At 39.1% G+C, this 142,443-nt stretch overlaps 2 protein-coding genes across 2 annotated transcripts; both read right to left on the reverse strand.

Moving 5' to 3' along the window:
• Positions 1-14,225: 14,225 nt before the first annotated feature.
• MSRB2 (methionine sulfoxide reductase B2) lies at positions 14,226-23,330 on the reverse strand. Its single transcript, XM_074897970.1, has 5 exons — positions 23,208-23,330; positions 22,101-22,207; positions 21,044-21,120; positions 16,921-17,068; positions 14,226-15,279 (listed from the first exon to the last, which is right to left on the reverse strand). The coding sequence occupies exons 1-5, from the start codon at positions 23,314-23,316 to the stop codon at positions 15,172-15,174; spliced, it is 549 nt and encodes a 182-aa protein (XP_074754071.1). The 5' UTR covers positions 23,317-23,330; the 3' UTR covers positions 14,226-15,171.
• Positions 23,331-37,457: 14,127 nt separating this feature from the next.
• ARMC3 (armadillo repeat containing 3) lies at positions 37,458-98,016 on the reverse strand. Its single transcript, XM_074897972.1, has 19 exons — positions 97,956-98,016; positions 92,770-92,813; positions 88,672-88,720; positions 80,498-80,615; positions 78,401-78,526; positions 76,555-76,623; positions 76,051-76,226; positions 74,543-74,737; positions 73,571-73,754; positions 68,225-68,377; positions 68,014-68,119; positions 54,320-54,569; positions 53,004-53,140; positions 49,392-49,560; positions 48,453-48,553; positions 47,264-47,356; positions 41,889-42,086; positions 39,326-39,488; positions 37,458-37,812 (listed from the first exon to the last, which is right to left on the reverse strand). The coding sequence occupies exons 3-19, from the start codon at positions 88,717-88,719 to the stop codon at positions 37,603-37,605; spliced, it is 2,496 nt and encodes an 831-aa protein (XP_074754073.1). The 5' UTR covers position 88,720; positions 92,770-92,813; positions 97,956-98,016; the 3' UTR covers positions 37,458-37,602.
• Between the last annotated feature and the right edge of the window lie 44,427 nt (positions 98,017-142,443).

Raw genomic sequence — 142,443 nt, forward strand, 5'->3', positions numbered from 1 at the left:
CGTAACTGTAGAGAGTCATGCAGGGGTGTCCTCACAGCTCCTTGGAGAATGGTGTCAGCATTTGCCTTTCTGCCAAAACTCCTCACTTCCTACCGCAAGGGTTGTATTTACCCTTTTCGTGGCCATGTTCCTTCAGCAGCTCTTAAGGACTGCGTCATTAACTAGTGTCCCAAGGCCTTTTTCCTCCTCTACCTGGCAAGGACTACCGAGACCACAGTCACAGCACACATTCTTACCACATGTCCCAACCGCATGACCTCTTAACCCTGGATTTCATTCCTTCTCCGCCACTCCGGTACCCACAGTCCTAGGCTTCCTCCTGGTGATTTTTCAAGCCTCCTCTGTGCCGGGATGCCCTTCCTGCTCTGTGACTTTGTCAGATGTTGTTAGCAAAGTCCCCTTTTTGTTCTAAAACTGCTCATGAAAATTTTCTGTTGAGTGCGTAAGAGCAAAGAGACGACAATCCTGGGCCATGCCGTAGGTCCATCCAGTTCCTTCACCCACCTGTGCCAGTGATAAGAGCTCAGGGCTTTCTTTTGCCAGAGATTGTTTCTGTGTGTCTAAGAGCTCTTGATATAGTTCTCTCTCTCTCTTCTGTGAATTTGTCTAATGGCTTTTAGAACTCAAGCAACAAGTTGTTTCATTAAAATTATTAGATACTATTCAGTAGAGCTGAGTTTTAAATGAATGATTCCTGTCTTGGAACTTAGAGGTACAGGTAAAACCAGAGGTTTAAAAGCACCTTAGGGGTCTGTGTTCCTCAAGAATCTCTCCTCAACTACCATCTAACCCCTCAAGTGTCTCTCCCGAGGAGACATCCTATACTGTTGGTGTTTCATGGAATAGTCTTGGCTGTTATATGATGTTAAAACTATCCTGATGATTTTTAACTAAGAATTGCTGACCTTCCATGGTTGTTCCAGGAATGGATTTCCAGTGGAGATCCCTCAAGTCCCACTTCTAAATGCCGTTAGGTTTTTCTCCAGCCCAGAGTTAGACCCTGGCTCACTCTTGCATTCTTTGTTAATCACTCGCCTCTCACCACACCAGAAGCCTTGGGGCTAGGTGCCCAGCACCTACAATTTAGGCATTGCAAAACCACATCTCTGCATCCATTTAGCCCTGAGGCTTTTATCTTTGTGGCCAATTATTAACCAAGTCAGGGACATGAAAAACATCTACACAAGGAGATGCTGCATTTTCTTTGGAGGTTGTCCACACGTGAAAAGTACTGTTTTACCTAGCCTGGAAGCTCTTCTCCTGTGCTCACCCTCCAGTAGGCACGGGAGCACATTGTTCATTCCACTTTATGAGAACCTTTCTCATGTCTCAAATCCTCAAATGAGGATTGTTTTCATGTCTCCTCTCAATGATCTCTTCCTGAGACTAAGCAAATACATATCTCTTCAGCGTGTGCTTTTTAAACATCTTAACATTTTTTTTGCTGTTTGCTGCTAATTTCCCTGTAGCTTTTCTTCAAGCGTCGTGTCCAAAACTGGACACTGTACTTACGCTAAGCCTCACCAGTGCCAAGTAGAGCAGAATAATTACCTCAGTGTTTTACCGAAAACACTGCTGCTAGTATATCCCCAAATGACATTTGTTTTTCTGCATAGGTTTTGTCCCGCTTTACCTAGTGCATGGTTCACAACAGCCAGTCGATCCGTTCCTGCACTATTGCTGCCTTATCAGTTATTCCTCATTTCACAAACCACACATTTTATCTGCCTTTTGTCCCAAGACTGCATTTTCTACTTGTCTTTATTACAGTGCAGCTTATTGATTTCAGGCAAGCTCTCCAATCTGTGAAGATCAATGTGAGTCCTGATCCTGTTCTCCAAATCAACCTCTCCCAGCCTCTCCCAGCTAGTGCTCTCAGGAGTTGAATTAAGTACTCTCTTTTCCAGTAGCCTCTTTATTGTTGAAAACATTGTAGCCACAACAGATGCCTGCAGTACCCCACTTGGCACGTCCAGCTTTGACAGTGAACTGTGGATGAGTGCTTTGGTGCGATTCAAACATCGTGTGCTCATTCTAATCCCGATTTCATTTAGATCTCATTATACAGTTTTATTTGTAAGAGGAGTAAGGCTTTTGACACTAACAAAGTCAACATACATCACATCTATCTCTATACACTTGGCTAGTTAGTCCTTCAAGTAAGGACGCTGAATTAATTTGAAGTGATATGTTCTTGATTAATCCATGTTGATGTGTTCTACTGCCTTATCACTTATGTGCTTACAAATTGATTAATAATTGACTCTCATTATCATGGTTACACTGATGGATTTATACTTCCCAGGATCCTCTTCTTTGCTCTTTTTTGGGCTTGTAAACACACGCCTCTGGCACCAATGTCCTCAAGCAAGTGACTTAGGGTGTGAGTCATCATTGCCTCTAACTCAGCCAGTCAAAAGCCGGACACTAATTAGGAGAGGGATTCAGTTCCTTACACACAGGAGTGTGACACATGTGGTCTAATAATGTTAAGTATTATATAGTATCCAAGACATTTCCTGGGGTTTGCAGATATGGCACAGTATCCGTATGAGACCTGCACCTTTCTGGAAGCTCAGCTGGAGCTGAGCAGGCTATCCATGTGGCATAGCTGAGAGCATCTATAACGGGATAGGGCATCTGTATCTATGTTAGGGTAACCACACCCCTAAGTATAAGGTGTTCATTAATAGTCAAGGGGAAAAGATGGGTGTAACAAAGCACCCTCAGGAGGGAAGTTTCTTAAGATGGAGTCTGATGGCCTTTGAAGATGCCACTCTCATTTCAATGGCAAGGGAACCAAACAATTTTAGCTTCAAGTTATGGGACTAATATTTAGGCAGCGACATGCTTTTCAAGGCATTATGACATTTAAATGGTTCAAACACCTAGCAAGAGTTTTGAAGTATCTAAGCGCCTTGCTCCCAGGCTGGACTACGCTTATTCTGACTGATTTTCAGCACTATGGAAGATACCCAGTATAGGAAGCTAGTTATTCCAAAGCCTCCTGAAATCTGGAGTGCCCTCTTTACATGCTTATAGCTCTCTAACAATTACCAAGAGAATCTGCACTGATTAAACCTTAGCATGGGTGGTTTTGTTGATTGAGAGGAATCCAGGGTTTTATAACTCAGCACTATCAAGTGCAGAAAACAGCCTTTCACTCACTCTCTGGATAGAGATTCTGTGAGGATAACTACATGAAAGCTTGCAGAGCACTCTGATCTGTGGTAACAGAGCCACATGCACCCAAGGCAGAAGGTTTTGATGTTTTGATGTACCCTGTAGTACACATTGCAATACTGGAGATTCACCCAAGCTGTCCAGAGCCCTGAGCTGTCTTAAGGCCTTCCTCCAGATCTACAGACAGGACACTAATGGCAGCACACCTCTAATGCAACAACAAATGCAGTAAATTAAGAAAACATTAATCATCATATGACAATTGCTTCTGTTACCAAAAAGCTCAAGACCTCTTCTGGACATAGCAAGTCCCAAAGGTACATGAGCACTGTAAATCCGCTGCATGCATACACTCATGCTCATCTGATGTACAAGAACTTTATGATCAATTATAGCTGAAGGAATGAATGACATATAGTACTGGTGAGGAAGGGGTAGCTGGAGAAAGCGGCTTCTCCCTCATCTGTGCTTTTATTTGCAAGCTGTCAGAAATTTATAGGAATAATTCCACTGCCAGTAGCTTACAGGCTGTTTGATTTAATCCATGCCTCCATGGGTTTCCCCATCAACAGAGACCACAAGGAGTTATCATACAACAGTTCAGATCCAAATGAGCTGCTGCACTTTCCCGCCCCAGCATGAGGACTGAACCCGAATTACCCTAGGCCACCTGTCCCCGCTCACCACTGCAATGTACAGTAGAGGGATTTAGCCCTTATTTGTAATCTTTTGTCTGCAGCCTTGTTGTTTGGGTGGGGCTGCACCTGTTCGTGGTGAGTGGGAATCCCTTAATTATGGCTGTGGGGCTGGGCAGCGAGAGCTGGCCCTGTGCACTGGCACACAAAGGCTTAAGGGAATGCGTGTGAATCCAGTGCTCTCTTTGTGCCATGCCAACATTGACTGCAAATCCTCTGGAGTTCACAGCTCGGCTCCTGAATTCCCAGGGCATCTGCCTAGTATTTCACACACCGGATTGTCCTTTCTTTAGAGGGCAGAGATTCTGCCTCTCTATATTTTGGATTCCCTGGGTCTGCAATTGTTTAGGACTAGCAGTTGAGGGACAATAATACATTTTGAGGTGTACTTTTGGCTACAGCATCACCAGTTCTTCCCTGTTACCAAATGCAAGTAGAGTTTACTTGGTGAGCACACCCCCATTGCTTTGAAGTGTAATGTTAGTAATGGCAGCTTGAGCCATTGACACCCAGGTTATACACTCCACTGAACGCTCAAAGATGATGCGACCCCCATCTCTTCCCTCACTAGTCCTAGGTACCTGTTGAAGCTGCTGCCCATGCCACCTCACTTCATTGAGTGCCTCATCCCCTCCCTTCCCATCCTAGACTCCCCTCTGCCCTTGACACTTAATCTCTGGGAGCTGCCACCTCCTTTTGCTCCCTCTTCTCTGTCCTCACCCAAGCTTTGCCTGTCTTGAACAGATTGTTGCTGTCTCCCACCAAAATGCCAGCAGAGAAGACACAGATAGCACGGCCCACCTCCACTTTTTAACTCCAAAGGCCAGTGCCACAGAGATCGCTCAAGACTACAAATAAATCCGTGCCCTAGACCTTGCACTCTCAGGCTGAAGTGTGACCTATTCACAAAGAAACTACGGTGTCCCCGGCTGCCAAAATCGACCACGCTTCTGTTGAGCCTGAACTGAGACATCTCCAAAACTCAGAACACAACAGGTTTTTTCCACTTTTTTTCCAGACCAGCTCCCTAGCTCTTGCCAGTTTTGGTGATTCTTCAGGGGGAAAGCCGGCCAGGCGCCGCGAGCCGGGACGGCCCGGCCTCGGGGCTCTGCCGCCATCTTGTGACGCCGCGCGGAACGGCGCTGTCACGGAATGGCCCTGTGATGGCGCTGCCGCCGCCCGCCCGGCCCCGGCGGTGAGCGTGGCGGCGTGGCGGGCACGAAGGCCTCCCGGTCGGGGCCTTCGTGCCCGCCACGCCGCCCACCTCACTCGCGGGGCTGGTCAGGGGGTGGCCGGTCCTCTCGGTGAGCCCCCACAGGTGGTGCGACCTGCCGTGGCCACCCCCTTCCTTTCTGCAGTGCACCAAAACGTGTCAACCCCCCTCCAAAAAAACCAGCCTCACCAAGGCACAGCAATGCCTGAAAGATTGTGATATGACTAAAACAGCCCTGAAAACTGTTTAAATTTGATTTCTTGCTAATTGTGGTTAATAACAGCTCTTCCCATTTGCCGTGCTGCTGCCTCAATGACTGTGGGTTTCTGGCTGCGGACCAGGCTGGCGGATGTTCTGCTCACATTGATTAAGTGTGAAGGCTGGAGCTGGTACCAGATAATGAACACTGAGTCCCACCGTGAATGACTCCTGTGAAGAGAACAAAAAGGGGGCTTAGCTGGTGCCCCCTTCATCTCGCTGTTCAGAGTGCAGCACCTGTACAACCCTCTCCTCCCCTCGCTCCCTGGCAGTGTGCAGATGAGGACCCAGCATCTATACCTTCTTTGAACCTGTTGTAATAGCTGTGAGGATAACCAGGGTTGAGAGCTATCTCTTCCTGAGTTTATGTGACAAATGAGAGATGTAAGACTGATAGCAATTAGATTGCCACCTGCTATCACTTTAATCCATATCCTGAATTTTTAATTGTTGGCGGGGGGGTCTGTTGGCACATGAATACGTAAGGACTGTCTTAAAAGGCACAAAGCAGTAGGATTGCATCCCAGTCATCACAAGTAGGGCTGCACACTTTTTAGTTCTACCTTCTACTGTGAATTTTGGTCTCATTTTTGAACAGTTTTGTCCTGAGCTGTCTAGAACTTCTGTACTCTATATTTCCACCATGGTTGTATTTATTTATTTATTTATTTATTATTTTAGCAAATGCAGATGATTTCATTTTAGGCTTGGCCAGTTCTTTCCAGTTTGGCTTCCTGACAACCTTCTGCTGTCAAGTGGTCTGCATTCATTTGCATTGTGCCTGATTTTCAGCAGGTCCCTATCTGAGGCCTATTCCTCCTGGCTGTTACCCAGGTGAGCAGTCCTACTGCAGTCAGAATGATAATAACTGTCAGTAACTGGTACTTCCACAGGTCTGTAGGGTCAGAGCTTGCTTCTTCCCCCTTTGGATAGTGCTAATTTTCTTTCAAGTCATGCTTCATCACAAAAAGAGAATGCCAAGAATTTTGAAAGGTTTGCTATCAGGTTCTACAAATGGATATGCTTGGGAGAAACATGTTGATTTTGTTGAGAGACACACAAAATAGACTCTGATTTGCATAAGGAGAGGGGAACTGAATGAGAGGTCGAGGGAAGGGTTCTCATTGACTTCAAAGAGTATTGGACCAGATCCATGCGGAGCATCTGCAACTTCCTTTGATGCACCAGCAAACTGGAGATAACAAGCTTCTCTTCTCCGTACATGCCCTACCTAAGGCATTATGTCGAGAATGACTTTGGGACTGGCAATGGCACAAGCCAGTCTTAGAAGAGAAAGTAGGTCCGTATAATCTGTTTGGGAGAAACTGTATTTTCTAGGTGATCGAAGGTTGCAGCAGGTTTGAAAGCAAACGTACCCTAGAGGTCACTGCAGAGCAACCATTTGAGCCACTGTGTTATGAGGGAAAATTGTCAAAATATTCTGGAATATTGAAAGTAGATTTCTTTTTTTCTTAAATGTATCTTGAGGTGACTCTGAGTAGTCACTGTCTGTCCCTCTCCAAAACCCCCCAATCATATGCCATCCCTCCACAGATCAGGATCCCAAAACTGTACCTCGTTACCTTTCTCAGATGGAATGTCACCTCCTTCATGCTACACCCTCCACCTCATATTCCCACCTACTCCCTACACCACACCTTCCATCAGGTCTTCCTTCTGCGGAGTAGCCCAACCTCATCATCCTGTCTGCATCACATCATCCTAGAACCCACAGGCTGCCGCTGCCCCTGCCCTGGTTCCAACAGTCTCATTTGTCCTTCACCAGCCAGAAGAATGGGTCTGATAGCAGATAGGTCCCTGCAGCCACTGCGGTGGTTGCTGCAAGCTGGGAAGTCATCACAAGCACAGCTGAACACCTCTGATCAGCTGTAGTTATCTGTGGAGAGGTGCTTAACAGGCTTAGTTAAATACCATGGCATGGGCAGAGTTGAGGAGTTTTACTGTGTCTCTTTGGAGCAGTTCGTCTGCTGTCTCTGTTTTAGGTAATGTTTTTTTATTGCCAATTTCTGCCTATTCTTGCAGCAGGTGTCAAACAAGAAGGTGAAATCTTGCAGAAAAGAAGATAAATTGGCATAGGGGTAATAGAAATAAGAACAGCAACGGGACCCAAAATAATAAGCCATCATAAGCATTTCTACAGCCCTTTTCATATGTGGATGTCAAACAATTTGCAAGAGCTAAAAAAATTAAGCCTCTCAGCAGTGCTCATACGTCAGAAATATGCAGTTTCTTTCACCTATTGCTTAACTGCTGTCACCCCTGAATTAGGACAGAGAAGCTGTTCATTGCCCAAGGCAATGACGCCTTGCAATTTAGGGTGTGAGAGGCTAAGTCAAACTGTAAGACAAGGCAGCATTTAGAATCTAGAGTTGGCCAGGCCATTGCCTTACAAAAAGAGCCATGGATCTTTAACACCAAGTGGTCAGGCCCTCAGTTTGACGTCTCAGCTGATAAAACAGGAAAGGTGAAAGCAGGGGCAGAACCAATCTTTTAACAGCTGGCTATAGGAGAAGACAAATTTGTAAACTGAAAGAGGGACAAAGGAAAAACATTTACCCCCCGCTTTTAATAGAGATTCATTCATAAAAGTAAAGTGAAGGCTACAAGGTCATAGAAAGTTACATGTGATCCAGTTTTGGGAAATGTCCTTCTTACAGACCAAGCCCAGAGGCAGAGGCTATTTGGGTTATTGCCAAGGAGAAGTGTCATGGAGGCCCTTTTTTTTTCCTTCTCTGGGGGCCTAAGGAAACTCCAGCTAGACATATTGTACATGACAAGGTTTAATGACCTTTGTTCATAATGGACCCAAGCGTGAATACCCAAGCGTATTCAGGAGAGGCCCAGGACTAAGAGGTAATGTAAAGCCTGAAATAAGAAGGGAACATTTTCTGGATTGGGAATAGGGTCATTCCTGGGGCATGTGTGAGGGTTCATTTTGCACCTGGTACTCTGACTAACGGTTCGGTCAATTTCCTCAACTCCCCAAGCATGAACACCTGCTTCTAGCTCTGCTCAGTTCCTAACCCTTTACAAGGCTTTCTCCTTCAGTAATCCAAGAAAAAGCACAGGCATGCAAGGACTCTGTCAGAACTGTCCCCAAGAGACTGTCACACCAGGGAGTATTGATTTCAACTCCTCGATTCCCGAGAGCTCACAGTTTTTTAGCTGCCGTCCTCTACAGGCTTTCAGCCCACCAGCTGTGTCTTCATCCTTCAGTGCTGACTCCTTCTGGAAAGGAAAACACGAATTCTTGTTGTGTCTCTGACTTCAGCACCTTCCTCTGTGTTGCCTTTGCCTCTTCCCCAACAATTGTGCAAAATACTTTGCCATCCTTTCCTGTTCCTTTCTCCTATCATAAAATCTCTGGATCCAGCTTCTGATCTTCCAAAAATCACACCTGAGCAAGGATGACCTGGCTGTGGTCCACATTTCTACATCCCATACATCAGTAACGTGGCAGGGCAGCACAGTCTTTGTTTCCAGAACTAAGCAGGCTACTTGAGCATCCCTGATGACTTTTTAATTTTCTTTTTCCTGATTTCTGGAAGTCACTTTGTGAATGCTCTCAAACTGAGTGCGCACAGGAGGCAAACTGGATGAGCACAGCTGATGCCTACTCTGCCAACCTCCCCAGAACCTCTAGGCCAGATCCCCGCAGTCACCTCCAGCATGTGTGAGTAGCAGCTGACTCAGATGTGGAGATGCAGGACTGCATGTTTGATCATCTCTCTGCCACCAAGGGAAGTGGACTAAGTGTATGGAACAAGGAGGGTTCAGGCGCAAGGTGAGGGTGAGTGCAGTCAAGAAAGCCAGAGCCCAGGGGATATTGCAAAGGGATTTCTGAGGAGAAGAGAGGAAGGATACCACAGAACAAAGAAAAAAAAAAAAAAAAAAGAAAGAAAAAAAAAAAAAAACCAACAAAAGAGAAGACAGTAAAAGGGAGCGCAATAATGGGCATGAATTTCTCTTTCTTCTGCCCCGTGGCAAGCTGCCAATCCCTTCCACACACATTCCTCAGTGCCACTGAAACCAGTCCCCATGGACACACCTGCCTTGAGACAAATTCTTTTAGTCTTGAAAAAGTCTGGGCACTTCTTCAATAAAGAGCTTTGCTTTTAAACTACTTTGCCTTTGTGAATTTTGGCAGCAGCTCACACTTGGAGAGCTTTTGAGAACCCTTTCTGTAATCAGATTTCCCTGCCCTGCACCAGGGGACTGTGGGCGAGTCACTTCCCACAGCTGTCCTTCAGCTTCCTATTCTGTGACATGTGGCTCACCACTACCTCAAAGGGCTGGGGCTAGGCATCATTTATGTGTAAAGAGCTGTGAAATCCATGAGGTTGACGGGTGCTGAGCATTACACGACATGCTGTGAGGGTAGTGTTACTGCAGCTCATCAATGTAGCAGGAGGTGGGACAGGCACAAGAGTATCGTTAAAACACTTTGCTGCCCAGGGCAAAAAGTCATTAAGTGAATGGAAGAGGAGGCAATTCAGTTGTGTGGTGACAGGACTCATTTCTTCTACACACTAGGGCCAAGGTTGAAGACCAGAAAATACAGACATGCTTAGGAGTACTAGCTAAGTCTTCACCTTTCTGTTCAAAATCAGAAAAAAAAAGCAAAACCCAAACTCAGACCTTTTCAGTTCCTTCTCATGCAGACTACCTCTTCAGCAGACTCATACTGGAGATGTTCTAGGGTGGCAAAATCCTACTTTTGCTCTGAGAAAAGTTTCTCTTCTTTTCTTGTTCTGACCAGAATAAGACTAGTTTGTCAACAAGCTAAAAGAGAATCCAAATGCTTTGCAGCATGGTGCAACAAAGAAGAGCATCACTACAGTTCTGTGGATATATGGCTAAAATAACGGGCATTACGATTTCTGGTGAAAGGAGCATGAAGCTGCTAGTAATATAAGAGTAACGTGCTCTTTCTTTCCTATCTTCTCTCTGTGCTCACAAAATAGCCATGCTGCCTCCCAGGCAAAGAAGTTACAGTTAGCAAGGTCTCTTGCATCATTTCTACCTAAAGCTGTCTTGGAACATAAAGAACATTGATTCGTTTTAGACTGCGTGGCAATATGTAACACAGCCAGAGAATACAGTGGCCTAATTCCTAACCAAGCCCAAACCACCTTTGCTCTGAGAAAGAGGTCAAGTATTGCTCTTTACATGCCAAAGTTGCCCTAGTTGGCTTAGCTTTCCTTTTAATACCATAGGTGGGAAAATGTATGCTAATTTTACCTCCTCTCTTGATAATTCGTTCCCCTAAACAATCAAGTACCAAAACAAGTTTTAGAAGAAGTAGGGTCTGAAGATCTGGATGCTGTTAGGAGCCCTGCAGAGTCTAATTCTGGCTTGGCTGCAAATCTAATTTGTAGTCTTGAGCAAGTCAATGAAATTCTTCTCATCAAGTCTTCCCTCAGTAAAATTGAGAATAATCACTTGCCTCATAGAGATGCTGCAAAGACAAAGAAAGTCTTTAAATAGTTTATTTAAGATGTTAAAATTTCTTAACAATTATGTAGAAACCTCAATTAGGATTTATAAAAAGGATATTTAAAAACACAATGGAATAAAAACTATCGTCATTGAAACTATTTAATGAAATAACAATGTTGAAAAACTTCTCAGATGTGAACTATGGAACATAAATCTGCAGTTGCCTGGCAGAGTATATTCAGCTCAGAGAAGCAACTGCTTTTTATTCACTATGGTGGAACAAAGTCAGTGCAGATTCACAAGGAAATTCTTGTAGCCTATGATACTCTTTAATAGTCTCTTCCACCATTCTTATCAGCCTTTATTATTCATGATTTTATAACACTTTGGGCCTTTAGCTGGGATCTGTCATAGTGTGGTTGGTACTACAGACATAGAAGATAATGAAGTTCCCTGCAAACAAAGAGCTTGCAGTTAGAGGTCCTGAATGTCCATCAGTTTACTTCACATGGGGATGAGACCATAAATGTCCACAGCTCAGTTTATAGACATAAAATTAGTTTGTGTAATCTCATCATCATGGGAGATAAGCTCAAATACATGATGAAATACGTCACATGGATTCCCCTGGAAGATGCGTGAAGCACAAGGTAACAGTGACATCATTATGGCTGGTGTAACTGTCAGTCAGAGTACACCCGTCACTTAGATGTACTCTATGTGCATACTGAGAGATGCAAATTTTGGGAAGGAAGTCAGGAAGAGGCAGGGTAACTAAGTGGCCTTGCAGAGTCTTCGATGGATCTCCTTTTTGGTTTTGTCAGCCCAAGGTAAAGCACAAACATATTTCAAGAAAACTTGGCTTTAAATTTACAAAGGCAGACATTACTGGCAGAGCACAGACCAGTACCATCAGCATGTCTGAGACAAAACACAAGGTGGGATGAAGCTGTGATAGACCTTAAAAGTGAAAAACAGAATTTCGAGCTGGTATATTGAAAATAAAAAGCCAGCAGAGGGAATGGTAAAAACCAAAGACGCAAACAGCTGGCAGATCTTGGCACATCCTCAAAATTAATTGTTAACCTAAGAATAGTAGTGCTTAGCTCAAGAGATAATTAACTCGTACACAAATGAACATGGCCCTTCTCCACCACCTTGCACTGTAAAACAAACAATAGAAAACAAGTCTGTCAAATATGTCATTTTATAAAGGACGACTGAGGAGTAACCCGTTTGATCCATGTCATTTTTCACAAGTGATAATGTAATAAAAAGATGGATCTGTTAAGAAACTTCTGTCTTATCCCCACCACACTACCCGAGATTGCTGTGCAACCAGTTCCAGCTGCTATCTGATACAGCAGAGAATGTAAGAGAGTCAGATATTGCAAAAAAAAAAGCATCAGAAGACCTAATTCAAGAAGTTCATACCCATTTCCTCCACTCATTCCTCCCTTACCTACCCCCCTCCCTTTTCCCCTGCTCAATCCTGCATCACTCATTTGTATGGTTGTGTTTTAACAGAAAAGGTACAAACTGCCCACAATGGGGAAAGCTGGGATTGATGAGAGGGCTTATGTTGATTTTGGGTTTTATTCCAAACTGATTACTGGCTATGCTTGCAAAGCAAAATTATTCTCCCTGTTCCTCTACTGATATATACACGTGTACATACAGACATCTAAACACTTTCAGATTTACAGTGAAGTGTAAGGGGCAGGATATTCAATTACCTCTCAGTGTAGCTACTCCAAACTGAGGGATGCACAGCCACACTGAAAGGTGCTGTGCCATTACTCTGATTTTACAGGTGGTGAAAGCCAAACCTTCCTCTTTTCCTCATTTTCATTTGAATAAGCAGAACAATGTTGCTTAGTTCAGTATCTGGTTTCTCTGGGGCAGTAGAGTTATGCTTTACGCTGTTTGCTTGCTGACATATCAGTGCAGGACAGGTCGGGTGCTATCCCTGAAGATACGACTCTTCATATAATTACGTATCTGTAGTTAACACTGCATAAGCTAAACTAGGGCCTTACAGGACTCTTTCCTCAGGTCACCGTGCTGTATGAATGAGGAGGCACCAGCTGCTGCTTAGCCCAAACATCCAGTGGCATAACATGATGTTTATAGGTGTAAAATAAATGCGCTCTCTGCTCAGGCAAGCTTCCTCTGTCAGTAAGACTGTAGTATTATTAGTAACTGTCAGTTACTAACTTGACAGTTCACTAAGAGTTGGTCTCCACCAACCATGTACATCCAAGTGTGGTTTGCACACATCTGTGTGTGGATACTTGTTTTGTTGGCTCCATGGTCTGTTCTGTTTGTGTGGCATTCAGTATCATCCTCAGAAGGTGTCAGTGAGACCTGGTATCTGTGGGGACAGGCAAGAAACAGGAATTTTGCCAGTTCTCTTCCTACGTTCTGCCATTTGCAGAAATGAGGAGCGTTTCAATTTGGTATCCCAGCCAAAAGTCACTGTAGTCAGGCAGGTGCTGGCTTCTGCACCAGAGAACACAGGAGCCCAGCTGGGGACACCTTCTAGTCATGCTCCTTTCTGAGACAACCCTCTCCTGATGGGAAGGGTGAGGAGAGGGGAGAGGGCTGCCTGACTAAAGAATGTGTAAGGGCCAACCCCCCTTTCCAGTAGCTGTGCAATAGATTTTAAGGAAAAAAAACCCACCAGTGAATGAAAGTATATCATCATAGTGGGGTACATGAATTCAGAACATGCAAGGATGGTGATTTCTGAACAATCTGTGAAGACTCTTGGGAGCTGAGACCTGAGCAGGCTGGGCACGTACATTCTGGTCAGAGGAGGCAGGCAATAGCAATAGGTGATGCAAGGACATCTCTGCATGGCAGAGTATGTTGCAGCACAGACACAGCAAGCAGTGTGCTGTTGCTGTTAACAGACACCTCTGATGACAATGTGACCATCACCACCTATGACACTACATAAAACCAGCAGCAGCAAGTGTCTGCTTCATTCATGCCGCTTCACACCTCTGGTAGCCTTTGTGCCATTCTGGTTTAGGTTGGCTGTAGTGATCATTGTCTTTGTATGATGCTTTTAAAAGTTACAGTGTTGTAGAGTTCTCCCGGAGAAAGTACAGGAGAATGGAAAACTGCAGAGCTCCAAGACAGAAGGAGCAAAAGTAAATTCAGTGCAAAAGACGTCCATTTTCTGAAAACATTAAACAGTTTTAAGACTACACTAGTAAATGAACACACCCTTTTTATTACTGAGGCAACCGAAGTGGGGAGAATGGAAACAGCCTGTTATAGGTAAAGCCAAATGAGATGTTGCCTAGTAACTCTCAGCAGGGAAGCATTTAAACCCAGCCAGTTTAGTGAAGCTGATGTTCTGACTCAGATATTATTTTCTCTGGAAAAAAATCTGAAAGCAGGAAAACTCAGCTTAACAAACATACAGTTTATTTTCCTGTTACAGCAAACTGTGGTGACAATACTTGGGAGAATACAGAAGTATTTACAAACTTGCACAAAGAAGAAAAAAACAAGGCATGTTTTCAACAAAAGCATCACCTTACTGAACATGTTTTTTGGTGCTTTTTCCTGCCAAATGTAGTAAATTTCACATTCATCTTTATTTTCAGATTCTTAAATACACAACCCATAACAGAAGTCTAGAGATGTTACACAGATCGTTACATTATTATCATATTATTTCTATAAGAGGAAGTTCCTGGAGCAAACCCTACTTCAGCTCTGCTATTGGACACAGAATTAAAATAATTGATTTAAAAGAAGAAAGACTCTGTGTCTCCACTGGTTCTGTTGAGTGGAATCGTTTTAATTAGGCCCTCCTTCAGGACTTTGCTTTTATGGGTTCATGGAAAAGTCACTTGGCTTGGCTAAAGGTCTCTCTCACATCAGGGGGAAAAAAAGCCCTCAAACCTTATTTGGAGATTCATGTTATTTTCACTCCCTTTAGAAGGATATGATGATTTTACAGAAGTAAAAGCTCTGGCATGATCAGCCATGTACACCTGTATTCCTGGGTGAAGGCAAAGTCAGGTTCAGGAGAACACTTCATTTCAGCAGCCTCAGTACAGTTAATGATGATAGTTATGCATGTGAACTATTGCATAGATTTTATTTAATTAAAAAAATACAACAAACAGATCAACACTTACATCACACTAACCATGAAAAGGCAGACTGCCAAAGAGTTACCACAAAAATATGTATTTTATCAACACTGATAACAGCTGGAAAGCAAAGCTACAATGGCATAAGTTCTAAAATTTGAGTTCTATATTAAAAGTGTGAGAGTTTTTCACAAGCCTATTATACAAGCAGTGAAAGGATGTTCTGTAAGCCACAGAGATCCACTTCTCACTGAGCAGAGCTGGGTTTGAAGTTTAGTGAAACACTGTTGATACAGAACCTCTGCCCAGAAGCTGTGGGACCATCATCAAACACATGGCCTAGATGTGCGTCACACTGCAACAGGAATTATGTACCATTATTACCACTGCAATTATGGACCAACATTATGCTGGTACCTACTGTGCTATCCTGAATTAAGAAACCTGTATGATGAATTCACTGTTGTGTGGGTTGGGGAGTCTTGGGAAGGGACTAGAAATACATCCTGAAGTAATCACCTCTGGCTAGTGCGTGAGTCTCTGCCCCCAAACAGGTAGATCCCAGAAGAGGAAGTCAAAAGGTACTAATGCCAGAAAGAATAGGAAATAAATGGGAGGATTGAGACATCTCAATATATAATGAAAATTTCAAGTTAATTGAGACAGTCCCTGTAGGTCCTTCTCACCACAGGTCAGCTGAGGATTTCCCCTGCAAAATTACTGATGGGAAAAAACTATACTCAGAATAGTTATCAGTGGGTCATTATAAAATTGGAGGGTTTTCTCCAGCTGGTGTTCTTGAAAGGTGCTTGCTGGATATAATTCCAAACATGAACTCTAATGGAGTACAGCAATGCTTGTCACATTTGCAGATAATACCTAATCCTGCTAGAAAGGACTGCAAGCACACTGGAGGGCAGTATTAGCAGTTTTAACAGTTTGGAAAAAGACACACACACACACACACAAAAAAAAAGCCCAAGATGCAATTCATTAAACTCGACTGCATACTTTTATACCTTACCAAAAGTAATAAACAGCACGGATTTAGGGTTGGGAAGAAATGGTTAGGGGTGGTAGTTCTTTAGAAAAGGACCTGGGTATTATAGCAGGTCCCCAAAAAAAGTATGGGTCATGGGCTGTGGAAAGGCAAAGGTGTAAGGACAGGAACACTCTCTATAACGTACCTAAACAGCCTCTAATCTCTGATGCAGGCTAGGCCCAGCTGCAGTGCTAGGTCCAGCTTTGCACTGTCCTTCAAGAAGGAAAAGGATTAATTGGAAGGAGTGCAAAATAGAGCAACAAGATGATCAGTGCTCTAATAAACACTGTGTAAAAAGGAACAGTTGAAGGAACTGGACCTTTCTGGTCTAGAAAAGAGATGATTGAGGGAGTCAGAATAGCTACACAAAATAGAAGGGTGGGTTCTGTGAAATAAGAGAACTCATAGAAGACAGCTGTGAAGATGCAGGGCACCACTAACACCTTGCCGGGCAAACAGCAACTGCTGCAAAGAAAGATCAGTGTTTTCCCCAGTGTCTAACCAACAGTAGGAACTCATTACTTAGTAAGGCTGTGGACTCTCCATTGCTGGATATTTAAAGAACAGCTTCAGCAAACGTTTAGCAGGACTGAATTAGGAAGGACTGCCCCTGTGATGGGCCAAATGCGTGGACTAAATCTCAGAGTCTCTTCTACTGTCTTGTCACATCCTGCAGTTCACCTGATGTCCTCTGAATAAACTTTCTGTCTAAACTCCAGCCCTTGGCTATACTTACACAACTACTCTCCTCAGTCACATAATTTTCTTCATCCCAAACCAACTACCTATATTTGATATTTCAAATCCTACTTATGTGTTTCATATCAAGAAGTGAGACAGAATAGTTCCAGTGATACCATAATTCTCACTGCTGTATTTAGGTAGATTCATTCATGAGCACGAAGAAAACTTAGTTGTTAAGATCTTTGGGTATCACCTTCAAAATAAACATACCTGTTTGCAGACGACTTCAGTTGTAGTTGATTCCAACGAGTTATCTTGTAGTCTCATGATATTGGTATTACTTTCATCTCTGCCACAAGTACCATAAGCCTCAGAAAACGACGGCCATCCAGTCCCAGAATTGTACTTCTTTTCTGAACTATAGTGGAAACCAGATCTTGTTAATTAATAACAGAGATGTTACAAAAGCATCTGGTTTTAATAAGAACATTGGCTTTTTTTTCTCATCCCTGTCTTGTTCTACTATTAATAATATTTGGCACAGTAAAAGTTTTCTCACTGGCATCAAACTGTGCTGGAAGCTCTTTTCCAAAGGGAATTCTCAATCAGCCCACAACAGGAGCTTTTGCCTCACCATTTTTATTTCACTGACAGGTTGGCATTTTATAAATCTTGAAAAAAGGTTTTCCCAACAACTGAGCGCATTGTTTAGCTGAATTACACCTGCAAAGTTGCAGTTTGAAGCTTGGTCCAATGCAGCACAACCTCAGAGAAGAGAGTTTACAAGAAGAAACAAAGTATGGAAAATGGCTGGGTTGCCCCACTGGATCAGGCTCATGTCTGATGATGGATTCAGCTTGCAGTCAGCCACTAAACTGGTTTGGAAAATCAAACAGAGCCTTACTCAAACCATCAATCAACCAATGACAAATCCTCACAGCACAAAGATCTATTTTTCCCAAGAGATAATCACAGCCATCAGAAACAGTACTACAGACTCTCAGCTTGTGGGTGCCTCCTGTTAAGAACCAAGATTACCAACCCTGTTTAGTTGCATATTAAAACCCAGAGTGTATTGGAAAATATGATCAGAAAATATTTTTGGGATTTATCATACAGAAATGAGATAATACATCCTATTTAAAGTTGTGCAAGCTTTGATAGCAAGAAGTACTTTCGTGTGGTGAAAAGTGACCTAGTGTGAATTAGAGCGAGAAACGAAGACAGACTCAGGTACTACTAGGATAAGCAGTATGGAGACCCACCACAATCATTTCCTCACGATTTCCCATGTTTTAGCCCAGTCTCACAAACCCAATGCTCTTGCTGGCATCTAGTGGTGGATGGAGACACCAACACCACCAGCAGCTTTTCTGTGATCAGGGAGATTAGTCCATTAATCAATAAAAAATTCGAAGCAAAATATCTAGTATATATCATGTATATTTTGGTGGGATATTAATACAGTGGAGAAAAACCTGAAAATCTTATTTGTATGGCCTTTTAGAAAGAAAGACAAACAAGCTGGGCAAAAAGCTTAAAAAATCCAACCTAAAGAACAGCTTCAGCATGCATTTTATAATTAACTGTACAGGGCTGTCTTTGAGCAATGCAACTGTGGAAATAAAAGAGGATTTACAAACACAGAATGACCAAAGGCTAGGTTCTGTGCGGGCTGTTGCTCAGTTCTTTGCACCAATCCACAAAGACCCGTGAGGAATGCTCTCCTACCTCCTCCCCTCCATAACACTGGGAAGAAACAGGACGCAGCACAGAAGCAGGCTGCACCGAAGCAATTGCAGTTTGCAGACTCTGCATTTCTATGAGAAGGTATTTAGGGCTCCAGGCCTATTTCTTTCCAGCCAAAAAGGGCTCCCTGCCTTCCCTGCTACAAAACCACACAAACATTGTGCCTACCAGCCAGAGTCCCAGAAAATAACCTGGGGGAACACAAATGTCCATACATGACTTCTGAGTTTCCCTGACATATACCCGTGCTGTTTCTTTTTTATTTTCAAAAGATTTCATTCAGAACTCTTCATTTTTTGTCACAGGGATTCTTCTGCTTATTCATAAGTAGATAGGAGGATCCTCTCTGAAACCCTGTAGAGTCAAGGAAGGTTGTTAATGCTGTGTGGGTTTTGCATCTGACCCTGACTGACTCCATCCCTTACATGCCACTCACAATACGTAAGTTTATTGTAGATGTTTTCCACTGCTAAAGGATCAATCTTTTGAGCTGTTAAACTAGCTCTCAACAGAAATGGCCTCTGTGTGGTTTTACTAACAGTAATATCACTTATTATCCCTAATAGAAACATTTTAGTACCCAAAAATATTGCTGTTCAAGATCATATTTGTCCTTTGAAGTATTTCACCACTTAATTTATGGATAAATGGACTTTCCCTAAACATATGCATTAGATTAGCCTTCGACACACCATTCCTCCAGCACATGTCATTTACTTTGATCCCTATTTCAGTCGTCCTGGATGGAATCCAGATAATTCTAAAAAGTGCTTTTTGCTGTATGGATCTCAGCTGTAGGTTTATGGTTCGCTGAAGGTTTGAGATTTCATTAAAGCAGCACAATTTGCTATCTATAAAGGTTAGGGGTTTGTTCCATGTATTTCCAACTCTTTCAAATTAATATTTGGTAACAGAAGGTAATAAACTCTAGTATAATTGTATACATGCATGTATACTTTGAAAGAAAGGAAGAAATGCTTCATGTTTACCTGTAGTTAATGATCTAATGCATTTGAAAAAGAAAGAACATTTTTAATGCACTAGGGAAAAAAAATAATAAAAATAATCTCCTATCACATACAATTTTTTCCTGGCATTGTCAGTGTCCTCCACAACATAATGCATTCATGGAAAATATATTTTCAGACCATTGTGCACATTCAATAATTTTCAGTTTTCTTAAAAGGCTTCTTCTGTAAATTTGGGGGGTTTTTATGTCCCTGAATCAGTCTGTAAGGCTCAGCATTATTTTTTGATTTAAAATAAAGTATATGTATTCTCTCAGAGCTGGATACTGCAAAAAGCAGCATAACTGTTTGGTTATATTGTTGTTTTGTTATTAGTTTAGCAGCAGAAGCAACTCCCCCCAGTGCTCATCTCTCTTCATGTTGGCTTGTCAATATCTATTGTTTAATATAAAGGATGCCTAAATTCAAGGAAAATTTGAAGGAATCGAAGGAACTCTTCACACTTTAGTAATTTAAAATTTCTCTCATTTATCTGAATTTTCCAGAGGTATTTTTAGGTTTTGTATTTGTCTTCAGAATGTTCTGCAATGCTGCACTAAATAAATAAATTTATTTAAGTATTTATCAGCAAACTTCTACAGAAGAAGATATATTTAAGCAAATGTTCATTTGCACAACAATAGTTTTCTGTACTTGACCAAAGAAAAACTGTTCACAATTATCAGCCTCCAATTTTACCATTTAATTGCTTAGTTTAGGTATATTTTTAAATACATATTTCCCCACTTCTTACTATCCAGACCTCTTGTTCCTCAGCTTCCCATTTGAAGTTCTGATCTGTGAAGCATCCTTTAAAATCTTCACAAAAATAGGCATATCAGCTGTATTCCACTGAACTCTCAGTTGAGAATAAAAAAGGGCTATTTTCTAGGTCAAAAATATGAGGAACTGTCTTTCCTGGATCAGTTACAGAGAACAGAACACCCTTTGCATATCCTACTCCGAGGCACTCTATTTCCTTTTTACTTAGACTTTAATGAAGTTGCAAAATATATAGTATTGTAAAGAGCACAGAGGTTAATAGCACAATTGTTCACAGTCAGGTTTTAAAAAGTAGATGCAACCAAAAAAGCAAAAATAGTGGAATTTAATTTAGGAAACAAAAAGGGGGTGGGGGTGAAGAGGAGGTTTCAGCTCCAGTACGAGGGACCCAGCAGTAGGAACATAACAACAGGTAGACTAAGGGAGACCAAAGGTCTCTCAAGCCCAGTAGCATGAGTGGCAAAATGTGATTATGGAAGAGCACAAGAACAGAGCAAACATACAGTGATACTCACGCATAAATACATGTATTTTGTGGCAGCTTGCGGCTTAGGGTCCTCTTAAACAGAGAACTGTTATCGACCAAAAAGGACAGTGTGTGTGGCAGGAGAAAAAGGCAGGCCCTAAGGTAGCGACTACTGTCTGCTGGCCACTGGAGACCCTCATATGCTCAAGAAAAGGGCATACCATGTACCTGTATCACCACAGGCATTCTGAAAATCTTATACGCAGCACTCTGGCGCCAAAGGATTGTTCTTCTGACTTACACTTTCCATTCTTCTCACAAAAAGACACTGCCCCTCCTGCCATTGTTAGGACATGATAAGGATGCTATGAAATCTAAAGGATGTTACCTGAACAATGGAGCATTGCAGCACACACAGTAGTATATTCCTGATTCTGTGTTGTTCAGATAGATCCCACTAAATGGCTTTTAAAAAAGGAAGAAAAAAAGAGAAGTTAATAATGTGGGTCTTTAAAAGCTCACCATCTGGAACAAGCATGCAGGAATCAGATTCAAAACAGAAGAAAAACCATAAAAAGAAGGCTTCACAGGGGGGCTTTGAAGAACAAACATTAGCAGCCTAAAGAAATGAAGGGGAAGATGCCTTTGGATTAATAGTGAAGACTACCCCCTGCCCCCAGAAACTTCGAGACTAGTCAGATGCATAAATCATCCAGGTACCAGGGCCAGAGTCATGACCTCCAAGGAACTTGTGAAATGTGCAGGATCCCAAAGACCAGGGCTCTGCTGTGGAGTGCCACAACTTCAAAGTGGATCTACAAAGGGACTCTCCTCTTCCCTGCATGGTCTGGAATTGGGATCCTTATTTTACAGATAAGGATTTGGGCACGGTTCACATGATTTAATCCCACAGTACATGCTCCATGCGCGCAGAAGTCCTGACTCTGGGCTAGGGACACTGACTCTCCACCCACAACGCTACATGGCCTCCATCACATTAGGAAGCAAAGCATGGGAACAAGGTGGATGGGTGATGTGGCACATGAGGGACAACCAGCTCCTGAATGGAGTGCTATGCACAAGATGAGCATGACTAATCTACATATGGTCAAAAATAGAAGACTACAGGGCAAAAATATGATCTTCACTCTCCCCTCTGGAGAGGCCTCCATTACTGCCATACAGACGGCTGAGCTGGCAGCAAGTATCCCTGAAAAAAAAAAAAAAAATGAAAAGAATGCAGAATGTTTTTTCATCTGCAAACCAGCCTGGGTCAGAACAAAATCAACCCAGTCTGGTATGTTGAGTCTAACTTTCATCCACAGGAAGGCAGAGGAAAACCTGTGAAGCAACTGAGTGGTGACAGCTCCCCAAAGCAGGTTTTTCTGTGCCTAGCAGACAGAGGAGGTGACTTATCCTTGGACAGAATTAGTGCTTTTGCTTACCGGTTCAGTTCCTTTTTCTCTTGTAACATAGAATTGCTCTGGAGTCAATTTTTTTTTCCAGTCTGTAGTAACAGTTGCTTCAGCTTGTTTCGTCAGAGAGCTCGTGTCTTCAATTAGATACAGAAAGATAATCTGTATTATTTTAAACACCATTTTAATTTAGACTGTTGATGTTTTCTGTCATCATCTCAATTCTCCCAAAGTTTCTGTGGGTACAGACAGATCACAGAGGGCAGTTCAGGGACATAAAAGCAGGGGCGAGTGCAGGACTTGGCATCTGCTTTCCATTCTGTGTGCTACGTGCAGAGAGCAGCTCCAGCACACCACTTGGGAAGGCTCTGAATGGGAACGGGCACCTACGACCAGAGGAACCATCCACTCTCCCAGTGCAGAAACTGCTGGTCTGCTGGGGCTCCTTCCAGATCCCTGGGTATCACTGAAAGGTTTGGCAGTTTGCCTCTTGGAAACCCTCAGAAACCAGAACTAATGCTCATTTATGAGCTATTAAAGACTAGCAACTTCCACAAGCCTCAGTGAAAAGCAACGCGGAGAAGGAGTACTGGAAGAAAGCAACACCTACAGCCCAAGAGAAATGGGGCCATAGTTAAGTGAAGGGACACACAACAGGAGAGCAGGGCTCACCCATCATGGTGCAAACCTCCAGCAACACCTCCTGTGAGTGTGTACACACACCATGCAGAACATTTGTGGTGGTATGGGATTGGCACAGAATTAATAGATTGGCTGAAAAACAGTAAGTAAAACAGTTTCATTCCTTCCTAATCAAGAAGTCTGAGGTGGGGAACTCTCTCCATGCTTATCTCCCACCAGCATAAAATCCTTGAAAAAAATCAGCTCCTGAGGGATGAACGCTTTCCTGGACTCATGTCTTGCGATGCAGAGGGAAATTGGAGGAAAAAAAGGATTTTGAAAATTACAGTTTAGCTATAAAAACCTATAGTTTAGCCCGCCCATTCACGAGAAATACCCGCAGCAATCTGACAGCCCTTGCCAACCAGTTAGAGGACACGGGGGACGGGGATGCCCTCCCCTGGAAAGGCGGCTCCTGCCCTGTCCCCCCGCTCCCAGGCTCCGGGCAGGGGGTACCTGTGCCACCGCCGGCCCAGCCGGGGCTGGAGCCCCTCGGCGGGGAGTGCAGGAGGAGGAGGAGGCGGCGGCGGCTCCCGAACATCCTCCGGAACAGACGGGCCGCCATTTCGGCGGGGCGGGACCGGGGCCGGGGCTGGGGCTGGCATCTCCTCCGGTCCCGCCCCGCAGGGTTGCACGTCTAATCCGAGCGTTCACCCTAAATAATTGCTCTTTATAAAAGCAATGAGTAAAGCACCCGCTTAAATACCGATGCGGTTTTTGCAGGTAAAGGTTCCAATCACTTCTTACCGAGAAGACAAAGAGATCGGTTTAAAAACTGAACAATCGCTGCAGCCGTAAATACAACAAAATCCTGTCGAGGCATTTGCTTGCAGCAGTTATAGGTTGTTTTTAAGGAGAACCAGTCTGGTATTTGCATGCAAAAGTGCTCTTGCTCTCCTTAATGAATGTCATAGGCATTGCTTTTAGTTGTATTGATTGAGTAATTGTGAAGGAGATGTGCTAAGGGGCTCCTTGTTTACGCACTGTGATTTGCAGTCGCAGCTGCTTTGACTTGGCCTATAAATATACCTGTAATAGGACACGTATTTTAGTTTGGCCTCCTGTCCTAAAAAGATAGACCTAAACACAACTCAGTTTGACAGGTTAAGCCTTAATGCTGTTGTCTGCTTTTTTTTCCTGATTTGGGATTAGTTCATCATTACTGAATGATGTGGGAGGAACTGTTTTGATTTCATCAGATAGCAAAGCTAATAATGGTGTTTAATGCAAAATTACTTGCTTTTTAGTCTAATTCTTCTAGCCTAATTTTAAAATCAAAGCTAAAAAATAGTATTGTGTGATCAGTCCTGTGTATCTACAACGTTATCGAACCTCATGTCTGAGACGCTGAATTCAATGGCAGTGGAGGACATCCAACACTGCGTATGATTGGTACTGTGGCCATAATCAAATCCTCTGCTCGGATCCACAAAGCCATGCACCGAAAGACGGATAGCAGCAAGGCTCGTAGATGATCACATTCGCTGTTTGCGGCGGCAGGGGAGAGGGGGGCACACAGTTGATTAATGGCTTTGTCCTATATAATAAGATATGGTGGAGTGATGCCAGAGTACCTTGATAAAAATCCTGGGGATGTGATGCCTGTGAGTCCTCAGGATCATGATTCAGGATGGTAGGAGAGCAGTGCTGCTGGGCAGGGAGGAGAGCCCTTTGCCAGGGCTCTCAATGCAGGCAGAGGACAGTGTCTATGCTGTAAGCAGAAGGACAACATTTTTCAATGTTCAGCCATTTTGGAAAGTGAAGATCAGAGAAAGATCTTTCCAGATGCCTTGTAGCTTACCCTTATGGCATCTTATATCAGTCATTTAGCCACAGTTTAGGGGGGGATTGGAACGTGTTAAGGAGCCTTTGGAGAGGAGAGGCCCAGTTTGACAGTCTCCCCGTTTTGGCAAATGGCTTAGGGCTGGAACGTGGTGGCAGGCGATGGTGTTGCTCCTGGGGCCCCTGGGGCCCATTGCTGCTGTTTCTGGCTCAGCTGTGGAAGAGAGGCATTTCCCTCCCATTCCTGGCCTTGGTCTCAGGCAGTGTTTGCTGCTGAGAAGGACAGGTAATCAATGGGGTTCTCCCTGAAGTATCTGGGAAATGAAGGAGGGTGAGAGAAAGTGATTAGTCCTGAAACTTGCATGTTTTAATGTAATTGACATTGATTTAACTGGTGCTTTTTTAAAAGACAAAATTCAATAAAAAACGAACCATCAATATCTTCCTTGCAGCTCTTTGTACTGGTACTATCCCAAAATGCAGCAGTTTCGAGGCAGTGGGAACTGAACCAGCACAGGCCCATTGCTGTGCCACCTTCCTCGGGCTCTGGAGGAGGGGAGCAGGCGCCTGGGCCGTGCACCCAGGGGAGCAGAAGGCATTAGGCTAGCCAGCCCTAGCCTCATCCTCTCTGTTATCCAGTTTATTGCAAGCTGCTCCTTAATTAAAATGAGCGTGGTGGTAGAAGAGGTAGATCCTGTTCGTCCCAATGGCCCTGATCCACACTGAGGGGGTGCACCGCCAGATCAGATCCTCCATTTTTCCCTCCAGCAGAAGTCTGACCTGCAGTCCTCTGAAGCAGCATGACAGCTCTTCCTCAAGCAGAAAACAACCCCCCCGGCTGGAGGTATTTAATATTTTCAGATCTTCAGTGCTGAAAAACCAAATCATTGTCCTGTCATGCCTGTAATATTGCCTGCCATGGTTACAGCACATACCAAGCTTTGTAGCTAGGCAGAGAACCAGCCTGCATTTCTCCCCATAGACTGTTATAAAAGCCAATTAGGCTGTTACTTAATTTTCCTCCTTTTTTTTTTTTTTTCTCCCTTATGCACAAGAGGAAGCAGTTAAAAGTCTCCCCTAGCTACATTATGTAAATTTTCAACTAAATTCTCCCTGAATTGTAATTCAGTAGGTTTCTTGTTAAAAACGTCACCTGACCCCAGCACATACACAAGCTGCATCCAGGGAAGGGTCACTCATCAAAAGCACAATGTCTTATTAGATGTGTGTAGATGGGGGAGAAGCTCCTCAGCTCCTCCTGTAGCGTTACTTTGCGCTGAGGCAGCAGCAGCAGCATGTGTGTAGGCGGGTGAAGGCGAGAGTAGGAGGGAAGCGGTCACGGTCCAGACTATCCTACTAATATTTATTCGGGCTCTAACCATTTCCTAGCCCAGGCTCTGTCTTGACTGACAGCTTTGGGGACAAGCAGAGCATCACATAATGCCTACGCTGGCAGATACTGAGCAGTCAGCCAGGAAGTGATGAGGTGCAGAAATCAAATGAACCCTGCTCAAATTCAAACCTCTGCTTAAGCAGCTTTTGTTAATAAAGCCCCTGATATTACTGTGTATGGAAGAAAACACTGAAGTAGTGGTATTATTATTTTATATGTATTTGTATGCTATCAGTTTTCCTCTGCCTATTTTGTCATACCTAATGTAAGTCCTCTCCTATGGGACGTTCCCATTGAAACCTATGGGAGCTCAGCGTACAAGAATTTGGCTTGGACCTGTCACATGTAGTAGTAATGGGTGCCCAGGTCCCTGGAGAATGAAAAAAAGGGGACCGGCATGAGCACTTGGGTGGGTAGGTTGTATCTGTGGCAGGCTCCATTTTCCCCACAGAAATCCTCACTGCTTTTGTAGGAGATGATTGCAGGAACTCCTCATCCTTCTTCAGCACAGTCTTCCTCCTCCTCTAACAGATTTGATACAACTCCACAGCTAGTTTCTAGCCACTCACATGTGAAAACTCTCAGCTCCTGGTATATGGAGATACTGTTTCCACAAGGAAATGCTATCCAAAGACATGTGGTAATGCTCTGGTGCTGAATTCTAATGATTGAAAGGGATTTCAGAAAAAATTATTAGTAGCAGAACTGCCAGAGCATCTTGCGAAAGGGTACTGCTGGTTTTCAGAGGCACAGAGAGACTGAACAGAGATCTGACCCTCTGTGAAGCTGACCCACGGATTCTGCTGAGGTTCAGTTGTGGAGTATCATAATGTGATTCAGGTCAAAGACGTCATCAGAAATAACAAACACACAACTTCTTGCCTTGTTTGCTCTACAATTTAATATCTCATTTTGCTAATCATAAGCTATATGTTACCTAATTATTCTGACCTCTGTTTTTAGAAAAATATAGGTCATATTTGTGGACTAGCGTAAGACGAAGGATGGAATTAGAATAGAATTAGAATTAGAATTGGAAATAGAATAGAATAGAATAGAATAGAATAGAATAGAATAGTTCCATTTGGAAGGGACCTACAGGTTTGGTCCAATGTGACAAATGCTTTGAGATGGATTAGACCAAAGGCCCTCCATAGGTCCTGTCCAGGGTAAATTATTCTAGGATTCTAAATGCTTTGAGAAATTTCTTGCAAAATGAGTGAAGACATTAATTCAAAGTGAAACATATTTTGCAATCACTCCTTGAGAGAAAACTCTGCTCTGCAATTGGGCCACCTGTTCAGCTAAATTTCATCCACTTTGAAAAGCAGACATGTGCTCTGGGATGGAGTGAGTGTATCTGCAGGGGTAGCTATTAGGGAGCAATGACTCCAGGCTATTTTCCTGGATTGCCCTATACGTCCCCTATATAATACTATCCAAGTTTCTTGAGCCACATATACAGTAATAATACATTCCCCAAACTTGTGTGGGATTTCTTATCCCTTGTACCTCAAGGTAGTGCAGAACTGGGATGGTTCTTCTACCCAGTACCCAGAGCCTGAACAAAGCATTGAATGAACAGTTATTTGGCAGCAACTGCCGTAGCAGCAGCTTTCTGTAGGTTATCTTAATGGATTTATCACCCTGAACTAAGCCCTGACCATCTGTTCTATCCTCTAATTACAAATGCAGAAAAAGCTAATTCATGATTGCATCATAAAAAAGTAAAATATAAATGATTTAAGAGCAGGATATGTCATGCTTCACACTCCGATTGGGGGAAATTGCTCTCCCTTCAGTAGAGTGACTTCCCTGATAAGAGAGTTTGCCTCTTTCCCAGAAAACATGAATTCCTGAGGAGTAGGGCTCACCAGAACAGAATTCCTGTTCATTCATTTTAGATGTATTTTAAAATTTGGGATTCATATAAGTGCAGTTATGAACTTTCCTTCTCTCTTTGATGAGCCCCAAAAGATTTATTTTTAATGCATTTTCTAATCAGGGAAAGGACAAAATCATGCTCCTTAAAAATCCCGTGCAAACTCTGCATTTCCTCCATCTCACTTTTGCTGTGATGCAGGTATGTCTGGTAGAGTCACGCACTGTTTTTTGTGCTGGTAACTCATCTTCACTGCAATGCTCTTGGTTCAGAAGATAGATAGGCAGAAAGCGGAGGCTGAGTGTACATGCCTTACTTCTTATGAATGACCTTAAGTTCTTTTGTCTGGTCACAGTCCGAGCCACCAGCAGCAACAATGGTTTAGCTGGGAGTTCAGGTTCTGATTCACTTGTGTTGTGTGGGTAAGGACTCCTGGCAGCGTCTGTTCTCTGGAAATCTTATACTAGAAAATGGATGCCATTGAACAAGTTAAGTTAAAGGGCCAAGAAGAAATACCTTGGTCCTCTATTTTTTAGAGGGTACATCCTCCTGCCACCAGCTCCTTTTCTCAGTGTGAATTGTTGTGCTCTGAGTCTGCAGCAGCTTTGTCAGAGCTTTCAGCAGCCCTAAAGGCTGTGACTGAGCTTGTGGGGAAGTTTGATGGGGCACTTGAACACACTGCTGGCTCACTGGAAGAGACACCTGCCTCGTGGCCAGACAGGGAGACTGGACTCACCTCTTGATTTCACTTAAGAATTACGGACTAATGAACAGAACTGCTGGTAAAGTAGGTGAATAGTGGAGGGGGGAGAAATATCTCAAAATGAATTTGGCATCTGGGTTTTTGGAGGTTTTTTAGGTTTTTTTTTTGTTTGGTTTTCCCCCAGTTATCTAAAACCAAACTGTGATTTTCTCAAATGCATATGCTATTTGAAAAATAAGAAACCTACGTAGCAAGGTGGAAGCAGTGCAAGAGAGCACTCTAATTCAAAAAATTGCCTGAGGGATTTGCAGGTATGTACAGTATGCAGTTCTACTTTGTCTAGTGATATTTGCCTGCCTTAAACTCATTCTTTTAGCAATACTTCAAGATCTGGTTATAATCCTTCGTTTCCAGCATGCTCACCAGTTACCTGTTGGAAAAACATTCTGTTCTCAAGGCATGAGCTGGTTTTCCATTTCATTAAAATGAAGTGCTCAGTGGCAGTCTGGCCCAGCACTCCACTCCCTCAGGACCAGGAGTTGGGGCTTCCTTTCCAGGGCCCATCTGAGCAACTCTGGGCCAAGCAAAAATTTCTACTCCAGCTTCAGATCTGGCCAGATCTGCAGGTAAAACTACCTCTATGGGAACTTTAGGTTAGGAGCCTTTTAAAAGTCAGAGTGTACTGAGTCTATGCTTCTGCTGGAAATGTTTTAGTCCATATTTGCTATGTAGAAAGAGGGTAGAAAGGATCAGAGCAGGCTCTAGGTTTTACGGAGACCTCTTCTTTCCACATCATACTGCCATTCATCTAGCAGGGAAAAATACTGGTAAATCAGGTATTGCTAGCGTGTTGGTTAGCATGCATTGCTTTAATTTTTGAGTGGCAAGCAAAGACACCTTCCCAGCATACCTAATGTTCAGTGGCATTTCAGTACCAAAACTGAGCACAGACCTGACTGAAATCAGTGCTCCTGTTTACTACTGTATTTCTGTGGTCAGCAAATACACGACAAGTGGCAACAACACACTAAATTGGTGGTGGCTCCTTTCTTATACCTCCTCTACCCCATAGTATCAAAAGCTGCAGACAAATCCCTGTGTAAATAACTGCAGATTTCTGACCAGAGGTTTTGCTCTGAAGGCGGCACCCTGACCAATGGAGCAGTGTGCTGCTTGGCACATGTAACACTGCATCCTGAACTCACCCTCCATGTCATGTTATTTGTATTTTAGTAGCATACCACATGCTACGCAGCACTTGGCTTGTGGAAACTGCCATGAGATTCTTACACCCAGCATAACATTTGGCCTAGTGCTGCAGAGCCTCAGTCCCTGTTAATTCCTGATACTTAGCTGTCTCGTCATTGGGAATTCCTGAAGGAATTTAATACTTGAATAGCTCTAAGCTCATCCAATGTTTGGTCTTACAACCCCCAGATTTTTTTTCATATATTTGTACCTAAGGGCCAGCCTTTAGTCATCTGGCTCTGTTTTTGGTACCGCAGCTCCCATTAATAGCGGGTAGATCTAGGATTAAACTCACTTACATTAGAAGTCTACAGCAAAAATAGCATAGTGAAAAGAAATTGGCAGTCACAGCATGTGATTCTTCTGTATGATCTACCCTAATAAACTGTGTTTTGGAGTGGTTTCTGTTTCGCAAGAACTTAGCACCATGTGTTAAAGCAAACTTGCACAACATCAGCACCACAAAAGGGAAGGATGTTACAAACTATGGAATCCACAGAGGGTTTGTTACTTTGGCCTGTTTTATGCAGCATGGATGAGGGAATGAGAAACAGCAGTGGGCAGGTCTAAAGCTTTATGTAGTCTGGAAAAAGTTTGCTCACAGGTAGACCTCCACACAAAACCTAATGGCACTGCACTTTCTAGAAAGTTGTTGAGGAGTCATTTCTGTCTCTTATTCTAAAATAGGCAAGGTGGTCTGGCATAGACCAAGCATTAGGACTGCTGGAAGACAGGGTCAGAAAACCCCTCTGCTGTGCTGCCCTGCAAGGTGGGACTAGAATGAGGAGAGCTGATTGTAAACAGCATTTGAGTAGGTGGGTATAGCCTGGGCAAAGGACTGCATGAGTGACAGGATCTGCTGCCTACTTTGATATGAGTGCTTTTCGCATCTTCCTGTATTTCCCCCAACATTTATCCAACTTCAGGCAAGAGCTGGCTTCAATTATGCTTTACACATGGTTTCCATAGATGGCATCTCAGCATGTCAGTGAAACATCAATGAGCTGGAAGAACTAGCTGGTGCATTAGCATGCAAATAAGCTCACTCCATAATGAGAGAAAAGCTTTTACTAGCTCATTGTGTCTCCAACAGACTAATTTCTTCCATGTCCTACAAATAACATTTTTATAGGTCAAAGACATGTATGTGTACATGTCTCTCCGGGTTTCTGTCATTGCTGCACATAGTCTACCTGTACCTGAACTCTAAATTCTGCCTGGGTGACAATGGACAATGAAGGCCAGATAAAGTTATTCCAATATTTCTGATATCTTTCAGTGTCAGAGCTAGTGTTTGTATAATGGAAAAATAATTAGTTCATTAAGAGGACTATAGAGCTGTTAATTATCTGCAAAGTTTTGCTGTAATAGCTGTAGTGGTAGACAATGTGAAGAAATCATGCCCCAAGTCCACATAGCTGTATTGCAAAGCCAATGGCAAAATGGTGGAGCAGAGTCCTTTGGTTGTTTCCTTCAGTGCTGGCCAGGGAGACGTGCAGCTGCCTGTGAGGAGAGGAGACACCTTGGCACAGCTGTAGTGGTAGAGGGGTTGCTTCCTGGATGTGCCAGCAGATGGTTGTACATGGTATCTGTGCTGTATGATGTGTTCTTATCTCTGTGTGGTGCTTCATGGTGTTTTGGATGTGTTGCTCAGCCCTCAACAGTTAACATGTTTTAGCTGACCACTGAGAGCCACCTCTGCCATCTGCAGGCACAGTCCTGCCTCCCAGAGCTCGCTGCACAGCCAGCCCCACTTCTCAGCAGTTGGGTAGCATCCCTCTGGCTTATAGGGCTGCAGGTGTCCAGTACCTCACATAGATCCAATGTACGGCATTGAGAGAGCTCTTTTTTTAGCTTCTGTAGTTCAGAAATGGTTTACCCCGGTGAAAAAGAGGTCTTTTGTCAAGGTGTGGTAAGGATTTTGCCATTGCTGCATTATAAGCAAAGTTTGTTGAGGAGAGACTGGCCATAGATTAGGGGATGTTTTCCTGCAAAACAATCCTGTGATTCATAACCACCCCTGCCCACAACCAAACCAATGTTTATCAGTGTGTTTTCTTTCCTGAGGTGAAAAGATGAAACTACTTTGCGACTGACCTTGTTCTGCTCCCATGCAGCCAAATCCCAGCAGTGGCAGTGCGGATGCTTTCCCTGTCCCGCAGCCTGCAGCCCTCGCCCACCTGCATGGCAGCGGGCCTGTGCAGTGGGAGGTGGGTCTGAACTCACCCTTGCTATCCTGAGCACCACCCGTGTGCCCCACACACTATCCCAGTGCTGGTAGCGGATCGCCTCGCTGATCCTGCCATTAGGAAGAAGCAACCCCTCCAGGGCCATGGTGCTGGCCTGGGGTTGTTTCAAAAGGAGGTTGGCAAAGCGTCATGCAAGCGAGTTCAGGGGTCTTGGAGGAAGGACCCTGGGAGCTCAAATCCTGCCTTCTCAGGCACTTCCCAGTTGCCTGGGATCCCACCACTGGCTATGGATACCCTGGTATGGCTTGTTGGACAGACATGCCTTAACATGTAGGTTACAAACGTGCAGGAACACAGGGTGAACACACACATGGCCAACACAGCTCCTTCAGCTCACTTGTGCTGAAGTGTGCTGCTATACTTGTGCTTCTGCATATGGAAGAGAAGATGCAAAAAGAGAGTAAAAACAAAAAAGAGGGAAAGTGAAGGAAAGGACAGAGCAAGTTAACAGATGATGCTGTTACACAGGCCAGTTTGATGAATAACTTACCGGTCATATTCGATGGCTCTTTTATTCTATAAATAATAACTTTTTGAACACAGCTTGGCTGGCTCCGAGCTACGGTTTTCAGCAAGCATTGTGCTTTCCCGATTCCCTGCTGGTCTGGTTGTTGTGGCTGGACTGTGCCCCAGCAGACATGTGCGTGTCGCACTGCATGGACACCATGGGTGGGGGGGTCGCAACGCCCAGTGTTTTGGGTTGGGACACCCCAGCTCTTACCACTGAGTGATGTTTTGGATAGAAGGATACCAAATCTATCTACTATTTCAACTCAGTTGTCACAAGTGGTCATTATTAAGATGATGAGGATAAATACTAATGGGCACACAGACTGGATGTGAGAATGCTTCTTCCCATTACCTGTGGCTTGACACAAGTAACATTTTACCATCCGCAGAGGCTGTCATTTTGGCTTGTGCCTTGTTCCTCTGTGACAGCTGTCACTGAACCGTCCATGCTGGTTACTTGTTTGTAATTCCCATCACTGGGGCAGAGGTTGGGCTGAAATGGGGTCCTGGGCCACGGGCAGGGGGGCGGGGGTCCCAGGCAAGATGGGTCATGGCCAGTAAGGCCTGTTGCTTCACCTGGGGCCCTGACAAGTGATTATTACTGCAGGAACTTCTAGCCAGTATCTCGTGTTGTAGTACCAAATATCCCAGGTGCCCAAACCTGTATTGCTGCCTGAACTGTCACCTCCATGCTGGCAGTTGCTGTCGCATGGCAGTACCTCATTATGGAAAAAAAAAAAAAAAAAAAAAGGAAGGCTTATGAAGAATGAAAACCCTTGCATCGATCAATTGATTTTTCAATTGATCTGAGTGACTAAATCAATAAATGTGACTCTGCTGACTGCTCAGTTTCATATCAGTGAAATTCTTGAGGCTTCCAAATTAGCTGCCACTGAACCTCCGTTCTGGCACTCAAAGCTCTGTAGGACCAAGAGCTCTGGCACAGGATTAGAAACCATTTTCACAACCAGCCTCTGAGAACACAGAAGGAATAGTAACTGGAGAACACCTTCAGGAGCTTGTGAGAGTCTACTAACCAAAATATTCAAAAGTACTGTGAAAGACTTTTCTCCCATTTTGGCTAGTTTTGTTAGTCCTTACACCATGGGAGTGAAGACATGGGAATGAAGGAATGAAGCTTGGCAGATGTATTTTTCTAGTTAATCAAGAAAGATACAAGAGGTATAAGAGCTGTTTATTTATTGTTCTTTCTTAAGTCTTGAACTTTGGGCTTGTCTTTATTTGATACATCCTGTTCTTCCAACTCTTTCTCCAGTGTGTCTTATTCTCCTCTAAGATCAGAAGTAACAGAGGGTACACATGAAATGGACTAAGTCCATGAAGTCAAAAAAGACATCTCCTGGAAATCTGGACCTTCCACCTCAAGGAGCATAAGAGCTGCCATTTACTGTTGCATTTAGCAGCTCAAGATGTCCCAAAGGCATAATGGCCAAATCCTTTATTGCACAAGGAAATAGTGTGAAGGTCTGGAGGATGAACCACAATGTCATGTTAAGCATATAATTTCCATAGACAACCTTTTTTTTTTTTTTTCATGATGATGAGTCTATTTGGTACCTCTTGCTTGCTCAGCTATCACATGGCAATGGAGTTATCTGTCATGGAATCACAAGGAAACCTTGACTCACATTAGGGTTCAGGAAGACCATGGAGCTATACAGAGCATCCTGAGATCTATGATACTGATACAGGTTAGGCTTCCCACTGTAACCACTGACTTTACAGCTTATCTGGAGAACTTTAAAGACATGTTATTAGACCTTGCATACTAAGATTCTTGAAATGAGCTGTACCTACTCCTCCATATCTCTTAATTCTGGGAAATCACGTAGCTAAATGCTCAGTAATTGTCATTTGTAAATGGATTATTAGGAGCTATTAGGAAAAAAAAAAAAAAAGAGAGAATACATGACAAACTCTTCAATATTGTATGCAGGTTTAGTCTCATTTCTAAAAATAGCATAACTGAAAGAGGTACAAGTAAGGAACAGCACAATGACCAAAGATATGAGTAGGAGTTCACACAATAAGTGATTAAATATACCCTGCATATAAGTATACTTAGGAAAGAGTACTAGTTAAGAACACTGAGGGAAGATAGGATGGAGACCCATAAGAAAACAAACATTATGGTGAAGCTAAAGAGGAAATGGATGTGCGCTGTCTCTTCTGCTACAAAAACTAGGAGATATTAATGAAAGCAGCAGGTCACAGGCTCAGAATTAAAAACAGTTATATGCTTTGCACATCTGTAGTGAAGGTAGAAAGCTTTAAGAGCTGTTAAATACCTAGACACAAAGAAAGTCCCTGAACTGCAAACTGCTGAACCTATCAGTGTAATCTGGAAATGTATTTGTGCCATGTTGTTAACCTTTCCTATATTGACCATTGCTGGAGATGGGTTATTTGGTTGGACAGACTCTTGGCTTGAGCCTGTATGTTCATTCTTATGCTTTCTTCTTCTACTTTGCTGTGGCAGCATATGCTGTTTTCGGGCTTGAATTATATGGGATTTTTTTGCTTATTTTCAGTCTTCTGAAGGAAAACAGGTGCTGCAAATGAGTTGTTGGAGAAGACTCTTGTATAAACTAGCAAGAGAGCTATGAATATAATAAATGTATTAGTGCACTTTTCTATCTTAACTAAGTTGATGTGCTAGCCAGTAAATGTCTACTGACTCTCCACAGTCTCCATTTTGACACTCTGCACTGATAATGAGCTGGATTTATGAGGAAATGAATCATGTAGTATAAGAGGTGCAGATTCATGCAGAGGAGATCTAGATGAAATAATATGTCACCATTCAAAACCTGTATTTACTAATAAAAAACCTTTTTGTTTTTCCCCGAAGCCAAGTTTGATGTAAAAAAATAACAGAATAAAAGTTCCTCTTGGATCTGAAAAGAAACACCTGTTTTGCTCTAAGAGCTTTGAATTCTTCTCAGGATCCAAAGTTAATCAGCAACAGAGATTTACTGGAGAAAAAGTTCATTTCAATTTCTACTATGCAAGGGAGTACACAGTTTGAGGGAGTGATCTTCTGCCATTGCTGTAGTTTAGCAGCGGGTAATCCAAAACTATTTGAAATGCATTAATTCTCTAAATTACATAGCAGTTGTTCCCTGCTAGCATAAAGATAAAACAAGTATAAGTTAACCTCGGTGCTCCTACTGTTCAGGGATCAAGTGCAACAGAAGGAAAGCATGGAAGCACTGGTGCTGCTGCTGCCAGCAGTATGTACTGCCTCTGCATCTGCTTGGGGAAAAACTGAAGAATCCACTTCTGCAGCAAGGTGTTTACCAGAAGCACCCCTCAGAAACAGGTCTCGGCCAAAAACTGGTTTGAAGAGCTTGGAATTATCCACTTAGAATCCCCTTAGTCACAGTAGTCCCTGCACACAGAGAAATGTCTAGAATAGGTTTCCTAACTTTTATTTTGAAAAACTTACATTTTGTCTTTTTTAAAATATTAACTTTTATTAGAAACAACAGAAATTGCTTTGTTTTTCAAGACCTCCTCAGAGTAAGTCATACTTTAACATTATGGTTCCAATACAAAATAATGAAATTCCAAAGTAAGAAAACTATACAAAATGATAGCTAGTAGGAAAATAATTATTTCACTTCCATTTACTGCACTTTCAAAGTTGCAGGTTTCTATACCCAATCATGCCAGACAGTGAGAGCATATCACTTTTCATCAGTCCCCTACCTGCTACATACTGATGATAAGAAACTCATCCTCACCTTCCACTCAATTCTGCTACCATATTGTGTATTTTTCTTCCAGAGTTCTTTTTCATTCTGATGTTGAGAGTACTGCTGAACATAAGGTAAAGAAATGAGCATTGAGGCCATAAGTGAATTTACAACAGAAAGATAAAATGTTCCCCCAAGGGCTACCAGAAAATCATGCTGCATGTCAGAAGAGGAAGGAGGGGCAGTGGCTGGATCATGCTCATAAGCAGTAATGAATACAACAGATATAAACCTCGTCAAACCAAAGCAGACTATACAAGTGATTGTGCTTATACAAACATTAAAAAATTTAAAGAACACATACCCCAACTTTTTAATCACATTTTTGGTGAGCAGAAAGAAAATGCGTTGTTGGTGTTCTGGCCTTCTGAAATTCAGTTTTGTGCAGTGTTGCCTGCACTGGCCTAACTTCTTGACAGGATTTTTTCTCCGTTTTCCACAGTAAACTCACTTACTAGTGGTGCTCCCTGAAATACTTCAGCACATTCCTGACAGCTTCACCAGCAAGTGTTTACTAGAGTGTTCTAGCCAGTGTTTTATCTCTTTTAGATGCACCACCACATTTCAGCAACACCATGTTACCCAAGGTTGCAAGAAATACATATTCCCTGTAAAAAACTTCTCAGAGTCCATTTTATCTTCAAGTGAAAAATAAAGAATTTAAAGGGAAGTTGCAAACAATAACTTATCAGTCATCTGTCTTCCCTGTGCCAGGACAAACAGTATTTACTTTCATCCAGGTATGTTATTATCTGTAATTGTTAACTCTGCCAAGTTCCAAGAAATATAAATGGGATGTTTTCTACAGAGGCTGAAAGTATACTGTTATCTTAGTTCTTCTAATTCTCAGTTCTTGGGTTATTCATATAAAAAATATCGTCCAGTTGTTTTTAGGTGATGTTATTTCACCAGATGTCACATTTTCTTGCTTCATGGACATTTATATACATTCCTATAAATGTGCGCGGGAGTTGAAGGAACATAAGAAAAAAATGAATACACTGTATTTTGGAAATAATTTAAACCTATTTAATAAGCATTATAATGGTAACATATACCAAATATTCTTTATCTACCAAATTTTTATCTGTAGTTTTACAGTTTAGTCTTAAAATACTACAAAATAATTAACAAAATTTCTAAGCTTTGAAGTTGGATACCTAAAATATGTTTAATTAAACATTGAGGACACCATACTAAATATAATGCTTTTTCATAGCTGGACCTGAAACCCCTTACATTTCCTAAATATAAGCACTGCAAACACCTTTAAGATAGTTATTTTGGTGAAATTTGTCAAGATGATTAAATATGTTTGTACTGATCGGCCTCTGCACTTCCCTGTTTTATCAAAAAGCCTGGCTCAAACATTAGATCTACAATATAATCTTGAGGAGGAAGCAGAAGTCCAGCTATTCCTTGAGGAGAGGCATCAACCAATTTAACTTCATTCCAAGCTCTGTTATACTTGCCACGAACTAAACTACAGCCAATGCCAATTCTGTCTGCTATCACCTAAAAAGGATAGAAAAAGGAGTTAATCACAGTTAATACATGTAAATTCTGTGATATACAGCTAGGCTAAGAGATGCTTAAAAAGAAAATACCTGAAAGGCCAAGAGTTTTCTAGAAATAGATTTTGTAAATCTCTAGTGTTCCAAACTGCAAATCTTTATTGTTGGTTCTGCTTAGAAAGTGTAGGGTTTTAAATGTTATTTCTGCCATATTCTATGCACAACATGAAAAATATTCATTTTAACTCTTTTCAGACATCGATACATTTCTTTATCAGCCAGTCCTTCAGATCTCAAATGAAGTGCAACACCCACAGTACCCAGCAATGTTTTTTTCTAGTTGGAAGACTCATTCCTGAATAACATTTTGAAAAACCATCTATTCAAGCAATGAGGTGTAGGTACATCGCACCCATATAGCTAGTGTGAAATATTAAGTGTAAAAATGCAGCATTTTTATCAATGTAAGTTTTAGGACTGTTGCTTCACTCCAAAGCACACTCCTTGCTTTTCAGGCCTGCGAATGCGGGAGGCAATGAAATGTGAGGCAAGCTTCTGCTAGATGAAACACCTGCCTTTCCTCCGTGCTGCGCTATCACTGACAGACATATAATGTTTTCCAGCCACAGAACTGTTTTTTCAGAATGCATCTGCTGTGAAGGAATGAAATCCTGAAGGATTTTTAACTTGTTACAAGTGGACAAAGTTATCTTTTGCTTAGACTGCTGTGGCTTTAAGAGAGATGATCCATCCCTACAAAGGTTTCTTAGGACAGTGCAGGATAAGCAAACACCAGTGCTGCTTCAGCACAATTAATTCATGCCCTCAGACCTCCATAAAATATGTCAGGAACCTTCTCTCCCCATGGGTACCATAAATTTAGGATTGTGCTCTTTCTCCTGTGTACTGTTTCCTAGGTCCTTCCCGCTTAATGTGCTAGGCCCTTACTTCTCTTTTCCTTTTCATCCAAGAAGGAGAAAACTCCAGCTACCCAAGAGCCAAGGAAAAAAGATGGGACAGATAAGCAGGCTGTACCAGTACGTCTTCACATGAAGACAGAAGAAATTAATCTTCCCCGTCTAAGAAACTAGAACATAAAAGCTGTTACATACTATCATAGAATACTGGATAGATACCAAATAAAAATTGTCCCAACAAGTTTACATTTGCAGCATGAAAAAAAAAAAGAAGCTGCATAATTCAATATTTTACAGTTTACAGAAAATGTAAAATGTTTTGACTCCAAATCAAATATTTTGGCTTTTTGCCATTTATCAAGTATTCTGCTGATATCACTTAAGACAATTTAATGACAACAAGAATGTTTACAGAAGGAAGCGATGCTGGCTTCCATTCACTGGGAAATCAACTTTGCCAGTGAAAAATGACTTAAGTGTATACAAAAGATTTTACATTAATATAAATATTATATTATACTGATGCAAGTATACTTTAGGTTATAATATCAATATTTAACATCAATACGTTATGCTATAAAATAAATGTTAATGTACCTTGAAAAGTAAAGCCCTGTGGTAGAATGTCCCTTTTTTTACTTTCCCGATAGGCACAATGTTGCATTTCAGTTCAAATTCTATTTCACTTATGTGAAGTTCCCAGCTGAAGTCGTGTAATTTGTCTCTTTCAATTGGGCCACCCATCTTGTCCGCAACAAACCTGTTCCAATGTATACTGGGATCAATTACATCTATAATTTATCATTAAAAATGTAGCAAAATCAAATGTATACAAGCAATAAGTGAATGACATACAAGACTTTAATACTTTTGCTCTAGTTGCTTTATTTTTTTTTAATTCAGTAATTGGTATTTTAAATATGCTCACTGTTAAATACAGATAAGCATAACTCAGGTCATTCACATTTGTCACAGACCTAAACCAAGGTGCAACAGCTGTCAGCTGAGATTCTGAAGAGGTCTAGTACAGGCACCAAGTCCTCAGAGGAAATCATTAATAACAGCATAATTACTGAGGAAGTAGTTCAGAAGCTAGTCATCTTTACAGCTAACAGATTATGTGAGCTATGTATTACAATCCCCAGCCCAACCATTTGTTTGAATAGTAATGAAGGCATAAGAACATATATGACAAAAATAAAGTCACAGGTAATTATCCCAACACAAGAAAACAGCTATATCCATAAAGGATACCTTAACTTTTACATGCGCTTTCTCATACTGAAGTCTGTATTTGGGGGGTGAGGTGTGTATTTATCCATTAAAAAGCATGGCTCAGTCACAGAAATGGAAGGTCAGAACTCACAATCTGTGCAAACACTGCCAAAAGCATGTCTGTTGGCCGACTGTGCACACATGAGATTAAGCCCTGATTTGTAAGTCCCTGCCTCCTCATACACACACCTTTACCTCCCCTACGCGTGGCCCCTGTATGTAAAGACCTTTGTTTCTCAGTGTCCTCAGCCACAGGCACACATGTTGTTGAGGACTCTCAATGTAGCAATGCTGACGTGGGAATCACAAGCCACTGCTTCAGACAGGGAGTTAAAATCTGCATCGTGTCCTCTGCTGTAACTGTGAACAGGCTCTGCCTGTGCGGTACCTGCAAGGCTACCTCAGAGGCCTTATTTCTAACAACCTAGGGCCTGGGGAGGTACTGGTTCCAACTGCATGGGCACAAGGACTTATCACCTAGCAGGCTCGACATGGTATCTTGAAGCTGGGAATTACTGGGTGAACCTGAAGAAGCTGGGCAATCTAGGCAGTCCCTTGTGCTGCTTGTGCCTACAGCCAGCCCAAAGCTTCTTGAGCCTCCACGCACACCACTCCTGTGTGCGCACAAAGATACGCTGCGTTTGTTTAAAAGAAGACAGCCAGTGCTATCGTGTGTTCCCTCATCTACCCCAGCTCCCTCCCCGGTGAGCACAGCAGGAACTCTGCTCAAGCTGCCAGGCTGCCGAGGGCTGCGGCAGCTGCCTCCTCCTCTCTTTCCTACTCAACACGCACTATCAGGCAGCCGCTTAAAATGGAACGTACACATAAAAATCCCCACATTCTACTTAAACTTCCCGTGATTGTTTCGCTGGGTGTGTCTGCAAGTATTTCACTGGTGTGTCTGAAGAGAGGATTTGAAAGAGCATTTTATGGATTCCACCTTGAGGAAGGCAGCGTGATTTATACACAGATGGATAGTTAAGGATGAATATCCGTCCTGTCAAAATTTGCAATCAACAGAAAAGTCATTCCTCATATCACATTAGATCACTTCATTAAAAATGAGTTAGTAGAAGAAACAAATTTTGTGAGACTCAGTGAGATCTGATGCCAAACTCTCCAGATTCAGAAGGCAGCCAGGAAACTGCTAAGATAGTAAAGGTTAAACTAAGGAGAAGATGAAAGGAGACACACTGCTTGGAGATGACAGTGATTGGTGCCTAGGCTGAGTAGTCAGTGCAACTAATGAATCACACATTGATAACAATAGTCTGTACACACACCATTGCAATATCCTGGCAGTATTAAATCATCAGGATATTAATTACAGTAGCACCTAAAAACTACATTAGGAAAATGTCTCAAGCTTTTGGCTCTATAGGAAAACAAAATACAAGAGAGTTCCTGTCCCAAGGGTTTTCTAACTAAACCAACTAGGCAAGAAAGATTGTAAGAACAGACACGATACATCAAAGTTGCAACAGTCTCAACTATTAGGTTGGAGTTTTAGCTTGTGCATTTAGGCTCTGCAGCAGCTGGGTCTCTCCTGCTCCTTGATGATATAGATGCCATATGCAGCTGATGTGTTCATTGAAAAGGATCAGTACAGATATATCAGTGTGAAAAAAACACTGAAATTGTCCATATATTTTCAAAATGAGAAATGTTTATATCTTATTTTTAAAAAAATTAAACTAATTACAATAAAATTAGAAACAAGAAGCTTAAATTCTAAAATTATGTCAAAATTCTGGACCAAAGCAGACTTGGATTCCAATTAAGGATGGGAAAAATAACAAATCTAGAAAAGTTGTCCTTGGATGAGAAAACAGTTATTTTATGAATTCAACTTACATTATTTATGGAAATATAATTTGGTACTCACTGTGCAAGAGCCATAACCTGTTCCCGGGTAGTCATTAGAGGTAGAATTGTTTTGGAAGCATCGTTAATGTAATCCAGTAAAATCAAGTCAGGTGGTGGTAGCCAATGTGAATTTTCTAGATTTATTTCATCCTGGACTTTAGATGTAATCTGAGTAACTTCTTTTGATTTTTCTTCTTCTTTTTTCCCCTTCCCTTTTCTTACAAAGAAAACAATATACACATTTAAAATACTGTAATATCTAAAGTCCAAATTCAAATATAGTCTCCAACAGAACATTTTACACAAATTGATTTGGGGGTGGGGGGAAGGTAGGAGAAATCTTTTCTCTTGATAATGAATACTCCAAAATCTACAAAGCTGTAGAGAACACTTGTGGAGCATGCCTGCAGGAGATGGTTAGGAACCAAATGTCAGTAGCTTTGTGTTAATATTGCTGTAAATTCTCATTTTATTTTTGTCTATGGCTCTGATATACCTTTCCTATATATGGATTATCTAGGGGAGAAGACACCTATGTACATATAGGAAACATTTTTTAGACAGTTATGGTTTGGTTCCATATGGCTATGAACTAAAAATCATGAACTCCAATGAGTTTTAACTCGATAGAAATTTGGACTTCAAATAAAGGAACAAATGGGATCAAAAGCATGGCTGAAATCTGGATAGGACATGCCAAGCGGTAGTCTCTGTGGTTGCAAATCCATGGACTTCAAGCATTGTGCAAACTACAACATGGCTTGTCAGATGAAGATTTTATAAGTCTGTGTTTTTGCTGACTTTTTTCATTGTACATGCTATGTATTTCACTAACGCTCAGGATTTGAAAAATGACTATGATCCTGAACAGGCATCATAAGCACCTAGCAGAAGTATAAATGAAATTCTTGTTCTTCTTAGACTGAATACTGTGCCTTTCACAAGTTATGTAGCAACTATAAAATCAGTATCTCACCAGGGATATCATTAAGATGTATACAATCAGACAGATTAGGATTTTTCATTCGTGGGAACACACAGAACTTTTTTTTGTAAGCATTATGTCTTTTTTCAGCATAGGGCCTGAATAATTCTACCGTGAAATATTACAAAATTTCTTTCCTTTGTTTAAGAGTTCTGGTTTATTTTTAAAAATCCATAATACTTCTGGCATTCTTGGAAGGAACAAAAAAAGAAATAAAGGACTATTAGAGTATATGGCTCCAGGGCACACTATCATTATTGTATGCTCCTCAAATTATTCTTAAAATTTTTACAGTGAGCAGCAGTCTTAACATAGGAGCTGCTGGACAAAGCAGAAGGGCATATACCATTACCAGTAGTCTAATTCAAGCAATTTGTCTTCAGAATACTTTGCAAACTTTTATTTTACCTATTGAGATTTATCATATTCACAAAAAGCCCTTTTCATAGGTTTGATAAAGCACATTATTTTAGAAGGATAACCAATTAAGATTTAATCTTAAAATTATAGAAAATTCAACACATTCTTAAATAAATGGTTCTGGTTATTAATTGCACTTATACTTGAAAAAAGCAGATAAAACAGTTTTCATTATCTAATTTGACTCTAACTATAGCCAGAGAACCTTCTAATGCTAGATTAAACAGTTGCGCTTCTCCATTTATACACTTACACATTATGGATAAGAATACACTGTTTAAAAGCTCTGTATTATTTCCACCTCTCTGGTGTCTGACTTAGGAGGTTTTCAAAACAACAACTTCTACAAATGGTATAATTCTTGTTCCTTGACCATTTTCTTTCTTTGTCCCCTGCTCTTCCCTTCTATCCTCCCAGTACTTTTCCCTATGAAAATGTACTATGAAAATCTACTCAAATGACTCTTGAATCGTTCTTATTCTCCTTCTTTCCAGTTTTCAGGAAGAAAACACCTGAGAGGAATGGGTTTGAACAGCGATCAGTTTGGGGTTTTTTTGCTGCTGTTTCTCTCAGGTATAACTATGTTCTATTCCTTGGTGGAATGGCTGCTTTAAGGTTGTCTTCCACATCTGTCTCTACCTTACTCCTGAAGTCTTCAGCTCATCATTATCTGTCTAATACTCACCTCATAAGGAACTGTGGAGGTGCTGTCTTACAGCTCAGTGATGTAAAATAACCAGTAACCATTACACTAGACTTCTACTATCTTTTTCCTGTCCTTTTAAAAAAATCCCTGTTTTATTTACCAGTGGGAATTATGACATTGGAAAAAAAATCACTCCCTTTTCCCAAAGCTGTCTTATTACTCATGAGACAATCTTGTGCAAATGGAGAGGAATATTGCAAAAGAGAACTTATGTCAGTTAATAGTCTCCAAGCTGTTTCTGATTCTTCTTGCAACTTCAGTACAAAAGTCCAGTGGGTCACCAGAAAGTCAGTGTGATGAAGGTGGCAGTCAATAAAATACTCTACCACCAAAAGACAACCATGACACCTATTTCTTTCCTTTTTTGCATATCTGCCTTGGCTGTCTTTAGAAAAGGAGTAAATGAGCATTGGAAAGTATTTCCTTAAATGCTGTACTGGAACATATCATGGAATAAATGCAAATTTATCAGCCTACATTAAGTATAATCTTTTAGCCCAGTCAATGTGTGCATCAGATACACAACTGTTTGATCAAAAATGTTGCTATCTGTCTATACAAATACATGTCAAACTATCAACTTGGCACTTCCTCTACATCTAATTCAAACAATTCCAGCAGACAATTACAACTGTCCTTTCTCTTAGCTTTCAACTTTGGTTTATATAAAGTAGTATCACTTTTTCAAAACAATGGCTTTAAACTGTGCTCAGTAGTACTTTGCAAAATAATGAACAGAAACATATGATCAAAGGAAAAAATATGTAGGAAATAGTCTAAGCATGTTTGAGACTTGGAGTCAGCTACTGACCTTCAAGTAACTCCCATATATCTCACAAATTAATAATAATAATAATGATGTATGAATTATGGATTCAGAATGAATGACAATGGGGTTATAAATCATACAACTTGATCATGACATTCAAAAGCAATTATTTCATACTTGAAGAAAGAAGTCTTTGTATTCCTGCAAGTTTACTATGAGAGATTGAGCCAGGTATTTGGTTTTTCCTAAAGAAAATTTTTTGCTTTCCAAAAGAGTTATGGTTGCTAACAGAGCAGTCATTTACTATGTAATTGACATAAATTACATTAAAAAGCAACTATCCAAGGGTACCCTCATCTCACACTGTAATAAACAAACACAGTATCTTGTCAGAACAGGTCTCTGAGCTCTGCACAGCTGCTTGAAACTATGCAAAACTGTCTATGGCTCTAAAGCATCTTTTGAGATGAAGGAATCCCCCACTGGCGCAGAGAAATCATAACTGGGGCTCAGTATCTCCCCTTCCTTCCTTCTCCCTTTGAGTAAACTGGCATATGCGTGGTGGGTGCCCAGAGCATGCTGGGCATCAGGAGGACCTTCTAAATGAACAGAAGCTGGAAGAGGCCTGGTAAGACACTCAAGATGCAGTATCTACTCTTCTGCATCCTGAAACAGGAACCTTCCACAATGCAATTCATATGATCCATTTTGGCTATGTACTATGAAATGATTGAACCTGAACTCCAGAAGTGCTTGCACTCCAAATAACTAGTCAAATGTAAATGTCTGCCTTGTAAGTCAATAACTTTTGAACAGACTAATCTCACAATTTGGGTCCTGATTTAAGTCAGAACCTCAGCTATTGTCTGTCAACAACCTGCATGTCAGTTCTAAACAAACAGATACACATATAATTCAAAGTATAATACCTTAAGCCTTTTTCACTAGTGCTGCTTTTGCTGAGCGAACACCATTGTCCAGATAACTCCTGCTTTTCCTCCACTGGAGATACCATTGAACTACTGAGATCACAAAGCAAGTTCCAAATACTGCAGATTTCATCACTCAAGCACAGGTATATACATACACAGAAATATATAATCGGTCTAAGAAATCAACCATTATCTCTATCAATAAAATGTCTGTAAAGACAGTAGCGTTTCACAGTTCACAAATGAGCTCCAAGATAAAAATTGCAAACATAGTACTTCAGTTCCTACAACAGGCACACCATCTCTCCTTTTTTTTTCCAGTCCTGCAGTACTTAGCATTTTGCAGTGCCCCCCACTGACTAGAATTCACAGCCCCGAGGCATGGCCAAGGCTCTTTATACCCTAAAACAAGGAAGATTAGGAAGTCAGGATTGGGCCCCACAGAAGCCAGCATGAAAAATGGTCAGCTCACTAAGGTAGCTAACAGAAAAGCCAAGGAGAGTTGCAGGTTTTACATCACGTTCCTATGAAGGACTAGATACCATCCCACTGATGGCAAGGAGGCTCTACTTGGACCAGTTTTGGAATCCTGAGCATTTCCCTGGAATTAGGCACGTACACCTGCCTTCTCTGAAGGGCACTGTTGTGGTCACGATCGTGCTGCTGTTTCATGTGAAGCACAGCTGGGGACTGTGGTTCAGTTTCCTTCCACAGGAACAAAATAAGGGTTAAGTATTTTATATTAAAAGTCATCAAGACAGGACTAGAACTTTGGTCTGTATGCTCTCAGATAAGTGCCCTAACAGCTGCGTAGAAAGCTCTGTTCATTATGCCTCATCATTAGTGAACAGCTACAACAAACCAGAAAGAGATTGCTAAACCCCCAATATTTTGTGATCAGTTATCTGCATGTGGGAAGGACAAGCTCAAATCCTCTTTCTGTAAAAGAAATTAATGTCCCACTGCAAGGTTAGAGGTTCTGAGCTATTTGGTATGAGCGGACATGCCCACCAGATCAGTGCCATAGAAAGGACTGCAGGACTGTATCTACTGTATGGATCAGAGGGAGCTCTGCCAGAGCAAAGCATTTTTAGGCTTGTTGCTGTCAAAACTGGGACAGTTCTGAGCACACCCTTCTCAGCTTTTAGTCATCTATGGAATTTCACTGGAAGAAATTTAATCTAGAAATAAGGATGCACGTAGGCAGCATAGGAACTTTTCGTGGGTCTAGGTTCTAAATTGAGAAAGAACTTCTACCCTAAATTCCCTGTGTCTTGGTTGTCAAGCTGTAAAATAACAGTATTTCACTGCCTCCAAGGGATATTGAAAGGAAAAGCAGCCAAGTAAATAGGAGATGTTCAAATACAGCATGGGGAGGGAGGACGAATAATTGCTAAGGTAGACAGAAGGAAGATTACTGCAATTAGGAGGTGAAAGAAAGACTTCGAAACCATATTTAACATTGTATTTGAGAATTTGTACTCTCTTAGGAAACTGTTTATGATCATTTTCAGTCAGAATTCTATTTCTAATGTTAGAGCAATAACAGAACATTGACAAATAGTAAATCTTAAAACCATACCTTGCTTTTTCTCTATTGCTTTTTCTTGAAATAGAAGGTGACAAGATAGTCTGTTCATAAGATGAATCTTGTGCCTCCTTCTCTACTGTAAGACTGAAATGGAATAAGATATTTTTGCATGTTATTTGCAGAATTAGCATTTGCATGTTAAGCTATGAAAATGGAGTTCTGATTTTAAAGAACAGTAAATAAATTCATAGGGAGTATATAAGTGGAAGAAATAACATAACCACTAATAAACCAGATATTGATTTAGGGATCAAAAATTATGTATGGAATACCAAATGATGGACACAAAAGTAACTGGGGAATAAGACTGCTGCCAAGGTGCAAAGGCAAGAAGCTGTATCAAAGTCAAAGAAAGAAAACCTGATAGTTAAAGACAACTCTAGGGATCAACAAAGAGTATGTAAGTTTAATTTGTCATAGATATCCTCAGACATCTTTACAGTGTCATATACAAGCTTAAAAGGGAAGCTAATGATACTGTAAACCAAATATGTGATGTGTTGACAGAGAAGAAGGTTTTGGACTTGCAAAATATTGGTAGGGCATTCTTTGATCTGTGAGAGTGTTTACAGGAAATGACTCTGAGTTAAACAAGCCCAAGACCAACTTCCTGCATTCAAATCTAAGAAGATTTGTTAGGCTGGTTTCAACTTAAACAGAGAAGAAATGGACACAGGTTCTTTATCAAGCCTGAAAGCTTGATGCTTGGCTTTGTCCTGCATCTTGGGATGTTGTGCTTAATATTCCATGCATTTGTCTGTACAAGAAGATAATCAAATCATAGGTTTCATTATTGCATGTTGACATTCATCTTAGATGACATAATTATTATTGCAGATGACAAGCTTTGTTATAACTAATAAAATACTGGGTCTCCTGCCATCAGGAATCAAAGGGTGTTAAATGAATGTTTAATGGCTAAGTTTAAAAAAGCAACTCAGTTGGATAAATCTTCTATGTCTAGAGGGGAAAAAAAGAGTTATTTTCCAAATTATTTTACCAAATACAAATCTCTCGCCTTCTAGGACATGAAGCACTGTGCTGGGATTAAAACAGACCTCTCTATTTTATATATGCGTATATATATATATCTATACTATGTAGTTTGTACTGGAAACAGTGGAAGTGATGGAAAAGATGAGCTATTGGAAAAAATGCTAGTAGATCAAACATGACTCACTCTTCTTGTGGTTTAGCATTAATGAAGATTATGGCCCGACGGTCAGTAAGGTTTTGCATACTCAATTCCTCCAAAGATAAAAATTTCACTCCAGGCTTTATCTACAAGAATATTAGCATAACAGATAAGGTGTTCTGTTCAGTTAAAGATTAAGAGAAAAAAAATTTAAAGATATCTAAAGAGCAATTTAAAATTCCTAATCTTTAAAAGATTTACATAAGAATTTACAGAGCCATTCAAAATATGTGCAGTTGTTTTCTTCATTTGCATTTTCTTCATCAATTTTCTTAAAAAGATTGTTTATAAATAATTTATCTTGTAGTTATTGTTACTATGTCATTCCAAACAGCTTTAGAATAAGGAAATGTTCCTGCCTCTGAAGGCTTTACCATATAGGATGGAATTTTCAAAAGCAACCATGTGCTTTAGGAGCAGGTATTTCACTGATTTTCAGTCAGACTGGTATTTCTAATTCATTTGGGCATTTTGAAAAGTCCTCATTGGATTTAAACTGAACACAGCACTAACAAGTGGTACTGGAGTCAGTCTTTATATATAAACACTACTTTATGAGAGAAAGGGTCATGACCAAGGTGAAAATATGAACTCTTTACTTCTTTATGTAAATAAACAAACAGGTCAGGTTAGTATTAAGTATACTGCAGGGAAAGAGACCAGAAGAACTAAGGTCTGAGAAAGGATCTGGAAAGGAACTAGGTCTGCACAGCTTACACAGGATTGGGAAGAGGATCGCAACTGGGGGATAGCATGAAGATGATAAGATTGCATCCATGAAGAAAGATAATTGAAAGACATTAGTATAAAATCTGGGAAACTTCAGGAAAAGAAATTGAAGTACTTTATGTAGCCAGATTCTGGCTTTTTCTAAACCAAGAAGCAAATTTTACTAAGCAGACTAATTTATTTAAAGTAGCTTACCTGACCACAATCATAGAATCCATCAGTAATCATATTACTTGATGATAAATATCCCATCTGGCTGTATTTTTGGGAAAGATTGTTATCAAGTAGCTTTTCTAGAGCAGCTTCACTAAAGTTATTTTTGCACCCTGTTGAGAGATTAATTTCTTCTAGGATGTCTAAAGCACTGTTAAATAAAATACAAAGGCTAATTAATCATTAAATACCAATTAATTGTTATTATACAGTTCATGTTAGTTTTCAGCATTGCCAAGGCCAAGGCAGATTCATTTTCAAGTGCTAGCCTTGTGCCCTCTGGGCCAGCAAGGAGCTGGCTGTGCTGCACAGAATTCTTTCTCTAGGGAAGAAAACACCTTGCAGTGCTCAAAAGCAAAAGCAATTCCTTTCGGCAGTTAAACTGTTACATAAAGAAATGCAGACACGATGCCACAACCTTTTTTCAGAAGGATGTTAGGCACCACAGAGAACTTGAGAATAAGAAGGATGTAAAAGTAGAGTGAAAGGAATAATGTTCAGAGCTGACTATATGACACAGTTTAGGGAACCTCTCTCTCTCTCTGCCCGATTTGCAATGCAATTTGCAAATTCCAGTTGTGCATTACGCAATGTGTGAATCCTCTAATTTAGGACTGTTAACTGTGTTTGGGTAAGGCGTAGTTGGCAGAGATTTGCTAAATACAGATGAGCATGGAAACACAAGCAGTTGTGTCAGCACCACCAGGATGGCAGGATTTTTGCAGCATGGAGGTAGAAACAGTCATGTGAGGCCACAGGAGGACAAGAATTCATTTCTTAACCTGTTTCTGGTGCTGAAACCCACATACTGATGACTTCTGACCTGAAAAACTTAGGAAAAGCTCAGTAAGAAGACAAAGGAAGCTGAATCAGGAGAACATAGCATACTGCAATTTTGGAACTGTTTAGGAATGAAAAAAAATGAAAAAAAGAGGGTGATATATTCATATGTATGTGTGTGTACATATTCAGAATTATATCTCTGTGTGTCTATACACACATGCAGACATTCTTCATATCCTAAGGAATCAATTTTTATATATATATATTTATAAAATGAACTCCACGTTTAGACTGCCCGTTTCTCTCTGTGAACAAGGAGCCTCAGCTGTGGACATTTACAATGTAGACATCTGAATATAAGTCAGATGAATTCCAGAGAATAAGTTTTTCAGGCAAGGCAAATTACAACCTTCTCTTTTAGAAGACAGCAATGGGAGAAAATAGTAGAAGAGCAGTACAGGCTATTTGTCATAGAGCACACTGCAACAAAGTCAGGTAACCAGCAAGTAATGCAGGGAAGAATTTTAAAGTAGAAAATGAATAAGGAAAGGCTAATGTATACAGCAGTGTCTAAACCAGATGACATTACAGGCACGATATCTGGAGGAAAGACAAGTCAATAACGGACAAATACGGCTGCACCAAAAATCCTATGAAGACCTGAAAACCAAAAAAGGACTCATACAGAAGTGGAGACACTGACACTTCTAACAGAAAACAAAAATTAAGGGACAAACCCAAAAGACGCACAGGCAAAGTGAGACACAATTATTCAGGGACTGAAACAAAAATAAATGTTTCATATGCTGCAAGTCAGAGAGGAAAATGTAGGCCTATTACTCAATGTGGAAAGAAAACTTATAACAGATGGCACAGAAAAGACTGAAGTGTTTGATGCCTTTTTTGCTTCAGTTTTCATAAAAAGGTTGCAAGCAGATGCCTGGCAGTAATATTAACAAGGAGGTAGAAACAGTAGGCTTAACATGTCTAGAATAAGTTTGAGGAGACAGAGTTAACAGTCCCTGAGGACACATACCTCATATTACTCTATGAATTGGCAAAAACGACCTCTGAACTATTTATAATTGTATTTGAAAATTCAGGGAGGACAGGCTAGGTGCCAGGAGAGTGGAGAAGGGCAAAGATAGTATCTAGATTTGAAAAACGAAGAACAAGAAAATTGTAACAGAGATCATTCAGCCAAATTTCAGTGTCCAAAGAATACAATATCAAATTATTAAACAATCAGTTTACACGCAACAAGGGATAAGAAATAGCCATTATATATTTGTCAAGAATAAATCACGTAAAGACAATCTAATCCTTTCTGTGATAGGGTAACTGACTTAATGTATAGGCATGTGAGATGCAAGTTGACTTTGAGATATGTTTTGGCTTTAATAAGTCTCTTCACATATTCCTACTTGAATACTCATGAGCAAGTCAGGGAAATATAATCTACATGGAAATAATATGAAATAGTGCCTGACTGGTTGAAAACTATGCTTAATGTATTATTATCAATAATATGATGTCAAACTGGAAGGACACATAAATTAGCATCCTACTCTGATACTGTCACAAAGAAGGGATTAAAAACCAACAGTGCTATAAGCAAGATATATAAAATAATTACTGAGATTTATTTGATGGTGGTAGCTTTATTTGATGGTGGTATGACCTCAGCTGAAGTACCTCATTCAGGCTGGGAGATGGCACTTCAAAATGGCATAAATAAATGAGAGAAATTCATAGATGTGTGACAAAATGATACAAGTTTTCAAACAAAAAGAAGTTTAAAATTTTTACTTAGTCATTAAAAAAAAAATGAAAGGGACAGGGAATGTGAGAAAATTCAAGAAATTGCTATAAAAAGGTGGTTATTCGGTCCCACTGAATGTAGGACAACATGTAGCTGGATTGATTTGCTGTAATGAATATTTAGAACTCAGAAACCCCTTTTTAAGGATACTCCAGTGCTGGAACAAGTTACCTCTGAAAGTTGTGAAACCCCCTCAGAATTGGTATTTACACGGAACAAGAAAAAATATGTCAGTATACCTGATTCAGTCATACAGTGGGCAGATGGATAACATCACCTTCGAGGTCCCCTGCTGACCTAAATTTCTGAGATTCTCACTCTGCAGAATCCCCTCATAGATGGATTTTAAGTATCTGTGCAGTAATTGGAGAAGTGTCCAGCAGAGGGAGCAGGACAATTACATATATTTTAATTTAACAATAACTAAAAGAGTCACCCTGTATAAGGAGCCCTGTGTAGTAATTCTTGTATCTCAAAACAGCTTTTGTAATTAAGATATTAATATATGGAACTTGGAGTTTTTAAGAAGAAATAAAATAGAGTCTCTTTTACATGACACTCCAGCACACTTGCAGTTAACCAGAGCTTGTAAATCAAATTTAGTCTGTGTGTTGTAAGTACAATTTACTGTGTATTGAACTTAGCCTGAAACCTTAATTTTGGTTTCATATGTATGGAGCACTGTAGTCCCTAATTTTGATTGATACAAATACATCTTCAATATAAGGCTTAATTCAGTCACAGAAACAATAAATGTTTTTATAATTCCAGACATTCCTCTCTTCAGGCTTACATTTTTTTCTTAAGACTTCCGTTACTTAAAATCAATACCATTGCATCTGTAACATCTGTGGTGCAAAAGTAGCTTCTGCTTACCAAAAATTATAGCTTCATTTTGCTATTCTGCTATAAATAAATAAAGATTGACTTTATAATAGAGTTCTCCTACCAAAATCTTCCTTCTGTTCCTTAATACAATTTCTACTCACCCTAGCCTGCATAGTTCAACAGCAGTTAGTTCATCGCTTGCACAGACCATAACAGCCCAACAGGCATTTCTTCTGACTTCTTCATTCTTAGAACGCAGTAATTCAACGAGTGGTCCCAGTCCACCTGCATTTCTCAACTATAACAAAACGAAGACATTGCCACTTACATATTTCATCTATCCCAGCAAGAACAGCCGGTGAATTTCACCTTCTGAAACATTCAAGCCTTGTAGACAAGCTATGCTGGGCTGGTAGAAAGGCCATTTATGGGGATTCTGTGTTTCTGTGAACGCTGCATAGGCTGGAGCCGAAGCAAGCTTCAGAGTGGTACAAGGCACAGATCCCTTCTGGCTCTGCCTTGCTTTACAGTTATTAGATTGCGGTGTGGAAACTGAAGAGACTATGCAACCCAAGACTGCCACAGAGAGTTACACAGCTTTTTCTGTGTTCTCTTGCCTCCTAGCAACTAATTTACATCACAATATATTTGAATTTGTATTGTATTGTGTGTATGACAATCTTATTAACATCCTATTCTCTTGTGTGCTACAGTATCTTTCCTATACATGCTGGAGGAAATATTGCTCATTTGGATTTTTGAAGAGAAAGACATTTTAAGGACACTGAAAGAGGTAGATTAATTATCTATGTCCCTTATTCATGTCCTAATTAACAGCCTTGACCCATGAGAAAACCCCAGCTTATGATCTATGAATGCACATAGCATCATCCTTATTTATGAAAAGAAAATAGTATGACCATTGATAAACAGCAAAACGTTCAACTTGCTGGATGCCATTGATCAAGGGATTAATTACATTTTGAGTTTTCTCTGAATTACATTTACTCCACGCACATCCAGTATCTTATTAATCAAGGTCAGATATTGCTGTTCAGGCCTTGAAAGTGGCAACAGAACAACACTGAGAGAGCATACAGAGGACAGAAATTCTCATCTTCAAAGGTCAGCTGACAGCTGCAACTGAAAAAAACCTTTCATGTCTAATGCTCATAAACATGGTGATTAAGGTATAGCCCTGGTTAAAGCTCACTGAAGCCACTGGAAAGCTGTATAAAACATTAATTTGGTGCAAGCGAATACAGCAGTAAAAATACAAATTAAAGAAACCCCTTCCAAGTTCTCATGACAAACTGAGCTAAATTCAGCTGAACACGCCTATGACGAAAGTGACAGATTAGTTACAATCTAGAAGCCCCCGGACTTTTTGGACAACAAAATACAAAGATTTTACATAATGCCAGCCTCAAGATACAGAAATGTTACAAATCATCACAACCTCAAAAAGTAGTTTTACCTCAGTTCTTGCATCAGCATCACAACCAAAGGTAGCCACGGCAAATGCTGCTTTGCTTTGTACTTGGCTGTTGGTTGAGCGCAATGGTTCTTCAAGCACACCCATAATACCACAGCTTTGGATATTTACACGGAATGGCTGTTGCACGGCCAGATTTGTTAGCACTGTGGCAGCATTAGCAATGGCTCCATCTCTCTGAGAATTCAAGGTATTTACTAATGGCTCAATTCCTTCAGCCTCAGCAACAGCACTAACAAAATGAAGGAGAAAAAAAATCTTTGTTATTTTAGGACCATTTTTTCTTCTTATGTGCTGTATTTACCAATTAAATTAGTATTACATTTCAAGATTTTTTTTAATATATATTTATAGATGTCATTTATATATATGACTTGTGAAGTACAAGAGGCACAACCTAAGCAGACAAACCAAGTCACAAATTTCTAGATTCTTTCATCTTCAGGACATGGATTCTTTCTGAGGTTTCAAACAAGTGAATTAAATCTTGCATATTTTCAAAGATGCAGCATTTTTGTATCTTTAGTTCCAGGCAAATGCCTCTGCAGACTCTTATCACTTCTCCCCATAATCATTCTAGCACTACTTCTGAGGAGGATTATAGTGCACAGAATATCACATTGTTGTTCTTTGTGCTGTCTCTGTAAATTTCTGTGATCAGATACCAAGGTGGCACAAACATAATACACCAAGTTTCTGCCGTTCTTACAGGAGTAGGTGGACATGGTGCAGTTCAGTGCAATATAAAAATTATTGAGCTGGCTTTATACAAGCTGATTTAGATGGCAGAAGTACAGCAGACACAGCAGCACAGAGTTCAGGACTGGCTGTGACTTCATCACAGTTCCACATCAACTAGTCTATCAGCAGCAGATCCAGCTTAAATATTCCTTCTGCTCCCAGACATTGCAGCCGTGGCTGAAGGGTGCTGCCCATCGTCAGTGCTTGACAAATGTGGGTGTGGCCAAGTTCTGAGCTAGACCTGCAAAACAACTTGTTTGCAGATAAAATTGGGGAAGATTGTTCGGCTATTTGAAGGATCTTTTCATAGATTTAGGTTAGAGGACAGCCAAGAAAAAAAACAGTTGAAGTGCTACAGGTAGGAGAGAGCAGAAGGTGCAGGCAGCTGCACTTTTAGACACATCTGCAAATGACTTAAATCTGATGTGCTGCAAAACTAATAGTCACATGGGCCTGCATCTTAGTCACAGCAGAAGGAACTGGCCTATGAGCACTTCATGTTACCACTTCTATTCTGCTTCCAGCACCCATCGGGACAGTGCCTTTTAAAAGAAAAAAACTCCAGTCAACTTCATATTGAATATCTGGGGTAAAGAATATATTTGAAAGCATCTGGTGACATGGTTTATGATGATGGTAAACTCCTGACTACAACTGATGTAGATCCTGAAGAGAGAACCTGGCCTGGCTGAGGGGAAACTATCATGCTCTAAATAATCTGAAAAGGCATGTTTCTGGGTTACCACTTGATTATGTATTCTTTTGTTTCTTTGCTATAGGCAAATGGAACTACTGATACAAATGTAGTTTACATTCTTCAAATGCCATAAGATAGTCCATAACTTAAGATTTTTGTTGACCTTGCTTTCTACTAAACGACAAGAACTTATTTCTTTGCCTATATCATGTTACTTTTGTTTCAGTGGTATTTTTTCCAATGTTATTATAAGCCAGTACACTATAAAATTTGAATTGTCTTTGTTCTGAGTTTGTATATAAAATCTGATCAAATGATTTGAGGCATATGTCCAATTTACTATCTGCTCTTAGTAATTTTACATTGGGCTCATCTGTTTGTTAAACAAAAGTTGGCAATATTGTTAGCAATGGAAATGTGCAGATGGCAATTTGAATTTTCCTTGCAACTGCTTTTTATACTCTCTTTTAGTGCATTTTGTCTATACAAACTCTCCCACCTCTATACAAGCATATCTAAGCCCTTCAACAACAGAAGAGTGGACATTTTTTATAAGTTTTGCTAAATTTCTGTCAACACATTAATAAGAGAAATCTGGATGCAAAAATCTTACTGTAACAGCATCTTACCAAAATCTAACTAACCTTTTGGTAATTTTCACAGTTACAAAATAAACACAAGCTTAGAAGTATTACATATACAAGAAACAGCTATGCTATCAAAGACTGTCAAGGCATTGATAAAAACGAGAAACCTCAGGAATGCTGATAGTCATGCTCTTACACAAACAAGAAAGAAAGCAGAATACATGCCAACCTATGCCATATAAACCCACTACATGGGCAACATGATGTAGATCTTACTGGGAACTCCTCTTAGTGCAAGTATCTCCAAACCAGATTTTCAGAGAGGGGGTTGCAGATACTCCTGAGCATAGCTGGAATGAATCCATAGAGGATAAGAGGGTTTATTAGCCTGATCTCTGCCTCAGCTACAAGGCAATGGCATCTCTCAGGTAGTGCTGGAGCATGGGCATAAGGAAGGCTGGCAGGCAAGCAGCAGTTCCCAGTTCAGAAAACCAGAGAAAAGGCAGCAATCCAGGGACTGAAGGTGGGTAGGGTTATTAGCTTGGGTGCAGCATAAAGTATAGGGCCACTCTGGTGTTGGCTAATTAATCCTCCTGGAGCACCAGTAACTTTAAAGCAAGTACTTCAGTCTCTATTCAGAAGTGAATCCCGTGTTTTCAGATGTCCTGCACTGCACTGCTCAGACTGTCTTCAATTAGTTGGATTTCCCCTTATCTGGGCGTCTTCCCTCCCCTTCCCTCCTTGACCAGATAAAGAAGAGCTCAAAACATTTTGTTTGGGTTTGGGGTTTTTGTTTGGGGGTTTTATGTTTGGTTTTGGTTTGGGATGTTTGTTATTTTTTTTTACTTAGGTAAGGCCACTATTCCTAGGTTCTCTGGTTAATTCTGTCTTCTCTTCCCCATAAAAATTTTATCCAGATTTCCAGCTTCAGGTGTGCAGTAGCTCTATCCAGGTTGCTGTATATGAAGAAATCCTGGACATGCTGATTGCACATGTCAGGATCAGCTATACACCATATGTATCACAGCTTTACTGGAAAACATCACATTCACAGCACATGTAACAATGACATGATGTACCTGCTGACAAAGTGTGGTAGAGACTCACCACAGATGCACACAGCCATGGACAGTAAGGCACATCCATAAGCTATCAGATTTACAGCATTACACAGTATATACATACATACCTTATCTGGGAAGAAAACCTACCCAAAATCAAAGAGTTTTTCCTGTAAAATGGATACACAGAAATTCCAGGATTTATGGATCCACTACTCATGAAATGCATCACTGCAACTCACACGTAAATTATATCCAATACTTTTGCACTACGTATAGGACATACTATTTCTAGATTTCACCCAATAACACATGTATTCTCCCATAGGAAATCCTAATAAACGTATAGTCCCTAACAGATTGATTCCAGGATGATACATGAAACTGAGTGACGTAGCCAATCACATTATAAGCAAATTTACTATAATTTCCATAAAACCAGCAAGTACACAAGTACTTAACAAAAGAGCAAGGTGACAGCTCCTTCTATGTTCAGAGCTGACCTCAGCGAGGTACAGAGCACAGCCAATTTTCTCAAGTGCCACTCAACTTCAAAAAGGTTGAGAACCACTGATTTAGAAGATCATACATATTTATTTCAATTCTGCATTCTACCTCTACTTCTACATGAGTATAGTTTAATCAAGTAACACAATGGATCACAAGGCAAAAAGAATTCATGTTAGAAGTGACAACAACAGGTAATGAGAGCTGAAGGTAACCAATACCTTTAAGAATAAGATTATAAGAGGGCATGAACACCCGAGGGCAACGCTGTGTCCTGGTAACAGAGATGCATGCAGAAGAGGTTATGAGGGAAGAAGGAAGAATGGGGAATCCATAGTTCAACTCACTCCTACCCCATAGCCCTCTGGAGAACACAGAAATTGCACTGTCACCCTGGGCCATGGAGCCCCATCTGCTAAAGAGACGGCAGTGCCTGACCTCAGAAGAGAACTGAAAGAATGAATATGCTTAAATTTTTAAGAGGCTGAAATACTTCAACATTAAGATCCAAGTATGGTGGCCCTTGTTCCCTTCCATCTTGGGCAGGGATATGCACTGTGTAGTTTTTTATTACAAGGGAACAAAAGTCAGAGGAAGAAGCACTGTCTCTGCTTAATGTAGATCAGCACCAGCCTCTCTCCTTGCCTCCAGAACACACTCTGCTGCAGACACATCCTGCTGAGATGGTGCACTTTATCAGTGCTCCCACTACAGGACTACATCCTCAAGGAAGAAGGGAGCCTTGGTTTAGCTGAAAAAAAGTATACACTTTTTGATTTGGAAAAGGAGCAAATTATATAAATCCACAGCTCTTTTCCTCCACATTGTGTAAAGATTCAAAATACATCAACTTCCCTAATCATGGAGAGAAAAGATTAGGGAAAAGGAAAGAAGGTAATGACAAGGGGCAAAAAAAGGATGTTGCATTTGCAATATCACCATGGTTTTTTGAAAAGTGAAAGCTAGCTGACTGAATCACAAGCAAACAAGAAAAACCAGACAAGATAGGTGTAGAAATTAAAAAGCTCAAATTAAAGGTAAAATAATTCAAATGTTATGATTTATAAGCACATGGTTATGATCATTAGAGTGCCTAACCTAACAGGATTAGGCATTTACCTTAACCAGTGTATACACAGTTCAAGTACCCTAATGAACTTACCCATGCCCTGTACTGAAACAGTAAAATTCTGATTACAATTTAATTCAAATTACTGTATCCAAGAATAGCTAAAATATTTTTCTCAAGTGTCATTGGAAAGGCAGACATTAAAAGGTCAGAAAATAAATATTTAATTTTAAATATACATTGTAACAAGTTAAGAGATTTTCTTGAAAATTCTCTAAAAGATCACTCAAGGCTCAAAGAATAAATGCTGAGAATCTGAGAAAAACAAATGTTTACTGGTTTTACTTCAAAAATAAATTAAAAGTTGACAATAAAATCATTACCAAGTTTCACAGTACAAACTTTTTTTAAACAGTTACTTTGGAGATGCATATGAATTTCACTGAACTTAATATTTTGTTACTTTAGTTGTCTGAGGTGCAATAGGAAAGCTCAGACATTAGTAAAGTGTTGTGAAAACAATCATCAGTAAAAATTGGACCAAAACTCTGTGGGTTTTTTTCTTATATTTTTAGGACTATAAGCTCCCTGGGGCAAGAACCACCTCTCTGTTGGCATCACATATCAAGTATAATAGCTCTGGTCCCCGACCAAGGCTCCTAGCCATGGCAAGAAAGATAACTGGTTATTTACTTAGTGCATAGGGAATGGTCCAGCTAGCTTTTCCTCCTGAAGGTCTAGCCTAATGGAGAAAGCAACTATTGGTGGTCAAAGAGCTGACAGAAACCACCGAGACTGGGCCCCAAACCCTTAACTGAAGCACCCTCTCATGAAGGGGAGACGGAGGGGAAGAGCAGTGGTGCAGCTTCACCCCACTGTTTAGTCTGGATTGTGCTTAATTTACACTAGTGAGATTGACACTTCATGAAAATGGTGAAGTATGTTTGGTTTTACTTCTTCTACCACAACTGAACATAAACTGGTTTATATTAAATTATGTTTTTATGCACTTCTATGTTGTTTATTTCCCCTCCCCCCTCTTTTGACTGAGGATTGAACACAATTTCTGCTTAGAAAAAATTCAAATTTTTCCTCCTCACAAAGGCCACTGGACTCCTTATGGACTTCATTTTCCAAATGTATTTGCAACTGCATGTTTAATTTCTGTGCAAAATTACTGTGATTGTGTGTGAGGTGCTTAGCTAGCCATTTGTGCCTGTGCATATCTCATTTTCATACATAATTACATGTAAATTATGCATAAGAATTATGCATCTAATTACACACACATTTCTTAAAATCAACTCTATCTGTGTTAAATCGCATGACTTCTTTTTCACACAGGGCATTTTTGATCCAGCTCTATTATGCAATTTCTGACTGAGAAAGAATATCATAACTAGAAGTTTGAAAAACATCAAGAAATATCTTCCTTTTTATCCCTTAAATATATTAGTATTCTTCATTTGCCTTGTTATACCATCAGAATAATCACATCTAATAAATGTCTTCTGCATTTACCAAAAATTTCACTTTGTGTTTTAATTATTTTCAAAAGCAATTGACTGTTGTATATAGTCACTCGTATTTTATTTAAAGGCTAATATTACTTCCGTTTTCTTCACTATACAAGGGAAATTAATGTCAGTATGTTTATTCTGAGTAAGGGACTAGCAACAAGAGACTCTGATCTACAATTTGGGGCCTCTTTATGCTACAATAAAACTATTGATATCAACAAACCATATTAATTTTTCATTTCAGGAACTGTACCCTCTATTCCTGGTTTTTAATGACAAGTATCTTGTTAAAACATCAACAAACCCAAAACTCAATAAACCTCATGGTCTGGAAGCAAAAAAACCTTAAATTGTCTGGGTTAGCAGAGACTGTAATACCTGACTCATTTAGCAATACATAGAGATCTTCTAATGTCTGTCATTGAACTCATCTGACAAAGTTACATAGATCTTAGTTCTAAAACTGTAGTATACCTAATTTAAAATATTACAGTGGCATTGGCAATGAACTATCCATGATATCTGAGCCTTTCAATCATAATATTATTTGCAACTTTTATTAAGAATTTCTGACACTTCCACTATTACACCAATGTCTTGAAATTCAGCAACAGAAACCCTTTCCACCCCTTAAAGATCCCACATAGCTTCAGCCAGGATAAGCTCATGAAAAAGACACTATCCCCCTCTCTTTTTTCTGATCCAAGAAGTAGCGCATGCAAAAACCAGTAACACAGCACAAATGATGAGAGTCTGTAATCTACATTGTTACAAAAGCAAAAGAACAGGGAACATTCAGTAACTGCCAGAGCAGCCTTCATGGAGGTGTAAGGAAAGAAAGAGAAAGCCAAAGCTGGGTCCCCACAACAACGTCTGAACACAGAGACTGAGGAGGCACTGGCTCTTCTCTGTCTTCGGAAGCACAAGCCGAGGAAGGACAAAAAAGCTGTGCCAAGTCAGTCCCTCTACACATAGTATTCAGATTGTGAAACTTGACCCCATCTTTCACTTCTGGATAAGTCTTTTCTGGACAGCTGTGAATTTTACCTCAAACGGCAGCAATCTGTTCTGCCTTGCTAAAGGCTCAAGCTTTCATAACGATTCACAGTGGAGAAACTTACACTTTTAGTTTTCTTCTCTTAAAATTAAATCTCTGAGAAAGTACACATATACTACTATGTTAAGAGAAAATTACTGAGGTTTCAAGACAAAAGGTTTGAAGTTACTTGTGAAAGCTTATTTTTACCCCCTTGTGTGTATGACAGTCCAATTAGAGAATGTGCCACAGTCAGTGCACAGGTTAAATTCACAGCAGGACAGAATTAAGTTTGCATGATCAACCATAAACCTTCAATTTCCTTAAACACACTTGAAACAAGTAACTTCACATTATACTACAGTATGTTAAAACATATACTTAAACAATTTGCATTAATTGAGAAATATACTACAAAGAAAATGTGCGTGTAAATGCACCAATACATTTGTTTGAAAGTTACTCAAATGTAAAATAGCCCTTGCCACTTTTAATTCATAAAAAGTATAATGAATCTCAGTGAATAGCACCAAATGTCATTGTAGAGATACACACTCAAAGGAAATCATTGTACTTATGCCATTATATAAAACACAGTTTCTCTCCCAGGCTTAGGAGTCTCCATCCAGGAAGAAAAAGGTTTAACCTGATCCCACAGAGATCTGCCATGGGAAGTTACAGGTGACGACACACATGCTCTCAGTGAAATTCCAGCCTTCAACAGCTAAGATAAATAGTGATCATACAGCAAGGCTTTGAAGGTAGGAGAGTACAAACAGCCTAAACGATTTTGCTGTATCTTAAGGTGTCGAACTTCTATATAGTTACCACTATCCCAGTTTAGAAGTGCTCTGTTTTCTGTCTGAAACTGTTTTCAATATACTTAGGTTCTCACGCACTTTAGGGTGCTATGACGTGAGATTTGTGTTGGATAGAGATGAATGCTCTGTATTGGTCTCTGTCTTCAGTATAACCCCTGGTAGGCAACAGAGTTTAAAAACAGGAAGATGTGTAACAACATTTTTTGTGAAATAAGAGCTGTACTGGGAACAAAATGCAGTTACAGTGTCTGAGTCCACAGAAGGACTTTTCCATATAGCCACACCTTCACAAATCTAAGAAAGAACCCAACAACTGGCTGAGCGAAACATTTTGCATCTGCCAGCAGGGCATGATTTAGGGTACTGTCCATGGGTTGTGCATCAGTCATCTGATGTGATGTTAAAGTCATAGTGGGAGCTCATTTCTGAATGACATGCCAACATTAGGCCTTGATTCAGCTTTTCTGCCAGTGAAGAAATTCACTAGAACATTTTGCAGTTTTCAATGGAAGTCAATATGTAACTTGTAAGGAAAAGCTTGTGAGCTCTTAGGTAATGACCACGTCTTTTTTCTTCAGAAAGTATATCCATCACACTATGGATATACCATACAAGAAAGCCAAAACAAGAATCTGTTCATGGCATGAATTAACTGTTTGTATGCGCATAGGGCTCAGCACAATGGGTGCCACTGTAAAAAAACACCACAAACGACAAAACCCAGCAAAATCCCTTTACCTTGCAGCACAGGAGCTCAAAAATACAATTCTGTCACTAGGGGTCAGTATTAAAACACACTACCTTTACACAATACAGCTAGTGGCATTCTATTGTTGATTCCCTTCTTCAGAAACACAAACTTACGTTATAAAGAACTATTAAACCATAAAAAAGACAAAACCTATGCAATGTATTATTACCTATTTCTGTTCTTAAATGTAGCTCTCATGTACTAGAAATTGTTGTTCCTGTTCTCATAAATCAATGCATATATTCATGCAAATGTATTAACGTAATACCGACACTTCAATATTGATCCATTTATGCAAATTAGATTCCATCTACAGAAAGAGAAAAGCTATGATTAAGTTTCCCGTTTTCTAATAGGGAAGATTACTGCCTAGTGATATCACTACATAACGGTAATAATCACTACTTCCTAAGATAATAACAAAATTTGAAATGTAAGAAAACTGGACATTCTTGAAATTAATTCTTTGACAGCCATACCTGTCTTAAAAACAATAAAAATTTGCTGTGGAGACTGAAAATTTCCATTTAAGAAGGTGAGAGACTCTTACTAAAGGTGAGCATTATCCACGTGGAATGGACTGAGCATGTATTTTGGGTCATTAGATCAGTATATGAATTTCACTTTGAAATAGACACAACACCCACTGAAGCCAAGGGAACAACTCACTTTCTCCTCACTGGGCACTGCCCATAACTAATGAGTTCTCAACCTACCTTCCTATCCCCAATCTACTCCCAGATCTTGGAAATCTTGATACATTTGAGAAATCATACATTCTAATGCTTTGATACTGCCTGTAACTGCCTATATGGACATAATTTTGCTAATGTAAATAGGTCCACTGATTCCTGTGAAGAATTAAAGAATTAGAAAATTAAATAACATCAAGCTTGATGACTTTGCAATTTTGGGGATGCTAGTTTACTATCTCAAATCCAGATATAATACTTAGAAATATGCAACATAACCCTAATTATAAACCCCAGGAGAAACATTCTGCCAGATCATAAGTCTGTCATGTACCACAATTTCCTGCAGCCTTTAGTACAGCTGAACAAAAAAGATCCCTTTTCTTCTTGCCCCAGACCAAACTAACTGAATGCTATAAATTTTGCACTTAAAATAAACAATTTAAGACAAATATTATTGAGGCTGTTAATTAGTTTTCATGTCCAGTACAAAGCTCTAAATTTCAGAGCACATGTTTTTCTTTAGTGGTAACTCCATTAGGTATCCAGAATTCAGACACTGCCAGATTTATGAAGACAGCTATTAGAAATGGCATTTGTGCTACGACAATACTGAAGAAAAAAGCTGGTCAAATTAATGTTTGACTAAGTGGTACACTTGAGATCTTATTTCTGTGTGTTACTTCTTACTAATATCATACTTATATTTAACATGATTAGCTTATCCTAAATACATGAAAAGCAAAAATAATTGATTATACTTTAAATGCGAAAAAATAGGCAGAGGCTGAAGTAAAACGTTTGTTCTGTAGTTGTATAGCACAGCATAATTTTTTTTCCTGTCCAGTAGATGGCACTGCTGTTTCTTTGTTTGTGTGCAATTTTTCAATTTGTGCATAATGTACATTATTGAGGTGACTGCCTACATTTCCCACTGCTTGGACACGTCAAAATTAGACAGATTTCATAGATTCTTTAAAATGGCATTCTGCTGTCCAAATAACTGTATACAGTTTTCGATAAAGCAAGTTGGTGTTCTGGATTAAAAAATGTGAAGTGGATGCAAATAGCCAGCTGAACATAATTCTTTTCTTCCCAGAAGCAGACAACAGAAACAAATTCTGACACATATATCAAGGATGGCTTCAGAGTTATACATATAGTAACATAATAAAATAATTCCTTTATCATGTTAGAATAAGTACGTGGGATTTTAAACTGCAGAATACTATGCTATTTCATTTTTATTTAGCCTAATATCAATATATAGCAGCATTAAAATGCTGTCATTACTTTATAATAAGATTCTGATAAAAGCATCATCTGGGGGTGTCAATCTGTAAACTAATGAGGCATTTGACCACTGTACTTTTTTCTATGTGTTACTGAAGCATGACATATCAGCTCTGCAGCAAAAACTTAAATGCTGAAATATTTTAGAAGTTATTTATAGTCATTTTTATGTGTTCTGGTAGAGATCATATTGAAAATCCATGTTTTCCAGCAAATGTGAAAACTCAAACCATTTATATGGGACTCATGTTCACTTCTGCTCTAGATCTTTGGTTAAAATACTACGGGGGCCAGAGTCATTAATTAATTTATTTATTTTTGCCAAATTGTGGTTGTTTGGGGACTTGTGTGAAATGACAAGCTGGTCTCTATCCCGTTCATCATGAACAGGTGTTCTAATTACAAAACCTCCACCATATTTGACACCTTTATTAGCTGTCTCAGTTGAGAAACAAAGGATTGATTGGGTAGGGGTATAGAACTAGCCTTTCATTGCTGTGGGGAAGCACCTAAAGGTCAAGGTTAATATACATTAGTGGGGGGTAGTATTGCCCATTGCCTATGCTGTTCTTGTGTTATTAATCAATGGAAGACTTTATCCTTATGAGCTAGCTATTGTGGTAGCCGCAATTACACATTTTTTTTAAAACTTGTATTTTTTTCTATATTATATGAAAAGCAGACAACGCTTAGTGAACAAATGTTCCTAAGAAGAGCCACAAATCTCCAGCAAAAATAGCAGTCTTGTACTCTACATCCTGTAATATATACTGTACAAAATGAAAAGTCAAGGTACACATCCTTCAATCAATATAATACATGCAAAAATGCTCATGTAATGAAATATGACAGAACACACGTGTATGAGTTCAACAAGATTGCATTTCTGGCTAGCCTGTAAAAAGTGAAAACATTTATAGTAAATCGTCTTCCCCTTTACTGTAGCCATTTTGTTCTTGCCACATAAGGTCTACCTGCTACAACTAGCTTTATGATTTAATATTCTTGAAGGGTTTATATCAAGAATCTAATATATAACCAATAAAAGGGCACTAGTCTCATTAGTCTCATTTGGGACCAGAATATTGTCAACATAATCACACAGCAAAGTCACATTATTATAAAAGTATTTCAGCATCTTCATTATACATACACTTATTTTCAGTGGTTTACAAGACACACACAAAATATTCCAGAATGAAATATGATTATGGTAACTCAATCTGGAATGCATTTTCTCCAAACAATTTTTTTTCCTATTATGTGCATGTAAAATAAATATAGGCCAGATACTCAGTCAGTGAGCTGGAACTATACCAATTTGTATCAGCTGAGGGTTCAACTCTATATATTCATTTATAGATCCTAGTCACACTTGGACCCTTCTATGACTTATTAATGGTTTTGATTTAGAAATGAAGCTTTGAAGTAATTATACAGTCACATGGCATTCATCCAGTATACATATTTAATGTAAATTATTGCTTCCTGATTTTCACAGAAGACCTGTGATTAGATTATCTGGTGCTTCCATATTGTACTTGGAGCTGGATTGCAAAGACAGAGTATACGTAAGCCACCTTTACAGTTTCCTGACTCTGCTCAGCAAGAAACAAATACGGACTCCATTATAATGCAGAGGAACAGAGACAGCTATTTCCCTGCCTGTGGTCTCGGAGAATTGTTCTAGCAGTTAAGCTAAATAATGTCCTGACTATCTCCTTGGCAAAAAAACTGAATGAGTTGGCATAAGCTGCTATACCAACTCAAAACTCTCCAGAGATTCCCTTTTCACAATGTGAAACCTCAAAGGGCTGCGCTATGAAAAACAGCTGTAGCGGAGCTGAAAGTTTGACCCCTAGACTCCAGTACTGTGCTCTTTTTATGTGTGTATGACTCCCACTGACACCAACTGAAGAGTCATGCACATGAGGAGAGCAGAATATCAGACAAAAAATCTACTATGTGAATCTGAGAACACAGTATTATTCTCTTGTGTCAAATTATGGCTCCATCTGGTAACATTAAGTGAATACTGGTGACTATTAGAGCTGAATCAATAAATTGGAACAAATAATTTATTTGGTGAGTTATTTTACTTTTTCACTTCAAAGAATGCCTGTGAATGGATTACAACTTCCTTAAGTATATTTCAGGAAACTTTTAAGGAATTTTATTTTATGGTTTGTTAGTTACATGTGATTGCTCATATACGTCAGACTGCTCTGTTTCTTTTCCCTGAACAGAACTTTTAATAGAATTGGGATAACAGAACTCTGCAACTGACAGTAAAATTTAGTTGATAGAATTATTTTGCAACTTATAGTCAGCTAACCAGTCTTTGTTATAGCTTCAGTATCTTTGTGGATACTGAAGCAATACTTCTTTTAGAGCATGCACTATGAGCATTCTCTATTACTTGGGAAACAATAAAAAAAGTTAGGAAAAGACAATGCCAATATTCACAATAGCTGAGTGCTATCTCCTTCAAAGACTAGATTAAAATTAGTCCAAAAAGTTGCATGAACCATCAAATTTTAAAGGATACCTTACTGATTTTGAATTTTCAAAAATAATCCCACATTGAATGTCTTAGATTATGAGGCATATTTCCCTCATATGTTCTCTTCAAAACATGATTTATATCTCTGCTTTCATTACATCTGCTTCATACCTTTCCTGGATAAAGCAAACATTAGTAGAGATAGCATAACTTGTAACACTGATGAGAACCAACCTATTCCAGATGACTCACAAGCACCAAAAAGTGCCTTACAGTCAAATTCAAACAGATCTGCCTTAAAGAATAAGGACAAGATAAGGCATTCTTTAAAAATCAAAATATTATCACTTGTGTTCAGATTAGTGTTTTAAATAATAATTTAATTATTGCAGACTCACCTTGCATTACTAGGACTGGCTGCTGTCAAATTAGCTAATGCTGTCACTGCAGCTTCTTTTACCTCTTCATTGTCACTGCTTAGCAACTGTACTAGCTGGGGAATCCCTTTGAAAGAAATAATTGTATACATGAACCTTTAAATAAACCATGGCAGTCTGCAAAATTATAACAGGTACAGATTTTCCGTTCATCCCTTCCCACCTTGCTTACCCTGGAGTCCAAACGCACGTTTGCTAGCTAAATTCTCACACATGGCAGAAATTGCTTGGGAAGCAGCAACTTTAACTCCATCATTATCAATTTCCAAAAGGTTTATGAGACACTTTTCAACCTCTTCCTGGTTTAAGATTTTTCTATTTTCAGCTTTAAATGAAGAACAACAGCATTAATCTGCATTCATTTTCCAAATCAGTGAAAGGACATGAACCTTATTTCATATACTTATTTCCAACATAACACTTGTTTTTGATACCATGGAAATGGAAATATTTTGGTAACAGAGGCATCAGCAATTAAGAAATGTGCATAAAGGACCTGATCCAAAACCCATTAGAGACTTCAGTGAACTCTGAATCAAGCCCAGAAGATGACTATTAAACACAGCTTTAAACATACATAGCTCAACAGAATGCAAAGTTTGTTCTCTATGGCTTCAAACCGCAGAATGCATACAGGCTTGATGAAAAGAGTTTTTCCAATTCAACAGATCATACTTATGCAGGATCATGTTTAACTTGGGTTTATCCTAACAAAGTCCAAATGCATAAAATGGAAGAACATATTTGTAAAGGTACAATTGAATTTGGTGGAGTACCAGTTAACATACTACAATAGCCAAAAAAAGTCAAGGGGTGCTAAAAATTGAATTTTAAATTCTGCACAGCTTGCAGTTCTTCATTAATGCACACCTTGCAGAGAATTTCAATTTTGTATTTTAGCCTAGCGACAGAGGGTTCACAGCTAACCTACACTGCAATGATTGGCAGCAGCTAAGGAAGAACATAGGTGTTCCCTTCCTCTACACAAGTAACAATAGAGTGTCTAAGAAAGTATCTACAGACATCTGACAATTATACTAATAAACTCACTCATCCCAAAATGGATGAGATCAGAAGTGCAGGTGTTAAAAATAGCCCTGAGTGAAAATCTCAGCCAGAGAGACACTGGACAGCACAGAAGCTCTACGTGAGTGTCAACAAACATTAAAGCATATGCGTAATTTAAAGAAAATTAATTACATCTTGAAGTTATATATACATGATAAAATTTTCAAATGTATCAAAGTAATTCAGAAACTAAGAAGTCAGCATGGTTTTGACACATTTGGAAATTTTTTCACTGCTTACTAATACTTTGAGGGATCATTCCCTTATTTGGACTGTTGTCCTGCAAATAAAAAGTTTAAAAAAGGAAGAAAAATATTGTATGTATTCTTTTAAATAAAACTGAATCTGTAGTGAAAAAAATAAACAAAGAGAAGTCCACAAAGCCAATGAAAAGAAAGTTTGACTGAAAATCTAGTTACAGCAGAAATGACTCAATGCACATACATGAGATGGTTAGCCATTTTCTCCTCTCTAGCTCAGTTTTAAGTATTTTTAGAATCATCAGAGATATGCAGTTGAAATCACAAAGCAAAAGATGCAACAAAGAAAACACAGAGGATTTTAAGTCTCAGCAGAACCTTGGCTGCAACCTCGATGCGTATCAGCCAGCTCTCAAGAGAAGGCCTTAATTGGGATTACAGACCATTTTGACAAGTTATCAAGTATGCCGCTGGCCTGTTGCTTGCCAAAGTAGTCCATAATCCCTAATAATGATCTCTAGAGGTTCTTCATGCCTCAATAATTTGGTTCTTGTACAGCAAGTTACTTACTACTATACAGATTTTCTTAAAAATGATTCTTGCTTTTAAAGGCAGTTATGATGATGGGTGTTTCATTTTAAGATAATTTATGCATACATGAAATAATAATATGAATAACTAATTTGAATGAGTGAAAATAGTTATTTAAAATATTTTAAACAGATTTTTTTAATAACGTCAAAAACAGATTTTGGATCTGAACTTAAGGTAAAGAGTATGCACCTATATTTAGCTAGCTAGTCAGAGGGAAATTATTAATATTTTAAGATCCAGGTGCCAATTCTATTCAAGCGATTAATATTTTCTGCTGATCCTCTCTCTGTATGAGTTGTTTCCTTTACTATAGAAAAGACTGTATGATTGAAAAGCATCCTTTGTACTTAAGCACTTCTCATGTCAATGCCAATGCGGTATTTACAGTGATGAATTTCTTGACCCCTAACTAATTTGAATACATTGATTTAACATGAATTAAAATACTCAGGCACACCCATCTAAAAGAGTCTAGAGTACTAACATTTCTGTCAAGTTTTTCATGCATTGATCTCATCATGAGCCAACCTCCGTTTTACAGTATATTTTCCTATTTCCCCTTCTTAACCCAGAATCATGATCAGAGTTTTATCTACTCAGCTCACTGTCATCACCTTATGGAATTATTTATACCAGATTCAAATGAAAAAAAGGTAATGTTAAACATCATGAACTCCCTCTGATCTTGGGTTGAGATAATGCAGATAAATAAAAACCTGTATGCCTATGTTAATCAGGCTACAGAGCATGCTTAATATGCTTCCTTTTGAAATGATTTGCATTTAGATACATGTAAAAAATGGGGACAGCTTCAAACCAGAAGTTTGGCAGAGTGAGGCCAAACTCGAGTGACCATGATCATAATTTTCTCCATACACACTCCATAGCATTTAGTTGTTGCTGGTGTGTTTGGCATTATCAGGGGAAAGTCAGGCCCTCCTTAATCAACAGTCCAGATAATCCACTCATAGATATTCAATAATTTATAGCATTAAATTATATTTTGCATTCTGAAATGACTGCATTATTTGCTGAGCAAGGAGGGAATCACAGTAAAATTCACTACTGTAATTCTGAGCATACAAAATAAAACCATTGATAAATTAATATATTAAATTCAAAATTACATTACAGAACTAAACAAATTTTCAGGGGCAAAGAGACAGTAATTATGTCTAGAAATATGATCAATTTTAATTTACTTAAATAGAGCAGCATCCTAAAGATGCTATTTAAAATTGAATATAGTGTTTGTACCATGTAATTAATTCTGATATTGAACTCTTAAGGGATATCTCCTTCTTGTAACAAAAACAACAGAAAGTTTCAGGAGTCCCTTTCCAAAGGACTGAAAGAGACATAAACCAAAACTGTTTGATATGATCACTTCTACCAGGAAAAAAAACCAAAACTAAATTCCATCTGTCAACAATAATTATTTCAAAACCAGACACTGCTGTATACTCAGCTGCCAGGATTACAAAACCAGATAGATGCATATTCTGTCATAGCAAAAGCAAGTTCTTCATTTCAATGAAAAGCAGTATTTTTTTTCTCAAGTATGTCGGAAATGTTGGTAAATTGCAACCACGATCATCAAACCTGAAGAATGTGGGATATATAGCTATTGCAAATTTAATGAAAAAGTCATAAAAGAACTCAGAGATGTGTTGTATTATATTTGATTTACATCAAGACAAGTATTAGTATAGTATACATTAGTGTTGCAGTTTGGATAAGCTGTTTAGCATATTTACAACCAGAATCCACACAAACAAACAAGAACTGCAAATATTTCTGTTTTCTTTTTGCACTTGGACTATTCTTATAATGGTCCCAATACCACTTCTCTTTCCACTGGAATGCTGACTTTAGACCAGTAGCTCTATGTATCTGAAATAGATTCAATAATTCTGGGGGCCATGTTGAGCAGCAGGTTTACTGGACTGTTTGTCTACTGCACCAGTACAATGCATTGCCCTTTGTCTAACTGATTGTCACCAAAATTCTACAGCTTGGAATCAAATATTTTAAACCTTTGTTTGATCTATTTTCCCAGCTTGCTGCATCCATACCAACTGTCAGAGGCTGAAGAAGTGAGCAAACCTTTATAATGAAATCACATTGACTCCATTTGTAAAGAAGTATGACAAGAAGATGCATCTTCACTGACGGTAACATCCCATGATATAAGATCATAGGGAGTACTGTAATATATTATGTGTAGTTCTTGCCACCGTGCTTTAAAAATGTTGTGTTCAGACATGCTTCTACTAACAGCTGCTAAAATATTAGGCCACAAAAACTAAAAAAGGTGTGAAAGAGGAAAAGAAGGCTACGCTTATTTGAAAATAAATACAAAAAAGGAGTAAGATGCAGTAGAAAGTAGTAGGAGCAAATATAAATTTGCTTATCAGACTACTTACAAGCCTGTCACAGGACTATAAAAGTGATACTGACAGTCTTAAGTAGCATAATAAAATAATACAGGAAAACACACAAATAAAGAAGGTTCCTTCCTATCTTTGAGACTTTAACATTAATGAATATAATTATCAGTACTTGCAAAGCTTAAATAGATAATGATAAAAGCATACAGAAAGCCACAAAATACTAGGAATGATAGATTCAACTCTTTTCATGTATCATTTGCAATCCAAATAATTACACATATTCAGGACGTCAAAATAAGGAAGGTGAGAAAAGAATTGGAAAGATAGGATGGGGAGAGAAGAAAGGAGGTCTGAAATACTGTAGAAAGGAGAGATTATTTTAGCCGTGTATTAAATTAGATAACATAATTGTAAAATACACATAAATTAAAACCATGACTTGACCACAAGATAGAAGTATGAATGAAATATTTAAGCTCTACTGTCATAGTTACGGTCATCAAAATCCCTTGACAGAATTAAAATCTATAGAGAGAACGATGTTATTTCTGACACTGCATTTTGTTACATAGCACTACTAGGCATATGTTGCAACTCAGAAGCTAACGTAAGGAATTTCCAATGTAGATTTATTTAAAGAGCATTCTTGTGGGCAAAAATGATGAGCATGTTCTGCCTAAGTCAGAATTCCTTGGTGAATTAAAGAAAAGTGTATAAAAAAGAACTATAAGAGATAAATAATTATCAAAAGATGACAAAGAAACTAACTCCACTGGGAATATTAATCTGCAAGCCATTTGAAAGGCTTTTTTTCATGCCCCTGTTAAAGGAATTTGTATTTGAAATTGTCTGACATTTAGACGAGCAGTTGTACGCAAAAGTAAGTAAGCTTGAGATTAAGTCTTAACTGACAGCGATGAGAAATAGTGCCAGTAAAGGTGGCTTAAAATGCCAGTTACCTGGCATCACTAAACAAACAGTAAAGATCATATTTTCAGAGTCCATTTTCCTTTTTGAGGACAGCATTTTGCAAGAATATATTACATTTAAAAATAACTGGATGCAAAATCTTAACATTTTCATATATATATATAGCCTAACATCCAATTGCTGCTCTGATTAGCAAGATTCATCACTGTAATTCATTCTTGCCAGTGTTTTCCTCAGCATTAGTACCCTCAACCAGATAAGATGGCCTCATTCTGAATGAAAATTTACTTCATAAACAAATTCATGTCCATGGATTTTTAAAAAGTCACATACAGTCATAAGCTGCTCTGGTAATTGCCTTTGCTGCATTCTTCTGAATACTTGGAACAGTAGAGACTCCTACAAATGTAAGTAGCTTTTTAAGGCCCCCTGTCTGACGAATCAGTTGCAGAGTATGCACATCTTCAAGACAATTTGCCAACACGGCAAGAGCTTCCACATGTAGATCACTGAATTCCTAACAAGGAAAAAAAAACCCAAACAAATAAGCTTCAAATCAGGGTTAAAACACCTTTAGTTTTTAACTTTGTAGGATAATTGTCATAAGTCTCTTTTGGACAGTTTATTCATACTGCAAAGTACATCTTTTCATACTCATATTTTTGTATACTTTCTCTGATGTGCTTTATCAAAACCAGTAAAACCCCCAAAAGTTTATCTTTTACATCAAAGTAAGTTAAGCAGGCATTCAGAAAGGACCTGTCATCTTAAAATTTCAAAAACTTCACAAATTTCTCTATGCATTGCATTTCTCATGGTATCATCTGAACTCAAGAAGCACTAAAATAAGTCTCACAATAACATAAAAGATGAAATTTCCAAGGTAGGAAATTATATTTAAGGCCATTGATATCAAAGTAAATTCAGAAAAAAAATCAGTGTTCAAACTAGGGACCAGCACCAGAGTTCAGCATATAATAAAAGACTCTGAGAAAACATTGTATAAAATGCTATATGGTGAATTTCACTGATATTTACCATAATTTGAGAAATGGACAGTAAATGCAGAACAGTATTACTAATAGAAATACAGCAATAAAACAAATATAAACATTTTGGTCAATCCCTTTGCTCCCTTTCTTAGTAAACTAGGTATCCTAGCTTATCCTATTTCTATCATAGTTAACTCCAAGTAAGGAGCTCTTTCTTCTTTTATCACTATTCCACAATATGAATAATATTTGTCATTAGTCATACAAACATTAGCAGCAAGAACAAAAATCTTTGAAGGCAAGTAAACTGTACATTGGTTTCCAGTATCTTCAGAAGACAATCTGATCCTTTACTTTCTCCCAGTATTATCCTGGTTTCTCTGTCTTTGCTAATTACTTCTAAGGTTTTAAGGGCTAACAACTGAATAACTGGGTATTCAGATTTCAGTAGTTCCAGCAAGGGTGGAATTACATTCAGTGCACGAACTGCAGCACGGCTTTGAAAATCCTGCAGTAAAATATTCAACAAAGAATGTTAGTGATAGAGAATATAACAGTACGTCAATTCCTGACTTCACAGAAAGAACAATAAAAATCTGATTTCAAACACACAAGAGTCAATATTCTAGAACTTCCAGTTTTGAAGATTTTTTTCTTTTCAGCCAAGAATCAAAATGAATATAATTAAGCCCCACTAACCTTAAAGTCCATTTGTTTTTGCATGACTGAAGTACACACTATGGAAACTAGTCCTGCCTAAGGAAGCATACTTACTCTTGTTTTTGTCACGGTTACCTCAACATACATGTTTCTTTGAGAAAGTTTTTAAATTTAGTTTCATCATTTTTATTAACCTCAGTGAGGGGAAAATAGTTTTTGTGCTCTACTGTGGTTGCTTAGTTATATCTTCTTTTGTTTTAGTAATTATAAAATGACAATTTAAAAATGAACTTTAAACAGTGTATATGCAGCTTAATAAACAGACAGTAGTAGATTATATTAAAATGGAAAAAAATTAAATAAATTACAATTTGCTTTTAAATAGCTTATTGCACATGTGCAGCATGCAATTACCCTTATCAATATAAGCAAGCACCAGGTGCAGTTATCCAGATATACCCTGCAACAAAGACAGCGAGATAGTAAAAAAGGAGAAAGAGTAAAATGTGATTTTGAATAGACATGCTCTGATGCCCCAAAAGAGATAGAGTTATAAACTGAATTCATTATTGAATTGATTCACTTAAGCCACGGAAGAGAACTGCCATACAAATGCACCATTCTTTTGCTAAGCAGCATATGGATGACATTAGTGCCGAGTGTCAAAGTAGCCAATAACAAATCTATTCCTCCCAGTATGAAAAGTAGCTGTTGACAGCATTCACCTATCATTAAAAAATGTTCCAAATTGTGACTAAGGACTTGCTGGCCAAAACAAGGCACAATGTAATTGCTAGTTCTTTAATTTACAGGATTATTCCAACCTTTTGGATAGACAGGTTATAACTCTCATTACAGAGTTTAACATTTGCCAACTAAGAAAACAAATTAATATTTAATTTTAAAAATCTGAATCTGATTCTGATCTCACATTGCTGTACAGCATGGATAACTGCATTAAGTTCAACAATTAGAGTCCAATCAGCCGTATTTGTAACTAACGTAACAATCAAGGTATCAGGTGTCATGTTTTCAAATACTTTCATGAACACTGGAGAGTAAAGGAACCAAATATTTTAAAATAATTAACCCACAGAGGATATCGGGGGTGAGGGGGAAGTGCTTATCTGCCTCTATAATTTAAAACAACAATAAATTTACCTGCACCAGAAGGTAGATACATTCAACTGAATTCTTCTTAACATCAGGATCAGGGCTACCTAGCAGTCTGATAAGTGGTTCTAATCCACCTTGCTCAAATATTTGTACTTTAGTAGTATATTCAACAGCCATATGTGCTAGACAGAGAGTAGCAAATTCATGGATAACTACATCTTCTGTGGGGAAAAAAAAGAAATATTCTGATCAAGTTTTATTCAGCACAGTGTACATTCACTAATTCAACAGTTTAGAATATTATTTGAAGTCAATAAACAATAGCTGTTAATCATACCTGACATCCCCATAAACATGTTACTCCATCTGTACAACATAAACCACTACTCAGTGAGTAACAGAGCTACTGCTATAAAAGCAATTACCTATTTAACATGTAGTAAGACAAATCATAAGTTACAAGGAAGATTTTAATAAATTGTCCAATAAAATGGCAATCACAAATTATTTGAGTGTATTTTTGCACAAGGAATGAATACTGCAAGCTACCTTCTGGCGTCAGCTGTGATATAAGTGAATTTGTGACATCCAGTTCCCTCAGTAACTTCCTGACATCATCTACAATGAAATAAATACAAAGTCTTTCATTTGGCAATCTTGGCTGAGTAAAGAAACAGATTCTGCTCTAAGGGAAATGTACTTATGGTTACTTCCTGAGTGACAAAAAGATCTGACTGGGAATGACACACAACTAAAGTTATATCAAGATCATAATGGGCCCAGAAAACACAGAGGAGATTTTCAAGTACTGGATGACATTCATTGACATTTGATTTATATGAAGTTCCTCAATACTTCATTGAAATTTTATTCAGAATACCTGCATCTAGCAGGTTCTGGTTAAATATCACATGGTTTTAGTTGTCAAAGTCATCATACCCCAATAGTTAGAATTATTTGTGGTTAAAATTAAAAGACTAAAGGCAATCCTTCTGTTATTTCATTTTCAAGCCATCACTTTCTAATTTTATGCTAACACAGCCCACCCTGCAAACTGAAAACATGAATTATATAGGTCTTATTAAAATCTCAGCAAAGACTTTCAGAATGCATTTTTATTGTTGTCAATGGCAAACTAGCAAAACCACAACCACTGGATGGGATACCCAGAAAACACTCTTTGGGACATACTTTATATGATCTTACAGGGCTATGTTGTTACTATCAACACATTACAGTGTTGAAATGTAAGGAAAAAAAAAGAGTTAAATTTACTTTTAAAGAAAAAAACAATTAAAATGTGAATATAAATAGAAGATTTTCAGTCATTCAAATCCACATTTGTGCAGCAGCAGTGGAAGCCAAGGTCTGAAGGGAGTAACTATATGCTAGTGCCGAGCTGAAAGTAAGGTAAAGAACATAAGGTCCAGAGCAACATGAAAAGCAGGTAGCAGTTGATGAAATGACTTGGTTACAAGGTCTTACAAACAATGGTTAGGATAAAAGACAATTGGGTAGAACATCTACCAAAATAAGATCCGTTAATCATATTGATTAGATGTAGGTTTATAAAGCAATGTAAAAATAACAGCCACTGAAACTCAACCTTACTTTATTTACTCTTTCATCTTCAGGTATGTCTACTACCACCCACTGCAGTTTGATCATCTGTCACTCAGCCATCCAGTATGGACATCATACATCCACCCTCATCTTATAAAAAGGTACAAGAAAATCTGCATATACTGTGGTTAAATCATTTAATAATGGCATGGCTACAGTAGATACGCTACACTGACAGGAATGCAATGTCTCCAAGAGATATTCAAGACTACTTGAATTTCACTAGTTCAGATACAGATAACAAAACATTTAAAGCAGCACTGACCTGCCAAAAAAGCTGGGTAAATAAGCATGCCGACACTTCATAGTTCAGGGCTTTTTTTGCCATCAACACTTAAATTCGCTACTTTATATTTAATACATTTTCTCCCTTACCACTGTAGTTACACTAACGCCTGAAGTAACAACTGTTATTTAACCATAGCATTTTCTGTAGATGATAAATACCACTTCATCCTCCTCTTTCAACTTTTGTAAGAGAAGAGTGTGTCATGTCCACACTGGCAGGCTTTTTATGTAGTCAGGCTTTCTCTGAGAGACATAACTTCAGCATAAAACTCTTTCAATTTGGCCACGTCAAAATAAAAACAAGGGCTGGAGGAAAATTAACTTATCTTGTAATTTTTTTTCAGAATCAGTAGAGTTCACTCTAGATGAATTTATTCCTTTACTCTGGGCTGCTAGTATGGGATTTGTTCACAAGAGTCACCTATTGCTTTGATGACCACACTCATACACATTGAAAAGTATTTTAAACAATGGAGATTCTTACGATTAGAAGCCATGATGCCAAATACCATGATGGCATTCCTGCGTACAATTGGATCTTCATGTGAGATGAGTTTATACAGATGTTCCACTGCTCCAAGACCAAGAAGTGTCACTTTGTTTTCATCACCTGAAGAGTAATTAGGTTAAAAGTTCTATGAAAATGCAACAAGCTCACAGTTCTAACATAACAAAGCAAAACAGCTACCAATCTTTTACTGGACCATAGAATCAAAGAACAAAGGCCTGGACAGGACCTTAGCAGATCGTCTAATCTATACCCCAAATAAACATGTGTCAAATAGTATTGAGGATTAACAGTATCTAGGATTAATCCACATTTGTGAATCAAAGGATGCTTCTGTCTATTGGACACCCAGCTCATTTGTAGGAAACTGCAGTGGTAGTACAAAGCACAGCTTTCTATTTAGTGAAATACAGGTGAATGATATCATTAAGAACCTCATTTTATTTTGCTCTTTTCTTGCCTCCCAATTTTATTTTCTTTGAAATAACAGTTAAATCATTCTGTAGATCTGCACTACCCCTCAACTGAAGCAGCTACTAGGATCTGGATCATTAAATCCCACCTGAGATTTCTACCACCTGAGAATGGAGCACTTTGTAGCTGAATAAGCTCTGGCCATGCAAAGAGCAGAAGTGTTTTGTATGATTACAGCCTTCTGTTCTTGCTCACTCAAAAACCACCCAAACCCCAAGAAACAAAATCCAAAACCTACTCCTATTCTCAGTTCCCACAAGAGCTTTATAATTAATTATCTAATGAGCCATGTCTGTCCTTTCTGGCTACAAATGAACAATGTGAGAAGAAACTGGAGAACTATGCTCATTCTCAGGCCAAAACACAATTAAAATACAAGAACTATTTTTTACTGATAGATGGGACTTAATTTACTAGCAACATTCAAGAAATAAATAAACTGCAAAGCGAAAACAACTCCTTGTCTTGTGCCATACTGCAAAGTTACAGTCTAGTCTCCTGGAAGACTGCAGGAATATAACATAAACAATTTAAAGTATTATTCATTTAGTAGAAACAGAAAAATTAAATATCTGTCCTCTTGTAGTGTGTCATATTTGTCTGTGGGCAGCAGGGAAGGAGCCAGCAAGAGTTTATGGTGTGCGGTTCACAGCTGTCTCCCAAAAGTCAAAATTTTCTCCTCACATATTCAAAATTGGGTTGCATGCCCTCAACCAGGCTTGCCCTATTAAGCCAAACCCAAACATCTTTCAGAATCCAGTGATCCCTAGCCAACTGTCAAAGCCTTGAGCTCCTCTCTCACAATTTCAGCAGTGTTGATAATTGCCATCAGTACAACAATCAGCATATAAAACCATAAATTTGAAAGAAAACATAAATTAAATGGAAATTAATATTAAAATGGAATAATTATACCAAGCGTGCTATCAGTGTATACCAATTTGAGTGACTGGCATGGAGTGAGTAGGAGGAACTTAGGAAATTACATGCTACATAATTTTGAGCCTTCGTTATACAGTTGTCTTCTGGGTACCTGGAACATAACTCTTAGCTATAGAGAATACAGGGACTTTGGAAGAATTGGAATCTTGGAGACTTGTTAAGATTCCCAACACATACAGAAATAAGCTTGATAACAGAGGCTGAGCAGTCTCCAATAAATCATCTGTCACAGAAGTACTGACACAAGAGCTATATGCAAAAATAACAGACACAGGCTAAAAAAGTAATTTTCATTGAAAACCGAACCTTGAAGTAACTACATTGGTACAGAAGTTTCAAACTGTAACATATAAAATACTTTCCCAGATGCAGGTCTGTTTCTCATACCAAAACAGATCTAGGTTATATTTAAACCAAGCTCTATTCAACAGAGAATGCAAAATTTTATAACAAAATGATAAAATTTTCCTTCACACAAACCACAGGACTTCTTTATAACTGCAAATACAGGTTTGATAAATATTTCAGAAAACCCCCAAAACCCTGATAGAGACCTTTGAGACAAAATGAAGATTTCAGTGCTAGGAAACTAAAAAATTTTGAACTACTATCAAAATCTAAAGAATTCAAAGGAAAGCTCATTCCAAAAAGACTAACCTTTTGATGCAAATTTATACAGAGCATCACAAGCTTTGGCCAAAACTTCCTCTTCAGGAGAACTAAGCATTAGCACAACCGTTGCTGCTGTTTTGCTTTCAATCAATAAAGGATCAAACTACAAACCAAAAAAAGGAAAGAACAGTTTGAATTATACTGAGCCTTCCCATGTGCTGTAGTAGACTCCCACATTTCATTTAAAAAAATTAATCTAGTTTAAGATCTACACTGAATTAGAAATATTAACATGAGTTGCTATTTACTTGGAGAAATTAATTTTTTTATAACAATTTGAGACATTGTCAAAAAATAAGAATAATTGACTTCCAAATATAAGTATGATTTCATCCTGTATGAAGATTTTGGGGAAACCCTGACACTTTCCCTGTACATCTAGGAAGTCCTGAAGGCAACAAACTATGTAATTCTGTTACACACACGAGCATCCTGCAGCTTTGGAACCAAACAGGAGAAGTTGTTTCTTTTGAGCAGCTGTGCACAGAGCCTATGAACTTAGGGGTTGTGTGAGGAAGAGGATTTGGTTACTCTGTGGCATTAACACTTTGTGGTTGCTTTAAAAAAAGAAAAGGACCCTTCCTGTGCCTTTGTCAACTCAGTTCACTAGCTCACTACGATCTTGTACCAGCTGAAGTATTTCCATGATATAATCCCTGCTCATCCAGCTAGAAATGATACAAAGTGTTCATTTCTGTTTCTGACCTCTCTCATACAGAAATAAATCTTCCAACAAATCTGGCAATTTTCACCCTCTTAATAGACTCTTTAGGACTAACATCACTTAAGCAAAGGAATCCTCAAAAAAAGCCTTTTGTTCTTTAACAAGACTCAAGGTTTTCTGAAAATTCTACCACTAAAAAATTTATGCTTATTTGGATTTAATATAATTTTTTAATCTGGAAAAACTGTGGTCTATCCTCACACTTTAGGCCCATAGAGTATCTGTGTTGCATACTGGAGTCACACAGACCCTCAGTATTAATGTACTTATTTTTAAAACACAGGAGATTAATCATTTAAAATAGCAATACAGATTATTTTAAAATATTATTACAATGTATACTTATACCATATATATTTAAATGTCTATTATTTGTTTTACTTCATATAAAACCCTCTAACAGCTATATCAGAGGCACATGTTGCTGAACAATAAAGGCATGAAGATACATACAAGTCAGTTGTCAAGCAAGGAAATTATTTGGAGCAAATCTTCAAAAAAGTTATGAGTGTGCCAGAAGGAAAATGAACAAAGAGGAGTCTTTTTTCTTCTCCCTCTTCTGACTTGTTCAAAAATCAGGCAGAATATGATACTAGTACCCAGACTTCTAAATTTTAAGGTTTTTAAACCTAAGCAATTTCATCATCTTCCATGAGGCATATCACACATTTAACAGTCTGCAAGATCACAATCCAAGTTTCATTAACAGTTAAGAGGTGGCCAGGCTAATGTGATTAACAGGTCTCCCTAGCTTCAAGCAGGTCTGAAAACCTGAAGACATGTCCAACTTCATGTTGAGATAAGCTAGAGGCAGAGGACAAGTCATGGAACAAAGCTCCTTGTTAAAGAAAATATAATCAGCTTACTGTACCATAAGTAATTTTGCTTAATAATGACTCAGCAACAAGAATTAAACCAAATAGTGGCACAGTGGTCCAAGTTACATCTTAATGATAGGCCTAAAATAATGGAATTGTTTAATGGAAATTTTCTTTTTGGATTGTAAGGAGGCAACAAGTTCAGTTTATCACAGCTACATTCACTCATTCTACCCCTATGAGAGGCATATAGAGAATTAAGAGGTGGCTGAAAGTTCCTTTAGCTACCTTCATACTTCCGTACTTCTGCACATTTGTGTCCTTGTGTGGACAGAACTTGATCCTTCAGGTGAGAGCTATGATTTAAACACAGACATAACTCCTGAGTCTGGCCAAATACTTGGCAATGGGATAAAATAGTAATTTTTAGTAGAGGCTATTATTCCTCCAGAGAAAAATAAACACTAAGATTGATCTCAGATGAAGTTTAGTAAGAAATGAATTATGAAATAAGAGTTTTAAATCTCAGTTATTTATTTACATTGAGTTGATACCAAAGATGCTACTATGTTGCTTCATTTTCATTGCCTCTCATGTTCACAAGTAATCATATAAATTACAATTCAATGGTAATTCCTAGGATTTAATGACAGATTGGCACATGAGCAGAATGAAATTGGTCTAATCTCTGCCCATTTGTATAGACTTTACTACATACTATATCACCACTACTGTCTGAAATATTCAATAGGCACTTTCCTAGCAGAAGCAGTTTTGTGCTGAAAACCTGGTAAGACGAGTCACTGAAATCGATGTATGTTTAAGAAATCAAGAGGTCTGAGCAGTTCAGTGATTTGCTGGTAAGTAACATTGCTTGTCAAAACTATCACAGAACTGGAAGTGACTTTTGCTTATCATAATGCCAGCATAGTTAGAGTTCCCCCCTCTTTAAAAAAAAAAATAAAAAATCAAGTCTTGCTCCTAAATCTTCACACATCATCGCAGACTTTTCCCTTAATGGCACACACAGGACAGATTGTGTGCTAGAATAATATTAAGAAAAACCAAGTTAAATGAAAAAGAAAGCTGTAATTCAAAAACTTCTATATAACTTTGATCATTATTTTTGTGTATGTTTGATTTCAAAGCCATTAGAAATCGCAGAGTATTTGTGGGGTTTTTTTTCACTTCCATCAACTTAACTTAGTTGAAATTGAAGGTGATACAAAATATGTTTCCAGTCAGACCAAAGACCCACCTAGCCCAGCATCCTCTCCTCAACAAAGGCCTCTAAAAGGTGTGGGCAAGCAGACTATTAAATTTTGCTTATATTCCCTCCCATACTCCAGCAGTCTGCCACCGAGAGAACTGGTGTGCTAGTGATTTTATATTTGTGCTCAAAAAGTCTAAGAAAAAATTTTCCACCACTTAATTTGGTAAATAATTTTTGAAGCCATCTGTATTTTAGCCACCCTTAATATTCTCAGACACAAGTATCACAGTTTAACAGCCATATATATAGCTGTGCCTTTTCTTTGTTTTAGAACTAGAACCTGATAATTTTATTTGTCCTCCACAGTTCATTCACCATAAGAAACAGAGGAATAAATTACATCCATTTGCCTTCTCTGCATATTCATCCTTTTGTAAGTTTCTATGGTATTCCTCTTCACAGTAATTTCCTTTCAGGAATGAAGAAACCTACTGTCTTTGATCCTTCCTAATACGAAAGCCACACTGTCTATTCTTGTTATCTTTCTGTAGTTCAACTGTACTTTTTTTGAGATGGAAACACCAGAACTGTTAATGGCATTCAACTTGTGCATGTATAATGCATTTGCTAGTGACATGGGGTGTTTTGCCTTTTATTTCTGGAATTTGAAAAGTTGTATTTATTCACTTTTGCCTACTTAGTAACTGGCTGCCATTTTCATGAAAGTATCTACATTAACTCTGATAAACTGGATGACACAGGTTGCAGAATAAAACCCGACATTCCACTGGCAACCTCTCTCCATTATGACAACTGAACAGTAATTTGTTTTCTCACCTTTGCTTTCTATTTTATAACCAGACATTATTGCCAGGAATGGAATTTCTTTTTCCTGTTGGTGTTTACGTGAGTGAAGAGCCTGATCTAAAAACTTCTGAAAAAGCTAAATAACTGTATCAACCAGATCACCATTATCCACTGGCTCACTGACTCCTTGAAAAAATTAAAAAAGATTTCAGAGACTGCACTTTCCTCTACACAAACAGTATTGATTTACCACATTACTATCTTACTTATCCATGCATCCTTTTTTTTTCTTTTTTCTTCCACAGCATGTAAGACAATCTTTCTGTAATTACTGATGTATTTCGTTTTGAAAAGAAATTTTCTACCCTCCATTCCTCTAGTACAAAGGGTACACATCAAATACCATAAGTAATAGTAACACAGTTTCAGGTTTTAGTTCTTTTTCAGTTGGACAAGACATGGGCAAATGCTATTTGTTCATATTTGGACAATTTATTCACATTTGTTTTAGCGATTTGCTATATAGTTTTGTCTTTTGATACAAAAAGAAGTAATTTTGCTTTTCTTTTATGATTTTAATCACCTTATAGTGTTCCTCTAAGAAGGTTCGTGCTTCTAGTCAATTTGGAAAAGCTTTATTGATAGCTTTCTAGCTCTCTCCCTAGATATTTTGGTGTGTTGTGACACTGTGTTTTTCCTTCTCATTTGTGAGTGCAAGGTTTTTCTTGTTTTCCCATTTAGATACAAATCCCACCTTTTGAAGGATGCGTTTATCTGCTATTGTATTGTTTAATCATGCTGTTATTTTTTAAAAAAATAATCCTTTAAATTTGAATTAATTGACTACAAGTCTGCTTTATCCTTGCACCTTCTGTAGACTCTTTAGAAGCATTACTAATATATTTGATATTCTTAACCCCTTTTCCTTTACCTAGAATAACAGTTAATATGTATCTGGTCATGCTAACTGTTTCAGTTCTGTCATTGTCTGATCTTCTATACTGACAATATAAACCCAAGATACTCCACTGAATCACAGTTGATGTTAGAAGGCACTTCTGGAGGTGATCTGGTCCAACTGCCCTGTCCAGAGCAGGATCAGCTAGATCACAGGGCTGGTGCACAGTCTGACCTTGAGTATCTCCAAGGACAGACACTCCATAACCTCTCTGGGTAAGCTGTGTCATGTTCCACCATTCTTACAGTAAAGGAGGATTTTTTTTTTTCTTATGTTTAAATGAAACCTCCTGGGTTTCAGTTTTTGCCCATTGCCTCTCATCCTTTCACTGAACACTACTGAGAAGACCCTGGCCTGACTTCTTTACTCCCTTCTAGCAGGTATTTCTACACAATGACAAGACCCCTCCAAGCCTTTGCTCAAGACCGAACAGACCCAACCCAATCTCTCCTCATATGACAAATGCTCCAAGCCTTTGGCAGCCTTGTTCCAGTAAGTCCATGTCTGTCCTGTACTGGGGAACCCAGAACTCCAGGTGTGGTCTCACTCACCATCACTGAGTGGAAGACAATAGTCCCCTCTCTCCAGTTGCTGGCAAAACACTGCCTAATGCACCCCAGGATTTTGTTAGCTTTCTTTACCCCAAGTGCACGTTGCTGGTGCACGTCCACCAGAATCTCCAGGTCCTTTCCTGTAAAGCTGCTTTCCAGCTGGTCACCACCCAGTCTGTATCAGTTATTCTTCCCCCACGTACAGGACTTGGCATTTCCCTTTATTGAACTTAATGAAATTCCCATTTTCCCTTTTTTCTAGTTTGCGGAAGTCCCTCTGAATGGCTGCACAACCATCTGGTCTGTCAATCACTCCTCTCAATTTTGTATCATCTGCAAACTTGCTGAGGGTGCACTCTGTCCCATCATTCAGGTCACTAATGAAGAGGTTAAACGGTACTGGCCCTGGGATCAACCCTTGGGGCACAACACTAGAGCCTGACCTCCAGCTGGACCTCATGCTGCTGACCACAACCCTCTAAGTCTGGCAGTTCAGCTAGTTTACAATTCATTTACACTGTCTATTTATCTTGTCTGTATTTCATCAGTTTGTCTATGAGGATGTTATGAGAGACAGTGTGGAAAGCCTTACTAAAAACAAGTCAAATAAATATTTAGGCATTAATTGCTCAAAAGGTGTTTCTGTGGAGACTGAATTTCAGGAGTTGACAGTGCCACTTCATATATTCCCCTTTTTAACATTACTGTTGTGAATTAAGCCATTATCAAAAATATCCAGGTAGCTATAGTTTTCTTTCAGTGATAATGCTTCAGTATTTTACCTAGTGGTAATCTTAGGCTTCCCTTTTAATGTCTATGCCCTAGCTGATGATCAACTAGTAATGTCCAGACCAAACTTAATGAAGATATCATATGAAGTTCCTATCAATCTATATCAAAGTTAACATATTTTATCTGCCTGAATTACCGTCTAAGGTCATCCATATAGAGATAGAGGCTCAAAGCAGTATTTTTCCTGGAGAAGCCCGATTCTTAGAACAGATAATAGTAAAAGACAAATTATGAAAGGCAGTTAAAACAGAGTCCTCTGGAATACTTTCTTAAACATATAAGCAGTGGATATGCTAGGAGATGTGTTTCCCACCTGTTCCTAGAAAACTATAAAAATTAGTGGTCATCTGCAGTACCATATATTCCAGAGCATTCCACAAGCACAAAGGCTCTCTATTATAAGCCTGTCCACATTATCATAAGGCTTCTTTTCTTGGACTTGACGTTTTCATAAGCAGATTATCAATCAGAAGATAATAGCTAATACATCTTTTATTTTGTCTGCATCTCATTTCCTGCCATCTGAAATATCCAGGTGAAATTTAGTTTTGAGATTTGATTTTACATGATCACTAGTAACAATATTCTCATAGCTAGAAGATTTTCTTGTTGATAGTTACAACTAATCAATGATATATTTTAATGTTTATTACTGTTTTGTTACGCAACATTCTTTTTTTTTTTCCTCCTGATAGGACTGTTAGAAGAGATATGCTAGCCTGAAGTACAGTAAGGGTAACAACTAAGCCAAAAATTGCAGATGCCATCAGGAATTCACTCTTACCAACTCTTTCCTTTTTAATAGTTTTACTGACATTTTCTGTATTTTTTTTTTTCAATTTTTAAATATATTTTCTAACATTATTCATAGTTTATTGTAGTAGTTAGTAGGCTGTACCATACTTTTCTCCAGAAACATTTATGGTGTCTTTTGGATCTAGAAATTGTGGTGCTGCTTCTACTTTCTAGATATTTTCTGAAAAAGTAAGCTTTTATTACTCTGGAGGGAGTTAGCTCATCTGTATGCCTTAAATCTACTGTCATGCCTTTCAATTTTTTTTTCTTAGACTTTTAATTAGTCCTATCCACATTACCTTCTTTGTGCCTCCTCCTGATTTCCTAGGTTATTCCATACAGAAATGGTTTTAGGTCAATTTATCCTCTCATGTTGAAGTTTTATGTCAAGTCTTCTTTCATAAGGATTTACTATTGATTGGAGCTTATGAATTATGTTCGTAATATTCATCTTTCCACAGAACAGTTGGGCAAAACCTGATATCAATTGCTATGCCTCAGTGACATCATGGCTATTGGATATTACCGTCTTACACAAAATTATTTATGCTTATTTAATATTGAAATGGTGACATAATTTTTGCTGATAAACTTTTCAATGACCTTTGAAAAAGCTCTTGCAGTACCATTACTCTACAGACAAACCTATTGTTTTTTTAAAACAGTGTACTGAACTTTGCATTTAGTTTCATGCTCCTCTGTGGGACTCACTGAGGTCCTGATTTTCATTAACTTAGTTATTATCTGGCACAGGATTTATATTACACTCTTTTCAATGTTTCTGTCTTATTTCCTCTACTTCTTTCTGAATAAACAAATTAAACTTCAATAATACCTATATTTTGAACCTCTGTGTTTTTGGGGGTCTCCTTCTACATTGTCAATTTACAGAAACTCTCTAAAAGCATACTAGTGTCAGACGCTTTTGAAAAAAAGTCACATTACCACCATTATTCCATATTTGGCTTCAGCTCTACTACTTCTCACTGTGGCACTTCCAATGATACCAGAAAAACCTGAACTGCTGCTAAAGACTGTATAGATCCAAAATACATAGTACTGTCATTCCAAATATCTGTAAGATTTTGTATTAAAAACCTCTGCAGATCCATCTAGGCTCTTAACTCTTTCATCCTTAAAGAAAGGGGATGCCTCCATAGTTGAAAAGACAGGCAGATTTCAGGTCGCTCCTCTCCCTTCTTCTTTGATTTTTACAAATGGAAAGCTAAAACTGTTCTTCAAATAAAAAGAAGCCTAGATTGTTTCATACATTACTGTTTGCAAAGCCTGCCAAAGACAACAATCTCCACAAAGAACTACACATGCCCAGTACTCTGGTTTGTATGCTGTCCAAGAAAAGCAGAAACAGAATCATCTTTAAAAGACATTTTTAGAATAATGTGGGTAAGCTAAGAGAGTAAGGAACTATGTAAGGATGGCAGAACTGGGCCTATAACTCTGTAATGTTTATTTTATAGCACATAGCAGTTTATAAACTTACCACATCCTTGGGTGGAGGCTCTACTTTCTTCTTTACTTTTTTACCCATTCTAAAAACAAAAACAAAAAATAAAAGCAGACAAACAAACTCCCTTCTGTGTTTCAGGAATCAGTTTACCAGTGATTTAGGAAAGCTTGTAAGACAGAATTTCTCATTTATTTGACCCACCTAATCAGTTTGAAGATTTCTATGCAGAAAGTCGTCCCTTATAAACAATGCAAACTTTCTAACACTTGAACACATTTGGTAAATACATCTGTCAACAAAATACATAACTAAAAAAAAAGATCTGAGACATCACAGGCTCAAGTTGTAATGTGGTACAAATACATAGGACATGATTTTCTGTGTTAGTTTTATCTGCATCTATAAATCATATGTGAACTTGAAGGTCCTATTAGATTCCCCTTGTTTGTTTATACCCCTTGTTTGTTTATACATTCTATGTCGGCAAACATTCTACACAACTGCCGAATGTACAAATAAGTTCTACCTTGAAAATCAGGTTCAAATTCAATGTGAATTCTCCGTCCATATTTCACAGAAGACAAAAAATCAGGTCTGCAAGTATTAAGAAGCAGTTCTGCACAATACAAATCACTGATTAAAAAATACAATTCACTGATTAAAAAAAGGTTACATCTATTTACACCAAGTCCAGCTTCTGCCTTTTGCTTTGTCTCTATTAGCACATGTGCATGTGAACCAGGAGGACCTTCTCAGCTGCATCTAATAGTAGCTTCTGAAGCATATGGATGTAATACCTCATGTGGACCTAATTTCATGCGGCTTGCAAAACTTCAGCACAGCCTTCCAGTTAAGCTACAGGCAAAAGTAAAGAGCAACATGACCCACTAGCACTAGCTATGCATAGAACATAACACAAGTTATGCCAAACTTAGGTTTGTTTTAACACTGTCTAAAAGTGAAATGTGCACTGTTATTTCCCATTAGTACCTCCTCAGTTAGTTCTCAACGTGAAACTACACCTTCACCCTCAGCCAGGACTATCCTGACAATCGCTCTGTGGTATAAGAGATTATTTTCTAGTGCAATATGAGCTGTAGCCTGGCTGATTACAGAATTCTGGGTTATCAGTTGTGTTCAACAAAAAATTGGAGCTCTTCTTGAATCCTCTGAATTTTTACAGGTATTGTTCCTCTACTGGCCTCTCAAACTGTAACACAGCAGTAGTGAAACCAGTTGATAAGTACATCCTAAAAATGGATCTGAAATTTAAAACTTCATAGGCAGGTCATTAATTGTAGCTTTGAGAGGAAGACCCATACAATCAAAGATTCTTCAGCTCCGATCTCTTTACCCTTGTGCATATATATATATACACCTCTGTGAACACATACAGACGCACTAGAATTCAGTGCTTCAGGAAATGCAGCTTTGGCTAGGGAGGAATTAACTCATATAAGAGAAAGCATAAGGACAAATTACTGACAGTATATTCAAAAAATGATGGACACGCTACCTTCTGATTTATGCAATCACTGCAGAAAGTAAGCATCATGCACACATACAAGAATCAGATTTACAAGGACATTCAGGAAATCTAGATTATTAAAATTGTATTACATCCTGGTATGGATATACAGACAGTTATTTAGAATTATTCAGTTCATCTCAATTAATTTCAGATACAAATTAAGCTAAAGTCATAAAAGGCAATTTTAATTCTGAATGAGTTTAATTAGGTTTAAACCAAACAATTTTAAGTTAATTCGTGTAAAAGTATTTATCATGTTGTACAATTAATGTTCAGAGATTCAAATAATTACACATATTTCAAGGGTGTGAATAACTAAAGTCTTTAATTGTAGATATTTCTTCACACTCTATAAATACCTCCAACTTCTGAGGATATTTTCAAGAAACATACATTTTTCTACATGTTCAGAAATATTTGGTTCCTTAGTAGTATTAGAAAAGCAGTACGATCTGTAGCAACAAGCACAGAGAATGAGACAATTAATTTATTGTGGATTATGTCTCTCTGTCTGTTTCTTTGATGCAGTTAGTATTCTGGATTTCAACGCATTCTGCCATCAGCTGTTGGTTTTAGCTTTGTTCCTGTAAAGCGCTCTGTATTCAGTGGTCATTCTCTGGCTTGAGGCAATGATGCACGTGAAATCTTTGGCTTACTGATAATTAAAAATGTGTCTTCTGCATTGAATTTTAGTTATTGTAGACAATCAATGTGTACAGGTATTGAAAGGCTACTGATCCATAAAATTTAAATCCCTTTCTCTCCATGATATCTGCATGTTGTCTTTTTCTCAGTAGGTTTACAGTATGCATACCTTTGACTCTCAGTTTACTATTCTAAACATTTAGAATTCAGAACAAATTTGTGACAGGATTTAGATTTTTAAATGTGATTAGATGGTGGGTCTATGTTACCTGAAAATTTTCTTTTAAAAACTAAACCTCTATTCACTAGTAATGAAGTGTAATTAATTAAATCTTAAAGACAAAATAAAGAAGATTCTCATTTAGGTAGCATTCTCTACTTCATGTTCTGTAGGCTTCTAGAATCATAGGAGCATACTTTTTTCACCTATGCTTTTTGAGATTAAAGGGTTGATTGTTTTAAATCATGTAGAGCTAGAGCTAATAAAGGACTTGGACATAAAAGATGTAGCCAACGTATAGTCAAGCAATCTATGAAGTTATCATTCTATGTTACTTTCTGTCCTTCACCTCAAATTTATTGCCTTCAGTGGTAAACAAATGAGCCTGCTTTACTCTGCTCCTTTCAGTGCAGTGGTCTCATCAGGTGTTGTCTCTCATCCAGCAGAACAGTCATTATGTCTAAATAAATCCTCACTCCAGAACTACAGTACCCAACACTCTCCCTCAGCTCTGGCTATTCCTGGTGCCTAAGCTCAGCAGGCACTTCCCTGTTTCTGAACTTCATTAGGGCCTACAGCTTTCCCATAGGACCAGAACTACCCCAGGGTGAGTATCTTAAAGTTGAATACCCAGAAACTATGAGTGCTGTCCACTAAACCAAAATAGGCATCAGTACTTAAGTTAGTCACTCTCTCTGATAATTGATGGAGATCTAGTCAACGTATTCAATAACTCTTAAGGTATCTAAAACTGAATTGCACCTTAAAAATAACTACTTTTTTCTTGGACCAAAATCAGTCAAGAGTTAATAGCTCATGTATGGACATTTATGTTGATACCTAAAGTTAGTGAGATAAACTTTTATCCTGTTTCTCTACATGAATCCACATACCAGTCTAGGTTTGGCAGATACTATCACAGTAGGCTGAGCATCAGCAGAACTAGGCATATGACAAAACAAAGCCACCTTGTCCTTTTAAAAGTGGCTGAAGGAACAGGCCCATCTCCAGTTAACATCTCTGTGACTAGAACATTTTGCCCATAAGTGGAAAATTATTTTGAGGAAGGTCACAAATATAGACTTTTTAGTTCAGAAGTGGAACCCTCTAACCTCTTGGCTATTATATCATGAACTGGCATCTCTGCCATGTCAAATAAAATAAGGATTTTTTTTTTTTTTTAAAGATTTGTTGTAAATGCCTGCCCAGAGAGGCAGATTCCAAGTACTAGATCGTAAGGTAATGATGGCCTGTACTTAATTAATTTTATTGTCTTGCTCTAGAAATCTCTCTGCTCTGTGTGAATAGTTTCTTAGATTGCAGATCTGAGATATCCACTTTTTTCTAGTCACTATATTTATAAAAAAAAACGAAAACAAGATGATGTCTAGCAAATGAGCTTTAACAAAAAAGAGTCTATAAATCATTCTTTGAAACATGAGGGAATGTTTCTCCTCAAAATGGTGGTTTTCAAAATACTGAAATATCTTAAACACCTTTACAGTATGGAGTGTATACCTATAGTATTGGAGTCCTGTTGCATACACTTAAAGACCATAATATTACATGGTTTTAAGTCGGACAATGCATTTAGAAAACATCACTTGTTCTACCTGCATCTTCTTTTTTCTAAAACCTTAAATAAATGACACAATGTAAGACCCTGCACATACTGAATGTTAGCAAGACATGAGACAAAGAACAAGTTGAGCACACAGTCAGCTGTGGAACTTACTCTTTAGCCAAGGATTCGAAGGTCTCTTCTGAGAGCAATTACTCCTATGGAAAAGCAGTGCAAAAGGAAGGATTTAAGAATAGCTTCTAACCAGTTATTTATCACATGATTCACTTTGTGAATTAACTGTCCCATGCTTTAAGACAGTCTGAAGCTGTGTTACTACAACCTGGCCGTGATTTTCAGGTTCTTCCCAACAATGATGTACAAGTGAGATTCTTTTTGCCTCCCAAATGATAATAACATAATCTCAGTTTAATCTAGTTAGTTTAAGTGAAGTCTTGCTGTTTCTTCTTGTCTCACAGAAATTAAAACTATTTTTTCTGTGATAACAATGAAAATTGCCTGTAAATTGGTCATCTTCATTGATTATTTTAATTGATTTCTGCATGAACACTCTAATTCTGCTGTCTTCCAATGTAATCAAAAGGAAGATACTAAAATTAGCATTAGCAGACAATCTCACCCCTTTCTTGAGCCCATAAACTAGTATGTCCTTTGTATGCCATCTTAAATATCTTCCTCATCATTCTCAGGTAGCTTTGTCATAACTAAGAGAACAACGTGGAATAATCTTGAAACTCCCTTCTTTCTTTCTCCCAAATGGATCAACAGACTCCCCTTGCCCAGTGTTGTAATGTCAGTGCAAGCATTTAATACATTATAAAATACCGGGCTTCATAGGAGAAAAGAGTTAAAAAGAAATACCAGGTCCAATTTAATATTCAGTTCCTGAAGAAATATGCTGTATGAAAATAATACATTATATGAGAGACCAATTAAGTCAAGACCTTCCAATCTTGTTTTATCTGTGCCCATGTGTATATTAGGCAAAAAATGATCTGAATTAAGTCAAGAATTAGCTACTGTGCAACAGATGTTAACTAACCAAACTTAACTAGAATCTGATCCTAGATACAAGATAATAATTTCTATTTTGATTCAGCTGGAGAAAGTTTATCCCACTGCAGAAAAGGACTAAATATACCCTGATCATTCTGAGAGTTCATTTAAAAAGTATGGTTTTTTTAATGATGTGTGTGTTCATAAATTATACACACACAAACCAAAAGAATCATTCAAATTAATACTGAGGGTGGAGTACTCTGCAGATAAACCTTAAAACCAAAATGAATTTGTAGTTAAATGCCAGGTTGATGAAACAGCTATGAGAGAGAAAATATGGGGAATTTAGGTGAGCTAAAAAATAACGCAATTAAAAATAATTGACACTTTTTATTTGCATTCTGATATAATATTAACATTCAGCTGAGCGTTACTTTCAGAAGCCCAACAGTAGATGCCAGATTTTTAACAAAAGCCAAGGTTATCAGTATGTGACTCCACAACCTGATGCTGTGAAAACATGCAAGATTTGCAATAAAATTTTGACTCATGTACAGCCTCTGATTAATAGCAGTGCCTTTTTTCATACTGCCCAAGGACAATACTTTGCTGTTTTCTGAAGCTGAACAGCTTGGTACAACTAGTAAGAGGCGTACTAAGTCAAGAGTGTTTCACTTGTGTTAAGGTCCTAAGCTGTAGAGGCAGAATGTATTTTCCAATCTGTACAGCGTAAAAGATGATGTATGAATGTTAATAAAAAGAAGTAATGGGAATTAAAGAACATGATACCATTCTTTCCAAATCACAGAATAACTAAGAGGCCTCTGCACAAAAAAACCTCCTTTAGTGAATAAGAACAGTCTTCCATAGCAGATCAGTATCTTGCCTCCAGAGTGGTAAGAGCCAAGTGCTTCTGATAAATGCGTGAAACCAATCCCAAAAGTCAGATTTCCTCCATCTGTTACAGGTTTTTTATTTCCCTAAAGTGCAACGGTTTAGATCTCCTGAAGTTTTTATGTTCTTCCTAACAATAGTAGCTATTTTTACTGTCCACATACATGCTCAATCCTTTTACTCTTCATTCTTAGTCTGACATGCAACGGCACAGGTCCAATTGTCAAGTGTACTGTATAAAGAACTACTACTTAGATTTAAAAAACGTGTAAACAGTTTACATGTGTTGTTCGAGTCAACACAACATCCCCTTGTTCTTGTATTACAACTTTAGTTAAAAGATGCCCTGACTTGATCTTTTCTACTTGCTTTTATAACTCCCTGTACATTCTGATTTATCACCTTTCTAAGCTGCCTTAATTATTTCTTTCCATATAGCTTTTCCAGACATATATGTTTCTTGTCTCAGGGTCCCTCTGTGACTGTTAAATCTTTCTCAGATATGATGAACCTAACCTGAAATACCATAATCAATTCTAGAACACTACTGATTTATTCCAGTGACATTGTAACTTTTTGGGTATTAATTTTTACTCAATTTCCTCAGTGAAGATTTTCACTAAGCGATCCACATATGGTAAAAAGGTAATTTTCCCAGTTGATCACAATTAATTAGGCTCACTACTGAAGAGTGTATTGTTTCAAATACTCCCGACAGTGTAAATTACATTGCTTTCATCAACAATGAATTTTATCTGTCAATGTTACCAGTTCACCTAACTGCACAAGAGCTCTCAGAAGTTTCTAGCAGTCTTCTTTAGTCGTAACATAAATTATTTTCTCTCACCAGAAAATTTTGATTTTTCTATGTTATCGCTCATTTCCACGTTATAATGAACATATTAAATAACATCAGACCTAGGATGTATCCTTGGAGAATTCAAGCTGTGACAACCTGAATGAAGGAGATTTTTAGAAATTATGTGAGTTTAAATGTCTCACTGAGACACATAGTGAAATCCCTTATCCCATGAGAAACAGACTAAAGAAAAATTGACTTAATCTAAAACAAATGAGTGAGTAGTTACACAACCACTGTCTGAGCAAAGATAGCAGGATGCTTTTCATACAGAAGTCAAAGATGGTCTGGCTTAGGAAGAAAGATATTTTAAAGACTAGTAAAAAATTAAAGAGATTCCTAAGTTTTTAGCCAGCTGTGCCAATCTACAGGTCTTAAAATGAATGCCTCCTTCTGCCAGTTTCACAGGGACATTGGGTGAAAGGGATGTTCTGAATGATCAGATACATTGCCCTTCTCTGTCACAGCCACTGCCTCATGTTAATCCCACCAGATACCCATCATGCTGTACCTTAAAACCATAGGTATTTTGTTCCCACTTCTCTCGTTAAAGAGCTGTTCTACAAGCCGATTGCTCAGACAGTGACCTTTTTGAATTTTTAGTCTACATTTATTCATGACCAGTTTACTGTATTCATGTCATGTTTGAACACTGGTCAATTACTTTCTTTGTTGGCATGTACTAAAATATATTATTTATAGTAAATATTTACACTATACAATATATATGTACTATATTCTATACATATGATATTGTATATTATATATACACTATATATATATTTACATATATAGAAACAGAATATATTTGAAAATAACAAACATATACCCACCAGTTTTCATTTTGTTAGGTTAAAGAATTCTAATTTCCTCAAAGAAAAATGATTCTTCATTCCCCACATCATCCTCATAAGCCTTTTTTAAGCCAACCTCTTGAAAACATGGATGACCTCAGCTGAATACAGCATCCCAGATGAAGCCTCTCCTGTCTTGTACAAAATTGTACTCATACTTCTTTGCTGACACTGGAAATACCTCAGCTGTGTTACTATCACATTCAGGATTGTTATGGTTATGTCAGACTGCAAGAGTAGCCCTATCACATAATTTTAACTGCTCATTTACCAAGCTAACTGTTAAAAAAAAACCAACAAAACTTTTGTAACAGTTCAGGACAAAAATACAGGTGGCAGGTTTGCAAGTAAAAGTAGGAACTCTTGGCATTCATTGTATTAGCAGAACCTTAGATAATCAGAAAATGGCAGCATGATAAAAATCACGAAAATTAAAGGAAATGTAAAAAACCAGAAATGTTGTGTTTAAAAAACAACCAGAAATGTTGTTTCCACCAAGGTGAGAAAGTGAGCTTGCTCACAGCCAATGAACAACAGAAAGCAGGTGGGTTTATCTCACACAGGTTAAGACAACAATAAAGTATCAGACTACCTTATATAGATGATAATTTCAAATTATCCAAAAGATTATAAAAGAGCTCCTTTCTACAGACGATGCTACTCTGCCAGGCAAATCCATACTTTGTTTTGAAATTCCTGTCTGCAGATGCCCCAAAACCTTTGACAGATCAGCAAATTACGTGCTATTTCCTCCCTAAATAGCCTGATCTCCTGTTAGCATTCTTTCGGATAAAACGTCTGTATTTTAAATGTTATTCTTTTTCTTTCTCACCTATTATCCATACAATTTTAGGTCTCATACTTTTCACGTTACTGTCACACATAAACTGCACATACTTTATCTGTAGTGCAGTGTTCTTTCATTGTTCATGTTAGCTATCCAAATTTTTAAGGGCCATTCTTTTTCTGGACAATATTAAGTTTCCTTAGGGCAGGTCCACTGCAGTTTCTTACCTCCCAGCTCACATCTAAAAATACTGGTCACAGTTATCCCCTTTGCTGAACTAGTCTGCCCGTGTCTTTCCCCGCGTTTGCTGACACCCGTTCCTAAGCTCCCAGTTTCTAGTAGGAAATAGCGTCAGGAGCCCCTAAGAGCAGGATTTGCTCTGCCTGGTGTTACATATTATTATGTTCATTCCGGTTTACTTCAGCTGTTATTAAATCTTACAATTTTATTATAAAACTTGCTATTGTCACTGCTTTTCTTAGAGGCGCCATTTTCAAGCAGACTGTAAGTTTTTGGGGTCTTTCGGTTGTGGTTGGAGGAAAATTCAACGAATGACTTTAAGAATAATAACGAGAAGAATTGGCGATTCTTTTAAAACTTGGACTCATGACTTGTGGAAGTCTGCGGACGCGTGGGCCTCAGCGCACTGGTGAGGCGCCGAGGAGCCAGGCCCGATCCGAAGGCAGCGGGCTCCGCCGGCCACCTCCCCCGCCTAAGGCCGCACCGGCCCCGCCGCCCCCCGCGCTCGCGGCGTTAGGGCTCTAACCGGCGGCTCGCCACCGACACAAACCGCACTACTGCTGCTTCCTCGGAGCCGGCCGCGCCCAGGCCCTCCGCCCCGGCGGTACCGGCCCGCTTCGCTCGCCTCCCCTCAGGCGCTGCCGCCCGCCGCGGAGGCCGCCGGCCCGCTCCGGGCCTGCCGCCGCCCGGAGCCGCCCCCACTCACCCGCCGCGGCCGGGCGGGACGCGCCGCCCGGGGGCGGCCGCGCAGCAGCGGCCCGCGCCGGTGTTTCGCCAGTTGCTAGGAGACGCCGGCGGCGCATGCGCTGCGCGCCGCGCGCGGGAGCGGGAGCGGGAGCGGGAGCGGGAAGGTGGGGCGGGCGGCGCCAGCCGGAGGCGAGCCTGAGGGCAAGCCGAGGGAAACCCGCCGCTGCTCCTTCCCTCCCCTCGCCTTTCCCGGTTGTCCCCGGGCAGCGGCTCCCGTCGTCTTCGTTTAACAGGAATTTCCAGAGCCCCGGGAGAGTGATTTCACCATGTCGCAGGCATTAATACGTTTCTTCCCAGTTTATCCCAACCCCAAGGTGCTGGTAACACATCTTTGAGGGAAGCGTGAAGTCTTTAATACTGATAGGCTGGGGTAGCGATGAAAAAACAAATCAGTTATTTCTCAAAACTAGTCGAAAAGGCAGTTTTCTCACCCAGAGAACACTGAGTATTTCTGAAAATTAATAAAGGTGTACAGTCTGTCTGAAAATTAAAAGTTGCTGAGTTCAGGCCTTCATTTTGTGGGGTTTTTTTGTTGGTTTTTTTTTTTCCTCTTGTTGCTCCTGTTTCACTATTTTCAGTGCATTCAGGAAAAAAAAAAAAAAAAAAAAAAAGGTTGAAAAAGCCATCCGCTCCTGCGAGTAAACAAATAAAACAGTTATCATGACTTAGAGCAAGGCGGAGGCGGTCTGTCAGAGCTGCTGTGGCCCATTGGTCAGACATCAGCACAGAGCTTTGTCAGGGGGCCAAAAGAGTTGTATCCTTTCTATTATCAGCTCTGGGTCTGGCTGGGATGGAGTTAGTTTTCTTCGTAAGCTGTTGCTCTCCTATGTTTCTGTGTTATAGTTTTGTCACCAAAACAGTGTTGATAGCACAGCAATGTTTCAGCTATTGCTAAGTAGTGCTTGCACAGTGTCAAGGCCTTCTCTGTTTCTTGCACTGACCTGCCAGGGAGGAGGCTGAGGGTGGGCAAGAGGCTGGGAGTGGACACAGCTCGGAGAGCTAACACCAACTGATCAAAGGGTTATTTTATGCTGTATAACATCAGGCTCAGCAATAAAGCTGGGGGGTGGTCTTGCCAAGGTAAATGTTTCTTGGGGACTGGCTGAGCATTGGTCTGCTTGTGGGAAGTGATGAGTGATTGCCTTTACATCACTTGGGGCTTTTAAAAACTTTTTTCATTCATTTATTAAGCAGTCTTTATCCTGATGCACTATTTTTTCTCGCTTTTGCTTTTCTAATTCTTTCCCCCATACTGCTTTGGGTGTGGTGGTGATCTTTGTTCTTAGTTGCTGTTTGGGATCTACTCACCATGAACCCAGTGATTTCCTGACTGTGGAAGCTTTACTTTTTCTTTTCTTCAGTGATGTTAGTTCTTATGGCTATTTCAAATATAATTCTGGCCAAACTTTTGTTGGTTGGGTCTTTTCTTTATTGCATACAAGTGGTCACATCAAAGACATATGATGTTGCAGAATCCACATGAAAGAAGAGCGAAACGGTAACTGGGTGCATGACCACTGTGTGTTCCAATACACTCCTGGAACAATGGGCTCGATTATCCTTGAAGACTGAAGTGTCTCATGCAGATAGGAAATGAGTGGGCAGTCTCAAACTCATAATCAGCACCTTCTCACAAATTTTGTGGAGTATGCATCTGTATTTTGAAGCAGACAGCCAAACAGAAAGGAAGGACAACAGGAGATGACCAGGAGAAAGATGAGCATGCTCTTCCCTCCCCAGCTGTCATTTGTACCATGTTTACATGTCTAGACTTCAGGACCTAGAAGCTCCTCCAGGTGTGTGCTTTTGTGGCATTTGGACTCCATGACAGGTGAGATTTGAGCACATCCCTTCTGTGTTCCTTAGTACAGTGTTATTTCTGTTCATTTGTATGCCTGGGAGTGCATACAACCATGAGCACGTTGTTGGCACCTACATACTCCATAGTCTAAATAAATGTGGTCTTATCATTCCATGGAAATGAATTCTGCAGAGATTATCCTTTCTGTCTTTATCTGTGTTTGCCATGGGTAGAGGCAATCGAGCACTGTGTGGCAGTTATATAATTGCAGTATTTTTATTATGTTTTGGCACAATCATGCAAATATATCAATAAATGATTTTGAAATTTGATTTGTAAAAATATTCTGAGTGTGTCATTAAGTAACAATATACTAATAAAGAAGCAAAGGAAGAGGACTTATGAGGAGAACATTTACAAAATGTCATGAGAATTCACAACTGACAGTCACAAATGACAAGTATTTTACTGAAATATAATTTATTCTAATACTAAAAAATACACAAACCAAAATGATACAAATTGTATTAAAGATAGGAGATTATGAAATTAAAGAGCTTTCTAGAGACTAAATACCTAATAAAGTGAATAAGGACTTTATTAACTGCACATTTTAATGAAATTTCATTACTTCACTTTTGATAAAGCCACTCTAGAATGTGTGCTTTCCTATGAAGGAACAGGGCCAAATAGCCTATCAATTTGATTAAACTAAGGCTTCTGCAAAACTAAAACAAGTATGGATTAAAAATGTATTTGAAAGAATATTGTGGAGCAACACTTTAGATATTTAATTTCAAAATGCATAAGCTACTGATAAATCAAACTATTTGTTGAAAACACTTGAATGAGTGTTGGAAATTTGCATGTTGAGGTGTTTGAAATTATCTTTGTAGTGTTACTGAAAGCACCACTGGGGGAGTAATTTCTCACTTCCTGAAACATCAGAAGTGGAGTTACTATTTGCTGGATTGCTTGTCTGAAATAATTCTTTTTTTCAATTTAAAAAAAAAAAACAGTCATAATTTATGCTTTAAGAAATACCTGATGACATACAGTACAAACAGTCTTGTCAGATAACTTGTTTTATATCAGTCTCAAAAGACACTTAAAAGGAACTTTCGTTTTCTGACAAGAAGCAGCTGGTTTACGGAGTGATGAATTTATAACATATCATCTTGGCATTTCAGTTTGCTGTATTAGTTCACACATTAAAATACTCAATATCAATGTAAATGGACCTCTTTCTCTAGGAAAAAAAGGAAATCAAAACAAAAGAACAAGCCTTTCATTCTTTTGGCTGCATGTGAGATTTGTAAGTCTTCATTTTTCACAGGCACACTGCCTGCACCAAGTGTACAGTGTGAGAGTATTAAAAAAAGCCCTCCCAGTGTAGCTGTATTCTCTAGTCAGTTTTTCTTCTGTGTACGACATTAAAACTAATTAGTGGATTATTATTTTTAGAAAATGTATGAATCATAGTTTGTAAATGGCAAATTGTTTAGCACTATCATTTAGAACCTGATAACTTGCAGCCACAGCTTGTAGCTAGATCTACAGCATAGATCTCTGACTGCTGGTAGTGGTATATAACATCAGTATGTGCATGATGTGCTTAGTATCTTCAGAGACGCTTGGAAGAGGACAGGTGGTTCAGCAGCAAAAGTTTTAAACTGGGAGTTGAGACCATAGACTTCCTGTATAATCCTGAATAAACTGTATAAAATGAAACCAATTTTGCCATTTAACTGGAATGACCAAATACCTTAGTATTTCTATATTTGAATTTCTGCCTATGAAACCGGACACTTCTGAAGTCTTCATGACACACAGTGTTTCGAGCTGAAGTTCATTGAGGTCCTCAAATACTGTTGCTGGAGCATATAGGCATTACAAAATTAGGGAGGGTATGCTTAAGTGGTATCTGGTAAATCAATAGGTGGCACACTTGTTTCTTAGGGCATAGGTATCCTAAGAAAAGGAGACTGTTTTAAGTCACCATGACTATCGCATTGTTTTGTTTTTAAACAACAGTAAATTAGGAGTGACCACAGTCAGCTAACAAAAATGAACATGTATATTACAAGTGTGTTTTTTGTCTAAAAGTGGTATTTGTAAACTGTAGATATTATCAGAGATGTTAAGGGGTGACTGTAAGGAATGACTGAAGGGATAACTGAAGAAATCACCTTTTTGACCTCACATCTAACACAGATCAGCTAATTCTGCCTAAATATTTTCACAGTCTCTTAGCAAATTTATTTTAAAACATCACTTTTTTTACAAAGACATAGACCCTTTTTAAGGCAAAACCGGGATAATTTATCCCAGGATAATTCTCTGGGATGCTATTAAGTGTCATCCTGGACATGGTAAATTTGATACTGGGTGTTCTCAGAGGCCATAATCTCTTGCTCTGATGAGGGAATATACAGATTGTGCTTAAAAACCTGAGATTCTTCTTGCCCAAATTTCAGTTTACAATTTCACTCTTCAAAGATGAAACATTCTTATACTGTCCTCAGGACAAATTGTGCTGTATTGTTTCCATTCGTATAACAGCACCGATTCTCTGAAGCCTTGCCAAAGGCTGTGGTTCAACAAGGAATAACAACTCTGTTCTTATCTTGGATTTGAAGGCTAGAGTCACAAAATACAGAAGATAGTTTAATGAATATTTTAAAGTTGTTTCAGTGCTGCAGCATTCAAAATGGAAATTTTTCTTGGTCAAAGTCTTTGCTCTTTTAATGATAGATTTAGAATTCTCAGAATTTGACGTTTCTGTCCCTTTTCCTCTCTATGTTTCTTTCTGCTTCAGAGGGGAAATTGAGCAATTTTTTCACTTTTCTTCGGTTCCTCTTCATTAATCTACTCTGTAATTTACATAACTCTCTTAACTCAGAAAACAGTACAGGATACAGAATTACAGTTTCATTTTCCTTTTGCTTACTGTGTAACTTTTAAAAACTTGAGGCAAAATAGATCTGCAGCTGAGAGAAATCCTCCATGTAGGGATTTTTTTTTTTGAGTTTGGAAATCAGAAAAGAAACAAACATTTTTACATTTGAAGTTATATGCACAAGACATACAGATACATTTTCCTGAGAAAGATACTAGTTTGGATGATAGTCCATTTATTGATGTGATTTTTTTTTTAACAGAAAATGCCCTTTACATCTAGAAAATATGTTCGGAGGTAAGAAATTGTATTTAAAAGTTATTTAAATTATCAGTCTATATATTGCTTCTAAAAATTATTTACTACATTCCTTAATCTTAGCTGGGATACCTCTCTCTGTTTTTCTTTCTGATATTGAGAGAATATGTAAATAGCCTGTTATTACTGAAATATTTGTAAGTCAGATACATGTATTTAGGGATAGCTAAGTATCTTCAAACTGTTTTCCTCTCTTTCCCCCTCATAGTCAGTGAGGAGAACTTTTGTAAAAGTCAGAGCATCTGTTTGTTCCCACACCCTACTAATTTTTTTAAGAAACACTTGTTTTGGAGTGCTCTTGCCAGACTCAAACCAGATATGAGAATCCAGCATCTTGCTGGCCAACTTAATGAGCCCATGGGTAACTTGAAAGATGCCAGCACTGCTGTCTCCAAAGCCTGTTTGTGGTGCCAGGCCTTATTGTTAGACTAGTGTAATTCACCGCTTGAATTAAATCTAGATCTATAATCTATCAGCCAAGTTCTTATATTTTTGCTTCTATAAAATCTAGACAAAGTGAAGGGAAGCACAAAAAGTGAGAAGAGCTGTGCTTTAGGTCAGTGACCTTGAAACTGCATGGCAATGAATGAGGCTCTTGTTTTAACTTGAAATTATTTTGAATTTCATACATATTTCCTAGCTTGATTAATATCCAATTCTTGTTTTGGCATTATTTGTGTTGAAAATTACCTTGACATATTGTCAGCCTGCCAAAACGTTACCTGTTTCTGGATATTAAGAAACTGGTCATCAGCCCAGCCATTTTAGGTGTTTGGCTGAGTGCATTCAGGATCGTTTGGTAGGGCATCTGCACAGATGGTTTCAGAGCTGTGTTTAGTTTAGGATGTTGAATAAGATGCTAACTAACATGTTCTGCAACACAGCCCTCCTTTGTCTTCTGTTTTACCTAAATATGTTCAGTTAGGGGTTGTTGGATCTTGCACTCCCTTTAACTCTAGAAGTATACTTTTTGTACTTGCCCAGTCCTGATTTCTGAGTAGATACGTACTAACACACCTTTTGCTATGCTTACATCAGAATAGGACTAAATGCTGTGTGGTTTTGCAAAATCACCATTGTCCAGACCAGCAATAATCTGAGTTCAGTTGCCTTACATGGTTCATTGATAGATAATATGAGCACGGCAAAATCCTTCCAAAGAGTTTGGGAAGTCTGTGACCTGAGGGTGTGGTTTCCAATGCAGATGGTAATGAATGGCCTTGGAAAAGGCTTTTAAAGCATATAATTTTGTTTTGGTTACCTTCCGTGTAATTAGGTAGACAGGCAAATGACTGTACCTAGGCAAAACAAGGGCTGTTTTTGTGGTACCTCAGGATCTTGTTCTTTTCACCAGTCAGATTCAGGGACCGTCTTGCAGAAACCAAAGCAGGGGTAAGAAGGGGAAGGATGCAAGCTGGAGAGTTCATGGGTTTTAGTCCCTGACGTGGAACATGTGCAGCTGAGCATGCTCAAACCAGGGAGCTCAGAAACACTCCTGGGCCCATGGTTTAAGCTAATGAGGTTTGGTCCTGTACTTTCCCAGGACTTCTGTTCTTGGGATCCTGGTGTTGTGCAGCATTCTTTTACTGTAACATAGAGCAGCATCTGAAAAGTTACTTACTAACTGCATGTCTCTGTGTTTTGGTGATCATTTAAAATAATTTATTTACATGACGTGTACTCTTAATTGATCAACTTTTGCAGAAAATGTGTTGTGGTGGCGCATGACACAGTATCACAGCATTGCATCTCAACCTGTAAAGTTTTGCAAGTCATCTGAGATGAGCTAAAAAGATAAACACAGTCATTTGTATATATTTCCATAGTATGCACCTCATGTTTTCATTAACCAGTCCAGGAAGCCACTAACAAATGATCAATTCTGTACCATAAAAGCTCTTTTTTTAGGTCAGAGGTCTTGTCTTTCCCATGGTGGTTAAGCTGAAGTAAGAGATGCTATCACAGCCAATATAGAATTAATAGCCAGTGTTTAAATACTGCTTGTTTGTATATTGTTTGTATATTTTCGATATTGTCTCCCCCGGGATATGTGCAGTTGGTTAATATTCAAGTTCTGTATGCTGGAATTAAAGCACGGACTTGTAAAATCTTGTGTGTTTTGAGACAGTTGCTCATAGTGCCAAGTCCCAAAAACTGTTCATCCCTGGACTACATTACTACTTGCTACATGTTGTTTTATCTGCCATCTTCTGTTTTGGATTCTCAATCTGTTTCTCCACTCAATAATCCCTAGTATTGGCACCTGCATCTAGGTCCCAGTACCTGGCATGCATGTAGCTCAGTCATTGGTAGGATCTAGCTGTGCTTTATGTTTTAGGCAATAGCTCAGTGTTTCTTGGTTTTGGAAAACCTCTTGCTCCAAAAAAAAAAAAGGGACTTGGTACCTTCTTGCATGTTTGCTGAATGTATGACATCTGTCATGTCCATGCACTTGCATGAGTGAGTTTTAACAAGCTCTCTTTATAATGTGTCAGCTTCTTCAGTCACTTATAGATTATTTTTTTTAAAAAAACCCAATGTAACTGCAAGGTAATAAGAACTAAAGGTAATGGTTGGAGACTTAGAATAGCTGAAGCAAAAGGACAGAAAATAAGTGATAAGCAACAACAATAATAATAGTAAAATAAGCATTGTAAGTAAATAGCATTGGAGTTAGCAAGGGAACCAAGTGGAATTTGGCTGTCCTTAGCATCCATGATGCAGCATGCTGTTCTGTTTGTGATACATCTCTGTAGTTGCACCCATCTATCTCTCTACAGACTGTATCTGCATCAGCCTTGATAATATGGAGTCTTTTAAATGCTGGGGTTTACCTGACTGTCTGCACAGTAGTCCAGTGTTGCACTAGTATTCCATTGTAGCTGTGAACTGCTGCAAGCCCTTGTAAAATAGGAGCACATGAGGCACCAGGTAGAGAAACAGAGTAAGATGGGGTTTTACAGGAGTTACCTGTAGGCTCTCCTAATTAACTGGGTGAAGGAGCCAGCACAGATTCTGAAATAAATAAATAATGTTTGTATTTATGATTGCAATTATTTTTAATCTCTCCCTAAATTACATTCTTTCATTTTCAATGTGCACTGTTACCTCAGAAAGCATTACTTGTATTAGAATGTTACTGTTATAATCAGGCTGGTGTGATGTGTGTAAGAGACCCATATCTTGCAGCCCTATCTAATTTGCCCTTACAGGAAGTCATTCTGGTGATTGCTTGGTTGGGGTTTTTTTCCATTCATCGTGCCAGCAATTAAGCTGTTGGAGATAGACCCACACTTTATTTTGAGGTCTTTTTATAAAGATGCCTGATTTGAAGATGTGCTGGATTTGTGATTATTTATCTTCTAAACATTTAAATCCATACACTAGCACTGCTTTTTGTAGCTTGCTGGTTGATTGTTGTTGCGTGCTAAACTTGAGTAGGAAGAAGAGAAGCTTTCTTTCTTGCAAAGGGAAAGCAGATTTTAAAAACATTTAGAAAATGATGTCTGGTGTCTGCTTGCAGACCTTTCAGAATATTTTCATTTTTACCTTCATCAAATTCTATTGGATGTCTTATAGTCTACTGATATCAGTGTGCATCTAATAGCTTCTCATGTAAAATTAGGCAAAGACGACTGTGGTAATATTTTTTTCTTGATCTTGATCAAGTTTTGAGACATGCTTTGGTTACAATAGCTGGTCACGCAGCCCATGCAGTTAAGCAATGGGTTAACTGTTTTTCTCCTTGTGACAGTTCCTCAGTTGCTATAGATTAGCAGAGCTGACTTCAGCAGAACCAGATCTATTTCCAGCAGCTCAGGATATGGTCTCTTGAGCTATATTAGAATTAAACAAACTTGTTCAATTAGCAACAATTACTTTTGACAGTGAAAGGATAATAGAGGATTTTGCTCACAGGTGTCTGTCTTTGATCTTAGTCCACTGAACCATTTAATGATTCTGTTTGGTTTGGTGCTGCAAGCTATAAACTAGACAAAAATAATTTAAAAAAAAATTAGTTCTATAATTTTCAAAGGTATTTGCCATTAAATGTTCATGCTTAAATCTCTTTGTGTGTGACTCAGGAGGCAGTAGCAGCAAGAAGAGCTGCAATGAGAAACAGCAAAAAGAAAAGATGTGAGGTGCACAGAGGAGACTGAAATGGATCGCTTGATGACAAAGCTGAAGCATGAGCAGTCAGAGAAATAAATCAAAGGATGGTATTGCTTATTCTGTTGGATTTTCCTATATTTGTGCAGGAGGCAGGGACATATGCTTAGGATTAAAGCTAACGTGCCTTTCAAACAAAAAAGTCATTCTCTGGGGTTTATGTTTTCTGTTCTCAGAACTCTTGAATTCAACATTGAAGTCATTAGCAATTATACAGCAGAAGATAAATCTCCCTTCAGGTCTCCCTGACTGGACCTAAAGAATCTGGATGCAACATTTCCTCAAATGACAGCTTGAAACCACTTCCTATCTCTAGCTAGCTCAGCTCTGCTGCATAGTGTTACAATAGAGTTCCTCTATTTTCTTCTGTAAAGTGTTGATAAATATATGCTAACAAAAAGGCTTGGAGTAACATAGGTACTGAAGACCAACACAGACATACTGGCATTCTTTAGAATAAGTATTATTTCATATTTGACAGGCCTATAATTAGCGAAAACTTTTTTTTTTCACTTTCAGGAATACTCCATGCTGATGTCTCTTTGCTTACTTCACTGTCACGAACAGTAAATCTGTACACAGTAAGTCATAATGAATCATGCTGATTAGCAATTAATATAAGATTTAAAGATTATTAGAAAATGGAAACCACTGGTAAGGATTTATATATTCATATAAATTACATTTAGAGTGTTATTCGTAATATTCAGTTCTATCTTTCTCAGAATAATATGGAAGCCCTATCACAATGATTAAGTGTATGTATTTCTGTTATTATTCTGACAGGTTTATCAGAGCAGCATATTTCAGATTTCTGTAAATTATAAAAGCTGTGACAGGCAGGCTAGATAAGAAAGGATAAACATCTCCATGAGGAAAATTGGAATGATTATATATTGTACTTGGTAAGAAAGGGATCTTTTTGGACAGAAAGACAAGGAAAGAAATTAGAACAATTTCAAGGCCATAGACAATTTTAGCTAAAGATTCTACTTACTTTTACAATTGGTAACTATTATATTAGCTATAGCATAGGGAAATCAAATGGACAGAGAAGACAGGAAGCTCTTTCACATTGCAGGCGACTGTAATGGGTATTGCAAACAAAACCTACCCATTTTTATTTGTCCCTTTCATTGTGCTAATGAGACTCTCTTGCTTATAAAGGGTTTCACTTGGCTATTGAGCTTTCTGCCAGTTTAGAAATTGGCTAGTACTATATAGTTGTATTGTATGTTTTAGCACCTGTTGTTATGGTCATTACTCAGGGATAGTGACAATTGCCCTTTGGTCTTTTGTACATGTTGTTCTTTCCAGCTTCTCTATGGCTTATTGTTTTTCATGCTCTGAACCTGTCATCTTCCCAGCCTGAATAATTTCCTCGCTGTAGGACAGTTAGTGTCTCATCAGTCAAATATTTCACTATGGAAGTGATTTATTCAAAGCCACGGGGTTTTACAAAACTATCAAGATTACTTTCCTGAATGACACAAATGATACCATTACTAAATATAATAGAGAGGGATTTATTACACTGTCTGCTTTATAATAAACTGCAAGTTCTGTGCATTGTATGGTATCAGATATCAGTGCTTTCAGGTCCCATTTATTTTAGTACCTGTGAGAATGCTGTGCTAGGCCAGGGGACAGAGGGAGTGCTGAATGATGGGCTAACATGGAGCTGGGGAACTGGGCTGCATCCAGAGAGTATATCCCCTAGCAGGACCTCTGTGAGTGCGAGGCTCCGTTAGGATGGCATGGACTTGCGACACTTTCATTCCCACTCCATGATCTCATGTGCCAAATCAAGGGATCTGTGTAAATGCTGAATAAATCTGTGCATTGGATCCCCAGCTGCAAGAGAATGCCAGGTGAGAGCCAACTGTGTGAAACCTGCAAACAGTGTGAAATACTTGACAGGTCTGAAGTCTAAATTCAGTGATGCAATGGATGTGATTGCTGCAGACTAGCATCTTGTTCAATCACGCACATGTTCCGGATGAAAAACGTAGAAGGCTATAACTACATTGTGCTTACTATGCCAGAAGTAACATACAGCAAGAAAACAAGTAGAACAATATCAGGTATTTTCAAATTCTCTACTAAGGAAGGAGAGAATATACTAACAATATTCCAAAGAAGATAGAGATTATTGTAACAAGTCATCTAAATCCAGAAAAGAATCCTTTACTCGAAGTACAATCATGGGTTAAACTTTATGTCAGAGTGCTTTTATGAAGCTGGTCATAGCTGTCAAGTTGAATCTATAATTAATACATTGTGCTGAATAATGATTATGTGGATGCATTTGGGGGTATTCTGCTGAGTTCAGTATGCAAATGTTTTGACCGATACAGACAGTATTATTTAAGATTTTGCCAGTGGTTATATTCACATGGAGTTATGCAGTTATTTATGGTATAGCACCTCGTAGTCATCTAGTGGGCAAGGCTTTCCATAATTTTGATGAACACTACATTCATTTTTTCCAAACACCACGTTTGTATTCATATTTATCCTCCTCTACCTTATTTTGAACGTTCCAGTAAAGAGTATCAAGCAAAAAATTACCAGAGATATAGGAAGTGACCAGTGATAATTCCTTTGAAATGAGACTCAAATCCCCATCTCAGTTCCAGTCACTGGGTTTGAGTCCTGTTGGCTGTGTAGCTTAAGGTCCAGCCACAAATATTTCTAATTTCCCATTATACAGAGAGTCCAGTACAAAGCTAATTTATTAGTTATATTACTAATCTTCCCTTACTGTAGCTATTGTTTGTCAGACCACTTTGAAAATGAAGATTATTTTTTCTGTATTGATGTATTAGTCCTGAATTTATTTATTCTTTTTTTATTTGGGATAAGATAAACCAAATGTCAGATTTTAGACAGCTGATTGTCAGTCCAAAATGGGCAGAGGCAGTGCAAAAGGAGATGTCATTATTTGTAATTTTTATTCTGAAGACATGAAAAATACAGAGTTATTGTCTAGTAAGTACTTTCACTTTCTCTAACAAAGTTGTTGACAGATAGTTGAAGACAAGTATCCCATAACTTGCGACTTGATATCCAGCTTGACTGACGCAGTTCTTCAAAATCATGGTCTAAACACACTCCAGAAGAATGGAAAGGGCATGAGAAACAATCAAAATGTAGATATTTTCAGTGAAATATACCCCATATGTCTCTCATACATATCTATGGTTTATAACTGATGAAGATGTTTGGCTGTTAGTTGGAAGAGCAGTAGGTGATATGTGCTCAAAGACAAAACTTGTGCTTTTGGAGAGGATTATAGGTTGTTGTGGCAAGGATGGCAGGGACTGGACTCATTAACACTGGAAGGCCCTTTCCACTCCAGTGTGCCAAGTACTGATACACCTAACATTTGAAACTGAATACCTGATGTTTTTTTTTTCCTCTGGATTTCTTACCATTTTCTTTTAATCATTTCAGTGTCTTTTGTAGGATTAGCTCCTTTGTTATTGTTATTGTATTATTTTACAAGTTCGGTACAAACTAGAGACTAGGGGCTCCAATTTAGTTGCCTGCACATAAAGGTACTCCATATCTTTTCAGAAATCCTAGAGGACCTCAGACATCCTCAGGTAGCTGCCAAAAGCAGTGTATGATTGGTTCTCTTTCTACAGTGCCCAGATCGAGGCCATGGTAGGTATGCAGGAAGCTAGAACATCTCAAATGGCATCACCAGGTGCCTGTGTACAAATATGTGAATCAAACATTTGTGATGGACTTTAGTTTTCAGATGTATGTATCTACACAGAGCACAACATCCTACTGTCCTCTCCAAAAATACAATCAGCAAAAACCCTAAAAAACACTGGACTGAAAAACAACTTAAAGATTAATTATGATCCTTTGCAGTATTTTTACTGATGCTATGTCTCATGTCATGTTAATTAAATCTTCAAGACTTGCTTAGCTAAACTTGTAGATTTCTGCCTGGTGAGACTTTGAAAAACACTTAGGCATGATACATATGCTGCAAGAGGGCACACCTAACTCTCACTGGTATTTCTGAAAATAAGACGCATTTAGAAAAAAGCACGTCCCATAGTATCTACTTTGAAAAACTGCTGTAATTATTTAATTGAAGGCATACCAGATTAGAAATATTAGGGAATATATATATAATAATTTTAAAGAAAGAGACTGACAAACACCATGACCCTTCTAGTTATGCATCGTCTGGCAGCTTCTTCAAAAAATCATAATAACTGAACTCTGTGTGGGAGAATGTGGAAGGCTGGAAGGTGTTTATGCACCAGTTCTGAAGGACTGGTCACGGCGCATGATTTGCCATGCAGATCTGCCAGTGCAGGCCGATCCCGGTGGCAGAATCTGACAAATGGGCAAGCAAATCCGCTGTGCTGTGGGGGGGAGATAAGCAATGCTGTGATGAGATTCAAAAAGGCAGTAACGTCAGAATTGTGGTCAGGGAATATCACAGCTACTATTTTGTATATACTTGATTGAGGGGGGGATATGTTTAACAGATGGCCTGAAAACAGCAGTTTTGAATTAATCAGGATGCAAGATTATGAGGATCTAGTCAACAGATTTAGTGTATAGATGCAGAAAAGCTAGATATGAGAAGTATTACAGTGGTAGGAGTAGCAACCCATGTACATAGGCTTAGAATTTAGCTGGAAAGGACTTCTGGAGGTCATCAAATCCAGCCCCTTGCTCAAAGCAGGACTGACTTGCAAGTTGCAGTGGGCAGTCCAGCTGAATTCTGAGTATCTTCAAGGGTGGATTCCTACCCTTTCTGGGCAACCTGTTCCTGTCCTTAGGTACACCCTCACAGAGGAATTTTTTCTGTGTCCACTCAGAATTTCCTTTGTTTCAACCTAAGTGTTGTCTCTTGTCCTTTCCCTGTGCAGCTCTGAGAAGAGTCTGGCTTCATCCTTTCTGTAAGCCCAGTTAGGCAGTTCAAAGCAGCAACTGGATTCCCATTTAGCCACCTCTTCTCCAGGCTGAGCAAACCCAGACACCTCAGCTTCTCCTTGTATGTTATGTTTCTGGTCCCTTAAACATCATGGTGACTGTCTGTAGGACTTGGACCAGTATGCTCATGTTTCTTGTACTGGGGTTGACAAAACTGGACATGAGTGTCAAACAGAGGGGACCACTCAATTCTGTCAGGCAGCCGGCTAGGCTGCTGCTCATACCGCCCAGCATGGCATTAGCATTGCTGCTACATGGATATTCAGAGCCAGAGAACAGGGAATCTGCTGAGAAGTGGTCTTTGTAACTAGTTTCTAAGAACCATTAAAAAATCCCAGATCCAATTAGGGCCCTTTTATATCTATCATGATGTTAGATAACTCATTTAAACAGACAACTGAGAGTTGCCCTAGCAGGGGTGACTAGCCTAAATTGTATAAAGGAAACTGTAACGGCAGTGCTCAAGGATAATATGTGGCTGTTCGTCAATTTTTTTTTTTTTCTAACGAAACTCAAAAATAATGGATTCACTGAGGTATACAATGCAAGGACATTGTGAAATCTGAATAATAAGAGAAAAGTTATACAACCCCTGGGAAAAAAAAGGGCATGTATTTCATATACAGTGCATATATAAAGTTCTTCATATAGCTGTATAACAGAAATTTATCTGAGTATTATGACTGAAGTTTATTCTTTGTAATTTACAGGATATGAGTGTAAAATATGTGAGTAGTGCAGTATGAGTAACTGATTATTTTTCAGGATGAAGGCAAGAATCATATATATTAGGCTTGTGTTTCATTTACAGTGCTATCATGAAATTGTTGAATGTTTCTTGAAAGATGCTGAGGACCCTCAGTTTCCACTGTAGGACTTTGTCTTTAATTTCAATATATATTTTAAAGGAGTATGTGAGCTCTTAATATTCTTAAGACATTGTAATAAATGTGCCTTAAAATATTATTCTTTTTCAATACAAAACAGATGGTACAGATCCATGAGGTATACAGAGAACTTAATCTAAAGCAGCCTTGATCTGTTTCTGTAGTCCTGACACAATTTGTTTTCTTTTGTAGGTTAATTCTATTGCAGACTGAAATCACAAGGCAGAAGTCAGATATGTGGAAACCTTCGTTTCCACTTTTTAAATTAGGACCAATAACACTTGGTCAAATCTATTGTGTTCCTTTTTGACAAGGACCATGGAGGATATGTCTTGGGCTTTGCATCAGATTAATTTTAGGCTCTATTGTGATTTCCTCTTTATTTTAGTATTTACAGTCTGCAAAAGCAGAAGCTGCTGTGCTGTTAGAGGATGACCTTCTGATGCCATCTATCAAGTGCACTAGTTCAAACTCTGGAAGTATATGGCCCTGATTTTTTTCAGTTGTTTTAGTTCTGATTAAGGCTAGCATGAAATCAGAATCAGACCAGCAGAATTATGGTGGATTTGAGTTCACTTATGTATTTATTTATATTCCAGTGACTCTACTTTTAATGCTAGGTGATATACAGAGATAAAAAAAATACACAAGATTTAATCGGATATAGAGCACATTAATAAAATAAAACTGCATTTGTGGGATTTAAGTAAACCATCAGTAAAAGCCGTATGATGGAATTTAAGTCTTAACTGAACAGAGCTATGAAAACTGACAGCCCTTCTCAGCCCATTTCAGGGTCTCCATGGTGGCACATCTCCCACCTCCCTTTATTTGCAGCCTCACCATCAGTAATGCCACAGAGTTAAAGCAACAGAGTGTTCAGGTGTAAACAATGTGACAAAACTGCATATATTTTCTTAAAAGGGCCTCTGGTTAGCATGACTAAGCATCAGAGGCCACTGTCTAATGGTAAAGAGCACCCTGCTATGTCTACATTTGCAAGTAATCTGGTGCAATAAAAGGAACAGTTAATAAAATAACCAGTACTGAGTACATCTACACTATGTGCAGTTCAGGGGTTTTACTTGGACTAGTTTTAATCTGGTGCCCTGAACCACCACAATCATCATCGTCACATATGTGGTCTGAAGCTATCTAAGGCTGTGTTTAAGTTAGCAAGTAGTATGCTGAGAGAAAAGCAAACCTGCAGGGTGAAGTGACTGGGGCTGAGGACCACATTATAGGTGTTTCAGAGGGTTTACTACAAATTAGATCTCATCTGGTCTTATGTACTGAACGTCCATCAGTAGCTGCAGCACGTTAGGAGAAACTCCTGGAATACACTTTCCAGGTTAATTTCACCTACAAGGAATCCAGTTTAGGCCCTCTGAGACCCCTCTGTGGTGTGAATCAAAGAGTAAGCGGGACAACCAGGAGATCTGCTTCAAATGCACATTTGTGATCTGAACTGACTAGCAGTAATGTAGACGTACCCTGAAGCAGCAAGCACTGTTACAGGCTCACGTGTCCCCATTAGGGACTGAAGTGCAATTGGTGGCCATATGGAGCACAGCCATCAGGTTAGATTTCTTTGAAAGGAAACCCAGTTAGTATAAACATTGTTCTGCAGACTGCACCAATGCACAGTAAATGAGGACTGTCAGGATTTGCATTGCCTCAAAACACAACACTAATATAGACACAGTTGTAGCCTTGATTTTGTGGCAGAACATTCAGTTCTTCTTGGCATCTAAAATGGAGCCGAAGCAGAACAAGCCTCTGCACTGGGACTCGGGAGGCGAAGATGAGAATTAGAAGAATTTCTGGAGATGGGTTTGAAAATTAATCTGTGTGCAGACATGACAATCCAGTACCCTTACACAGCCCTAGGCATTTAGTGAGATCATATAACAAGAATATTTGCCCCCTGTACAATACCACTGGTGGAGAAACTTCCCTGGACGCCAGGGGCAGTGCTCCCTGGAAGAGGGGCAGTGCTTCATCCCAGAGTCTTGGGATTGTTTTGTTGGATTTTTGGTTGGTTGGTTGTTTTTGCTGCTGGTGGTGGTTTTTGGTTTTGGTTTTGCTGGGGGTTTTTTGACTACACAGTTGCTATTAGGTAATGAGTCATTTTCAAAGATCTTCAGCAGCTCATGGGATAAGGTCACTGGTGTTTAATGGCCTACAGCTGTAGTCTAACCTTGTGGGTTTGAGTTTGAGAAAGGCTATTATAGCTGTCATTGAGAAGACAAAAGACTTTCATTATAAATTCTGTTTCTTAGATACCCATGAAAAGTCTTATTATAAACTAAACTCACTTTGTCTATTTTTCAAATATTCATCTATCATACTTTACACATTATAGTTCCAACAAAATATAAGTGGCCCCAAGAACAATTATAAGTAAATAAAAGGAGTATTCACCTCACAAGCAAAATTAATACTTTTTCTGTATCTAGACCAAATACTAAACTTTAATGCATTATACCTTTTAGCTAAGGAATGCCACAGGTAAATTGGAATGCATTCATGTTCCAGGCCTTGTAAGAGATGTCAGGACTATAATTAGAGTAAGTAACCAGCAGAGACAACCACTGTAATCAGTAATGATTAGTAAGTCTTTTTAGTTTTAACTAATTGCATTCATTTTCTTGAATTCCAGATTGTTTTTTGAAACTTTAGACTTCAAGTACTGCTAATAAAATCCTTTCTAAGATTGTATTCCCAGTGATTCCACTGAAACCTATCCAGACAAATATATTGTTTATTTAACTTTGAAAAATCCTGAAGGGTAATTCTATACTGAATTAGCAGTCATTAAGAACTATTTTAAAAACACATTGATTTTTGATCCATGCTGCTATTTAGAAACTCTTTTTTACAAACTTGTGCAAGAAAACTTAAGAAAGGTTTTTAACAATGAAAAAGTTCTAGCTCAAGATTTTTGTAATAGTTAATGCTACCTCTTGAAGCATTTTGCTTTGTTTTATATGAACCTGCATTTCTGCCCTAATGTTTGCAATGACGTATTAATTCTGTTTTCTTCTTTAGTTGTATAGATCTGCCCTGTTAAACTAAAGTCATGAGACCTGTCATGGTATAAACCCAACTGGCCACCAAACATCACGCAGTGCTCACTCACCCTCCCCAACCCCAGGCAATGGGGGAGAGAATTGGAGGGCTAAAGGTAAGGAGACTCGTAGGTTGAGATAAAAACAATTTAATAATTTAAATAAAATAGAATTTAAATAATAATGATAATAATAATAGTACTAATAGAAAATACAAACAAGTAATGTACAATGTGATTGCTCACCACCCACTGCCCGGCCAGTTCCCAGCTAAGTGATCCTAGACAGGAGAGAATCCTTAAACAAGAATCCTGGAAGTGAGAGAGCAAGCTTCCCAACCAACCCTCATCTATATACTGAGCATGACGTTATAGGATATGGAATATTCCATTGGCCAATTTGGGTCTGTTCCTTTGGCTGTGCTCCCTCCCAGCTTCTTGTGCACCTTCACACTGGCAGGACATGAGAAGTTGAAAAGTCCTTGATCTCTTAGCAACAACTAAAAACATTGGTGTGTTATCAACATTCTTCTCATACCAAATCCCATATTGAATCCAAAATACAGCACTGTTCTAGCTACTAAGGGGGGGGGGGGGGGGAAATTAGCTCTATCACAGCCAAAAGCAGGACAAGGCCTCATTCACTCTGTTGGAAATGGAGAAAATAATTTGTGTACGGTTATTAAGTGGAGACAAATGTACACAAAGAAATGCTAAAGCCAGAAACTAAGGTTGTTTCAAAACTGTAATCTTATAGAGACCTGATTTGCTCAATACAGTGCTTTATAAAATGTTTTTTGTAGAGTTCCTGATGTTTTTCCTGTGGAAATTAATGGCAACGCGTCTGTTGATTTAAAGAAATTCAGGATTAGATCTAAGTACTAAAGTAATTACAACAAAGACGTGTAGGCTTAAAGTAAAACAAAGAAAATTCTAATCTGTTGATTGATACACTGTGACAAGTGTTTAACCAGCTCACTTATTAATGGCTGTCAGCTAATAAACACCACTTTAATTAGTTTAATCAAATACCTTACTCAGAGTGGTGATAGCTGAAATCGTAAATGTGTTGCGCAAGGTGTGTATGCTAGAGCTCTCCTAGACACCCAGAGCATGAGTGAGGTCAGGCCAAACAAATCTCAGAAGTATGAGGTATTTGCTTTATTGTTAACCACCCCCCATCCTCTCAGAGAGTTAAACCTTGCACAATTTATTTATGAACTCAACCGTAACTTCTTAAAAGAAAAAACATCCTATACCTGTATCATGTAAAGACTGGTCTCTTTGGAGAGGCAGACATATACTTCACGTACCATGAATGCTAAGGAATGATCAGGTTTTGTACTTATTACAGTGGAAATGATGATTACATGCATACAAAGCAGTGTACAGTACGTAGGTTGGGCAGATATTTTCAGGAGGGCTAAAGGAGTGATGTGAGTGCATGTGCTGCACATGCTGGCTTAATGGTGCAGGAAGCAAGGAAGGAGGGATAATCTGCACTTAAAACAATGTGACAGAGACAAAAGAGAACAATGTTTGGGATCACCAGCATAGGATGAATTTCAGAAGCTTTTATCTTTGATGAAATGTTGCTTTAATTGTTTCTCTTTGAAACGTGTCTCATTTCTGATGGCTGTTTGTGTGGAGAAGGAGCAATGTTCAGTGCTTAATGCATTGGATGGAGAGATCAGGGATTTATCTGTCTCTGATTCCCCGTGTGACCTCCAGCTAATCGTTTCCTTTCCCTGTCTCAGTTTCCTTATCTGTAAAGTGGAGTTAATAATCCTTTCTATCTCCCAGTGTGTAGTGAAGTTAGACAATTCAATTAATAGTTGTAAAACTAATTTAGCTTCTGGGGCAGAAAGTGATAAAAAACTGTGAGGAATTATTCATAAATGTGGTAAGCCATCACTGTCCAAATCTGAAGAACAAATGTTCTGCTTCATATTTTTCCTAACTTCTGCTAACTTACTGCATCACAATTTCTCTTTCTTTTTACCCAACATATTTGTAAGTGATATTCTTTCATAGGGAATATTATATTAGCTAACTGCTAATATCAAGCAAAATTAAAGGTGTGGACCATATTCTCCGTTGGTAGAACACCACTGATTATAAGTCTGAAGTTGAGACCCACTGAGCTATTGGGTGAATTTGGCTTAGTCTTTGGTGTGGTTTTATTTTTTTTTTTAAACCAAATCAAATATTATCAGACTATGGACTGCAAACTATTTCATACTGGTAGTAATTTAATATATTTTGATTTTCCATTGTAATAAACATAGAGCCTAAAGGCTGCCAGAGTGATTAATTTAAACAAGTCATACATAGTTTAAAGCTTTTACTAGCTAGCTGTACAGGCGTCTGTAGAAATAGACAAAAAATCTACTGTGTCCTTAAATTACTGCTTCTCCACATGCAATTGTGTGTATGGGAGGAGGGCTAAAAGCAAGTACAGTATTCTGTAAGCTGCATGGCTTTGATATGCATGTTACAATAAACAGTAATACAGCGTATACTCGTGGAAACAGACTTTGCTTGAAATTATAAGGCTTTGCAAGAACATTAACTGAGCTATTGCAGGGATGTGAGGGATGAGAACATGTTAGAAAAAAACTCTTCAGAAAGCTGGGAGAATAGAGTTGCAAAATTTGTGATGAAAACCATTGTTAAATGATATCCTTATAAACACAGGCATGACCTGTCTGTTTCTACATTTCTCATAAATGGTCTAGAAGGCCCTAAAGGTCTAGACTGTCAGGCCATGAGGTATCTCCTGATGCAGAGCAGGATAACAATGATGAGAGTTGCTGGATCTGCTGAAGCTCCTTGCTTTCAGGGCTGATTCCATATGAGCCCCAGCCTGAGCAGATGATGCTTTATAGGAACACAGAGTTAGGTGTAACCTCCCATACATGAAACATCAACTGAAGTGGCCAGGATGCAAAACTGCTATGACCAGATCTAAGACTTGAGAGTGCCTCCTACATCACAAGCTGAAGGATGGGGCTTGGTGCAAGAGCCTTAAATCCCAGGTGAAAAGGACTGGCATCATTTCTGAGCTTTGAGTGACTAGAGCAGAAAGAAGAGGGATCACAGCAGGCGGCAGGAGAAAGTCAAGCTCTTGTGTGCATCCAACACTTACAGTGTCAAGAGAAGGAAGCAGAGTAATCTGCATTCCTAGGACAGCAGCACAATCTCGGTTTTGTCTATAGTAAACAGGTATACAATGTTTCAAATTCCTAGTGATGAGAACATAGAGATACCTCATTCATTGTGCTACAAGTTTTGTGCCCTATAGCTCAGGAGATGATTGCGAGGCAGAGCAGAGAGCAGCACAGTTATCGGGGTCAGCTGACACTTTCCGTTACAGATTTTTCCCCCAGTTACTTGTAGCTTTGCTCATCTCCAGCAATTTGGACTGAAATTGTCCATCTTACACAGAAAAAAGATTCAACCAGTGAATTTTTCCTTCTTGGCAGACTTGTAAATTCTTATAAAATCAGAGTGCTAATGCTCAGTAGAGAAATTTGCATTTTGAAACTAAAAATGTGAATATTCTACTTTCCCTAGCATGCTCAAATGTCTGACAGCTCCCAGGATTGCCAAAACTTCACAAAAGCTACCTCCACACAATGAGTGGTCATCTTTCCAACCTGAGGACACAGCAACAAAGCTGAACTTAGTTTATGATTTCTTTAAGACACTTTGGAAGAGGTGAGACTGAGCCTGAAGCTGATCCTGTCCTATGTAAAATCCGTTCATACCCAATAAATAACAAGACACATGGAATTCTAGGCTGAGAAGTACTGAAATCTGAGAGTATTTTACTGGGAAATGTAGCTTGACTACAAGCTTTCCCTGTGCTTATGTGGTTTCCCAGGCATCTATCCCATCAGTGAACAAAGATAATGAGCCAGAAAAGGACAGTGGAATAGGAAAGCATGGACAAAAATACCCAGCAGGAAAATGGGAGACTGGCAGTCTAAACTAATGACGTGGGGATTTACTGGAGTAAGAGTCTTAGAAGCTTGTAGAGTAGTGACTTCTAGAGGAGTATGAGTTGGTGATGGGCAAGGAGAAGTGGAGAAGAGGACTAAAGAGGCAGCAGAAAAGAGTTCAGGCCTGGGAGCAACAGGAAGAAGGCGGCATCCAAATTAAATGACGCTTCTTCAGAGACTGGAAAAGAATATAAGATTTTCGAGTCATCTTTAGTCACTCCAAACAAAGATCAGCAACATCCATACAAAGGTGTGTGTCCCATCCTATTCCACTGTGCTGTCAGTCCATGCAGAGACAAACCACTTATGACTGCAAATTACTCCACTAACTTAGATGGCAGTTGTCTTTGGAGTAGATCTATATTTAATCACCCTCTACTGGACTGTTGTGGGTCTCAGTAAGAAACTGGCGGGTTTTCTACCTTTTCAGATTACTGTTCTAAACTCATGTCATTAAAAATTTACAATCTAAGTTCTCTGTAATTTACATTACCAGTCTTTCAAAGCTAGGATTAAACTGGATTTGCCCTGTGTCCTGGTTCAGCTAGGATAGAGTTAAGTTTCCCCAGCAGTGGGGAGGGGGCTCTAACCAGGTTATTCAATACCATGCTGACATCAGGTCCAGGTGCCAAAGCATGGGAACAGTTTCCTGTAGGCTTTTGTCCCTGAGAGCATGTGCAGCGGGGGCTGTCTGCGTCTCTTGCGGTATATCTCTGTATATCTTTTGTCCTGTTTACAGTTATTACTGTTTATTGTTGTTGTTATTGCTATTGTTGTTCAGTATATTATTTGTTACACTGTTGTATTAAATTTTTCCTCATCTCAACTCCGGGGTTTGTATCTCACTCCCTGCCCCGACCGGTCCAAGGGTGGGGGAGGGACAACGGTGGCGTGGTCTCGGGGCCCGGCAGGGCCTAAACCACCACAGCCTGTCTTCTTCCTCCTCTGTATATATACACTTTGAGGTCAGTCTTTAATTTCATTATTACATATTGTATTTTTCATAAAAAGACATTACTTTTCTGGTCCCAGGATGGATAGTATTCAACTAATGAGCAGCCTTTCTGTCTCTCTCTTGTTCTTTTGTTTTCTTCTTCTGTTGGAGCAGTTCCACCTTGTATAAGTGAAATATTCATTGGGTCAGAGACTGGCTCTGAACCCTGATTGCTACAGTGTTCACCTGAGATGTGGGAGTCAAGACTTAAGTCTCCATTTCAATGACTAATTAACTATTTATATAAAATAGTATGACTATGACAGGAGAGAATGAGAGATCCCTTCCTCAACAGTCATTAGACTAGATGATGGGGCAATCACAAGAGAGCTGGCTCCAACAGAGGTGTTGGTCAGAAGTGGGCAGAGTGCAGATTTGGACTTTAGTTTCCTACATCACACCAGAGAGCTGTGACCACTAGGCTACCGGCTTCCTGGGAGAAGGCCAGGTGGTTTTGGTCAGACATTTCATTCTTGTCCAAAGTGGTACAAATATTCCAGCAAAAAAAGGAATTTTTCTGACTAATAAATATTTCATGGCAAAACAGTATATTCAGAAAATTCCCACTCAGCCCTATAAATAACATTCCAAGTCATGAGGACTTCTAAGCCTCTTCTCTTTACTCAAGGACTTCTTTCTCTCTTGGTATATCTGGTTGTTACTGCACCTTTGGGAGAAACTTAGGTACATGAATTATGGTGGTTACATAAAAGCAGCTGCATTCCAGTATAATTATGAAACTTGGGTTGGGGATGAGCCCTTAAAAATTCTGTCCCAATGTAGACTATTCTATAGAACAACAATATGAACCAAAATACTAACTAAACTTTACCAAAATAATGTGATGTTTAGGGTTTTTTTCCCTATTGAAAAAAACACCCTAGATAACACTCTAGTTGGCAGTCTAGATAGGCACATGATCACCCACTGAGGTATAAAAATGAAGTGCATATTTTTAAAGTCATAAACCAAAAGCATTTAAAACAGAAGTAATTAAAGAGACAGCCAGTACACTTCCTGTAAGGAAATTAATTTCTTTTGGTTGTAGCATTGACCTGTCCTTACTGTTCCCTGTAATAGGAACCAAATGCCAGATGCCTGATAGCGTTACTGTTTCTAGGTTGCCTCATCAGAAACAAATCTTTCCCCATGTGGTTTTTTTTAAGAAGGCTGATCTTTCTTCGTAGCCAGACCTGACAGCTTCCAGTGACTCTATTACAGCTTATATACAGACAGGGCCTTTGGGAGGGCTTCATCTCCCCTAACTTTGGATTGCAACAGCAAGAGGTCTCTGTCAGACCAAGTGTTCCTAACCTCCTCATATTCAGCTGAGAGGAAGCAGACACTTTCAGGGCATGGTCCACCTGTCCTGCTCTAGAATGTGATGAGTGGATCTTCAGTGCTTAGAAAGGAGTTCAGATGAAGAAGGCAACTCTTCTGAGTTGAAAAAAAACCTCTTGTGAAATTAAAATCCCCCTGCTCTTTGCTATTCTACAGCTTTTAGAATCAATGTGCTTCTAAGCACCCAAGTGAAGCTTTTAGAGAATTGCAATCTCCCAAATAGGAAGGAAGGAAGGAAGGAAGGAAGGAAGGAAGGAAGGAAGGAAGGAAGGAAGGAAGGAAGGAAGGAGGTATATCTGAATAAACATATTCAAGAGCATAGATGTAATGTCAACGTTAGCCATGCTATAACAAGAGGAAAAATGAGTCACAGCAACTCATTGCAGTGACATGTTTTAATTTTGCAGATCATGACATCCTTAAAATGATTAAAATTACTTACAGAGTAAGTACTATATAAACTCAGAACATTAATAGAAACTATCAATTAAATTATATATTTCAGCCTATGAAATATGAAGTATGATATGTTTCCCTGAGCATTTATTTTCTATATCTAACAAAAAGTAATAATGCAGAATAATTGGCATCTGAATATAATAGGAAACTGAAACTGCATCAAAAATTCCTGAAATGAGAGCTTGAGTAATTGGTCTGACAACTCAAAGAAGTTAAACTTTCTTTTTTGGTATTTTTCTTTGGTACTATTTCATAATAGATATCTTTTCCATTTCAACCAATCTCTTGAAAATGGCAATTCATTGAATTAATCCAATCTCAGGAAAGCACAATTTAATCTGGGAGCAGAAAAACTATTGATCTTTATTATAAAATATTAAAAAATGCCTGTGGTGTGAAGAACAAGATACCCCCATTCTGTATGAAGTGAATGGTGAGCCCAGTTGCACAAATTCTACAATGATTTGATATGATTTTTCCTTTATAATCTTGACTTTTGTGATATCCATTATCCAGCCAAGTTTTAAACAGACCACAAAACTATTTAGAATCATCTTTCACAGCAGTTTGTAACATAAATGTAAGTTGAAGATGTGCTTTAGATGTTTGGGCTTGATCTCAGCTATCATCAGTTGATTATTCAGGTTCATTAGTTAGTCAAATTACAGAAATGTCACTGAAGTCACCTTATAAATGTCAAGCTGAATGTCAGCTGACAGCTGAAATGGTGACATTACTTAAATGCTTCATACGAGGGTACTTTTTGTCGCAATACAACATTTTCTGTCCACTGAGATGGCTGTGACTCAATGGTACCTAATTTTACATGTACAAACAAACAGGAAGGATGGTTTCTGCTTTCAAAGGCTGCAGAGGAAACAGGTTTATGAATCTCAGTATGAAGATCTTATGTTGAACCTCTTCAACATTTTAAGTTGCACACTTAAAAATAATTACTTTGTATGTAACTTAATGTTATGTTCATGACTCCTGATGAAATGAGATCAATATGTTTGTTTCAAACACAGTGTTTCTTTTTATATATTAGTACAACCCCTAATTTGGGAATGAGGGAGTTAATTCTACTCTAATTACCTAATTTTTACCCACGCTGAAACAAGCAGAGCAGCAGCACCACACTTGACTGTAAAGTGGTGGAGTTTTTGATTCTGCTGGCACATTGGAAGGCTTTTGGACCATCGTGCAAATTATAGTATAATGCAATACCCTAGAAGAAATAATTATACCCAGCCTCTGTAAGCCAGGAATTGCACAGAAACAACTTGGGCCTTTTAATTTGGTCACGTATAATGTATGAAATGCAGTTCTTCCAAAGCTAATGGAACCAGAGGGAGCATTAAGATTATGACTCTCTTAATATATTTTTCCATTTAAAAACTGGGGTCAGACTTGAACAGAGCAGAAGGATGAAATATAGTTTAAGTACTAGAGACCAGCGTACAGAATAATACAAAGTGAAAAACACAGTTAGCATGTGAGTAACTTCTTGGTGCCATTATGTGTCTGAATATCTGCCCTGTAAGCTGCCATTTCAACAGCAATATATACATTGTGAGTATGGCAGGTAATACTGAATCATTCCCTGTTTTTTTGCAAAACCTTCAGTAAGAGTAAAGCATAAATATTATTGTGTGTGTGGTGGGGGAGGGAGTCTTGGTAGATCTCTTTATCATTTCTTTAAGACATAAAAAAACAACTTTGTTTTGTTGTGGCTAAGGGGGATACTGATTAGCTGTGTACCAGTACAGTTTTCAGGTTTTTTTAGTATCTTTTGATATCTTTGTAGCCTGCACTGTAGCAGGATCCTATATTGCAAGAGGTAGAGGATATATTCTCATACATTTAGTAATACTGAGTTGTACCTTATTTAGCCATTAGCACTTTTTGAATTTAATAGCAATATTTGGGGAATGAGGTGTTCCAGTCTGGCAAGGGATGGATGCATTCAAGCCTCTGAATGTGCAAAAAGGCAGGAACATTTCAAAGAGTACAAATGGGACATGGAGGCCATGTGACAAGCTGGCCCCTGAAACTAAAACTATGATATTATCATGGCATGCATGATAAATGTAAAATGCCAGTAATCCCAAAAGGCAGCTGAAATTTCCACACAGTAAGAACAATTTTATGATATGTGATTCTCAAAAGCAATGAAATTACAGTGAAATATGTCTAAATTTCAATTCCAAAGACAAAAGGGGGGAAGAAAGGGAACTCCGCACTTGACAGGAGGGGCAGTCTCAAGCAAATTTCAGGTTATTCCATTTCATTCTCCCATATGCTGAGCAATTAATCCATGCCTTTAATCACAGTATAATGAGAGAGGTAGGGAATTACAGTGTTCCTAGAGAAACAGAGAGTTCTTAAAACATCTGCTGGCTCTCTCTGTATATCCAGTGGCAACCGGAAAACCTCCAAGTTGAATAACAGGTAGGAGTGAAGGGTGAAAAGTTGCTAAATTGTGATGAAACTGCAGCATAAGTGAAAGTTAAAAGATTGGTAGTGACATATTTTATACTTGCAATTACAGAATCACAGAATGGTTGAGGTTGGCAGGGACCTCTGGAGGCCATCTGGTCCAACCTCTCCGCTCAAGCAGGGCCACCTAGAGCCAGTTGCCCAGGAACATGTCCAGAAGGCTTCTGAATATTTCCAAAGAGGCTTTTCTTCTGTAATTATGTGAAGGATAAAATTGATATTTTCGTATTAAGCATTCTAGGGGTAAAGTGAACTCATGTGAAGCTGACAGATAGATGGTATGTTGCTTCTCTGAAAGGAATGCATATGGCCAAATGGTCTTAAGAGAAATGCTTTGATTGCCTACAAAAGCAGTGCAGATTTGGGACTTGCCAAAGTTGAGTTTCCCCTCACATGGAGAAGTGCTGACAACTGAGTACTCCAATTCCAGTTCAGGAAAACTGTTTCCAAGGATGTACATTTTAATCTAGACATCAGTGCTCAGGAACCCTAAATCAAGTTCTTCTCTACCACCAGCAATTGTCCATGTAGGTACAACTAGCCCTGCTGCTGGCTGAGCAGAAATCAAGACCAGAAATCGGGCTGACCTTGCAAAACGACATCCCTCCTAGTAGGTAGGGTAAGTGTTACTGTTTGCATCCACAGATGTTGATGATGTGACCCTGCTCTACAGAGAAGGGGAGTGCATCAGAGAGGGGGTTTTTTAACCATCTTTAAAGGTTTTGTGTCATTCAGAGAGACATGCAAAATGAATTGTCTGGTTCCAGCCTGAACGGCGAAGACTTGACAGTTTTTAACAAAGTGATGGCAGACCAAGTCATAGATTATAAACCATTTAAGATGGTTGTATCGAACAATCGTCCATCATACCTGAAATGCCTTGGCTGAAATTCAGAGATCTCCATTTGAATCATGTAAAGCATCTCACAAACTAGATGACTTTTTGGAAAGAGACTAAAAGGTTTGAAGATTAAAATGCATCAGTAAGTAAACCTAATTGCTGTACATCAGGTCTTCAAGGATTTTGGCAATGATGTGAAGAAAGAAGCTTGAACTTAAGCCTTGAAAAGTCAACACCTTTTTTGTATGTGAAAGATAGAGTCCTTCGCTGAGTCAAGAGGCCCAGGGCAGGGCAGTGACTATTGCCAGACCATACCATGTGCCAGGATGAGGGCCCTCCTGGCAGGCATAATGCAGCACCTCTTGGCAGGAGGCAAACATGGAGAGAGTGAGCACATCCTACCAGATAAGCCCATATTGTCACAGTGGCATAATTGGCAAAGACTTGTGCCCTGTTTGCCAGAAGATACTGATTCATGTTCCTGACTGCCATTAACTTGTACGGCCAATTTATTCTAACCTCTCAATGTCTGCTTTCCCCATCTGCTGAAAATCAGTTAATTAACAAGTCAACTATAATTTGTTCCGTGCTTTCAAAAGCTAATATGAAATATAAATGTCAAATACTACTAGTAAATTCCGTTGGGATACTTTATAAAACTTTTCTTAAAATAACAACAGGTTCTGCCTAGCAAAGGACACATGTGTCCCAATAGCTAAAATCTTCAGGTTTCTCTCAGCAGAACAAGGCCCAGCAGGCAGAATGTGCATTTTGGGAAGGGCCAAAATACTGGAAGTTTCTCCCAATCAGGAAGCTAAGAGTGCCCAAACAAGTCGTGTCTAGCCTTAGAGGTGGGAAGCACAGGGTTTCATTCCAGTTCAGACATTAAGGCTGCCTGTGGCTTGCTCCCTCTTTTCCCTCCTCCCATTGCAGCTGTTTACCATGGTGTGGTTGTCTGCTGTGCCCTGAAGTCCAGCTGTACCTGAGTCCATACCAGTTCCAGTGCTCCCTTCCTTTTGGGCTGTGGCCATTCCTTTCATTTTCATTTCCATTTCCAAGGCATATATGTTTTTACCAAAGCCAGTGTAAGTAGATCCCAAGTCACCCAAGCAGTCTTGTGCTTCTTTGGGCAAAACTCTCCTCAATTAGAGTTGTTCTTCTGAGCTAAAATCAAAACAACCCGTCCTCAGGTGTCATTACTCACATTTGCTTCTCTCTAGGTACCAGTTTGAAGTAGTTTTACCGTAGAATACCTATTTTTCAGGAAGTTCTTTTCATCTGAATGTTTTTCAAGTGCACTTCTCCTCCGGTGATAAATATATCATCACTGACACTTTCCTTCTCCTCAGTTCCCTCCTTTGTGTATATTTGGCATGATGACTCTCTACTCAAGTGGTTAAAATATTGTTACAGCGCTTCACTACTACATGCAGTGCAGAGCTAATCTTTCTGAAAGGACTTAATTTGTGACCAGAACTCTTTACTGAGGTCCAACTCAGTCAGCTGACCAGGTGAAGTCAATGAGGGTATCATTTATGCTGCTAAACTTCTAGTACCAGAGAGGATTTTAAAAAACAAAAAAAAAAAAAAAAAAAGGAAGAAAAATCCTCAAATTAGAGGCTGAGTTCTGAGATTGATCATTCCTTGTAAACTTGAAAAATTTCACCTGGAAATTATGGAAAATATGTCTGCCTATTTATGGACCATTTTCAGAATGAGATTTTAAAATGCAAAATTTTCCACTCCTGTGGGAATGAGTTATGAAGCTCTTCAGGACAGTGGTGAGGCTTTTAGAAACTGGAGTTGTAACCAGTTCAACCAACAACCTTAACCCTCTTAAGCTGATGTTATTCACATGTCCACTTTGTTAGACTGTTGTCTAAAATTGTTAAAGTGTAGTTCTTAAAACACTTATATGTGGGAATATTTTCAGAGCTGCAGTACAGAGAAATTACTTACTTTCTCCTATAAATTGCTTACTGGTTTTGTAATTAATTTTTTCTCTTTTCAATTCTTACTATTACTATATTAGTAATTACTGTTTAAGTATTACTACTATTATTAACAAGTGGAGTGGTAGATGGAAGAACATTAAGAATTGAGTATATAATTTCCTTATGTACCAGCCCAGGATACTCTACAGTTAGACAGCAGGTACTGTCAGGGCACGGTGCCTTGGGGATGGTGTCTGCGATACTCCTAAAATGCAGCGAAGAACTGACCAGTGTAGCTCTCTGTGTACGGAAGAGAGGGCATTGCATTTTCCTCTCCAGCTTGTTGGGGCTAACCACAGCACAGACCATTCCTTTACCATACCCTATGCTCTCTGACATGCAAATACTATTTTCTTCATAGAAACCAAATTAATACACAAAAGATTACATGTATGTTTTAATAGTTTCTCATGCAAAAGATATTCATACTTGTCTTTTTTCCTTCTTTTCCTTATAGATTGTTAGAAGCAACAATATTTCAGACTTACTGAAATGCCTAGAGAAATAATCTTTCTCCTTGAGAGATTTGTTTCAAGCCAATACTACTTCCTGCCAGTGAACATGACGAAGGACAGAGCCAAGAGGAACATGATAACTGATAGAAAATATCCCAGTAATGGATGAGAAAGCAAATTAATAAAATACTGATGTGATAAGTCATACAAATTGTTTCTTTGCTCTGAGCAAAAGGGGAAACATGACTTGCTATCTGGCAGCGTAGGTCACTTTGATGGCATACTTCATGAGACCTGCTGTCCCAGCAGTAGCTATTTCATTTCATTTATAAGGTAATGCTTGTTTCAAAAGATCAGTCTCATTCATGCTTCTCTGCTATTCCTTTTAAAATATCTAATCTAATGCCTAAACCTCCAAAGCAATTTTCTTGTCACAAAGAGCATGCAGATGAGGAAAGAAAACACTCACTGCTTCCTCCCTCCATTTTCATTGTATTATTTACTTGTCTCTCCTTCATTTCCTTTTTTGTCAGCTCTTCCCTGCAAAAGTCCTTCTTCCTTCTGGCTGATGTATTTGTGTATGTGTGTCTGCATAGTTGTGCAAACAATAAATGACAAGGAATAATATTTTCCTGTAATTTTTTTAATGGTGTCTTCACACCATTCTTTGGTAGTCAGATAATGATTGTGAAAAAAAGATTCTGCCTTCCACTTTGTGAAAAGAGCTGACCTGTTTGCCACGTTTGAGAATGGCTGAAGTCTCTCCTTTGCAATATTCAGCAGCCAAAATAATAGAGAAAAGGACATGCAAATATCAGGTTGCACGGTTATATTTACTGGAGTTTCTTCTGCTTTGGAAATAGAAGAGACCCCACAATCTGCCACAGGTTTTCTTTCCTCCCCCGCTTTCCCTGCAGGAACCTGAACAGAAACCATGTGGTCTGCAAACTGTGAGCAGTATGGAAATGGTTTCCTTCCCATCACAAATATTTAAGCATGTCTGACTTTTATTTTTGTTTTGACAATTTTCTGTTAATAAATATTGGTTTCAAACTGAAAAGTAGGGTCTGCAACACTAAGTGTGGTGTTGGTCCAGTGTCACCAATATTCTGCTGCTTGTATTCGGCACAACCTTTAGGCCTTGGAACCCTTCTCTACCATGGGGCAGTAGTTTAAGACATTTCTTAAGCTTGAGCTCAAATCAAAATATAGTTGTTCAAGGAACTGAAATAACACACTGGAATGCATGAATATTTCATTCATAGATAGTCTTTATTCATCCTTGCTTCAAAGCAAAACAAAACCTCTTGGCTTCCTCATTGTGTTCTTCAGCACAGGATGGGAACTCTGCCTTAATTTTTGCAGGACGGTGCAGTAGCTAACATCAAAGAGCTGCCATTTAGATCAATACAAAAACTCCTGCCGTGCTGCACTTACCCTGCAGTCTGCAAGCTTCTCAGCTGCCCTTTCTGCCTGCTTTGCAGAGGAAATGTGGCTGCAACTTCATCTGCAAATGTAGAAACAGCATGAGCATAAGTAAGTTGAGGGCCAAACTAGCTGTGGTTTGTGGCATGACTTCTTTGGCTTCCATTTTTTGCCACTCTAATCCTACCCACCTCACACATGTAAAACCATATACTTTAGAGAGAGCTTGGGCATATATCAGTTGTTCACCTGTCATTTCAGTCCGTTTTTCCTCTAGTAATGAATTAATCACCAAGCCTACTTTATATGTAATCACAGACAAGATGCTCTCCTGGTATTAATTATTATAACTTCTTTGATTTTAAAAGAAGTATGCATTTTTATGTAAGAAAAGGAACTAGCTGGCATTGAGATGTGTTCTGTGCTTAGAAAAGGCATTTTTTTGCCTATAGTAACTAGCATAGGTAATTCTACACCCTGCCTTCATCTGCATTGTGTCAATTGTACATCCACTCTCTGCTGGAAATTGGTCTCAGGCAAAATAAATACAAACTGGATTCTTGAACATTTGGGGAAAAAAAAGAAAACAGGTAAGAAGACTAGTTTAAAACAATGTAGAATACACTGATTATAAGCTATCATAAATCACATACCTGTATCGTGTCACTTTAAGTTTAAAATAAAGCATGGCTCATATTATTTGACCGTATTTTTATCACCCCCCAAAATGGGGCAAGTCTACTTTCATTTACTAGATAAAACAATATCTGCAATGTAAATGGTGCTGGCCCTAGCCCTGGCCATAGCTGCCTTCCCAAGTCCTCCAGTAAACACTGAATATTTTTTGGTAGTGATGCAACACAATCAGTTCGGAGCAAACTGATTAGGCTCCTGCCTATAATGACTCTTTTTTCACTATGAGACCACTGGCTTTATCTAAAGCTGAATTCCTAGAAATTATCATGCTTCCCTAGTGAAACTGAAAGAACCTAAAGCCTGTTAGCTCTGATAACAAACCTGGGAGATGGGCTGCTGAAGACCGCTGTGAAGTTTTCTGTGACATAGTATAATGATCAAAGCTTTGTCTGCACACAGGTCGCATTGTTTGAACAACACTAATAATCCCTACTAATTAATCTCATACCAGGGCTCTGGTTACTGACACCAAGGCACATGTGCAGACTGAGCAGTATCTTATCATCCCCATGATCGCCAGGAAGTGCCACCTCCACTGCTAAAGCTTACCAAGGAAGAAACCCTGAGCAAAGAGGCACATCCTCAGCTCTAGAACAGCTGCAATTACTTTGTTTAACCTACTTTTTAAAACCAGAATAGGCAATGAACCACAACCTCTTAGGGCAGAGAATGTCATACACGTAAAAAAGTGCTCTTAAGCTCTAGCCGTTTCTCCTAAGAACAGGAAATAACCTACCTTTGCTAGTGAAATTGTTTAGCATAAGCAGCTGCAGTCACGTCTGCACTTGTACGACTATTTACATTGAGAGTTACACTGCTCATTTAATTACAAAACATTAACAAAAAAAGAATTATGCAAATCAGGCCTCATACACGTGTTTTCAAACTTGCAACAGTGAAGAGTTTTAGTAAACTGAACTCAACCATTACCACTACCTTACATAAAACAGTGGTGGTCTTGTGGCTTGCAGCTGCTTAATCATATCAAAGATGAGACTAATCACAGGTTTGCAATACATTACCATACACTCAAAAACCTTTCTCTTTATTCAGGTCTACAGCACATTATGCAGTTTCTTGGACATGTCACTAGAATCAGCCTTGTGCCTAAGCAGCTCTTACACCATTCTTCTTCTGCTCTCATGAGAAATGACTTTCACTTTCTCCGAAGTCCTTTGAGTTTTACATAATAATTACAAAGTAGTTGAGATGGACAAGTTTTTCTTAATATTGTTTGGTGGGGTTTTTATTTCCTTTCGTATTCTGGTGTTTACCAGGTTGATTATTGGCATTTATTTTATATTAAATAATAATTTAAATGTCTATTGTCAGCAGGAAAGTTTTTAGCCATTAAAACAGATTTAAGGCAGTGACTGTAATTTCCATTTTAATTTCTTGGAAAATGTGTATTTCTTATACAAAGCAAAAGCATTTGAGACAAGATTGTTACCTAGGGTAAAAATTTCTATAGCAGAACATATCACAATTTACTGAAACCTAAATATTCCAAGTTTTTACATTAGAATATAAAATTTCCTTAAAGGGAGAGACCTGATAGATTCTAACCCTCTAATAGCATATTAGGGTCTCATTGTAATTTTTGTAATTGATTGAAATAATAACATATTACAAACGAGCCATAAAGAAGAAAGAATGCAAACTCACATCCATCTTGGAGGACAGAAGGAGAATCTGAGGAAATACAGGCTACTCAGCTGAACTGCACTCCCTGAGAACGTTAACAGACAGAATTTTCCTACAAGCCATTTCCAAGTGCAGGAAAGATAAGAAGGTGATTGGGAAGAGCCAGCACAGAACTAGAAAGGGCAAATTATGCCTGAACAATCTAATTGCCTTCTGTGATGAGATGACTTGCACTGGGTGAAGGGAGGAGCACTGAGTGTTGTTTACTTTGATTCTAGCAAGGCCTTTGATACTGTCTCCCATTATCTCCTTACAGTCAAATTAGTGAGGTATGGACTCTGTAAGTGGGTGGTAACATGGGTAGAAAATCAGCTGGAACACTGTGCTGGAAGAGTTGTAATCAACAATATGAAACAGAACTGGTGACTGGTTGTACAAGTGGCATCCCTTAAGGACTCAGAGTGGGGATAATACTGTTTAATATCTTTATTCATGACCTGGGTGGTGGGATGGAGTGCACTCTCAGTGAATTTGTAGGCAATATGCCATTGGAGGGAGGAGCTGTTATTCTGGGAGGACAGAGCTGCTGTTCAAAGGGTCTGGATAGATGAGAGAATGATCTGACAGGAACTTATGAATTCCAACAAGGGAAAATAGAATATGGGATCTTGCATCCGGGACAAAAGAAAGGGGCTGTATTAGCAGAAGTGCAACTGCATGTTTGGGGAAAGTGTTTATTCCCCTCTATTCAGCACTTGTGAGGTTGTATTTGGAGCGCTGTGTCCAGTTTGGGGGTACCTGGAACAAGAAAGGCATCGACACACTGGTATGAGCCCAGTGGAAGGCCACCAGGATGGTTATGGGGCTGCATGACATGCTATGTGAGAACTGGCTGAAAGATCTTTGTTCAGCAGTGAGAAATGAAGGCAAAGAGAAGGTCTTACTGCTGCCTCCAAATACCTGATGGAAGAGGAGCATAGAAAAGACGCAACCAGGCGTGACAGGACAAGCAGCAACAGACACAAGTCAAGAGCATGGGGAGTTCTTATTAGATATACGGAAAAACGTTTTCCCTTTGTAGGTGGCCAAATACTGGAATCATAAAATAATTTGGGTTGGAAGGGACCTTTAAAGGTCACCCAGCCCCACTCCCCTGCAATCAGCAGGGACGTCTTCAGCTAGATCAGGTTGCTCAGAGCCCCATCCAACCTGACCTTGAATGTTCCCAGGGATGGGGCACCTACCACCTCTCTGGGCAACCTGTTCCAGTGTTTCAACACCCTCATTGTAAAAACTTTCTTTACATCTAGTCTGAATCTACCCTCCTTTAATTTAAAACCATTACCCCTTGTCCTATCCCAACAGGTCCTGCTGAAAAGTCTATTCCCATCTTTGTTATAGGCCCCCTTTAAGTAGTGTAAGGCTGCAATAAGGTCTCGTCGGAGCCTTCTCTTCTCCAGGCTGAACCACCCCGAAAAGGGGAAGGTTGCAGGATTTCCTTCTTTGGAGATTTCAGAACTGGAATGGATGAGGTCTGGAGCAAACAGATGTGTGGTGAAATGCTGACCATGTGAATTCTTTACATGTACGTAGGGCCAGATGTTTTAAATGTTACTTCTTTTAGATACCATATGGATACATGTGAGACCTGGTTTTCACAAGGACTGCGCTGCCAGAGCCTCAAGATTCAGTTATTGTTGTCAGTGCTCAGGGTCTTGGTATGTGGTGTTTTCTGTCCAAATCGGAGCCATCCAAAATAAAAGGATTTTTTTGTAAACTGAACTTTGAAATCTCTGTATCTTACTTTTCCATGACTTTCACGAGACTTTTCCAGGGCTAACCTAATTGGGATTAGTGCAACTTTTCAATGTCTCCGAACAAAAATGCTAGATGGTACTATAACAACGTTGAAAGAGTGCACAAACGTAACCTTCTCTTAAAACAAAAGCCTTAATAACAGTGGCAACATCTAAATTAGAATGTGGGAACAGCTGTAGTTCTCTAACAGTTCTTCATCTATTGTAGTTCCTGTGATTAACCACAGTAAACAAGAAATGCTAAAATGGTATATGCTAAGGAAGCTGCATTTCTGGCCTACAAACTGAAAAGTCTGCTGAAGTGCTGTAGCAGGAGGTAAAATCCTTCTGAAATTTTGTAAATAATAAAAATAACAGCTAGACAAAAATGGAACTTAGTGTTTTTTACCAAATAAGGTCTGCAACAAGCATTTTTTATTAAAAGACCTGCAATTAAAGAAATACTACATTTTATTGCTTCATCTAGGATTAAAATGTGTGTCCTTTTATGTTTTAAAGATTATTAAAATCAGACACAGGAAGCTTAAAATCTTTTCAATAATAAAAAGAACATATTTTGAAAACAGATCAGCTTTTAGACAGCCACAAGTGCAATTAATAGATTATTCAAAGTTATATTTATTACCTGATGTTGAGCAAAGTACCTTTTAATTTGAAGAATAAACAAGATGTATATACAAAATGTCCTTATTAAGCTTACATGTGTCTGATACCATTCATAAAATATCACAATTTTGATCTATTTGCTGGGGGAAAAAAGTTTTTTATATTGTTTTATATACTGCTCTCTAACCCCCCAGCTAGAGCAACAGTGTATAGGAAGTTCTGCAATTTCCTAGCTGACTGCACCTGATAAAGCAAGAGTTTGGATCAACAGAGACATCAGAAACTCCCAGTTACTCTAGAAAGCTGCGCACAAACAACTCAGAAGTTTGAGGTGTAGCTGCTATGAACCTAGAAAGGGTTAAAAGCCTTCACTAACGAAAAAGGAAGAGGTTAGCCCTTAAAGACTATATAAGCTGCAAAACCTGGCAGTTGTGGCTTGTTAAACTGCTGGGAGGTGGAACTGACAGCTGTGCTGCCTAAGTGGGGGAAGTCATAAAAGGGAAGCAGAGGGCCCCAAAGGGAGTAGGATAGTTGGGTTTTAGCCTTTCTCTGCCTAGAGAGAATTCACTTTGAACTAAAATGGACACTGCTACTGCTGGATGCTGATCGCAGGGAAGCTTTTAGGTGGCTTGTTTATGGAGAGTTGAACAAGGTGAAAAGAATCTTCCACTGCTTTTAGGATTGTGACTAAAGGAGCTATGCCGGGCTGTACTAATTTCCCAAGCCTAGGCTGGAGTGGCCTGTCTGTTTTTTCACCTTTTAAAAAACCAAACAAGCAAAAAGAGAAAATGTCACTTAGGTTAGATGCCTGATCTCTAACTGGGGCTAATAGTCTCTTTGCAGGCCCTTGGTTAGGTACTGTCCTTCCTATTAAAGAACAGAGGGAAGTTGGTAGTGCTTAAAATGAAATGTCAGAATCCCTTCTGCTTAAGAAATGATTACACTGATCTTTGTAAATTAATTTTAGTCATTTTTATATTATAATTTAAATTTTGTTCTACAGACTCTTTAGAATCTTCTATAATAATGTGAAATTCTGTGAATCCTGCAGCTCTTGATGGCACATCTGAAAACTGGCAGGCAATGCTTTCTGCCTGTAAACACATGTAGCCAGTAATCATTCCCACATACAGATTGTATTTGTTCTTCTGAATACAGAGCAATTAAGGAGGCTGCATTTTAAATAGTTTATAGATACTGGTTTTCTATTTATCTTTTTCTGTTTTACAAATGAAGGAAATGCTTTGTCTTCAAAATATTTGGTCTGGTCTTTATGTATTTTCAATAAAATGCTTAATAATTAGACATCCTTGAAGTTGCATGCTCTTATAGCAGATTAACTCACTTCAGATATTATTTATTTTCGTCATGTCTTTAAGACATGTTCTTTAAAAAAGTGGCAGTATTTTAGAATTACAAGTGAGATTTAAAGTAACCCAGCTTGGCTTGAAGTGACATGTGCCCAGACCAATTTATAGAGTAATGGAACAATTTATGAGTCTGCCTTAGCTGAAATTAGTTTCTATGGCAGTTGGCCCAGGGAAACTCTGTGAGCCTTCTGTTCTTTGCAGCTGCAGAAAATAATTGTAAAAGGAAATATTACCTTCCAGTAGCTAGGCAAAGCCTCACCAACTATGTGAGATCCCTTTCCTTAAAATTAGAGACCCTAACTCACCAGTAGAATTGTTCTTGATGGCCAGTGAAACAAAAAGCAAGTGATTCATGTACCTTTTTCATACTGGAATAAAGTAAATTAGAAAGTGTTCTGTTTAAACAATAATGCTAAACAAAACTTTGTGGCAAGCATCAAAAAACCCAAATAGATTTGAGAAGTGAGCTTGTAGTTATGGTTAATGCCAGACTTTTCTTAAAATTCAAGGTGAGAGCTCATACCCTTGTTTTAATTTATTCTAACTATTGATGAAGTCAGTCAAGGACAGCCATTCATTAGCACAGTCTTGCTAGATCGTCCTCTTGTCTTTTTTCTCCCCTGTCCATAGCTTCCAACAGAGATGATCTTGCACCAGAAGCAGAAAGTTTAGCACCAATGGTAGAAAAAAAACCTGAAGCAGACAGAACAAAACAAAAGAAATAGTCTTCCCCAGGCTTATCTTGCAAATTGTTACAAGCCCAAAAGATCTTCCTTTAGGTCTCCACTGAAGCTTCCAAATATACTCTGTTCTATTAATGACAATAAACTACTTCATCAGAGGCAAAGCCTGTCCTGTGCTTGCAAAAAGATTAGCTTAGTCCACTGGTGATATCACACCTATTTAATAAAGTTTCCAAGCACTGTGAATTAACTCTGTGCTCCCCTATTCAGTCCTTGTAGAGTGCAAAAGCTTTATATTCAGTTATCAAAAAAGTCTGGACACCACTGAAGGAGTCTCAAACACTTGTATATCTGGGGGGGGTGGATTTCTTTAAATTGAGTAGGAAGTGCCAGTCAGTATTTGAAATGCATAGTAACTCAGAGAATTAATCTCCTATTTTCATAAGTGTTCTTACCAACACTGGAACCTACAGATCCTGGATAGACTTCCAAGAGCCAGCTAAGGACCCACTGCAACCTCAGAGGGTTCGTACTGTCATAATTTGGCCCTTCAGTCTCCTGTCAGTGCCTGGACCATCACCACAGCATCTAAGTTAGCTCACAGGTTATCTGTGAAGCCAAGCCAGCAGCTTTGCCTGCAGTGCAGCATGAATACAGTTGTGGAGCTACATTGCCCAAGAGGTGTCTCTCTGCAAGCGTTACAGGCAACATTATACCAGGTTTGGTCTTAGCTATGAAGTTTTTTAATACTGCTCCAGAAGGTTTTCCATCTCCCAATATTGTATATGCACCATGAATGCTGACTGCAACTCACTGCTGACTCGCAGTGTCATGCTATAAAAAACTGTTAATGGACTGAAATACAACTGCCATATTATGCCAAGCTGTATGAACAAAAACCTCCCTCACACATGCACAAAAATGTCCATAAGGGGTAAAGGAACAAAGAGAAGATCTGGGCTGTGAGCTCTCTGTCTGAAGAGAGCCTGTGTCCAAGGCTCAGCCTCCAGTAGTATTAGGGCTACAGTTAGAGTTGAGGGAAGGACAGCCTGCTGCTGCAGCTGGAATGGGGTTACAAAGCAGCTTCAGAGAAAAACAGTGAGGTGCAGAGAGAACCTGGAAGGGGAAATGTTTTTGTGTGGGCACTGGTGGGGTGTCCTGGCTCACCCTGTGGTCATGACTGGGGCTGAGAAAAAGAGAAATCCGAGAGAAGGGCTAGAGCTGCAGTTGAGGGGGCTAGAAGAGGGCTGTCAAAATGAAGGGTGGACTGCAAAGAGAAATTGGCTCCAATAACTTTTTGCTGTGGGCACTTGCTGAGGGCCATGTCTGAGGCTCAGCCTCTGGTTGAGCTTAAAGTAAGGGTTAGGATTGAGAGAGAGAAAAGAGCTTCAACTGCAGTGGGGCTGAGAAGGAATGGGTAACTGGATGTGTAGGCTGCAAGGAGAATTTGGTTGCCAGAAGTTTTTGGTTTGGCCTGGTGGGTTCTAGTCCAAGGTTCAACCTTTGGTTGGGTCTATTGATATGGCTGTGTGGTGGGTTGACCTTGGCTGGCCACCAGATGCCCACCAAGTCACACTATCAACTCCCCACCCTCAACTGGACAGGCTGAGAGAAATATGACAAAAGGCTTGTGAGTCAGGATAAGGACAGGGAGATCACTCGAAAATTACCATCATGGGCAAAACAGACTTGACTCAGGGAAATTAAGTCAATATATTGACACTCAAATTAGAGCAGGATAATGAGATATAAGAACAAATCTAAAAACACCTTCCCCCCAGCCCTCCCTTCTTCCCAGGCTCAGGTTCACTTCTGGCTTCTCTACCTCCTCACTCCAAGTGCTGCAGGAGGACAGGGAATGGAGGTTATGGTCAGTTCATTATGTATTTTCTCTGCTGCTCCTTCCTCCTCAGGGGAGGACTCCTCACACTCTTCCCCTGCTCCAGCATGGGGTCCTTCCCATGGGAGACAGTCCTCTATGAACTTCTCCTTCCCACAGGGTGCAGCTCTTCACGAACTGCTCCAGCGTGGGTCCCCCACGGGGTCACAAGTGCTGCCAGCAAACCTTCTCCAGTGTGGGCTTCTCTCTCTCCACGAGTCCACTGTTTCTGCCAGGAGCCTGCTCCAGCCCGAGCTTCCCACAGGGTCACAGTCTCCTTCAGAAACATCACCTGTTTCAGCGTGGGGTCCTCCAGGGGCTGCAGGTGGATCTCTGCTCCACCATTACCCTCCAAGTGCTGCAGGGCCCAGCCTGCCTCACCATGGGCTGCACCACGGGCTGCAGGGGAATCTCTGATCCAGTGCCTGGAGCACCTCCTCCCCCTCCTTCTGCACTGACCTTGGTGTCTGCAGAGTTGTTCCTCTCACATATTCTCACTCCTCTCTCTGGCTGTAGGTGTGCAGCTTTTTTGCCCCCTCCTTAAATATGTTATCACGAAGGTGCTACCACTGTCACCAATGGGCTCAGCCTGGGCCAGTGGCAGGTCTGTCCTGGACCTGGCTGGCACTGGCTCTCTTGGACATAGGGGAAGCTTCAGGAATTTCCTCACAGAAGCCACCCCTGTAGTCTTCTGCTACCAAAACCTTGCCACACAAACCCATTAGAGGCTAGGGTTAGCCTTAGACTTGAGAGAAAGGGAGAGCCTAGAGCTGCGGGAAGAATGGGGTCTAGAAAGGAAGTGGGCTGCAAGGAGAACTCAGCTGGGGGAATGTTTTGGTGTGGGCATTTAAAGGAGGGCTGCATCATATGGTTAGGTTTACAACAGGGTTAGTTAGGGCTGAGAGAAAGAGAGAGCCTAGCATTCCAGCTACAGAGGAGTTAGAAAGGGGTTTTGAAGGGGAACTCTAAGCTCAAGGAGAACTCAGGGCTGCCTGGTCTGAGGCACAGCCTACTGTTGTGGTTGGAGTTACAGCTGGGGTTAAATCTGACAAGAGAGCCTAGTATTGTAATTAGAATGGGCCTAGAAAGTGTGGGGTGCAAGAAGAACTCAGCTGCCAGAACTTTTTTTAGTTGATGCTGCTTGGTAGTCCTGGTCCGAGGCTCAGCATACAGCTAATATGAGGGTTAGGGTTAGCACTGGGAGAAAAAGAGCGCTTAGAGCTCCAGCTGAACAGAGTCTTGAAAGCAGCTGCTAGTGCAAAGGCTGGGCCACAGAGATAACGTGGCTGCAAAAACTTTTAGGTGGAGGCACTGTTTGAGAGGCCAGGTCTAAGGATCAACATAACTGTCAGGTTTAGGGTGAGGTTTGAGGTTATGGTTGACAGAAAGAAAGAGACAAGAACTGCAGCTGTCTTGGCGTTAGAAAGTGACTGTCCCAAGGAAGTGTAGGCTGCAAAGAAAACTTGGCTGCAAGAACTTCCTGGTGTGGGCACTGGCTGGGGGCCATGCCCAAAACCCAGCATATGGTTTATGTGAAGGTTAAGATTAGGGTTGAGAGAAAGAGAGGGCCTGGAGCTGCAGCTGGAGTGGAGCTAGAAAAGAGCTTTGAAAAGAAAGGTCATGGGGTAGAGAAAATGGGGCAGAGAGAACATTTTATTGAGGGCACTGGCTGGGGATGCTGAGCTGAGGCTTAGCATAAGGTTAGGTTTGCTCTCAGGGTTAGCATTAGAGCTGGGAGAAAGAGAGCCCTAGAGCCCAGCTGGAGGGCAGGTAGAAAGGGGTTTGAAAGGGAAGTCTAGGCTACAAGAACTTGGCTGGGGAAATTTTTACTATGGGCACTGGCTGGGGGGTGTGATCCCAGACTCAGCCTCTGGTTAGTTTTAAGAGGTAAAGCTTCAGTTGAAGGAAAGAAAGAGCCTGGAGCTCTGATTAAAGCACAGCCAGAAAGAGAATTCCCAAGAGAAATGTAGGCTCCAAGTGTAATTATGTTTTGTCTCTTCAAGCAACCCCCATGTCCAGCTGCACGTATTGCATGGATTCAGTACAAAACCTGTGCCCATCGTGATCCATACAGGATAGACAGGTACAGGCAACCAACCTATTCTTGGTAGTTTAAAACTGCAGACAACAAATCTTTGCCCCAGACCTTGTTGTGAAGATAGCCCAGGCCCTTGATTTATTTTAAATCTGCTGTAAAGGTTACTGTCAACATCTTTTGTTCCTCTGATAAAACAACCTTCCTTGTTAAGGATTCATATTTGCAGGGAAGAGCTCTTTAGAATCTAGGCCAAGATGACAAGAATGTCTCCTGAAAAAAAAAGAGCAACTTCCTTCCTCAGCCTTGCCTCCCCTATAGCAAACCTACCAAAGTATTTGTTGTTTATTACACATCTATAAACCAAAATGCTTCACTATATGGATTTACTCTGGAAAAAAGATGAAAGACACCTGTGTGACAGATGTTAGTCACACTGATGTGGGCAGCATTGTACGATGCTCAGGTGTCATGTTCTAAGCATAATGTAAGGAATAAAATGGGTACTGAACTCTTCTGAAAGTCTGACTTCAAATCTATATTTAGGCATCTAAGTGACCTCCTTTTATTCAAAGGTGCTGACTATTCAACTTCTTCCATTGACTGCAGTAGAAATATAAGGGATCTTTTTTGTTGTTGAATCTATTTTCAAGAACAAAAATGACAGTTTAGTCTCTCCATAGCTCCTAAGTAACTCCTTGCTCTTAAAAAAAAAAAAAAAAAGTCAGAAAATGAAATATAGCATCTCTGTTCTCTCCTACTCTCCATAAGATGCAGAAAAGGGACCATATAATAAATCCCACTCACTAACTGCTTCTATGCAGGAGAGAGATTAAACACTGCTGGTTTGGATTTCAGCATGACAGATAACTTTGCTATTGAGATCTCAAAGGCAAAAGAAAAATCAAGAGGACAAGACACCTGAACAAGTGTAGTTGGTGCCAGCGGTTTTTAAATTTAGAAGCACCTGTGTGTCAGGGCTCTGAGCTCACCTATTGACCTTAGTTGCCCTGAACAGCCTCACCTGGGAGCACCCTCAGCCCAGGACCTCCATTTAAGCTCAGGGAAGGCTCAGTTTAGGTCTTTGCCTGGGTTGTGTTGTAGGTATACCTGTCTCCAGCACTGTATTCTAGCTACACGTTAGGCCTGTATGGTAGGTAGCTTGCTGGCAGTCCTGTTTCTGGGCCTGACTCCTGAATGGACCCTGTGCCAATCTCGTGCTTTCCTGGGTGGGTCAGGTTCATCACCTCAGCTTCTCTGGGACTGCTGATGTGTGCTGTTGCCAGCACCTGCCCCTGCCCACTGTGAGTGGACCCTGTGGGACTCGGATGACCCTCGGCTGCTGGTTTGTCCACCCTCATGGAGCAGCCCTGTTCTTGCTTCTCCCCGAGCACCTGATGGCCTTGCTGAATGACCAGCCGATGAATAACACAAAGACCTACAGCAGGCAGGTCAGTTTGTATGATTTAGAAGTTGATGATTTGTTGTAAATGCACAGAAGATGAATGCTTTGTGTTATCTGTGTGTATCGACCCTGAACAGCAACTGCAGTTGTCATTAAGGCTCCTCATTATATAGCAGAGGAAAGTGTA

The sequence above is a fragment of the Athene noctua genome, chromosome 2 (assembly GCF_965140245.1).
Source record: "Athene noctua chromosome 2, bAthNoc1.hap1.1, whole genome shotgun sequence".
Lineage (NCBI taxonomy): Eukaryota > Metazoa > Chordata > Aves > Strigiformes > Strigidae > Athene > Athene noctua.

Excerpts from the sequence above, each read along its gene's own strand:
- MSRB2 (XM_074897970.1), bottom strand. The coding sequence starts at position 23,316 with ATGGCGGCCCGTCTGTTCCGGAGGATGTTCGGGAGCCGCCGCCGCCTC. Across the intron at positions 17,069-21,043 it reads TGCAATGCTCCATTGTTCAG|TTCAGAAAAGAAGTACAATT; the intron begins GTAACATCCTTT and ends TTTCCACTATAG. Across the intron at positions 15,280-16,920 it reads CTGAAGTCGTCTGCAAACAG|TGTGACGCACATCTAGGCCA; the intron begins GTATGTTTATTT and ends TTCCTGTTGCAG.
- ARMC3 (XM_074897972.1), bottom strand. The coding sequence starts at position 88,719 with ATGGGTAAAAAAGTAAAGAAGAAAGTAGAGCCTCCACCCAAGGATGTG. Across the intron at positions 54,570-68,013 it reads GCCAGTCCTAGTAATGCAAG|TGCTGTTGCTGAGGCTGAAG; the intron begins GTGAGTCTGCAA and ends TCATTTTGTTAG. Across the intron at positions 37,813-39,325 it reads ACAGGGCTTTACTTTTCAAG|GTGATAGCAGACAGAATTGG; the intron begins GTACATTAACAT and ends TATCCTTTTTAG.